The sequence below is a fragment of the Gastrolobium bilobum genome, unplaced genomic scaffold (genome assembly GCF_033153095.1).
Source record: "Gastrolobium bilobum isolate Gb01-03AN ecotype WA unplaced genomic scaffold, APGP_CSIRO_Gbil_v1 utg6330, whole genome shotgun sequence".
Lineage (NCBI taxonomy): Eukaryota > Viridiplantae > Streptophyta > Magnoliopsida > Fabales > Fabaceae > Gastrolobium > Gastrolobium bilobum.
In genome coordinates, this window is record NW_026896517.1 from 61,504 (window position 1) to 203,270 (window position 141,767).

The 141,767-nt window shown below is 35.6% G+C and overlaps 15 protein-coding genes across 20 annotated transcripts in view; 10 read left to right on the plus strand and 5 right to left on the minus strand.

Annotated features, from left to right (window-relative positions):
- The first annotated feature begins 1,484 nt into the window (after window positions 1-1,484).
- LOC133300218 (monosaccharide-sensing protein 2) lies at window positions 1,485-10,349 on the plus strand. 2 transcript variants are annotated; one of them, XM_061499733.1, is made up of 6 exons: window positions 1,485-1,808; window positions 1,949-2,046; window positions 2,137-2,703; window positions 6,425-7,356; window positions 8,683-8,870; window positions 9,723-10,349. In XM_061499733.1, exons 2-6 carry the CDS (start codon window positions 1,968-1,970, stop codon window positions 10,165-10,167), a joined length of 2,211 nt encoding a protein of 736 aa, XP_061355717.1. In that variant the 5' UTR covers window positions 1,485-1,808; window positions 1,949-1,967; the 3' UTR covers window positions 10,168-10,349. The 2 variants fall into 2 exon arrangements, with proteins under 2 accessions (XP_061355717.1, XP_061355718.1); XM_061499734.1 differs by having other exon boundaries at window positions 8,683-8,979; window positions 9,723-9,982.
- Window positions 10,350-11,697: 1,348 nt separating this feature from the next.
- LOC133300219 (alpha-1,3-mannosyl-glycoprotein 2-beta-N-acetylglucosaminyltransferase) lies at window positions 11,698-34,689 on the minus strand. The gene is made up of 18 exons (XM_061499735.1): window positions 34,339-34,689; window positions 34,212-34,262; window positions 34,026-34,113; window positions 32,298-32,360; window positions 25,684-25,718; window positions 25,522-25,598; window positions 25,374-25,419; window positions 25,175-25,237; window positions 19,684-19,750; window positions 19,525-19,593; window positions 19,355-19,424; window positions 19,186-19,247; window positions 14,427-14,517; window positions 14,045-14,138; window positions 13,017-13,079; window positions 12,899-12,937; window positions 12,647-12,817; window positions 11,698-12,114 (listed from the first exon to the last, which is right to left on the minus strand). Exons 1-18 carry the CDS (start codon window positions 34,405-34,407, stop codon window positions 11,998-12,000), a joined length of 1,335 nt encoding a protein of 444 aa, XP_061355719.1. The 5' UTR covers window positions 34,408-34,689; the 3' UTR covers window positions 11,698-11,997.
- Window positions 34,690-50,923: 16,234 nt separating this feature from the next.
- Window positions 50,924-51,536, plus strand: LOC133300214 (uncharacterized protein At4g04775-like). Its single transcript, XM_061499728.1, has 3 exons — window positions 50,924-51,033; window positions 51,096-51,390; window positions 51,486-51,536. The coding sequence occupies exons 1-3, from the start codon at window positions 50,924-50,926 to the stop codon at window positions 51,534-51,536; spliced, it is 456 nt and encodes a 151-aa protein (XP_061355712.1).
- A 4,784-nt stretch (window positions 51,537-56,320) lies between these two features.
- LOC133300215 (uncharacterized) lies at window positions 56,321-57,604 on the plus strand. The gene is made up of 2 exons (XM_061499729.1): window positions 56,321-56,857; window positions 56,996-57,604. The coding sequence occupies exons 1-2, from the start codon at window positions 56,321-56,323 to the stop codon at window positions 57,602-57,604; spliced, it is 1,146 nt and encodes a 381-aa protein (XP_061355713.1).
- A 4,047-nt stretch (window positions 57,605-61,651) lies between these two features.
- LOC133300231 (uncharacterized) lies at window positions 61,652-66,749 on the plus strand. Its single transcript, XM_061499754.1, has 9 exons — window positions 61,652-62,097; window positions 62,549-62,594; window positions 62,695-62,773; window positions 62,869-62,914; window positions 63,000-63,098; window positions 64,412-64,480; window positions 64,564-64,924; window positions 65,052-65,209; window positions 65,619-66,749. Exons 1-9 carry the CDS (start codon window positions 61,732-61,734, stop codon window positions 66,531-66,533), a joined length of 2,139 nt encoding a protein of 712 aa, XP_061355738.1. The 5' UTR covers window positions 61,652-61,731; the 3' UTR covers window positions 66,534-66,749.
- Window positions 66,750-67,301: 552 nt separating this feature from the next.
- LOC133300232 (probable galacturonosyltransferase 3) lies at window positions 67,302-70,712 on the plus strand. Its single transcript, XM_061499755.1, has 9 exons — window positions 67,302-67,481; window positions 67,580-67,614; window positions 67,722-67,767; window positions 67,885-67,932; window positions 68,009-68,146; window positions 68,361-68,498; window positions 68,628-68,962; window positions 69,049-69,994; window positions 70,264-70,712. Exons 1-9 carry the CDS (start codon window positions 67,437-67,439, stop codon window positions 70,537-70,539), a joined length of 2,007 nt encoding a protein of 668 aa, XP_061355739.1. The 5' UTR covers window positions 67,302-67,436; the 3' UTR covers window positions 70,540-70,712.
- Window positions 70,713-75,858: 5,146 nt separating this feature from the next.
- On the minus strand, window positions 75,859-77,714 carry LOC133300216 (protein NLP2-like). The gene is made up of 3 exons (XM_061499730.1): window positions 77,694-77,714; window positions 76,632-77,173; window positions 75,859-76,525 (listed from the first exon to the last, which is right to left on the minus strand). The coding sequence occupies exons 1-3, from the start codon at window positions 77,712-77,714 to the stop codon at window positions 75,859-75,861; spliced, it is 1,230 nt and encodes a 409-aa protein (XP_061355714.1).
- A 1,558-nt stretch (window positions 77,715-79,272) lies between these two features.
- On the minus strand, window positions 79,273-81,427 carry LOC133300228 (uncharacterized). The gene is given in 4 exon segments (XM_061499750.1): window positions 79,273-79,551; window positions 80,555-80,638; window positions 80,726-81,373; window positions 81,376-81,427. Coding segments are annotated over 4 exon segments (897 nt in total). The 3' UTR covers window positions 79,273-79,438.
- A 7,138-nt stretch (window positions 81,428-88,565) lies between these two features.
- On the minus strand, window positions 88,566-89,353 carry LOC133300217 (uncharacterized). The gene is made up of 3 exons (XM_061499732.1): window positions 89,347-89,353; window positions 88,937-89,164; window positions 88,566-88,771 (listed from the first exon to the last, which is right to left on the minus strand). The coding sequence occupies exons 1-3, from the start codon at window positions 89,351-89,353 to the stop codon at window positions 88,566-88,568; spliced, it is 441 nt and encodes a 146-aa protein (XP_061355716.1).
- Window positions 89,354-91,712: 2,359 nt separating this feature from the next.
- On the plus strand, window positions 91,713-94,410 carry LOC133300229 (G2/mitotic-specific cyclin-2-like). The gene is made up of 10 exons (XM_061499751.1): window positions 91,713-91,779; window positions 91,928-92,060; window positions 92,266-92,302; window positions 92,465-92,617; window positions 92,722-92,844; window positions 93,305-93,394; window positions 93,518-93,739; window positions 93,821-93,919; window positions 94,003-94,181; window positions 94,269-94,410. The coding sequence occupies exons 1-10, from the start codon at window positions 91,713-91,715 to the stop codon at window positions 94,408-94,410; spliced, it is 1,245 nt and encodes a 414-aa protein (XP_061355735.1).
- A 1,282-nt stretch (window positions 94,411-95,692) lies between these two features.
- LOC133300230 (uncharacterized) lies at window positions 95,693-99,100 on the minus strand. Of its 2 annotated transcripts, none has more exons than XM_061499753.1 (10): window positions 98,944-99,100; window positions 98,808-98,866; window positions 98,669-98,691; window positions 98,377-98,408; window positions 97,925-97,953; window positions 97,563-97,599; window positions 97,203-97,259; window positions 96,827-96,903; window positions 96,613-96,686; window positions 95,693-95,990 (listed from the first exon to the last, which is right to left on the minus strand). In XM_061499753.1, exons 1-10 carry the CDS (start codon window positions 99,025-99,027, stop codon window positions 95,971-95,973), a joined length of 492 nt encoding a protein of 163 aa, XP_061355737.1. In that variant the 5' UTR covers window positions 99,028-99,100; the 3' UTR covers window positions 95,693-95,970. The 2 variants fall into 2 exon arrangements, with proteins under 2 accessions (XP_061355737.1, XP_061355736.1); XM_061499752.1 differs by having other exon boundaries at window positions 98,669-98,709.
- Window positions 99,101-99,288: 188 nt separating this feature from the next.
- Window positions 99,289-104,331, plus strand: LOC133300222 (protein LAZ1). 2 transcript variants are annotated; one of them, XM_061499739.1, is made up of 7 exons: window positions 99,289-99,386; window positions 99,537-99,867; window positions 100,008-100,304; window positions 100,392-100,480; window positions 101,677-101,938; window positions 102,702-102,950; window positions 103,618-104,331. In XM_061499739.1, exons 2-7 carry the CDS (start codon window positions 99,670-99,672, stop codon window positions 103,972-103,974), a joined length of 1,452 nt encoding a protein of 483 aa, XP_061355723.1. In that variant the 5' UTR covers window positions 99,289-99,386; window positions 99,537-99,669; the 3' UTR covers window positions 103,975-104,331. The 2 variants fall into 2 exon arrangements, with proteins under 2 accessions (XP_061355723.1, XP_061355725.1); XM_061499741.1 differs by lacking the exons at window positions 99,289-99,386; window positions 99,537-99,867 and having other exon boundaries at window positions 100,242-100,290.
- A 14,990-nt stretch (window positions 104,332-119,321) lies between these two features.
- On the plus strand, window positions 119,322-121,420 carry LOC133300227 (probable flavin-containing monooxygenase 1). The gene is made up of 5 exons (XM_061499749.1): window positions 119,322-119,768; window positions 119,878-120,115; window positions 120,217-120,392; window positions 120,480-120,841; window positions 120,921-121,420. The coding sequence occupies exons 1-5, from the start codon at window positions 119,331-119,333 to the stop codon at window positions 121,258-121,260; spliced, it is 1,554 nt and encodes a 517-aa protein (XP_061355733.1). The 5' UTR covers window positions 119,322-119,330; the 3' UTR covers window positions 121,261-121,420.
- Window positions 121,421-123,519: 2,099 nt separating this feature from the next.
- LOC133300224 (protein HIGH CHLOROPHYLL FLUORESCENCE PHENOTYPE 244, chloroplastic) lies at window positions 123,520-126,272 on the plus strand. Its single transcript, XM_061499743.1, has 8 exons — window positions 123,520-123,781; window positions 123,883-124,109; window positions 124,233-124,331; window positions 124,417-124,611; window positions 124,727-124,819; window positions 124,907-125,002; window positions 125,090-125,230; window positions 125,913-126,272. Exons 1-8 carry the CDS (start codon window positions 123,643-123,645, stop codon window positions 126,087-126,089), a joined length of 1,167 nt encoding a protein of 388 aa, XP_061355727.1. The 5' UTR covers window positions 123,520-123,642; the 3' UTR covers window positions 126,090-126,272.
- Window positions 126,273-130,069: 3,797 nt separating this feature from the next.
- LOC133300225 (serine/threonine-protein kinase BSK1-like) overlaps window positions 130,070-141,767 on the plus strand; it is a 14,645-nt gene continuing 2,947 nt past the window's right edge. For all 3 annotated transcript variants that reach the window (XM_061499744.1, XM_061499745.1, XM_061499746.1), the window contains exons 1-5: window positions 130,070-130,689; window positions 130,786-130,919; window positions 131,045-131,150; window positions 131,303-131,388; window positions 132,034-132,222. In XM_061499744.1, the coding sequence (XP_061355728.1) occupies window positions 130,239-130,689; window positions 130,786-130,919; window positions 131,045-131,150; window positions 131,303-131,388; window positions 132,034-132,222 (966 nt within the window). In that variant the 5' untranslated portion in view covers window positions 130,070-130,238. The remainder of the gene's footprint in view (window positions 130,690-130,785; window positions 130,920-131,044; window positions 131,151-131,302; window positions 131,389-132,033; window positions 132,223-141,767) is intronic.

Consider the following 141,767-nt stretch of genomic DNA (forward strand, 5'->3'; position numbering starts at 1 on the left):
AAAGTACCTTGATTCCCGTCTCGAAACAACGTCGTTTTAGGCTCAATGTAAAAAAGTTATCTATCTTGATTGTAGAAAAAACGAACCCATATATATATGGGTTATGTTTATCTCATTTTACATGAGATAAACAACTCTCCTGCACACACAAAAAAAGGTTGGGTCCCACCACTTTTTTTCTCTCTCCTCTTACCTGTGGGTCCCACTTATACTTTTATTTCTACAACATGAGGTAGTTTTTTCCTACAACATAAGAAAAATATTTCCCTATATATATATATATAAGTTTATGGTTTCTTTTATCATAGAAGATAAAATTATTTCCTGCAATTCTAAAATTACTCATTTTGAAGGTTGATAGAACTAACAAATGGTGTTTGATAAAATTTATATAATAAAAAAATAAAAAAATTATCAAAACATCCTTTATTAATTCTCAAGCCCTTAAAATGATGTAATTTTAAGAAATGTACGAGATAATTTTATTTCCTGTATCAGAAATATTATGAGTCATTAGATTAAAAGAAATCAACGACTCTTATTTGTAAGCATGTGACATCATTGATCTTTTTTGATCTAACGACTCTCAGATAAGGTGTCAAACTTCAAATTTGACACTGGTGTCAAATTGGTTCAAATTTGACACTGGTGTCAAATTGGAAATAATATATATATATATATATATATATATATATATATATAGAGGTAGGATCATTTGACACGAGTGTCAAATTTGAAGTTTTACACCTAATCTAAGAGCCGTTAGATAAAAAAAATCGATTGTGTCACATGCTTACAAATCAGAGTCGTTGATCTTTTTTGATCTAAGGGCTCTCGGATGAGGTGTCAAATTTCAAATTTGATACTAGTGTCAAATTTGAAATTTGACACATCATCCGAGAGCCGTCAGATGAAAAAAAATTGATTGTGTCACATACTTATAAATCAGAGTCGTTGATTTTTTTGATCTAACGACTCTCGAATGAAATAAAATATTATTAAACACCGTTTAAAAAAGTATTATTATTGGGGAACGGATCCACTTACCACCAAAAAGTTTACAACTCTTACAACCAATTTAATCACCGTTGATTTCTGTCAATCTAAAGATTATAATTTATTGAAAATTAATAATATTTATTATGTCACATTTATTAATTTCCAATAAATTATAACCGTTAGATTGATAGAAATCAACTGTGATTAAATTGATGGTAAAAGTTGTAAACTTTTTTGGTTATAAGTGGATCCTTCCCCTTATTAACGAAGCATCTCGAAAAGGATCGTTCACCGGGCTATTATTGCAACGTGCAAGGCAACCAACACATGGCTATTACGTATTGGTTGTTTACACTTGGGAATCGATCCTCGAAGAAAAGTACAGGACTTGTTATGATCTATTTTTATGAAAGCGATATTGAAGCGTAAAGTGTGTCTTCTGAATGAAGTTTGAATTGGTAACAGAATTCCGATCGGGGAGGGTGGTGACGTGCAGAGCAGTGCGAGAGCAACAAGGGCAGGTGTCCACTTGTTGCAGTGGGCTCAATTTCATTTCATTACACTCTTTACTTTTCGACCCGGCGAATAGGATCGCTACTTGTGTTGTTTTCTATACGCCTTTCGTTGTCTTGTGACTGCACTCCTAGTATTAGTTTTTATATTTTAGTAATAAAATATATATATAAAAAATAAAAATAAAAAACTAAAAGGAAAGAGGTAGCGCACTATCATCCTGATGACCCCTTCCCATGTCATTTCCTGCATCTGAAACACCCAAGTGACGCTCCAATCCAAGTTGATTTGATTAGGTATGAAAATGGTTCTGGATCTGTGACCTATCTCTTCATCCATCAATTATGCTTAGGGTTAGGGATCGTGAATCTGTTAGTATAGTGGTTAAGTTGAGTTGAGTTGAGTTGAGCTGAGCTGATCTTATTTGCGCTTTCAGGCTGATTAATTACGAAACAATGAGTGGAGCTGTTCTTGTTGCTGTTGCTGCTGCTATCGGTAACTTACTACAAGGATGGGATAATGCGACTATTGCAGGTCTGTTCCCCTAATCTTACAATTTGGTTAGTTAATTAATTTTGTTTCTTTCATGTAGCGATCTAGCTAATAGCCTGACAATTTATGCAGGATCTATTTTGTACATAAAGAGGGAGTTTCAATTAGAAAGTGAACCCACAGTTGAAGGTCTGATTGTGGCTATGTCACTTATTGGGGCCACCGGGGTTACTACATGCTCCGGACCTGTATCAGACTTGCTAGGCCGACGTCCCATGTTGATTATGTCATCTGTCCTTTATTTTGTTAGTTCTCTTGTGATGCTATGGTCCCCAAATGTTTATATCCTCCTCTTTGCAAGACTTTTAGATGGTTTAGGAATTGGTTTGGCAGTTACCTTGGTACCTCTTTATATTTCTGAGATTGCTCCTCCTGAGATTAGGGGATTACTCAATACACTTCCACAGTTTACTGGTTCCGCTGGAATGTTTTTCTCCTACTGTATGGTGTTTGGGATGTCCTTAACCAAGGCTCCAAGCTGGAGACTCATGTTGGGTGTTCTTTCAATCCCCTCTCTCATTTATTTTGTACTCACAATATTGTTCTTGCCTGAGTCTCCAAGATGGCTTGTCAGTAAAGGCCGTATGCTTGAGGCCAAGAAGGTTTTGCAGCGCCTTCGTGGAAGGGAAGATGTTGCTGGTTAGTTCTATGTTTTCTATTCTCCAATTACTTGCTTTTCCTTCATTTTTTCATGCTCTACTACTTTGGGTATTCAAATTAGATCTTAGCTTCATGCACTTTGTCTTATCCTTTAGGATTGTTTTAAAGGCCGGCCAGCGTATGCTGGATATTCAGTTGTTCACTTTTGGGTGATTATATTTGTATTCTATGAACCTAATCTGTTCCAGTTGGCAAAATTGTTTCCTTGTTCATTTGTGAGAGATATCAAGAATGTGATAAGGACCTTCTACTCAAATACATAAATAACACCAAGAACAATGACTTTGGTCTGAATAATCAGATTTTTATATATTTTTCCAGAGACAACTACAACTGATACAGTAATTCAGAGACAAATTACAAGAAGAAAAAATACAATGAACTGGAAATTAACTAACAGTAAGGAAATCAGTAAAGGATAATTCTAGAGGAATTCTAGAGTCCCTAGTCTCTCCCAAATCACCCTAAGGTGCCCAAGGTTCCAAATTCCCAAAGATGCTTCAAAATAGTCTTTTCTCCTCTATATATCCTAGCCTTCGTGTGATGCTAAAAGTGTGACCCTAGCCAACTTATTCCTTGCCTTGGTAACTAATGTTGAGTCAGCACATGTAATTGGCAATAATCCCATGTGCCTCTTCCTCTCATACACCTTCCCAAACTTTCTACTTGGCAGAACCGTATCAATACTCCCCCCTTAAACACTCACCTTGTCCTCAAGGTGAGGTTTATCCCTCAAGCACCTTCCACCGGGATCCCATTGCTTGAATTGCAAACGACAACTTATGACAAAAGTGCAATGATTTCCTCCGGGATCCCATAGCATTTTTGTCGTCATTCCCTTATCACCCTTGAGCACAAGTAGAGTCAAACCACAAAATAATTTAGAAACTAATTCAATTGCACATTGCTTAGTCATGCTCACATCAAATGGACAAAATGGAGAGTTGTCTCGAAACAGTTTGAGTGATGGCCTCATCATGGTTCCTGCATGGACAGCCTCAAAAATTGCATAATCAACATCAACCCGCATCTTGTGAGATAGTGTCACTGGGCCGTTGGAGAACTTGTTGAATTCATAACCGAAAATCATTGAAATCCAAGCAATCATACTTCTCTGAGGAATTTTATCAAACACCTTCTCGCTCTATATTCATCAGGTTTTAATCGGACATTAATAACCTTTACCTCATGCTTTTCTTCCCATTGTTGTCCCTTACAGCATTCAAGAGTCTCATGTTTGGGTGCATAAGCTGCTATATAAGACCCAGGGCAGCATCGTTTAAGCATATCTGACACTAACCTTGTAAATCCATTCTGAAAATCAGCAACCAATGTAATGTGCACTTGGAAATTGTCGTCCCACTCATTCCATTTCCATTTCTCCTTCGACAGGTCACCATTCAACATTACTTGCGAATTCGAGGACACCACACTAATACCGAAACCCAATTTGCAGACGTAACACTCATTTTCGTCTTGGCGGAGCACCACCTCGTAGTTGTCCCAAACGTAGCGGATCAAAAAAAATGATGCTGATTTGCTGGATCGGAATACGTTGTTCTAGGTTTCATGATTTGAGATAGAATTATGGGCTTAAATTCCCATTCACACCAAACACCAGTAAAAGGATTGGGTTGGGTTTGGAAATGTCCATCATTAAAGTTCTGCAGCAAGTCATTGATTTTTGGCTTTTGGGGCCCAGTTAGCTCAAGCCCAACTATAGATTCACTAGGAAAAAATGTTATAAGAGAAATAAAATCAATTTGGACTGGGAATATATTGAGTGTATTTTGGGCATTACCCCATAGGCCAGCACATTGGCCCAATTTAACTATTTCTAACCTAGAACGTTCCTTTCCTCCATTCTCCTCTGTTTGCAGCGGCTTACAGCTCTCATGGTTGCCCTGCAATCTGCCGTCATCCTTCCTCGACAACTTCAAGTCTGGTGGCTTGGGTAAGGGGGGCAGCTGGACCACTACCGCAGGTGGCTGTTGTGATGTCATTTCATGCACCATCTCGTCCGAAATCTTTTTCACACTCATGTCTTCATCATTTATCCCATTTTTCTGGGTTTCTAGCTCCTGCTCTGCAATCGTGTGCTTCGTCCCTTGCATTAAAATTCTTCTTGCGGTCTCTGATCCTTTGCTTTCTTCCATAGCTTGCATGTCATCAATCTTCTTTCCATCAATAACATCCTTCTCCTCTTCTTCCTTGGGATTTTGCTGCGATTTATTCTCAGCGTCCATGTGATAGTATTTCTCTACGCATATTGCTTCTGTGGGCAGATTTACAACCACGATTTGTTTCTTCTTCAGATTTTTGATTATCTCCCTCTCCTCTTCTACCTCTTCCATGATCTCCTCCTTCTTCCCTTTTACTATGTTTATGCCATCAGCCTTATTCTGTTCTATACTCGTTCCTTTGTGCATGGTCTCCGTCTCCTCCCACACAGATTTTTGTTTTGATTGGGATTCTGATTTTTTACATTCTGAATCTGCATCATCTACCAAAATAATTTCTGGTAGATATTTTTCTATTAATGCCTTCTCAAAGTCACTCCAACTTGCATTAGGATTGAACCATTTCCAACCTTGATACCAACTGAAAGAACTCGCTCTAAGCCCTCTCACAGCTTCCTTCAACTTCTCATCTTCATTGATTCTTTCTATCTGGAAAAATTGTTGCAAATAGATCAGCCATCCCCAAGCTTCATCATCTTCGCTGTCTCCATAGAACTTGGGAACTTTGCTTCTATGTAATTTTCTTCCAAGCGTGGCCATGGTTCACAGAGCTCCCAGATCGGAAGCTCTGATACCAATTGATAAGGACCTTCTACTCAAATACAAAAATAACACCAAGAGCAATGACTTTGGTCTGAATAATCAGATTTTTATATATTTTTCCAGAGACAACTACAGCTTATACAGTAATTCAGAGACAAATTACAAGAAGAAGAAAAAATACAATGAACTGGAAATTAACTAACAGTAAGGAAATCAGTAAAGGATAATTCTAGAGGAATTCTAGAGCCCCTAGTCTCTCCCAAATCACCCTAAGGTTCCCAAGGTTCCAAATGCCCAAAGATGCTTCAAAATAGTCTTTTCTCCTCTATATATCCTAGCCTTCGTGTGATGCTAAAAGTGTGACCCTAACCAACTTATTCCTTGCCTTGGTAACTAATGCTGAGTCAACACATGTAATTGGCAATAATCCCATGTGCCTCTTCCTCTCATACACCCTCCCAAACTTTCTACTTGGCAGAACTGTATCAGAATGACACTGAACCATAGATTGTTATTACAGCCTGGTCCATCAGTGATTGATATTTTTGTGTAAATTGGATTATAGATATTTAATTCATTCTTAAAGGTGGAGGGGGAAACTATTATCATTCAAACGAAGAAACAGAAATATTTCTGTTATTCATTATTTTTTTTTAAAAAAAAAACTATTGTAAAATGTGATAACTTTAGAAGCTTCAGTTGGAATAACTGGTAATCATCTCTTTATTTATTTTATTTTATTTTATTTTCTCGTTTTCCCCCAGTTTAGATGCATGTAGTTGATCTTGATCCTTTGTGGATTCTGGTTTTTGATATGCCTGGTAACTTCATATTGTTTACATGCTTTTGATTCTATTGCAGTAATAAATTTATGTATATGCATGTTTTTGATGATAATTGTTTTTGGGCATGAGCAGGTGAGATGGCTTTACTGGTTGAGGGTCTTGGAGTCGGGGGTGATACAGCCATAGAAGAGTACATAATTGGTCCAGCCAATGAATTTGCTGATGAAGAGGATCCATCTACAAGAAAAGATCAGATCAAGTTGTATGGGCCCGAACAAGGTCAGTCTTGGGTTGCCAAACCTGTCACCGGACAAAGCTCTATTGGCCTTGCATCTCGGAAAGGAAGCATGATAAATCAGAGTGGTCTAGTGGACCCTCTAGTGACCCTCTTTGGTAGTGTCCATGAGAAGCTCCCAGAAACGGGAAGCACCCTTTTTCCACACTTTGGAAGCATGTTTAGTGTTGGGGGAAATCAGCCCAGGAATGAAGATTGGGATGAAGAAAGCCTTGCCAGAGAGGGTGATGATTATGTGTCTGATGCTGCCGCTGGTGATTCTGATGACAATTTGCAGTCTCCATTAATCTCACGTCAAACAACGAGTTTGGATAAGGACATACCCCCTCCTGCTCATGGTAGTCTTTCAAGCATGAGGCAAGGTAGTCTTTTACAAGGAAATGCAGGAGAACCTGCAGGTAGTACTGGAATTGGTGGTGGTTGGCAGCTAGCATGGAAATGGTCTGAACGAGAAGGCCCAGATGGAAAGAAGGAAGGTGGTTTCAAGAGAATATATTTACACCAAGAGGGTGGTTCTGGATCTAGACGTGGGTCTGTGGTTTCACTTCCTGGTGGTGATATGCCAACAGATGGTGAGGTTGTACAGGCTGCTGCTCTGGTGAGTCAGCCAGCCCTTTATAACAAGGAGCTTATGCATCAGCAGCCAGTTGGACCAGCCATGATTCATCCATCTGAAACAGCCGCAAAAGGGCCAAGTTGGAGTGATCTTTTTGAACCTGGGGTGAAGCATGCATTGATGGTGGGGGTGGGAATTCAAATTCTTCAGCAGGTAAGGACATATTTTCATTATCTTCTGTTTTTTGTTTCCATCGGTTGTAACATTGTGCTTTAGTACCTTTTTTTCCTTGCCTTGGGATGAAACATACATTGTATTGTATCCAAGTGGTGGTTACTAGTGCTTGTTTTCATCTGTTCACTTTCTTGAAAATGTTGAACAGGCAAGGACTGGGATTACTGTCGTCCCCTATCTTTATAACACCTGTGCAATTTTTTTATACAGCTTAAGTATAAATCTGATATGATCACCTCTGTATTGTTTTTGTTAGAATATTAGGACTCTTAGTGTTTTAGGAGTCTTATAATGTTAGTAGTCTTATTGGGCTAGGGCTTGTACTAGTTGTACTACGTTAGTAGTTGACCCAGATCTGTAATATATATAGGTTTTTGGTGGTTTGTATCTAATACACACAATTCCTCTCAAATGGTCTCTGTTTCAAGTCTCAACAGTGTCTGTTTCTTTGAGCCCCAAAAAATGTGTTTGGGCTTGCTGTGAGATTTTGAATTTTTGAAGGGAACATGTCTGCAACTATTGGTTTATAAAAGAGTATTGTGAAAAAAAAATTACGTTTGAGATGTTATCTGAAAAGTTATGAGAGTGAAATTGTTTTAGTTGGGGTATTGTTAGAGCAAGTCTTTTTTCAAATGTAAAATTAGGAAAGGTATGGAAATGGTTCAAGCTGGATTTGAAAAATATTTTTTGAATTCTACTTGATGTTAATATGAAATGATTATGCATACTGTAAAGAACCTTGGGATACACCACCCCAAAAGCTAGCTCAAAGGGTGGGAGTGCCCAAGGTCTTATAAACTCCACATTAGTTGCACATACAACCAATGTGGGACTATATATCTCAACACGCCCCTTCACACGAAAGCCCATTGGGCTTGAAGAGTGGACAATGCAACAGGCCCAGCCTACCTGTGCTAAGAAACGCCACAAGAGAAAGTGGGGGGCGGCGAGGCTCTGATACCATGTAAAGAACCTTGGGATACACCACCCCAAAAGCTAGCTCAAAGGGTGGGAGTGCCCAAGGTCTTATAAACTCCACATTAGTTGCACATACAACCAATGTGAGACTATATATCTCAACACATACAAAGTTTGCAGTGTTCTATTATAAAAGTAAAAATGTGAAAAGGAAATTCTTGATAAAAATATTTCCTGCTTGGGAACAATTTACCTACTCAAGTGGCTAATTAAGTTAATAAGTTATTATTCATTAGCCAATCGTTGAACATCTTTATGTCAACCAGTAATGCCACTGGTGAAAAGTTATACTGGACTCTCATTTAACTACTCTTTGAATCAATGCAGTTTGCTGGTATAAATGGGGTCCTCTACTATACACCTCAAATTCTTGAGCAGGCAGGTGTTGGTTATCTTCTTTCAAACCTGGGCCTTGGTTCTACTTCTGCATCTTTTCTTATTAGTGCTGTGACAACCTTGTTGATGCTTCCTTGTATAGCTGTTGCTATGAGGCTCATGGATATTTCTGGCAGAAGGTATTCATCTCCCCCTTACCATTTTCAATTGACATCGTGCTCAAATCGTAAGAAATATGTTGTAAGAGTGGATGTATGTTGGTGGGGGTTTTCTCATGAAAATAACAAGGTAAGTTTGACTTTTTTACTCTTCGCTGTATCAAGTCTCATTAAGATATTCATGAGGTTTGTGCTGGTTTCAGTGGCCCTCTTTCTTTTTCATTTTCTAAATTTTTTTTATGAGGGCGAGCTTAGAATAGTGTCAGAGTTGCTCATTTGTAACTGAAAGCTCATGGGTTCAAATCCGAGAAATAGTCTATTTGCAAAAATATGCAACAGTAAGGCTGCGTACAAGAATTACCCTTGGTAGTCAGGGGAGTGATTTAAAAAAAAAAAAAAACTTTTCACTTGTAAGGTGTAGCTTTTCATTTATTTTATTTTAGTTTTGTATTCCTATAAAAAGGTATTCACCGAAGATACTAAATTGTGCTATTGTACGGTGTTTCTCTAGTTGTTTGATGAACCATCTTTTCTATGGCTATCTCTATCCATATGTATGTTTTACTGCTGAAGTTATATTGGTATTGGGCTGTTTTAGTTCAGTAGTTCTTGTGGTTGTCAAGAATAATGTGCGTTTTTAAAAACTGGCCTTCACATTTAATTTTTAAAATCATTATCTTTATAATTTTGGGATGGGTCGGAAGATTCAGAGCAAAGGTAAATGCTATCCGTAAGTGCTTAATATTTGTGGAGTTATTTGCTCTGTGCAGTGTTAGTATCCCGGCATTGTGATTCCTCATGTTTTCCCCCATTACTTGTTTATGTTCATTCAGTTGCAGTACTGCATAGTGATACTCTTTTTCCTTCCTGCAGGACTTTGCTGCTCAGCACAATCCCCGTCTTGATAGTATCTCTCCTCGTATTAGTTCTAGGGAGTTTTGTGGATTTGGGCAGCACTGCGAATGCAGCAATCTCAACCATTAGTGTTGTTGTCTATTTCTGTTTCTTTGTCATGGGATTTGGGCCAATTCCTAATATACTTTGTGCAGAGATCTTCCCCACCCGAGTTCGTGGTCTCTGCATTGCCATATGTGCTCTTACCTTTTGGATTTGTGACATCATTGTCACCTACACACTCCCAGTTATGCTTAATTCTATAGGCCTCGGTGGTGTGTTTGGTTTGTATGCAGTTGTGTGTTTCATCGCTTGGGTGTTTGTCTTCTTGAAAGTTCCAGAAACCAAGGGCATGCCACTGGAAGTGATCATCGAGTTCTTCTCTGTCGGAGCAAAGCAGGTTGACGCTGCTAAGCATAACTGACTTAGGGATATGATAAATTGAAAGTTTTGACAGTACCTTTTAATGATTTTCATCTACGTTTTTTGTTTGATATTTTTTCCTCTTTCAATTTTTCTTTTCTATTAATCTCTCCTTTTCGTGGGTTGAGATTGAGAAACAAGAAACTGTGTTTCTGTAAAAAACTTTCATTTTTGTGGTTCATTTATGGTACTTTTTATACTTCTTAGTTTTCCTGTTATTCGAAGTCGAAATTTTTAAATGACCTGCTCTTTTTATGGAATATATGGCAAAGATGGCAAGTATATGGTGAACTGAGGATTTTGGGATAGGTACAACAATAACAGCGACGACAAAAACAATTATACGATGATAGAAAATTTTCATTCACTCCATGGGATCATGTGTTACTTTTTAAGATTCTTATTTGAGTACGTTACGGAAATTGATGATGATTTTCTAATTTTTTATGGGATGGGTTATTTTATTCTCTTTTTTTATGTTTATTTTGCCTATCAATTTTCAATATCATAATCTCAAAAGAAAAGAGAAATAGTGAAGGTTAGTTGAGATTTTGATTTAATAGTGTTAGGGATTAGTAGGTATGAAAAAAGTAGGTAAAATTATTTATTCCATTTTCTATTTCAGTATTTTTCTTTCTTTATTCATTATTATTATTGATTCATGGCTATGGGAGTAGATTTTGTCATTTCACGTGTTACTTAACATCTTAATCATACAAGAATAAATCAATGTTATTTAAGTTTATATTCAATAATTTAAATAAAAAATGAAACAAGTTTAAAAACGCATCAAAATGAAACAATTTTATATTCATGGAATCTCATTCTTGGGCCGAAAAAAAGGGAGGAGGGGTTGGATATTTTCTCGTGATCAATTTTTATTTTGATCGTTATTGTTAATTTTTTCTTTTTTGTATCAGTCCTTATGTTTGCACCCATTTAAATTTTAATCTTTTTTTTTTTAAGGTTACAAGGAATTGAACACAACACCCTACACTACACACACTCTTAACACACACACTCCACACCACTAGGCTAACCCTAGTGGTTAAAATTAAATTTTAATCTCTACCATTAAGGCATTGATTCTTATATTTTTCAATATTTAGAATTTAATTTTTATAATTTCTATTCATTCAAAAATTAATCCTATATAGAATTATAGTTTTCAATTACTAAGGTATTGGTTTTTGAGACCAAAATTCAAAAAAGAAAAATAATAAAGTTCAATATCTAAAAAAATAAATTAAATCAAAAGGTAAATCAGTAAAACTATAACAGTTAATTGTTTACTTTAACCAAAAGAGGCGACATCCTAAGGTCGGCCCATGCCGATAACCTCAATATCATTTGAAATGGACTTACCAACCAACTAGAGCACCGCTGGTTTGAGGATGGTCATTTTGTTCCGTCTTATTCTGTTTTTTACCCATTCTTTCAGAATTAAATCTTGTAGACAGTGAAACTTAAAAAGGAAAAATCACGAAGTGCATGAAGAGTAACTTTAAATTGCAATTCTGCGACACCTTCAAAAATAATATCAATAGGACATGCCATGGCCACTCAACGACCTCACCGCACAATAAGACAGAATTTCAATCTCTACAAGATACATGGGATGGTGCCCATAATGTGTCCCAGCACATTCTCGTATGCATTTTTAACACTTTCAGCGCACACCATGGTCTTTTTAAGCAGTGGATTTGACAATGAGAAGTATCCATGTCCAATGTCATTTTAAGCTCAATATCAATTACTCAGCAGCACTTCGTTTGATATCTTAAAACGACTACTCTCTTAATCTATTAACAGTTTTCTCCCTCATCCGGCATTAAGAATCTTCAATCTGAAGTAGCTTCAAAGATTCTGGACCAACAAGGAATACACGCCTTGTGGTTTGATATCTGAAAACGACTACTCCTTTATAGGCTGTCCTGGGCACGCCATCCTGAAAGTGAATGAATGCAACGGAAAAATGTAGGACAAAATTAGATCTATCAACGAGAAAAAGGCAAAAGATAGCGAAGTTTACATAACGTGGGACAGAAAGATGGGGTCTGCTATGCACGGCTACACATAATATATTCACGGCCACACAATTATAAAGTGTTCTCAAATGTAAGTTCAAGCTTGATTCAGAACACTGCATTTACTATTCACCACCCAACCAATAAACCAAAACATGAATGGAAAACTTCTAAGCAATTCGTAAGAACTGATCCATTTGTGAAGATTAACTCAACTATCATAGCATGCCTCATTTCTGGCTCTTACAGTCTACTAATACATTTAGACACACAAGATTTTAAAGTAGCCTTTTGTTTCAGATTTCATTCAGGACTCAAGAGTCCGGGTGGCTGCATGCTAAAACTAGTTCAATGTATAATCTGCCACAGTAGATTGAAATTTAGAACTCTCCATTGCATATCATGATGCGCATTTTAACTTTTACAAGTTAAGAACAAAAATAGCTGAATTACCTTCCACTCTTGAAATATACCAAATTGGTGAGCAATGTTTTCAAAGTTCCACTGATCGTTGTACTTAATACGCACATCACCATTTATATTATATGCCTTTAGAACCATGTCAGCTCCATAGACAGGTTTAGCTTTCTTAACAATGTTGGCAAAGTGCATAGTATAATTGTCCTGAAAAGTGGAAAACAAAATTCACAAACCACGACAGCATTCCTTTACACATTCAGACACAATTACAATACACCATCTCACCTCCAGCAAATAGCTCAAATCCATTGACTTCCAATCAACCTTCCAAAGATTCAAGTTAATATAACATCATTCTAATATAAGAAACATATTTAAGACCGTATTAAGCATGCTTAGCTACCTGGACCTCATTCAGCTTGATTGGCTCAAGATATTGCTTAAAAAACTGTCCCAAACTAGAACCCTGTAAAAATTTCAAGACATAAAAAGGCATTTGAAAAAAATCCATGTATAAGGATTTGAAAGTAGAGACAACATATACTTGGTCTTGCTTTCTAGTGCCTATATACCAACTACCACCCAGTACAGCAAGTTTAGAACAAACTGGGCTTTCTTAGAAGTTTACTAAAACATTAATTTACATTTTATAGGTAGAGAGATGCCAGGCAAGAGAATAGAAAGATATGTAATTTGATGAGGAGTGATGCTTATATGAGAAGTTAAGCAGCAAATAGATAAATTAAAAACAAGGGTAGTAACAAGGAAAAATGTCAAGAAAAAAAATATCTTTACAACTACTATGATATCTTAAATACTTTTTATTGCCCTCTAAATCATTTTAAAGAATGGAAGGAAAAATCTACACTAAGGACAATGCGGAATTCTGCTAGAAAAGCAAAAAAAAAAATGAGTGTTGGAAACTCGAATACAACTATGATATTATCACAAAGTCGCCGGGGAACTCGAATACACTTCATCTTTGACAAGTTTGGTGCATATGATTTGTATACCCCAGCTTGAGAGGGAGTGATTGGAAAATATCGCCTATTTAGAGAGTCAATTTACACTAAATAATTGAGATTTGATTTGCATTATTTTCATTAATTTCCCTTTTTTCCTTATTTACCTAGTTGCTTAATACTAGAGATTGTAAATCATGTATAAACAGAAGGTGCTGCCAAGGATTTCCTCAATTCAGAAATCAGGTGACTACAATCTGTAAAGAAATAAATTATTATCACCCAGCATGTGCAACTGTTCGAGTAAATATGAAGCGTATCACCCTGAACAAAAGTATCATGACTTTTACTGGACCAATAAATGCTCTTAAAATTGTGAGGCTTATAGGATACATGGTTGCAAAGTTCACACAGCATATAACCACTTAATACAAAAGGTCAATCTTCAACATAAAATTAGTAAACTTACATGCTCGCCAAAATTATATGTTCTGCATACTTCAGGGCGGATAAACTGTCGTCCTTTGTGATTCTCTTTTAATCTCAACCAGTCATCCCAGTAAGTGAAAATTTGTCAAAGAAAATTTGATATACACACATAATATTACTCAAATTAAACAAGGGAGAGTCCCAAATAAGGAACTCTTGTTAAAAAATCACTATGAAGGAAAAATTAACACTTAACACGGCTATTATGTACAATAAGTTTGCTTGAATAACCACTCCGAATGGTTATTAGTTATTACTCTTTCATGGTAAATATTTTTACCAAGAGTTTGTTATTTGGAATCCCCCCAATAAACAAATATGGCAGAAACAAACAAGGATAATTAATAAAATATTAAGGATATGCCTTTGGCCATTTTGGTGATAGTTCATCCCATGTAGATCTAGCCAGCATCCATCCTAGTCCAGGAAAGAAATCTGAGCGATAAAGTTCATCTGCAGATTAGATCAAAAAAAAAAAAATCATCAGAATAATAATAGTGTGATCTTCAAAACCATCATAATATTTTCAGGAATATCAATTTCATTTTGAATACAATGTACCTTGTAATAGAAGTTAACAGAGGCAAGAAGATGATCTCATGTCATTTCTATGCAAGACTACTTAGGAGTTGTTGATAAAATTAAACAAACTTGCATTGAAATTCAGTATATTTATTTTCAGTGTTGAAATGAATTTTAAAAAATTAAGAGCATAGCAGGTTAAGGCTGAAGGCTGCTATCCCAATAGGCCAGCAGGCAGAACAATGAGGGCTTGGAAAGCACACCACATGGTAAAAAATGTGTGTTCCCTTCAAATAACAGTGTACCCTATCCTCAGCCTTCTTCATTTTTCATGAATAATTAAAAATTAAAAATCTCGATCTCCAAAACATTTTCATTTCCCTGCTGTACCTCCCTCCCTTCATCAGGCCTTTACTTTAGTGGTTAGGGACTTGGAGTAAGAATAAATTAAAACAAAAAACATTTTAAGATGTAAAGAATCAATTCAACCCAAAAGTTTTAGCTATTAGGTTAGGTTACATTAATAATTTTATATTTTTCTAACACGCTCCCTCACACGAGTGCCCATTGAACTTGAAGGGTGGATAATGCATCAGGCACAACCTACCAGCACAAAGAAATTTCACAATACTTAATTATTTATTAACTGAATGGGGGGCGACGATGATCGAACTCGTGACCATTTGGCCGCAGAGGCTCTGATACCATGTAAAGAACAAATTCAACCCAAAAATTTAAACTCAATCGGAGTACTGGAAGGTTTACACCCAAGTTTTCCTGCTTCTTTAAGGAGGTCAAGAACATACTTCCTTTGACAAATAAATATCCCTTGCTTTGAATGAGCAACTTCTATCCCAAAAAAATATCTCAGTTTTCCAAGATCTTTAACTTCAAATTCAGCAGTCAGTCTTTTTTTCAGAGCACATTTCTCACCTATATCATCCCCTGTTATAATAATGTCATCAACATAAACTAGAAGGATAGTGGTCTTACCTTCCTGAGAATGTTTAAAGAAAAGTGTATGATCCCCGTGGCTTTGCTTGTATCCCAATGAAAGCATAACTTTGGTAAATCTTCCAAACCAAGCACGCGGGAATTGCTTCAAGCCATACAATGCCTTCTTTTACCTGCAAACTTTATTATCTCCATTTGTAGAGTTAAATCCTGGTGAAATCTCCATGTACACCTCCTTTTCTAATTTACCATTGAGGAAGGTATTTTCACATCAAATTGATTCAAATCCTAGCTAAAATGAACAGCGAAGGACAATAGAACTCTTACAGTGTTCATTTTGGCCACTGGAGCAAATGTTTCTTCGTAATCAATGCCATAGGTATGTGTGAATCCCTTGGCTACCAGTCGAACTTTATACCTCTCAAGAGTCCCATCAGAATTATACTTCGAAATATACACCCATCTGCACCCTACTACCCTTTTTCCATTTGGCCTGTCAACAACTTCTCATGTATTATTCTTCTCCAATGCATTCATCTCCTGATGCATGGCTTGAACCCAATTATCATCCTTTAATGTTTCATGTACTGATTTCGGGATTGAAATGGAGTCAAGTGCTATAATAAAACTTCTATGTTGCATAGAGAGATTCTTAGAGGAGAGAAAATGAGAAATAGGGTGTTGGGTACAAGACATTTTCTCTTTCCTTACAGCAATGGGTAAGTCATCAGAATTAATATCAGGCTCAGGAATAAAAGAAGTAGTGTGTTCAGTACTTACCAGCGGTTCAGGCGATTGCAGTTGCTGGTGGGGCAATGTGGGTTGTTTCTTTCTTTGGTACAATAGTTCAGGTGTCCCAGCTTTGCGTACTTTATGTCTATCAATAGGAGGCATGTCACAAGAGGAATCAGATGAATTTTCAGCCTCAGCAATTAAGTCTTCCTTCTCATTGTCATGTAGTGTAACTACTGGAGTAGAAGATGTAGGTAACAGAAAGGGAGACTCAGACTCGAAGAAAATGGATGAAGCTTCTATATTGTTCTCCCCCTGAAGCTGAGGGTGTAAAAAGTAAGACTCAGATTCATGGAAGCTAACATCCATAGAGACAAAGATTTACGACTTGGAGGGTGGTAACATTTGTATCCTTTCTTGTTGGGAGCATAACCAAGGAAGACACTTAAGGGCTCTAGGCTCTAATTTACTCCGATGTTGTTTATGGATATGGACGAAGGCAACACATACAAATATACAAGACTGAAGACTTTCCATAATTGGAACAGAAGGAAAAAAAAAAGAGGTCATGAGGTCAACAAGACTTACATGGCCAAGGACTCTGGAAGGCAAGCGGTTGATCAAATAGGCTACAGTTAATAAGGCTTCTCCCCAGTTTGAGTTGGGTACAGATGTCTTAAACAATAATGCTCTGATAACTTCAAGCAAATATCGATTTTTTCTTTCAGCAACCCCATTCTATTAAGGGGTATCTACGCATGTGAGCTCATGAATCATACCCTTATCTGAAACGAATTGTGACAGACGCTAGTTGACATACTCCGTACCACTGTCAGATCTTAATCGCTTAATACTTTTACCAAACTGTCTCGATCATTTGATAAAATCGAATAAACAATTCTGGTATTTCTGACTTGTCTTTCAACAAGAATATCCATGTCACCCAAGTGCAATCATCAATAAAAGAAACAAACTACCTAGCACCTGAAATATTATGTAATTTAGAAAGGCCTCAAACATCCGAATGGATAAGAGTAAAAGGCTCAATACTCTTTATTGAACTTGAAGGAAAGGGCACACGGTGGTGTTTCGCAAGCTCACAAACATCACAATGGAAGGAGTCAATTGACTGATCCTTAAACAAAGAAGGAAACACTGACTTCAATAAGCCAAATGATGGGTGCCCCAGGCGTTTGTGATGAAGCCAAATCTGTGAGACTGAAGTAGATGGGTGATGAATCATCAATAGTTGATTCCCGGTATCCCTTGTAGCATGCTCTGGAATGAGATAGTACAATCCACCCTGCTCCTTAGCAACTCCAACCGTCCTCCCCGTGGTGAAATCCTGAATAACACAATGGTAGGAAAAAAGGTGACAGCACAATTCATGTCAGTTGTAAGCTTATAAGCGGAGATAAGATTGGTGGAGAGCTGAGGAACATAAAGAATATTTTTTAAAAATAAGAAGGTTGAATTTGAATGTTACCAGAACCCACAACTGATTTGTTGGATCCATCAGCTACAACTATAGTACGGATACCACTAGTAGGGTGATATAAAAGAAACGAAGACAAGTCATATAATTAGTTGCACAAGAATTCATAATCCACGAATTTTTGAAATAAGTGCAAGAAGTAAGAAGAGATGTAGGGTGTGTGATCTTACCAAACATAGTCGACCAGAACAGTAAAACAAATTCCCCACCCCCCTTTTTTTTTAAATCGAAAAATCAAATGATATTGAATCAAACGAAAAAGTACAAATCCAGAAAGAGCATGAAGAGGCGATCAAAACCCAAGTAGTCCGTGACGGAAAGTCACCGTCACGCGCCGGCAAAGCTGTCGGCCAGTGGGCGTCACGTGCAGAAGGACTGGTGGCGCGTTAGAGCATGTGCGAGGTCCGCCAGAGCTGGGCTTTTCACGGCGAGGTCATTCGGCGAGCGCAAACCTGTCTGTGGCTGGTCGGAGTCAAAAAGTCGCCGGAATAATGTTGTTTGTCATCTAAACAATGATGTTTGGCGTCTTTTGGTCGTCCGGTGAAAGAAAAACTTACGTAGAATGATAGATCTAAGAAAACGGAATGAAACAGTAGTCCTCTTGGTCCAAAAGGTCCCCAGAAAATTTTTCCGATGGCGGTTTTGTGGCAGCAAGAGGAAAATAGGGTTCCGTCTTTAAAGGCGGCGGTTTGCGGAAGCAGAGCCCTCAGAATCGAGAGCTCTGATACCAAGTTGAAAAGAAGGATTTGTATATAATTAAATTGTAAGTATATCTGTACAAGAATTCTCTATTTAAAGAGATTAAAAAGACCTAATGGGCTAAGCCCAAATAAGCTTCTAGAGTATTCTAACTATTACAAAATAATAATAAAATAATTCTAATATTTACAATAAAAAGTCATAAATGTGTGTTTGGCAACTTTTTTCTTGGTTCTTAGGGGATGTATTTTAAAGCTTCTGAGGCTTTCAAAAATATTAAACACCCAAGAAAGTTTACTTTCACTTTAAGTCTAACTTTATCCTTTCCTAATTTGAACATGTATCAGATTGCATTTTATATTATATATTTTTGCAATTTTAGATATTTACTGCAGTTTTACAATAATTTTTTATCATATATTGAAAAAGGCAGTACCAATAGAAGCAACATGTTTCCAGGAGCATAATCAGCAAGGGATTGGAATGGGAGAGGCAGAGAAGCAAAAACAGTCATGCTACAAACTAGTCCAATTGATATTAACAAAATTATATCATTATAATTTTTAAGTTGTCTCATCTCTGCAATGCTATCTATTTCTAGATTAGCTTTTTGTATGTCCTACTGTGATATGATAACCACACGGCCAGAAATTTGAACTCCAGTTTTCCTCATGGGTATTATAAACGGAGTATACAGACACGAAACTGAACAAACTTACATGGATCATGTACAAACTGCTTTTGTCCATTGTCATTCCATGAGGAAACAGCCATAATGGACCTAGAATAGATAATGCTAACTTAAAAACAGATCCTGAATACTTAAAAAACTTGTATTGTTAATCAGAAGAAAATAAATCCAGCATTCCGCTATTCTTGAATGCATACTTATCCTTGTCAAGGAGTATTGCTGCAGCTTCAAAATAATCAAAGAAATCAGGTGCTATTTCCATGTCATCTGAGATTGGATAAACTTATTCTGTCAGCTTCCAAATGTTATTATCAATGATAAAAGAAAACAAAATACATAATGTTGAAAAGAAAATAGCCCATTTCACCTTCAAGAATAATTACTCGGCTGAAGTTATGCTTGTAGAACAGTTGATCTAGAGCCCATTTGTAATGACCTAATAAAGGCATCAATTGTCACCTTTTGTGGAATATTCTTCTCAAAAAGAGAACACAGAACATAGGAAAAGGATGAAGAAAACTCTTACGTGCAATCTTGTAGTAAGCAATTAACTCTCCTGGCCTTTCAGTTTGAACTGGTTCAAAATCCAAGTGCTGCATCAAAATATTATTAGTGCAGAGAGCCTGATTTCTTATTGTCAAACCACACAAGACAAATTATTGAGACCACAATAATTTTTTTGAGATCACAATATTGGTTTTATATCTCTAGCACATCACTAAGAGATGATTTTCATTGATGAGGAATGAGAAAATACAAAAATGACACATGAAGGAAAAACTTCTCCAAGGGTCACTCCCCTTCTCTTAGACTTTCTCAGCCTTAAACTCACAATTCTCTAAAACTGCCTCTCAGTAAAGACTATCCCTCTCATATACACAAGTTGGCTTCCCTCCTAAACTCTTAACTGCATAACTGCCCTTCTTAACCACCAATTCTTTCTAACCACTACCTTGGTATATTCCTAAGAGAATACCCCACCTATAACTGTAACAATACCTCCTCCCTTAAAAACAACCTTGTCCCCAAGGTTGAAACCTGGTAATGCATCTCCTTCAGTTAGACATGTGTCCCAATAGCATGTGATCAAATGGGAGGGTATCTGACAGATTAGAAGACAGTTGAACCAGGGGAAAGCAAACCAAGCTATCTCCTCATTTTTTCGAAAAACAGTCCCATCGATCTTCCTGACTAATTCCTAAAACTTAAAAATAGGCCTCTGACCCAAGTTGAACAAACATGTAATGGTCTTGCATACTATCAAGCAGCTTTGACGAGTACCAGAAGCAGCAATCCTCTATATTAGAGATTTTATCTGAAGATAAATCAGACTTGACCAACTATCCATACTCCATTATAAATATTCTGATAAGAAAACAACTAAAATTAGCGTAACAAGATCATTTATTGATGAGACCTTGAGATTCACCACCCCAAAAGCTAGCTCAAAGAGTGGGAGTGCCCAAGGCTTTATAAACCCCACATTAGTGGCCCATACAATCAATGTGGGACTCCAAGTCCTATACCTTGCAAATAGAACCCCAACATTCCACCACGCTTCCCTAGTGCGTGCCCTCACGCACAACTCCACGTGATGGATGCTCTGATACCATTTGATGAGACCTTGAGATGCACCACCAAAAAATCGATCTCAAAGGGTGGAAGTGCCCAAGGCTTTATAAACCCCACATTAGTTGCCCATACAACCAATGTGGGACTCCAAGTCCCATACCTTGCAAATAGAACCCCAACATTTATCCCCTGAACATATCCATTTGAAGGATGCGGAATGGCCCTTCTAAATGCATCAAGTGCTTCTGCTTGTCTGCTAGATTCTTGTCGCAAGTCCAGCTTCATTAACACTGATTCAAAGGCAGCAACTCCATGAACCAGATCGGCAAGTCTAGCATCAACTAACACCCCAAATTTACATGAATGTACAGATTCATAACAAAGAGTCAGAGGAATGAAGACCTCATCAAATGCTACATAACAATTCTTAACCTTCCCTAAGGCAACTCCACAAGGGAAATTCCTGAACTTTGAGAGAGTTGTAGCTCCAAAACCTTCCACAATCTAGTGCTTCATGTTTGCAATTCTGCAAACGGTTTTCTCTGAATAACTAGTTGATGAAAGAAGACAAAAAAGATAGCATGAAATTGCAGCTAAAGAAGCACAGGAATATGTAAGATTAATTAAAGGTGATTGAATGTGATTGAACCTAAAGAAACCCTACCATTGTTGGGATTGAGTTGCCTATAATCAGGTCCTAGAATGTTGAGACTAGGATGATGACATTCACCATTTTCTTCAGCTTTTTACAAGCAGATTAAGATGTATAGCTTGGTCACTGACAGGCTAGTTCATGTTCCTCTCCTATTGAACCTCTTCGACCAAGATATCCTCCGAAGTGTCATAGAAGTTTGGAGCGTCAAGCAAAGAAAGCTCTTCATTCCTATAAATAATGCTCCGTTGTGGAAGTTTCTTGGAGCCTTGCCTATCTCAACGAAAATGGGCTAAACCAGTTGTCCCTTTTCCCATTCTTGTTCAGGTCTCCCATTACAAGTCTCAAATTGGGCCTGGCCCATTAGGGAAAGATCAAGACCCACATTACAGTATCCCCAATCTGCCCTTCTTGCATTCTCCTTCTTCGGAACACCATTGCAAGGTGCCTCAAGAGTGTGCACACATGGCTGCTTCACTGGGAAAGACTTGTTGTCCACTGCAAGAGAGTTTAACTCTGCTAGCTCCGGGGGTGGCAGAGAGAAAGCAGGATTTCGTAGCGCACAGGTCTCCACTACTTCTTCAAAATTCTTCTGCCCCAACCTTCCCTACTCTACTCTCCATCTCAAACACCTTTCCTACTGGGTCATACTTTGCATCGTGTTTAGGCTTTCATTGTATTTCATCCAGCAACTCTTCTGTCTCCAATTCATGTTCTGATTCTGAAACACAGCCACCCTTGATCAAAGAAGCCTCACAATTCTCTAAAACTGCCTCCCAATAAAGACTATCCCTCTTATATACACAAGTTGTGTTTCCCTACTAAACTCTTGAATGCATAATTTCCCTTCTTAACCATCATTCTCTCTAACCACTACCTTAGTATATTCCTAAGAGAATATCCCAACTACAACCGAGTAAAAACTCCTTTTGTATCCAAATACTGTTAAACGAGTAATTACAAATTCAATGCTTCATTTTTTAAGTATTAGAGTATGTATAAGCTTTAGCTTTGCCTGATGTATTTTGTCTAATATAGTTCTGGATATACAGAACATGTTCTCCTTGTAATCAGTTCAGAATTAGTTATTCTGTTAGTCTTGTGTCATTGGTTTTATGCTAGTCTTATGCTCTATAAATAAAGAGCACCTCTGTATCTTTTAATCAGAATGTTAATAGAAATCAAAATGGCTTCCTTTTTCTCTCTCTCTCCTCTCTCTCCTTAAACTCTGATATGGTATCAGAGCTCTCTTCCCGAGGGCCTGATCCATTTCGTCCTCCATTAATGGCTTCTGCAACAGCTTCGTCAACCAAAAATCAAAGCAACAGCAACCATAGTGGTGCGAATCAAAGCGTTCGAAGTGGATCGATGGAAAATAAAACGCCTTCGCTCTTCAATTATCAAATCTCTGTCAAACTTACCATCACTTCTCATTCTCTCCACAAATTCTTGGTGAATCCGAAAATTCGGTTGAAATTCCTCACAGAAGATGATCGCGATAATGATTCAATCAATCCAGCGTTCCAGGAATGGCTCATGCAAGATCAGATGTTGCTCACCTGGCTTCTTTCAACAATTTCAGAGTCTGTAGTGAATGAAATCTTAGGAGTTAAGCATTCTCATGAAGCCTGGGATCAGATTCACAAAATGTTTCAAGGAAAGATGAAATCGAAGGCTAGGCAACTCAGATATGAGCTTCGCCTGATCAAGAAAGGTACCAAGGATGATAATTGACTCCATTTCAACCCTGACATCAGTTCATGAAGGATTAAAGGATGACAATTGGGTTCAAGCCATGCGTGACGAGATGAATGCTTTAGAGAAGAAGAATACATGGAAGTCATTGATAGGCCAAACGGAAAAAAGGCAGTAGGGTGCAGATGGGTGTATACTCTGAAGTATAATTCTGACGGGACTCTTGAGACGTATAAGGCTCAATTAGTAGCCAAGGGGTACACACAGACTTATGGCATTAATTACGAAGAAACATTTGCTCCAGTGGCCAAAATGAACACTGTAAAAGTTCTATTGTCCCTTGCTGCTCACTTTAATTGGGATTTGAAACAATTTGACATGAAAAATGCCTTCCTCAAAGGCAAATTAGAGGAGGAGGTTTACATAGAGGACCCACCAGGATTTGACTATACAAATGGAGATAATAAAGTTTGCAAATTAAAAAAGGCGTTGTATGGCTTGAAACAATCCCCACGTGCTTCGTTTGGAAGATTTACCAAGGTTATAGTTTCATTGGAATATAAGCAAAGTCAAGGAGATCACACAATTTTCTTTAAACATTCTCAAGAAGGCAAGCTCACTATCCTTCTAATTAATGTTGATGACATTATTATAACAGGGGATGATATAGGTAAGAAATGTGCTATGCAAGAAAGACTCGCTTCTAAATTTGAAGTTAAAGATCTAGGAAAACTGAGATATTTTCGTGGGATAGAGGTTGCCCATTCGAAGAAGGGGATCTTTATTTGTCAATGAAAGTATGTTCATGATCTCCTTAAAGAAGTAAGAAAACTTGGGTGTAAACCTTCCAGTACTCCGATTGAGCAGAAGCATAAACTAGGAAATGAAAATGCCAGCCCTCCGGTTGACAAAGGACAATATCAACGAATGGTGGGAAGATTGATATAGCTGGCTCATACTAGACCTGATGTAGCTTATGCAGTCAGTATTGTTAGCCAATTTATGCATGACCCGAGGGAAGGGAAAAACACCTGCAAGCACTGGACAGGCTTCTCCATTATCTAAAATGCACATCAGGTAAAGGACTATTATTCCAGAGAGGAGGAAACCTATCCTTAGAAGTGTATACAGACGCTGATAATGCTGGATTTGTGACTGACCGACGGTCTACTTCGGGCTATTGTATGTTTCTCTATGGAAATCTAATAACATGGAGAAATAAAAAGCAAAATGTGGTTGCTAGGTGGAGTGCAGAAGCAGAATTTCAGGCCATGGCCCAAGGTATATGTGAATTATTATGGCTAAAAGTCATTCTCGATGATCTCAAGGTGAGATATGAAGGATCTATGAAGTTACTCTGTGATAACAAGTCAGCTATCTGTACAGCCCACAATCCAGTTCAACACGATCAAACCAAACATATTGAGATTGACCGCCACTTCATCAAAAAAAAACTAGATAGTTGACTGATTACTACTCCATATATTCTTTCTGGTCGTCAATTGGTTGATGTCTTGACTAAGAGTCTTCCTAATAATAGGTTTCAAGAGCTTATTAGCAAGCTGGGAATGATAAATATTCATTCCTCAACTTGAGGGGGAGTGTCATAAATATTAGAATTAATATTGTAAATATTAGAATTATTTGTTTATTATTGGTATTAGCTAGAATACTCTAAAAACGTCTCTTTGGGCTTAGCCCATTAGGTCTTTTAGTCTCTTTAAATAGAGAACTCTTGTACAGGTATTACTACAATTTTATAACATACAAATCCTTCTTTCAATTGAATGCCAAGTTGAAAGTGGTGTCCCTCTGTTTTTTTAATTTTCTGATTCAGGATGATAAAACAGTGTGTTTGAGAAATTGTGTATCTTGGCTTGCACACTAATATTTTATTTATAGTATAATTACAATCAATCAAGGGGCTAATCAATAATCGCTAGCTAATTTACAGCAATCATCATAATTACAGCTGACTATCAATTTACAAATGTTCTAATTATGCACAAAAGACAAGTAATTGGCCTTTGAAAGTAAGAAAATAAAAATAAACTGAGTTGATTATCAGAGTACAGCTCATTTATGTAACTGTGTATACCTGCATATAAGATAAATGATCATAGCTCAAAGCCTTATTTTTAACATCTGAATTGGATCCATCCTGAATAAATATAAAGGACCACAATCAGCTGTTTATGTTGTATTTGCATTTGCAAAATAATGACGTCATAATCATTTCAGACAGACAAAGAAACTCCTGTAAAGTGCAAAACCAGAAGCCAAGACATCTAAAATACCTGAGATACAAATAAAGGATATCTTGAAGAAATGGGCCTTTGGAATCTAGAAAAATTAATAGATCAAGACTCAGCTGGACAAAAAAAATAGTTTTACAATCAAGTATTAAAGATAAGTAAACAGAGTATGTTGTAATATGATGCATACTTCAGTACAGAATTAACAGTCCTCTCCAGGTAATCAGCACGATTACATGCCATGATCACAACAGCTGCCACTGGAACCTAAAAATTTCAGCATGGAAAATCACACAATAAACTCTAGAAAGAAAAATAGAACACTCAGCAGACTGCCAATTTTCAGCTCAACCTGCACTTTGTCGATCAGCCTCTGTAGGTCTTTTCCTGAAATGTTTATTTATAGAATGGTAAATTCATGGACATCTAATAGACCGAAAATCCCTTAATACATTGTGACAACACACTTTTGACATGATGAATTACTAAATATGCTAGTATTTATATAAAACTAATAATATGTAGTGCATATTATGTAATATGCATGACTTTTAAGTTATCCCATTCTCAAGATTATGCCGATTAAAATAAAAATATTTATGACGTTTTCAATTATGCAATTATAAATTCATAGCTTGATGCTAAAATACATGCACAGTCCTTCAGCCTTAGAGTCTTTGTTAATTCTTAAGTTTAATTGTGATTGGAACCGGGTATTTTATTACAGAAAAGTATGGGTAAACCCCAATTACAAAAATCAAGATCGCTCACAAAACAAGAAATCAAAAAATAGAAACCATAGAACTTCGAGGGTTGCAAACCTCCCCAAAGGCCCCAAGACTCACACAATCACTGGATGCCCCTCTACCCTACATTTTCCTCCCATTTATCTTTCTTTCTAATTGTTTCCCCTTCCTTCCCAAACTCCTTGCCACATAGGCAAGGTTGTGACAACACAATTCCCTCTTCTTCTTACTCATAATTCCCACATGGTCTAGCATAGGAAAGTGCCTTACAAATTGTTTCTTCCATCCACATCCCCAGCGCCCCCCACCCCCAAAAAAAAAGAATAAAAGAATAAAAATTTTAGGAAGCTTAAATTTCTTTGTTTTTATTTTCCATTTGCTGATCCAAAGCAGGAAGATAGTATAGAACACAATAAGTAATATTTTTCAATATTTTAGTTCATTCAGCTTCTGCAAGAATGCTTTCATTGGTCCTCCAGAATCAAATTTAAGATCCTCTTAAAGCTTCATTTTCGCGTAAATTTGATGTTCCTTTCCATAAACCTCACTTCTGAGGAAAGTCTCAATTCGAGACTCCAAAAAAAAAACACAACACAGCGCAGACAGAAGTAAGTAAACAAAGTCAACAAACTTAATGGGATAAAATACATATTGGGGGATGATAAGAAGTCCCTCTTACAGAAAAACAAAAGGAAATTGGCTAAAAATTACAATAAAGTTGGCCAATCTCTTGGCATATTGTAATAGAAATTCACTCAAAACAACCATGTCAGGACAAACAGACACCCTTGAAAATACAATCATCCTCGCCAATTAAGGAACTGTTTAAAACAAACAATGACAGAATATCTTACCTAGTCTTATCAAAAGGTCCAAAACTTCTATGAAGTATCACGAGAAATTGTTCAAAAGTGAACGGACAAGCTCAATTTTCACCAAGAAACCCAAATAGACTATACCATAAAAATATAGCCGGATAAAAATACAAAAATAAGAGGCTATTGTTTCTAAACTGGACGTGCACATAACACACATCGTGAGCGAGATCTGTGCAAGGTTTTGAAATGTACAAACATCTCATTTGCCTTGACCTTAGAGAGAGCTTTTGTTGAATGTCACTTGATTGTGAATTAGAGATCATGTTGAATATACCTCAACCCTTTTACAGTTTGTATGGATTTTCACATATTCAAACCATTGCAAGTCCATGTTAAATCAACAAACAATAAACTATTTTCATACTGCGCAGAATGTATTGCATGTCTAATAGGGCATGCTATCTATCATCAGACCAAATACTCAATACTCTATACTTGTTAAACACAAAAAAGGACAATATAAGGTATGAGCATGAATGCTTGCCTCTTTTTATTTATGCAGATGGTACTATTTAGAGGAAACAACCTAATCATTTACATCAATGAAACTTTTATGGGTTTATCATCTATCATTTAACATGACCACAAAAATTTTCCTACACACACAACATTTTGTGGGGCCCGCAGCAAAAAAAAAAAAAACTATGGCACGCAAAACGAATCTCTATAACATAACACAATCACTTTTCCTACAACATAACTCTTATAAAACCCAACTTTTATTTGTTATTCGCCCCATACATATTGATAGCGTACTATAGTGGGACTATAGCGGCGGAGCAGCGTGTCTGAGGCTACAAGATTTCTATCGCGGAGCATTTTTCAGTTGCAGCGAGCAGCAACTATCATGGAAAAACGCAATCATTACAGCGCTATCTAGTTACAAGGGTAAAACCCCTACTTTACCTCCCCATTTTCTGAGTTATCAAACCCATTATTTTGGGTGTTTTTGTGATTTGCTGTCATTTTACGTTAGAAACAAAGTTTCTGTTTCGACCGAAAAATACTTTTAAGTGTGACTCTGTTTCTGAGTTACCTACATTGTTTCTGGCCAACCACGACGTTCTCTGACAGACCCACTGCTCTCCTGCGAAGTCAAGGCCTCTATCCATGCATCTCTGTTCTTCCCTTTCATCCTTTGGTCTCTGTTCACGTCAGGCATCATAGCTCATAGATCTCTGTTCTTTTTCTCTGTTGTGTCCTTCATACTTCACGTCTGATTTTTTTTCTAACTCCTCTAGATTATGAGTTTTGATTATAAATTATGAAAATGACTTTAACTTTAGATAATTTTAGTTTTTTAGCATTAATATGTGTATAATATAAATTAATTATCTTGTGTTTATAATCTTCAAGAAAACTATCACCATGCTCTTGCATTTTTTGGGGTAAGCCGCTCCATGCCCCTATCGAAGATTGATAATTGTTAGAATATATGAAAAATATAACATAATATCTAGATGGGATCATAGAATAGTTCATAGCATCTTATATGATCTCTTAGAAATAGTTTCCTTATTTTTTATATTTCATTATTTTTTTCCTTATTTAATTAGAATTTGGAGTCTAATATTAGTATAAATAAGGATTAGTGTTTTGTGGTTTAGATCACATCCTTCACAACAATATTAATATAACTTTATTTTTCTGCATATTCATTTTCCTCCCTCAATACCTAAATTCCCTCAATACCTGGGCTCCATTTTGCAAAAAGGTGGAGAGATTGATGAGGATGTAAATCATTGAATCAGAGCAAGGTGGATGAAATGGCACAATGCAACTGGATTTTTGTGTGACCGCAAAATCCCCCTTAAGTTAAAAGGAAAATTCTATAAAACAACAGTAAGACCTGCAATGCTATATGGAGCTGAATGCTGGCCAGCACATAGGCAACATGAGCATAAAATGGGAGTAGCAGAGATGAGGATGTTAAGGTGGATGTGTGGTTAAACGAGGATGGATAAGATAAGAAATGAAGATATTCGACGAAAGGTAGGAGTACTACCGGTGGCTGAGAAGATGAGAGAACATAGATTGAGGTGGTTTGGACACGTAATGAGAAGGCCCCTGGATGCTCCCGTAAGATCAGAAGTTTGTTACCAAGAGCTCAATACAATAAGAGGTAAAGGTAGACCGAAACTTAGTTGGGGGAAGGTAGTAAAACAAGATTTAATAGAGTGGGATATAGATTGGCGGACGGTATGCCTTAGAACGGAATGGAGAAAAGGTATAAGCATGGTGGAGAGTTAGACCCGTTGTTATTCCTATGTTCCAGATAGTCCCTTTTTAGTCCTTTTTCCCTTCATTTTCCCCTCTTCTTCTTTTCCCTTTCTTTTTTACTTTTATATTTATATGGGTAATATTACTCTCATGTAACATGAGAGTAGTTATCTCATGTTACAGAGAGAATTCAAGTAGGGCCCGCTATTTAAAAGCAAAAAAGAAAAAGAAAAAAGAAGGGGTACGATTTTCGAAATGAGAGAAAATGAGATAACTACCTCATGTAAAATGAGAGTAGTATTTCCCTATTTATATATATATATATATTATTACTATTCTATTTATTTATTTTATTTTTACTTTTATGTCTCTTTTTCCAACCTTTTTATATCTTTCATTTGGGTTCATCTACCACTGACCCCAATTAATTTGGGATAAAGGTGTTGTTGATGTTGATGTTGTTGATCAGAACGGTACGCTATCGAGTTCCACATAATATGAAACTCTATCAACAAGCCCTAAACCTGCCACCCCCACTCCTCAGGGAAAATATTTCCAAACTGACTGCGCCCATTACCCAAAGGAAAATATTTCCAAACCCGTTGTGTACTTTTACCCACTGCACTACGGTCCTTTTCTCCCCATCATGCCTTAATATCAACAAGCTAGACCTGCCACTCTTCCTTTCGACAACCCACCGCTTAGCCATCAATTTCTTTCGACAACTTAAATATTTTCCAACCAGATGCAGAAACACCAGAATGTAAGACGCCTCATCCAAGTCGTCCAAATCGTGGAGGCTTAGTATCATCTGCCTCCAACCAGACCGCCTCAATCTATGGCACCTACACGCAGACCAGGCTTGTGAGGGTACGTCCCAAGGCATCCAAGCACCACTCCTTCACAAAATTGTGCGCAACCCCTACCTCAATCTTTTCGGGGCATTTTTCAATCATGGATCCAACAATTTTGGCACCTGTGGGACGTTTCCGGTATTTTCTGACACTTTTTCAAACCACTATTCATTTGTGCCCATCCTTTTCCGACGTTTATTTGGTAGTCTTATTGCGGCTTTTCTCCGATGCCAAGATAACATTGAGGGGGAGAAATTTGGAAGGTGTGGCCTCTGGTTTTTGTCCAAATGCAATCTGGCCCTGCTAGTTTTTGTCCCACACTATATCCAAGATGTGCTTTGGCCCCCAATCTTCATTGCAAATGCTTTGGTCGTATCTGCTCAGCCTTACGCATGTTGTTCACTTCCCACTGATGATCATTCCAATGGCTTATTTATTACTAATGAGTCAAACAAGATGAATTAATAATGAATTGCCTGTGATTTCTCTTATCTCACTGATGAGTCATGCCAGAAATAATTCTCCATGGTTGTGATGCACATCAACCTCAATTTCAAATTTTCAAGTCTCTTTAAGTTTTCTTGTGGTTTGAAGCTTCCAAATATTGCTATTGATGAACTTAGAGAAGTTTTAGTTATTGCTATGTAAAATTGCTTGCCAGGAAATGATCATTTCAGTTAAGTCTCTTCTTCCTTGGTCATGCAATGTTTTAACCAGCTCTTAAGCTCTTAGGCTCATGATCATTCTAGCCATCTTGCAAAGTTAGGCAAGCAATGTTCATCTATCTAAGTCTCCAACATCCCTAAGTTGCTAAATGGGTTGGGTCATTTGTAACAAGCTGATGATACCGGATCTGATGATACCGGATCAGATAATGGAAAGTAAGCGTAACAGAAGCAACAACTCTTTGTTAAACAAAAATAACAATGCTTTATTGATAATGATAACAATGGCAGTGACACCTAAGCCTAGTAAAAGAGAAAGACAGAACTGAAACAGAAAAGAAAAGGAAAAAAAGCCTAAGGGTATTCGAGAGACCCCAACTCTCCTAATTTCCTCTGATCTCCCGTATATCCTTTTCAATCCAGCTCCTACTTATTTATAAGTATTATGACTGACAAGGTTTCCTATGTTATTCTAATCAAATCTTGATCTGATACTGATCCTTGTATGATTTGTTTCCATAATTATTCTGATCCGCATCTAATTTGTTTCCATGGTCTGGGTTTGATTTGTTTCTACAATTATTCTGATTTATCTCCATGATCTGGGTCTGATTTCTTTCCATAATTATTCAGGTTTGACCCAACGTTGCTTCTTCTGCAATAGACTTTATTGCAAAATCTTTTTGTGGATTTATCACAAGCTTAAAGCTTAGTAAGCTTTAGCTTGAGAGGGGGATTTAGAATATATAAAAAATATCTCATAAGAGAATGTATCTTAGAATAGTTTAGAGTATAATTTCCTATAAGATCCATTAGACATAATTTCCTATTTTCTTTATATTTTAAGATTTATTTTCATATTTAATTAGGATTTGGTGTCTAATATTAGTATAAATGGGGGTTTTCACATCATTACAAATCCTTCACAACAATATCATTCCCTGATTAGCTAAACGTCGGAAAATTAAAGATTAATTGTGTCCATCCTTCATAATCTGAGTAAATGGCTAATATCCCTCTATACCTAAATCCCTATAATTTCAACAATAATCATGATTTGCATTTTTTTATTTTTATTTTTGCAGGTAGAGAAAACTAGAGATCAATTGTGTCTATCCTTCATAATCTGAGTATATGTCCAATATCCCTCTATACCTAAATCCCTATAATTTCAACAATAATTATGATTTGCATCTTTTTTTTTGCAGGTAGGGAAAATTAGAGATTTAAATGTTCCACTTTAGAAGTGCAATTGTAAGATCCCCATAGAACAATAAAATGTTGTGACAGACAGACTACACAGCATTCTTATTACCGATAATCTTCCTAAAATTAAACTGAAATTTTTAAAAGCAATTTAATCGGAAAATAAATCATGTTGCAAATGCAAGAAGAATATGATCGCTTAATATTGTTTTTAAAAACTATGGGTCTCAAACTCATAATTGCTACTTCCTCAACATATAGCTATGAACTATCTAAAATGCCAAAGACCAAATAAGTATCAATTTAATCAAATGCCATAGAAAAGATAAAGAAACCAATGGCGCCCTCCCACCCCCAACCTCCAAAAAAGGAGACCTTATAACTGATCATAACATACTTTCAAGATCTTGAACGAGTGACTTCATTTGTCCACATTCTTGGTCTCGACGCTTCCTTTCTTCTGAAAGAATCCAGGACAAGATAGAATTTAATGTGACAAAAATATTAAGTAGGCAAAAGATTAAATGAAAAATAAAACCAAAATGACAACCGCTAATGAGCATAGGCCCACCAACCAAACTATTTGATGTCATTAATGAAGGACAACATTTTTTTGGTTACATACAGGGGCCAGAGGCCCGAAACAATAAACAGAAATTACAACGAAAAACCCTGAGAGTAAACATCCCTCAAAAGCATCCCCTGAACATCTCCAGGGGGTGTCTCCCCAAACTTAAGACCAGGCTACAGATAAATACTCAGATTAGCTAAAAACCCACACCCTGATTTCATTCCCTGAATTTATGTCTGATCTGAACTGTCCATTTCCAATCAAGCATGCTCTTTAGGCCCCTCACTATTGCCTATAATGTCCACTCATGCTACATTTTCCCAGAAGGATTCAAGCAACTGCAGCAGAATCTAACTCCAAAATGACCTGCAGATCCCTCTTTGCCAAGCCAATTTAAGAACTTCTCGAACATCCCACACTTCTGCCATGAATGCATTAGTCTCACTCTCACCTAGGTTCGTAGTAAAACCAATGATACATTAGTCCAGACTATCCCTTACAACCCAACCATAACATGCCATCTTACTGGATTATTTATGTGTTCCATATACATTTACCTTGACCCAAACCTGCATTGGAGGGATCCATCTAATGTATTTCATGGAAGCATTCTCCATGTGATGATGATCAAGAGGGTCAGTAACCCTTTTACAAGATAAGTCCACCGACAGCAAGAGTGTCCATAAACCTGACAAAACAGTCATAAAAAATTCTCTGTTCCTCCGACTCCAAATTAACCAGCACACCGTTGCCCATGTACAAGCCCATACAGCGTCAGTTGTTTTCTTGCTTCTGCTCTTCAAGTTATGTTGAATTGAAACTATTCTCTCAAGCTATTCCAGACATTGATAGACATAGGAAAATCCCTCAAAGCTTGCAAAACAATCTTGTCTTTACAATAGCACCTGTGACAGCTTGGGTCCACTGATGTCCACCTGTTCCCTTCTCTCGTTAGTATTCAGGCTATTGTGTAGCACCAACCACACAAAAAAAAAAAACTGCTGAGGCTCCCTGGCCCAACTTACTTCTATACTTTGACCCATGTAGATGACACAGTATATCTGCCTTCATTCTTTAACCACCCATAGGCACTTCTCACAGTAAACAAGCCTGCGCTTTCCCCAAATCACATAATTTTGTCCTCATCATAATCTGACAATGGAGGAGCTATGGCATGCAATTTCCTACTAATATCCTAAGGTATGATGCTGTTAATGATCTCCCACTTCCACCTTCGCTCTCCATCCACCAAATCTGCTACCTTCCAATTCATCATGTCTTGAGGAATTGTGTTTATGCTACCATATAAACTCAGGTCATGATTAATTCACTTATCCTCCCACACCCTTATTCTACTTCCACACATCCCACCATATTCTACACGTGTGTAATACCTTTCCAATTTCCAAATCACGGAATCTGTTGGTTTGACTACAACTGAAGTAGGAAATCTGAGTCTATGATGGCAAAGATTTTAATGAAGAAAATATATTCGTGCAATCTCAGATAAATGTAATAAGATGATATTTCATAATTAAATAATAAACAGCAAACCTTCAAGGGCCACAATTCGTCCTTGTTGCAAGCTAATCTGATCAATCAGTGATCGCGTTTGACTTGTGCAGTGGTTTTCAGCTTCAATCTAAAACAAGAATTAACAATGATGTTGATGATTCACCAAATACTAATTATGGAAATATAGAATATAGATTAAAATGACAAGTGGTGGAGTTGAGTTACAGCAGCAGCAAGGCGATCAGCATATTCTGATTGTGTTGCGAAAAGTCTCATCTGAACAAGTGCAAACAACGTGTTAAAAAGTCATGGGAAACACAGTGTTAGTTAGGGTTAGGGAGAAAGACAAGACCTGGATGTAGATGAAGACGCAAGCTGCAACCAAAAGAAGAAACCGAAAATCACAGAAAACTTTCGCCATTTACTTTCGCCCAAATTTGGAATTGCCACACTAAAAAACTACAGCAGGTTTCCAAGATTCATTGTGCAACGGCAATTTCTATGCCTCGCGCCCAGCCAGTCAACTCAATTGTCAATTAAACCCGCACCTAGCATAATATGCCCATGGCCTTAATTTGGCTAATTGACCATAGAGGAATTTTTGCCTCAAAATTTATTAATTTGGAAGTTGAGTCGAAAAAATTTATCATTCCTGGCGGCAGCGCCGGCACCCCATTCAGTTTCACCGCCCCTTTCGTTTTTTTTTTTTCGTTATTCATTACAATTAAAAATAACCGTTGGTATTTAGGGAATAAAGTATCTAACGAAATTATGCTGTTTTAGGGTTAAAAAATTAGAATAATAAGATTATTATATTTCTAAAATAATTTAAATTATAAATACATTATGATTTTTTGTCCAAAATTATGTTATTTCGTAAACATCAGACAAAGCTTTATAAAGTAATAGAAAAAACAAACTCTAAAATTAATTGATAATTTTAATATATTAATTAATAGTGAAATCATTTCTCATGTTGTTGGAGGAGCCAAGTTTTTGTGGTCTGGAGCAAAAAAACTGGGTGAGACTGAGGTGAGAGTAAGAGAGAAAAGGTTAAGGAGAAAAGACAAAAAAAAAATTAATATAGATGTCAATTTTTTAATGGAATGATCACAGTGGTCCTGGAGCATATTAAAAAATTCCTCGTTGGAAAATGTTTTCCTATCTTGTGAAATATCAAAATCTGTGTTTTTCTCTTTTTATTTTTTTAATAAGTGGTGGGTCTCATCACTTATTGTATCTATAACAGACCAGGGGCCTTTGGCTCGGCTCGTGAAGGCTTGAGCTTACATGTCTAAAATTTATTGTTTGCAACAGGCTTGAACTTGTATAAAAGCTCGTTTAATAAAAAGGCCTCAGGCTCCAATTCAAAAGCTCGACCTTAAAGCCTCTCAGGCTGGCCTAGTATATTATTTTATACTTTTATTTTATATTTTTTATACAACTTATAATAATCTTCTCTTTCTCCTCAATCTATTTCACCCAAAAACTCATTCGTTCCACTGTGCACTGCTCATTTGTGTCAATTTATTTTTTATTTTTTATTTTGTTGGCACTTTTTTTATAATAGGCAAATATAATATAACCTGTTATCTACCTTCTCTCACTTTAATTTTATTTATTTATTTTAGACTTTGTAAATTATTGCTGCAAATTGGAAGCTAAGGTTTCTATCTGGAAATTGCTTTTTTGTGAAATTTTGTTCTCTTAATTTTATTTTTTAACAGGCTAACAGGCTAAGACAGGCTTCACACAGGCTTTTAATTTTTGTAAATAAACCAGGCCACAGGCCAATATTATATTCGTAACAGATAACAGGCTAAGGCCAGTCTGACACGTTTAAATACAGGCTTGGCCCGTTAAGACCAAAGCTCGGCTCGGCTCGGCCCGTTAACACCCCTACCTATGAGCCATTAGTAAGAGAAAAACTTCAATGTATTCGGATCATCGAATTCAGTGTTTCCTTTTAATGTAAAAAGAGAAACAAAAATTTATTTAACCCAAAAAAAATTTATTTCTCTTTATGTCCAAAAAAAATTCTTTTTTAGTAAAAAGAAACATCGAGGTTGATAATTCCGTTACATCATATAGTTTTTCGCCAGTAGTAGATTGCGCCTCTTTGGTCGGCAGTTTTTTTTCTAAAAGAAAAAATGTCCCATATTTTCCTTTTTATAAAATATGCATTTCCTCACTCTTTATTACTTCAAATATTAAATAATTAAAATTATTAGGTAAAAAATACAATAATCATTACTATATTATTAATTATCAATTAATACTATTAATTAATTAATTGTTAATACTAATAATAATCTGGTTTTAGTAATTTAAAAAAGGGAAAAATATTTCTGCAGATAAGTTATCTGCATTTATTTCCAAAATGACGTTGTTTTGGTATTGAAATCTTAAAAAATTATAAATATAAAGACTATTATAAACCTAAAATAAATTAAAATTATAAAAATATCATAATTTCTGCCCAAAATGACGTCGTATTGAATTTACTGCAAATAATTTATCTGCAATAACTACAAAAAAAACGAACCCTTTAAAAAATAATGTTAAATAAAAAAAATTTGTTCAATCTTCATTGTCTTCGTTGTAAGAAAATATGATCAAATAATAAGGAAAATTTTGGAAAAATGTTACCAGGGTATTTAAAGGAAATAATTTATTTTATTACATGTAATATATGAATTAAAATAAATAAAAAGATAGATTTAAATCAGATGATGTGTGAGTTAATTAACAAATTAAATTTTACTCATACGGTCAATGAAGGTTGTATATCTAGTCAAACTTTTTGCCCGACTAGTCATGACTTGGGTTCTATTATTAGGTTTTTCTCTTTGGCCTGCGATATGTTATCATATCATAAATCCTCAATAAAGTGTTTTGTCTTTACTAACCTTACATGAGGTGTGTCTTATCTTAATCTAAAATTTTCTCAATTACTGAAAAAAAATTACTAAAATAAACTTTTATCCAACGGTGACAATTTTCAAGAGAAATTTATGTTCAGGTTGAATTATTTTTAAATTTATCTCATATTCGTGTTAGAAAAATATAACACAGAAATTTATGTCGTATTGTATGTCAACCCACAAACATGATTGATCCACGTTAATCTTCTTTCAAGTTATTTGTGTTATGTTGTGTCAGCACAATATTGGTGAAAGCAACAATCACTACACAAATTATTTGTGTTGTGTGAGTCTGAATAATAAACGAGACACTTTAAGGTTACAAATTATTTATGTTAGTGTCGTGTCAATTCACATAAAAGCGATATATTTTGAGGTTGACGAGTTATTCATGTCGTGTCAACCTGCAAAATGGATGGATTATGTTTATGTCGAAGGTTTTGACATGAAACTATTTGTATCATATCATATCATATCCGTGTCACGTGCATTCGTGTTCATATTTGACCCCGACACAAATTTTCACCCTTACTTTTATCTACAAATGAATATCATTGAAATTAGTTTTTTCATTAGAGAAAATATTAAGGGGGCATGAAAATATCTCCTAATCTTAAAATAAATACTTTCAGCATTTGGTTTTAACGTTGAAATCTTACTAGTTTACATAAGCAAAATTATGCTTTCCTACATAAAATGACCTGGAACTTGATTAATAACCAATGAATTATGGGACCTTCAGTAAATATCAATGGTGCAATCGCTCATCCTACTCAACTTACAGCCAGTAGTGATTTGGTTCGCAATGCAACATGCCAATATGGATCGGGGGATTCATCCATCATATTGGCATTTGTGATACTCTAGCTGCTGACCAATGGGCTATCCTAAAAGGTCTTTAACTTATATGGAACATAAGATCCAGGAAAGTTGTGGGTGAATGCGATGCTTTTAATGCTCTCCTTCCATTCAACCACTTAGGCATCATGATTCCCCCTCCTCGCATCACTACAAGAACTATGGAGTAGGGGTGCTTGCGGTCTAGATTAGAATGATTTTGAGGCAAAAATCATCTGATTTAATCCAATTCAATTTTAGTTTGGATTTTTTTTTTTAAATCCAATCCAATTTTATTCAGTTTGGAATGGATCAGTTTTTATTTTTTCGAAAATCTTAAAATTCCAGTCATATAAATCACTAGCTATATGAAAATAAAGTCATTCAAAGTTACAAATCACTAGAAAATTCACGTCTTCAAACTAAAACAAACCTTAAAACTCAAAAAGAGTTAAAATAGAATAATAGACAATAAAAAACTAAAACAAGATAGTTTGTTATTAATAACATCCAATATTCCAAGTCATCATCATTCAAAAATAATAAATACATAAAATATTGGATCGGTTTGGATTGAATCGATTTTCACTAACCAAACTGATAACCGATCCAATCTAATTAAAATATGCGTGGTTTTTTTTTAGTTTTTCGATTATTGATTTTTCGATTCGGTCACCGAGATTTGAATCAATTTGGATCGGTTGATGGACACCCCTATTACAAAGTGGCTACACAGAGACGGATCGTCTGCTACCTTCATATCCATCGTGGCTTAAAAAGAAAAAGTAACCAAACATCGTTAACACAAGTGGTAAGAAACTTGTGTCCCTTAACCAGAGGTCTTGAGTTCGAGTCCTTGAAATGGAAAAAATGGTCTTGGGAGATCCGCCCCCGCTTTGAGTCGGTTAGTACTCCAACCGAATAATAAACCGGTTGAGGAGACTCAAAAAAAAATGCTTTCCCGTTAGTTTTGGAAAAATTCTATTAAAAGACTTGGATTAAAAATGAAATAAAATATATAAATATATATAGTACATTGAGAAGTTTTAATGGGTCCATTTTCATTGAATGTCTTATATTTTATTAACTAAGATGGTAATTAGTTTATATTTTATTTTATTTTTAATTGTACGATTTCACTAATGATTTTAAAAATATTATCTTATTTATTTTAATTTTTTAAAAAGAAATGATGAAAATAACAAAACCTTTATTTTTATCATTTCCATTATTATATTTTAAAAAGAAATGCTAGTAATATATTATATAATTTTAATATTTTTCATTATCAGTTTAAATCCCATGCTGACTTACCTACCCAAAAAAAAAATCCCATGCTGACTCCATTCAATAATCATAGTTCATTATTTATTACTGATATAAGCATGTAATTTTAATTAATAATGAAAGTGATTTTAAAATATGTTGTTGGTAGTTCTTCGATTTAAAAATAAAATAAAAAATTATAAAAAAATGACATTGATCAATATTTAAAGTCTATTTAACATTGGTATAAAATGATTTTGACTTTTTTGTATAAATATAAATATAAGAAATTCAATTAAAATAAATAAATGTTACTTAAATTATCTCGAGGAGAAATAGAGATCTAATTTATAATTGGTGTGCATGAAATTATCACTATTGTCTAGTAAAAAGAATGGAAAAACTTCACTTTCATCTCTTTTGATTATTTAGTGTAACGGATAATCCATTGTGCTTTCAAACTTATTACTTAGGACCCGTATGATGTGATGTATAAGGCTTGATAGTATAAATTTGTACTATATGTTATGACATTTTTAATTATTTGTTATGATCATCGTATAGTATAAGCTTATACAGTATAACTCTCAATACATCAAAATGATGTATAACTTAATCAAGCCTAAGGGCCTGTTTGGTGTGATGTATAAGGCATGATAGTATAAGCTTATACTATACGTTATGACATTTTTCGTTGTTTGGTGTGACCATCGTATAGTATAAGCTTATACAACATAATCCCTTAATACATCAAAATGATGTATAACTTAATCCGGCCTAAGGGTGAGGGATAAGGCCTGATAAGAGATTGAAGTATTAACATCGTTGACCAATGTAATTTTCAAAAATTAATATATTATTTTAATATTAATCTATTAAAATAAAAATTAATTTTTCAATATATTAATTTTAAAATATTGAATATTTTTATTTTTATAAAAATTAATTTATATTTTGGACACACTGATCAATAAATTTTTTATAAAAATCAATATCATATGACATTTTTTGAAGAATTATATAAATTCTTTATTAAAGGATATTTTTATTACAAATATGTATTTTTATCATATATAGTATTATACAGTGCAATACCAAATACTAGATGATACTATTTTATACAATATATTATTTTATACAATATCGTGTCAAACCCTGGATAGTATTAAAATTCAATCAGGTCTTATACTATCAGACCTTATACTATCAGGTCTTATACTATTAGGCCTTATCCTATACTATGCACCAAACATGCCCTAAGGGGATGAGATTATGCCTGATATATTAACATTGCTGACTAGTGCAATTCTCAAGAATTAATATATTATTTCAATATTAATATATTAAAATAAAATTTAATTTTTTAAAATATTGAAGATTTTTATTTTTAATATATATTTTTGGGCACGTTGACCAATAAATTTTTATAAAAGTTAATATCACATAACATATTTGGAATAATTGTGTAAAATTTTTATTATTTTTGAATAAAATATTTTTTTATCCTAACTAGTATTCTTCAGTGCATTACCAAATATTAGATGGTATTATCTTATACAATACATGATCTTATACAATACCATGTCAAATGCTGGATAATATTAAAATTTAGAGTAAATACTCTTTTTAGTCGCTCGAAATATTCACGAAGCCCTTTTCAGTCCCTAGCAATAAAAAAGGGACAAATTGATCTCTGAAATAACAAAAAAGAGGCCACGTTCATCCTTCTGTTAACTCCCACCTAACGGCCCAACTAACAGTGCACAGTTGGCACGTTAGTTTGCTAACGCGGCTTGGATGTGGGACACCGTGGAAGACGAGACGACGACGTTTTGGTCCCTGTCAAAACCACACGGCAATTTTGGTCCTTGTCAAAATGCATGAGGACGTTTTTAGTCCCTGACAAAAAGCACGGGGCCCTTATTGGTCCCTAACCAGAGAAAAACAGGCACATGACTTCATTGCTTTTCTATGCAGTCCAATTTTGCAAAACAGAAGTGCATTACATCGGAAACAGAAGTGCAATCCAATTTTGCAAAACAGGAACATGACATTAAATTGGATTTGTATGTAGTCCAATTTGTTAAACCAGAAGACATGGATGTACAAGAACTACAACTACGTATATTAGTTAAAAAAACATCAAAAATGATAAACTTAAACACTCATCAACTCTGTGAAACATAATAGCTGGAACATGATTTGAGTATCATTATATTTGAAGACATGGATGTACAGTAGTGCATTACAAAATAAAGCCAACTGTCAGGAATTAAAAAAAAGTCCTCTAATACAATATGGCCAGAATTTACAAAAAAAACATTGACATAATAAGGCCTCCAAATACATAATGGCCAGAATTTTCAAAAAAAGTCAGTCACATAATAATAAACCCTTCTTAGTTGGCTCATGCACTACTCTCAGGTCATATATAGCAACAGGTCATTTTCTTGAGGCAGGCCTTGGTGGCCTAAAACCAAGTGTGCTCATGAAGGCCAATAATCTGCTTCGTGTGCCACTGGTTGCTGCATTCATTGTTTCATTACTCAACAGCTCATTTGCCTGTTGTGGATTTGATGGAGGTGGGTTGCTTCCTCTCAAGTTGCCTTCATGTGGCTGAGAACTACCAACTGTTGCAGTCCAGTCAACTGCCATGCATTGCAATTATCAACAATCATTTACCTGGCTTCTTCTCTGATTTTTCTCTGTATTTAAATATCAACAATCATGCAATTATATTTTATAGAAAAATAAATAGTATAATTGTAATGCTACACTACTGAAGATATTGTTCGTAAATCGCATAACGCTATGTCTTATACAGACTAAGAGAATTAAAGCAGTTCATAGTATTCTAGGGATCGTAAAAGCTGTTTGCAAGAGCCAAAAATCCCTTTTAACAAAGTGGGAAGCTTAATTAGCATTGAAAAAGAAATGAATAATCGTTAATAAGGTCGAAACTTCAGTTAGAAACACAAACTTCATTGAAATAAAATGTCAAGAAGGAGTATTTTACTTTGTGATGAAATTTAGTTTAATTACTTTGTGATGAACAAATAGATTGCACTCCTGTTTATGATGTAATGCACTTCTGTTTTTCAAAATTGGACTGCATAGAAAAGCAATGAAGTCATGTGCCTATTTTTCTCTGGTTAGGGACCAATAAGGGCCCCGTGCTTTTTGTCAGGGACTAAAAACGTCCTTGTGCATTTTGACAGGGACCAAAATACCCCTCGTGGTTTTGACAGGGACCAAAACATCGTCGTCTCGTCTTCCATGGTGTCCCACATCCAAGCCGCATCAGCAAACTAACGTGCCAACTGTGCACCGTTAGTTGGGTCGTTAGGTGGGAGTTAACGGAAAGATGAACGTGACCTCTTTTTTGTTATTTCAAGGACCAATTTGTCCATTTTTATTGCTAGGGACTGAAAATGGCTTCGTGGATATTGCCAGGGAGTAAAAAGAGTATTTACTCTAAAATTTAATCAGGTCTTATACTATCATGTCTTATACTATCAGACTTTATCCTATATTGTGCACCCTTATACTCATAATTATATATTGTACCGCCTAATCTCCTTGTCAAGAATTGCTTATTATATAAAATAAAAAATATCATTAATAAAAAACACTAAATTATATATAAATATAAAATAATTATAAATTTAGAACTAAGAAACAATTCATTTATGAAATAGTGAAATAATAATTATTATGCGAAAATTTCATATAGTATATTCACTTTTTCCTCTGGTATGTGCTTTTATTGGGAAGAATGAATTATACTATTTTTAAAATACTTCTTATCACTTTAAAAGTATTTCGAATTCAAATATTTTAAGAATTTTACAAACAATGATGCCATAAAATAGATTTTCAAACAAGATCTTAAATAATAACAATTAAATTAATTGTATTTAATAAAAAAATTGAATTAATACTATTTTGTATATTATCGTAATGAAAAAGATCGTAATCTGTAAATGAATATAAAGTAATATATAAATTTATATATATTAAAAAAGTCAAAATTTCAATAAAAGGGGAAATATACGTCGCATACAAAATTATAATATTGGTAATAATTTTTTCAATCAATATATTGATAAAGATTTGGATATTGAATTATTTTATTTAATTATAAAAAACTCCTTTCATAAATATAAAGACGAAAATATTATTAAGTTTACAGTTTTAAATATTTAAATTTAAAGATTTATAATAGTTTAAATTTTAAAATGTTGTTTTGTATGTCATCATATTGTGTTTCTTTTATATATCAATATAATATATCGTCCAAAAAAAAAATTAAATAATATAATACACATGAAAAGGTCTTAAAGCAAAATAATATAATGCTATATTATTATCATATAATAAGTTAAAGAGTTTAATATTTCTCCAGATACAGAAAATAAAATTACATTTAGTAAACCTAAAATGATATTATTTTGGGGTTGAGACAATTCAGACAAAAAAATTATAATGATAAAGATTAATATAATCTCAAAATGAATATAAATTTCAAATATATATATCTCTCAACCCTAAAATGAAATCATTTTAGGTTCATTAAAAATAACTTAGTGACCGGAGAAATATTAAACCCTAAATTAAAATGCTAAAACATGTAAATTTGATATTCAAATTAATTCAGCAGTGAAATGTTACCAAGATATATTATCGTGTGGTAAGTCAAAATCCCAGCACATGTAAAATTCATATATTAACCAACAAAGCGCAGCACAATTGGTAGATAGCTGGGTTTCTTATGCATGCTGACAAGGGTTTGATCATTGGCCGTGTGTATGAAAAAAGGCTTTGTTGGAAGAGATTTACCCACTTAATGTGATCTCCCGCTTCGAAAGGATTAGTCTTCGGCTGTCGGATACCTTGGGAAATAAAAAAATCATATATTATACTTTAAACATTGTTGTTATTTGAAATTAAATAGTTTGTTTATTTATTAATAATATTTAATTTATAAACAATAAAAATAAGTTGGATTTATATTTAATTTATATTAATTATTAGTTTGTCTTATTTTTTAAATAAACAGTTTATTATAATTTAAATATTTTTTATATGTAATTTCTATTTCAACAATTAATATGAATTGATTGATTTATTGTTCGACGGTTATTATAATTTCTATTATTTTTCCTTATTAGATTTATGCTTTCTTTTTGGTACACATAGTTTTATTTAAGCTTGATTCATATGGAGGATATTGATTTTTTTAAATGTATTTTTTACTTGATTTGTTTTGTAATTATTAAAATTAAATACTAATTAATTTTAGTTATAAATAATAAAAATTTGTGAGTAATTTTATTTATAAGTAATAAAAATTTATATTACAATAAAATTATGTTTATCTTTTTATTTGAATTTACATCATGTTTTAAAAAATATTTTAATTAGGAATATTGCTATATTCATTTTCTTCCTATCATTAAACAAGTTCTTCTCATACTATATTACGTATTTGAATTATTTGACGCTAAACTATTTACGATTATGGGAGGTGAACGATTGATAGGTATTTTGACCAGTAATACGATGATATAACTTATTGTTTTCTATACATTGATGTGCACCGGTTGCGTAGGTTGAATAATTCACTGAAATATTAAGAGAGTAACTTAAAGTACTCTAAGCTTTTGAGCCTAAATATATAAATTTTTATTTTGTGTGCACTTCTTGTTTTGTTTCTTGCCTTAGATAGTCTGTGGTATATATTTGTTGAAATGATAGAGACATTTTTTTTTTCATAACTAGATAGTCGAATAGTCACCCCATTGATAATCCCTTGATTAAACCCGTAGAGCCTATACCTATTTATTCTTTAATGACCTATACATGTGAAATAGCCACTCTACATACACATCATCTCCCGAGTTAGATTATATTTTAGATTTAGAGTGAGGAATTAAGTATAATTGTCATAATTGAATTGTTGATGTACGAGAGATAAAGGTAGAAAAGGCAAAGTCAAAGACACGTAATGTAGTTAAATGAAAAAAATGAATATACATAGAAAGAAAGAAAGAAAAAATGAAAAAAGAAGTTTGCTTATTGGAAAAATATGAATAAAAATAAGTGAAAAAAAATGCAAAAGAGGAAAAGTTGGAAGAGAAGAAGAAAGTATGCTTTGCAAATGTGTTATACAATGATGTTCCTTTTTGAATCAAGCTTTTAATCTGAGAGCCTCTTTTTATATTTATTTCCTTTTTTTAGGCAAGCCACGTTACAACCTTAATAAAAGATCTCTTAAGACTGTGGATAATGAGAATATAACCAAGCATATGGTAGTGTTGATTCAGTGAAGTAGTGTTGATTCGAACAATATTGCATTTTTTGTACAGCACTTCTAGTTAGGTTTGCTTAATCACTTAAACCAAGTATTGCCATTTTACATTTATAATCATGTATGGTTCAACAATAATGTTTTGATATTAACTCAATCTTATCAATTGTAAACATGATAGAGAAGGATGTATATATATATATGTGTGTGTGTGTTTCGGCAAGTGCACCGGTCGTACAAGTAATAAAGTGATAAAAGTAGAGTTGTCAATCCCACGAGGATTGATTTATCAAGCAATAATTTATTTATATAATTAAAGTTGGATCGATATTGGAAATGGATTTGTTGAGAATATTGATTTAATTATAAAAATAAAATATTTTTAATATTAAGAAATCAAGACATAATTCAAGAATGAAAAAACGCAAGAAATACTTTAACCAAGTGTTGTAAAAATCGAACCAAACCGGCCGGTTCAACTCGAAAACTGATAAACCGGTCATGTGATCGGTCCGGGTAGCATATTGGATCGGACTTGCAAGTGAATCGGTGTGAACCGATTTGACTTGGTGAGACCCGGCCGAGTTTTCCCAAAATCAGTTACCCGCCGGTTCAAAAAACACTCGGGATATTCCCTCACCGATAATGAAAGTAGTGACGGCTATGTATTTTTTTGACTCAGATCGAAGGCACAACCTTAAGAAACAAAAAAATCAGAACGAAACCAGAAGAGAAAACCAGAAACGAAACAAGAAGAGAGAAACTAGAAATGAAACTATAAGAGAGAAAAACAGAAAACAAATCAGAGAAGAGAAAACTGAAAAATAGACAAGAAGACTAATCAGCAAAAACCAGATAAGGGTTTATGAGACAGAGGCGGCTAGACTTCGCGAGTTAGTGACATGTGAAAACCATTTATATGCTGGATTCGTTTCTGGTTTTGGCTAAAACCAGAGAAAAATCAACATAGGCGACTGCTGGTTTTTTCTAACTGAGATTGGAAGGAAATGTTAAATGTGAAATAGGAATATTAGGGTTTTGGAAAGTTGGACCTGTTCAGCCTTTTTTGAACTCAATGGGTCAAATCTAACTTCACTCTTCTTGCAAACCCACAAAGAAGAGTATTGTAACATTTTTTGAACTCAATGGGCCTGTTCATATTATTTCATGTATCATTTTTTCTTCTATTCACATCTATGCACCTTTATTTTTTTTTAATGGTAATATGTTCATATTTATTTTAATTTAAAATAAAAAATTATAACTAGCATCCCAAATTAAAAATTAAAAAGTGTATATATATATATATATATATATATATATATATATATATATAGGGGTAGGGTATTGTAACAACCAATTAGTGTTACTACCAATCAATTTTACCGTTAGATCGATTATATGGATCCATCGGTTATATTTGTTTCTATCTTTGTATGGTTATGATTCTCTATATTTAATGTGAAAGCATTACATATGAAAAATCATAACCACACAAATAGGGGTGCTAAACGAGCCAGGGGCCTTACAGGGGCCTTTGGCTCGGCTCGTGAATGCCTGAACTTACATGTCTAAAATTGATTGTTGGACCCAGGCTTGGACTTGTATAAAAGTTCGTTTAATAAAAAGGCCTCAGACTCCAATTTAAAAGCTCGGCCTTAGAGCCTCTCAGGCTTGCCTAATATATTATTTATTTTTTATACTACTTGTGATAGCCCTCTCTCTTCTCAATTTATTTCATCCCATTTTATTAATTAAACAGACTTTTTAAATGATTTTGTTTTATATTATGCTATTTGGATATACATTAAATTTATGAATATTTATGAAATTACTAGTGCTGTTGATTGTATATTTTGTTTGGATAAATTTTTGTTTTATTATTTTTTTTAAACAGGCTAACAGGCTAAACAAGGCTTTTATTTTTTGTAAATGAGCCAGGCCACAGGCTGATATTATATTCGTAACAGGTAACAAGCTAAGGCCAGTCTGACACATTTGAACACAGGCTCGGCTCGTTAACACCCCTACATACAAAGGTGAAAATAAATATAAAATATTAAATATGGAGAATCATAACCATACAAAGATGGAAATAAATATAACTGCTAGATCAACATAATCGATCTAACGGTGAAATTGATTGGTAGTAACACTAATTGGTTGTTACAATATCCTTCCCCCCCCCACACACACAGATATATATATATATATACATATTCGGGTCATGCGGTTGAACCAGCGACCCAATGACCCAGCACTCCGACCGGTTCGATAACCGGGCCAGTTTTTATAACATTGTTTTAACCTTTAATTAAAGACAAATGTAGTTAGGGAATCAACTTCCCCAATATTTTCCTGATGAGTTTAATCTTTCATGCAATTAACATTCAAGATCAATTATTGACAATCTTTTTTAATTTAACTGAATCCCCAATCCCTTGGTGATTTTAGTTCTTTACTCTATTTCAAGGCTCTAATCCCTTAAAGCTTCTTTTCTAAAGCAAGATTTAAGGTCAAAAAATATGTGTCATAGAATTTATAAGACAGTTCCTAGAACATACAAACTCTAGCAATTAATCAAACGGAATCAAGAAAGCAATATTCCTATTGACATGCACGATTCTAATGCCCATTCAAGATTGGCCAGATCATAAACGAGACTATGAATTTAAAAGAGATTAATTGCATAATTGAAACATGAAAAATAATTACAAGAAGGATTAAACAGTGTTCAGGAACCCATTGGTTCCATCTCGCCCTAACTACATAAAAAAACTAGCCTAACATGTTCAAGAAAACAAGAACAATAGATAAAAGAAAAAGAGCATTCATGATAAAACCAAGTTAAAGATGATCCACGGTGAAACTTTGAGTTGTTCTTCTTCCTTCTCCTTTCTAAGAGCTCTCATTTGCTTCCTCTCCTCTCTAGGTCTTTGGCCGCGTGAATCCTCTGCCATAGGCCTAACCTTGTCCTTTATAAATAAATAAAACTAGGCTTTTAATTTGCATCAGGCTCGCTGAGGAGCTCAATAATATTGATTAATTATGTTATTTTTGCTTTATCTTTATCTCTTCCAACTGCTTTTATCCATCAAAATTTGTAATTTATTACTTTAAACCTGAAACAATATGAAAAGAGATCAGATTTACAAAAAAAAAAAAAAAGATCAGAATCATATCTAATTGTTGAAATCTTAATATCTTTTGCATTTATTAATTAACACTATATTCATAATCATATTAATCATTATTTAATCTAATTTTGATATTAAAAACATAGTATATTTGATACTCATTAGTAAACCTACAAATATTTTTGGAAAATAAAAATAAATTACAATGCATTTTTGTTAAAAATGCAAACAACTTTGAGATAATAAGACAATACAGTTCATAAGTAAATAATAAATGAAAACTATCGTTATAGATATAACTGCTAATAAACTATGGAAATTATAAAGTATTATAAGGTTTGAAAATAAAATTAAGAAGTCACATACCATTTGAGATTCTAACAGTGAAACTTTTTTGTTTGGGTTAAACGTTGTTGCTGAATTAGTCAATAGTGTCGAATATGTGTTGTTTCTACACAAATGAGAATTGGTGAGTTTAATTGAACATAAAAATTTAAAAATTTAATAATAGGAATAAATTTGTACTACAAATAGATCTTGTATAGAGGTATAAGATTGAATGTTTGTAACAGTCTTCCTCGTTTTCTCTGTTGAGTTGAAGCACCCTCACATTTACTTCAAAGTTTATTTTTCTGTAACCCTACACATATTATTACAAATTTAAAATAAAATAGTATATATTTGTTTTTAATTGCTAGTAAGTTTGATGTATAAAATAATATTTTAATTGAAGAAGTAAAATTTAATAATCTTAACTTGTAAATTAGCTACAGGAACAAATGACATGTCTGGTCTTGCTCTTTTCGTCTATGGAGTAGTACAATCATTGCACAGAGTTAGATTTTGATTTTCTTTTAATACTATCAATGATATCAACAAATATGAGCAATTGCATAGTAATGCATATGAAAGATATTTAAATATGAATTGTACATTATAAATTTATACTGCAAGAATCATTTGATGAGTTAACACATGTAACATATAGTTATTTTAATTTGGTTATGAATTGTAAATTTTGGAAACGAAAATTAATATTTTAACTATATAATTCTTTCAAAGATTTACTTGATAGAAACAACCATAAAAATTGTAAACCTTTTTAATTTATTATTATAGCTGAAATTGGTATTTGACATTATACGTATCTGAAATAATTGTTTAAAGAAAAATAATATTTTATGAGTAGTGAGGCATATGAATTTTATTTTTTTTGTAAATGAGGCATATGAATTTTTCCTTATAGAGTATAAAATTTAAATGAAATAGTTTCATTGAAGGAAAGAACAATTGTTGCAAAATTGTTGAGTGGAATGTTGTTTGCAAAAGACCATAATTATTTGCACTGTGCGAGTTTCTCAATTGTCGTTTCCTACACAGCTGAAGCTTTCTTTCAAATCTCGTTTGTTTTGAACCAGAAGTCGAAGATGCAATTTGAATTTTGGAGGAAGTTGCAATTCAGATGATAGAAAGGAAGATGGGAGGGATATTGTATGTGAGATATATTGAGGAGTGAGAATAAGCAGATGAGACACAGGATAATGAAAGACACGTTATGTCTTCCTCAAGGTAATTATTGGTAATGAGTAATTTTCGGCTAGGGTTTTGGATTGAGCAAAATAAGAAAAATATATTATTTAAATAAGGAAGAAATAAAATTAAATATGATAACTAATCAACCCCTTGATTAGCGCCTCATCATTTCCCAATCGTATAGGGTAATTGAAAAAATCCAATCAATCCAATTGGCTGGTTTTCCTAATTTTAACCAATCAATCTAATTAATTGGTTTCTTTAATTTGAGCCAATCAATCTAATTATTTGGTTTTCTTAATTTTCTCCATTGTCATCAAATCTAATTTCATGACTATATTTAAATTCAAATTTCAAATTTAAAAGTCAAAATTATAATTCAAATTAATTTGATTAATTTGTAAGTGACCCACATAAATTTTTTTAGAGTAAATATCCAAATTGGTCCCTGACAAAAAACTCGGTACCCATTTTAGTCCCTAACAAAAATAAATTAGTTGGATAGTCCCCAACAAAGACAAATAGATCCCATGTTGATCCTTCTGTTAATCCCAAACACACGACGTCATTGACGAAGCTGATGTGTCACGTTAATGGGCACAGTCATTGCCACGTTGAAGGTGGAACGACGTCGTCTGAAGCTCCATAATCCACGTTGCTCATAATCCTTTGAAGAAACCCAATTGAACGTTAAGTTGTCATTCCCTCTCAATTTCTTCAAAGGAACGTCATCGTATGGTTTAGGGTTCTTCTTAAACCAGAGAGAAGGGGATTAAATAGAAGATTGAACGTTTGAATTTGGGGATTACTGATTTAGCGTTTATCCTCAATTTGGTATTTTATTTGAAACTTAGTGTTTAGGAGATGAATATTTCTTCTAGGAGGGGGAGCTCAAGCCCTTGTAGTTCATTTGGGTCCATAAGTAAAAGAATGAGAGCTGTTCCATTGTGTAAATGTGGGAGGCACAATGTTGTTTACACCTCCAAAACAATTAGAAATCCAAATAGAGCATTTTTCGGGTGCCCCAATTTCAAGAAGAGGTATTTTTTTACATGCGTTAACTGTCTAATTTGAATGTTATTAACAGTTTGGTTTAATTTAGTGTTAGAAAAAGAAGCCACACTGCAACTTTTTTTACATGGGTGGATGATGCTACATCTGATACCATGGAGCTGGAAGACTGGAGAATTAATAAGCTGGAGTTGAATGTAGCTGAAATGGAATTCAAGTTGAACTTTGTGGACATGAAGCTCAATGATGAATTGCAGCTGGAGGTGAATGACCACAAAAAGAAGATTAATGAGCACCATATAAAGATTGAGGAACTATCAATGAAGATGCAAGCAGAGTTTGAAAGGGTGGAGAAGGAAATTAAGCATGTGTGTAGGTGTGCTAGGGTATTTGCTGGATCTATTGTTGTGTTTGTAATATGTATATGTCTTGCAAGTAGGCTGGAGTGAAATATATCATGTGGTTCTGTTTCTATTTGCAGGTGTATCTACCATTACATGTTGTAACATTTTTGGAATGTAAAGATTTGTAATGGAAGGAGCAGTGTTGAAATTTAATGAATTGTTGTTCATGAAATGTATATAGCATGGCTTATGTATTTGAAGTTATGTTTATTGGCACAAAGTGTTGTATAAACTTGATGCAGATAAAAAAGGTTGCTAGTCTGTTTATAGCAAATGTACATTCTTGTTAGTCATGACTGATATCAGCATGAACAAGAGGAAATGTCATTGCTGGTCTGTTAATAGCAAACATACATTGTTGTTAACAGAAATATAGCAGGGACTGAAAAGGACCCCGATAATTTTGTTAGGGACCATAATGGACCTATGAATTATAAAACAAGAACTAAAAATATCCTCGATAGAAAATGTTGAGGGCTTATAAGGCCACTTAATTGCAGATGGTTTACAAGTGCAGTGAAGCTACATTGAATACATTAATGATCCAGAACATTAATGGACTCAGCAAACAGAACAAAACAAACATAACAAACAGGGAACTTATGATGGACATTCCCAAACAGAACAAAAAATACCATTTCATCAGCAGAAACCGTTGTTGACAGAAACATAACTTATTTTTTTACATTGAAGCTACAGTGAAGCTACACTGTAAAAATAGGGAACTGATAATGGACACAAAAAACAGAACAAAAAATACCATTGTTGACAAAAACCACAAAGTGTATCAGCAGACAGTAGGTGTGGACCAAAATTTAAAAATTGCAGCATTGAATACATTAATGACACAAAACACAAATAGTAAGCAAACATTTTGCATTCATTTCATCACATCCTAGTTACAATTACTAACCAAGGCCAACATGCCACAGTCATACAAAAAAATTCCACTGACATATTTCCATGAAGGCCAATACATATGTGTTCCAAAAAAACCATAATGTTCCTACTAACTATGGCTATAACTAGAGTCATAGTCTTGGGGTAATGACCAGTCTAACTGGTTTTTGTTTTGCAGGCCTTTTTTTTTTCCCACCAATGGTACAGTCTGTTCATCCTCATGGTCCTTCACAAACCCTATGTGAACCCTTGTTACGATGGATTGATTTATGGTTTTTCGTTTATATAATTATCTCTATCTTTACCTTGTGCGTATTTTATATCTTCTTTGTTAGACTTGATCAATCTAATAGTTGAGGATAGTTTGAGGGTTAGAACCCTAGATAGGAATATTGGGGTTTTCATCTTGAAAGTGGGTAAGATAACAATTACTATGCATGCTAGGTTTATATGTATATTTAATTACAGATGCTTAAATTATTGAGTTCATTGCTTAATTCTCATGAGGGGTTACTAAGGGATTAGGATTCCAATTGAGGTTAAAGGGTTAAATTGCCAAGGGATTGAGATTTAACTAATTAATTCTAGATAATAATTTATCTGAGTAATTATATAATTGAATATTGTAAATCAATCCAAAGTAAGAAGTGGGGATCATAAGGTGAGTGCGCTCTAGCTACAATGTTTTTCTCACATTTACAAAAATCAATTCTCATTTTTATTGTTCTTTTTCTCATAATTAAAAATTTAAAAACAAGTCTTTATTTTAAGTTCTCAATTTTACACAAACCTACAATATTTGTCAAAACCCTTTTGAACTCTTCCATTCTTGAAAGGAACGATTAATTGATATTCGACCCAATCCCTGTGGAGACGATACTTTACTTACTTTCTATATTACTTGTGCGATCGGTACACTTGTCGGTGAGCATCATGACCCTAACTACAATAAAAATACTAGCCAAGCATAATCATGGCTTAAAATAATCCAATATTCAAAAGCATAAAATTTAAGGAGAAATGAGAAGAAGAACTTGATCCCAGGAATCCTCTCTGAGCACCGCCGTTGTCTCTCTTCAGAAGAATGGGTCTGAATCTCTAATTCTTTCATAAGGATCCTATTTATAAGCCTCTTTTATTTCTTCCAAAAATACCCCCAGGACAACACGGTATTATTTTCTCGCAACCCGGCGCCAGTTGGCGCCGGTGTGGCGCAAGTTAGCACCGCGCTTCTGCCAGAATAAAAAAATCCGGACAACTTTCTTGTAAATTGGCGCCACCTAGCATGGAATTGGCGCCATCTTGCGCCATGAATTTGGAAGCTTTCATTTTGGCGCTAGTTGGCATGGTTTTGGCGCTAAGTGGCGCCATGCCACTGCCACTTGATTTTTTCATGAATTTGGCGCCACTGGGCGCCACTCAGAAACCTCCGCTGCAAAGTTCGCAATCTGGCGCGGGTCTGCGTCAGTGTGGCGCTGGTCCGCGTCATATTTCTGTCCATTGTACTGTGACACATCAGTGCGGAGTCGCGTCTACAGGCTTTTTATAATTTGTAATTTTCACTCCTTTTTCCTGTAAAAACACAACTAATAGGTGAGAAATATTATTGAAAAGAAAGAATCAATATAGTTAGCAAATATATATTTAAGTTTCTCTTTTATGACTCAATTCTTATCAATTTTAACACAGAAAACTACACTTTCCAGAGGCACATCAGTCCTCAACACCTGGGGGCCTTGTATGCCTCATTCTCTGCACTATCATATGAATCTAAATCTGAGGAAGCAACCTCATCATCTACATTGTCATGTTTGGATGAATTACCACCATCCGCTACACTTTCTTGCTCATGATTCACCCCATCACCATGTGAAATCTTCTGATCCGAATTGACCCCATGATCATGTGAAATCTCATGATCCGAATTCATCCCATCATCATCCTATGCATGGTCCTCATTATATGTGGAATTAACCACATTATTCTTTGTACTGTTGTCTCAGGTGAACCAAACTCAAGAATTGAAATGCAGTCTTCAAAATACACATGTATCTCATTGCCATTACCTAAAGCAGCATCACACATGGCACATACATTCGAATCAGTACTAAGTGGTCTGAGGCCTTGTTCCAAATTAGGTTCACCAGGCTTTAGCCACATCATCTTTTTGCATTTTTCATACCCAAATTGCTTAAACAGAGTGTCAAGGTCACGCAAATTGCAGTAATCAATATCTATCTCAGGCAGTGAGTCCACTCTCCCATTTATATAGGTCATCACTCCATCTTCATCTCTTATTAAAATACCACCATAATGATAAATAATCATTATATATTCAGACATTTGTACAAACAAAAAAAGGTAGCTTTCATTAATCCAACGACGACTTCAAAAACAGGGTACTTACTCATAAAACAAAGGCAAGACATATGGACCACTGAAACAATACAAACCAATAAAGAAATAGACAAATGGAACATGCGATTGTTTTCAATAATTTCCATGCGGTTTTTAATTGTTAATGGGTCAACCATGGACCACTTTGCTCATACAGGGACCACACCACCCGGTAGGCATTTCTTTACTCTAAACCCTAAAGTGAAACATGAACCACATTATCCACTGACCATGCAGAAAAAAATACGCATTAAACAACAAAAACTCCATGGGGACCGCAGGCAACAAATAGCAACTACGATAAAAAATTGTTCCAAAATACTTCCAGTCTCTTACCTTTTTTGTACGGAACGTTGAGCCTCGCACCAAACCAAGGGTATTTCTTCCTCCACTTCCCTTTGATTGTTGAACCACTTTGGAATCGAAACGCAGGGAAATGTTTGCAAAACAGTCTTCTTCCTTCTCAACAATGGAGTGTCAAACTTTCAAGAGAGGGAAATGGTAAAGTTAACCACGGTTAGGTGAGAGGTAGTTTTGGGTTTCTCCAAAGGATTATGAGCAACGTGGATTATGGGGCTTCAGACGATGTCGTTCCACCTCCTACGTGGCAGTGACTATGCCCATTAACGTGACACATCAGCACCATCAATGACGCCGTGTGTTTGGGATTAACAGAAGGATCAACGTGAGACCTATTTGTCTTTGTTGGGGACTATCCAACTAATTTATTTTTGTTAGGGACTAAAATGGATATCGAGTTTTTTTGTCAGGGACCAATTTAGGTATTTACTTATTTAAAAAAAAAAACTTGTTTAGGATGAAAATTTTACTTTTATTGAAAAGAATCCAAATCATTGTAATAATTATACGTGGCAAAACTTTTGAATTATAATATACTATAGATTGATTGATTTATTTTTCGATTATTATAATTTCTATTATTTTTCCTTGTTAGATTTATGCTTTTTTTGGGGTAGATTTATGCTTCATTCATATGGATATTGATTTTTTTTAAATGTATGGTTTACTTGATTTGTTTTGTAATTATTAAAATTAAATACTAATTAATTTTAATTATAAATAATAAAAATTTGTGAATAGTTTTATTTAGAGTAAATCTTTTTTGGGTCCATAACAAAAAATATGATTTCCACTTTAGTCCTTTACAAAAAAAATTTAGTCCTGGGCCCCCTACAAATTGGACCTATTTAATTAAAATTGTAATCCCTTACAAATTCAAAAAAGACATACATTAGTCCCTCAAAAGGACTCCACTTTGAATTTAATAGGGACCAGGTGACTAATTTTTTTATAAGGGATTAAAATGAGGACCATATTTTTTGTTAGGGACGCAAAAGAGACTTTACTCTTTTATTTATAAGTATTAAAAAATTGTTTGAATTTACATCATATTTTAAATTTTTTCTTTTAATTAAGAATTTTGTTTAGAATTAATTTATTCTTTATTATTTTATTTATTAGTAATATATTTGAAATATTATATAATAAAAATATTTTTACTATTTAAAGGGTTAAATGATAAAATGGAAAATATACTAGATAAAAAAGAATGAATGACTTCTAGAGAGCTCTGCTAGGGTTTCTGTGCGATTTAATGGAGACGACGGAGAAGGCTGAAATCTCACCGGAGGAATTTGACAACCTCCACCAAAGCAAGAAAAAATATAAGGGAGACGATGCTGAATTCAGTCACGACCAAGCGATGGTGCCGAGGGAAGATGAGTGGATAAGAGAGGGCATATCCTTCAAAGAAATGTTAATGAGACACAATGGAGAATGGTGGAGTGATGAGGAGGATATATTATTGGAAAACGGCACTGTGGAGGAGGAAAAAGAGGAGAATGGCAGTAAGGAAAAGCAACCGGAGGTAACATGGGAAATAGATGGAGATGGTCGGACTAATTTCAAGCTTCCAGCTGACTTCAAGAAGAAGGCATGGCGACCATGGAAGAAAGCAATCTATGTCAAGCTATTAGGTAAGAAACTGTCTTTGACTTTCATGAAAAAAAGATTGGAAAACATGTGGGCACGGGAGGGCCAAGTTTTTATCACTGATGTGGAAAATAGATATCTCCTAGTTCGTTTCTCATGTCAAAAGGATCTGGATCATGCTTTAACGGCTGGACCTTGGGTAATCTCAGATCATTATCTTGCGATTCGATCTCGGGAGCCAGATTTTAACCCTTTCCAAGCAACAATAGCTTGAATTACAGCCTGGGTGAGGCTTCCGGAGTTCCCAATTGAGTATACAAATACATAATTGATTAAGGGGATTGGTAATTGGTTGGGTAAATTTATCAAAGTGGATGCTGCAACCACTTCCTTGGCTAGGGGTAGATTTGCTCGCATATGTGTTGAATTAGATCTTACCAAGCCACTGAATGCTGAGTACAAACTTGAGGGAAGACTGAAGCATGTGGAATATGAGGGATTACATTTGGTGTGCTATTCTTGCGGCCAATATGGGCATAGGTTAGAGATGTGCTCCAAAAAATGTCCCACTGAAAACGCTGAACCATCTCAAGACCAAAATAGGAAGGAACAAGGAGGAGGAGTGGATACAACTATGAGTCAAAGCTGCTCAAGTGGAGATTTAGCAAAGGAAAATACTTATGGCCCTTGGATGTTAGTTAATAGGCAGAAGAGATTTAACCGGATTAATGATTTTGCCCAAAAAGGGAAGAAGGAGAACCATAATGGCCAACCCACAAGAAGACAATCATCCAGATTTAATGCTCTTGCATATGAATCTAATGATGCAGAGGATGGAAAAGAGGAGAATTTGAATGTGGAAATTAATGAGGAAGAAAGCATTGCAGAGCATAATTCAAAAAATAGACAGGGGAGAAAAAAGGAGATAAAAATGCAATTCAAGTAATTGAAACCAGCACCAACTATAAGTTGGTAGGTGGAGTTAATGAGGATCATAATGTCGAGAAGAACTTGAATTCCAGAATAGAAGCAGAAGTTAGAAAAGAAAGCCAGCTACAAAAAATATAAAACCTGCCAATTCGAGGCAAGTTGAGAATGGTATGAGTCAAAAGAGCATTCAAACAGCAAAGGAAGAATCCCAAACCAGAGAGATCCCTTCAATCCAAATTCTATCGAGGAAAAATATTCTTCCTACCAACTTAAACCAGAGTAATACTTCTCAGATTATGGACACTCAGCATGCACCAAGGCCACTAGATCAGACTAGAGATGAAATGGAGCAAGATAATCCTAGTACAGAAGTGCAGAATCGAGAAGATTTGGGTGGAAAAGCTTCGCCAATGGAATTGGAGATACAGGTACTCCATAACCCTGTAAACAATGATTGATTTTTATGTCTTTTCTTTTCTGGAATGTGAGAGGGGCTGCTGGTAAAGAGTTTGGGCGTGTATTAAAAAACACAGTTAGGAGTAATCAGATTTGCATGATAGTTCTCTTAGAAACTAAAGTTAACGGTGCTTCTGGTTCAAAAATCATGAAAAATTGTGGTTTTAATATTTGTTTTGTGGAAGAAGCTCAGGGGTTCTCTGGTGGAATTTGGATTATGTGGGATTCCAATAAGATTAATGTGGAGCCTATTTCCCAATCTGATCAAATGATTCACTCAAAAATTACTCTTAAAAGTGGTGACAGCTTTCTTTGTACATCAATATATGCTAGTCCTAGGGAGGCAAGAAGATCTGGTTTGTGGGATGAGTTGAAGAGAATGGGTAGGAACATGATTAAGCCTTGGCTGGTTGGAGGGGATTTTAATGAAATTGTGGCTGCATCAGAAAAGAAAGAGGGATCTCCTCCAAATTATACAAAATTCCAGACCTTCAAAGAAACACTTGATGAGTGTCAATCAGAGGATTTGGGATTCACAGGATCTAAATTCACATGGCAAGGTCCAAAGTGGGCTCATTTGGACAGAGTTTACAAAAGACTGGATAAGATTGTAACCAATATTCACTGGAGACTCAAGTTTGATGATGCAAAAGTTATTCATCTTCCTCAGGTCCACTCCGATCACAATCCTTTGCTTTTAAACCTGTTTGCCAGAAAAGAAGCCAATTGTAAAAAACCTTTTCGATTTCAAGCAGCTTGGCATCATCATCATGCTTTTCCTAGTTTTCTAAATGATAATTGGGATCAAGATTTTGACATTCCATATATGCTTCAAAGATTAGTACCTACTCTTCAAAAGTGGAATAAAAAGGGTGTTTGGTGATATTAATAGAAAGAAGGAGAGATTATTGAAAACCCAGGAAAATATTCAGCATCAAAGGACTGGGAATGACATTGATAGGCTGAAGAATATGGAGAGTCATTGTGAAGAAAGTCTAAAGAAAGTTTTGGAAGAAGAAGAGTTGTTGTGGTTTCAGAAGTCTAGGCAACAATGAATTGTTGATGGTAATAGAAAAACTAAATTCTATCACCTAAATACAATAATCCGTAGAAATGCCAATAGAGTTGTGAGACTCAAAGATGGTTTTAATAAATGGATTTCTGATCCATATGAGCTTAAAAATCATGCCTGTAATTTCTTCCAGAATCTGTACTCTGAAGATGTTTAACATAGAAGGTGGCTTTCTTCCCATAATTTATGGCCTTCTTTATCTGATGAGGAAAAGATCATGCTTAGTAAAAATCCAACAGAAGATGAAATTAAAAGAGCCCTGTTTAATATGGGTTCTTACAAAGCTCCAGGAGTGGATGGTTTTCCAGCTGCTTTTTTCCAAGTTAACTGGGTTAAGATGAAGACTCAGTTAGTTCAGCTTATTCATAGTTTATAGGAAAATCCGGACTTAGTGGCCACTATTAATTCCACTTTGCTTGTTCTTATTCCTAAGGAAAATAATCCATCCTATATGGCTCAATTTCGGCCAATATCTTTGTGTCCAGTGATTTATAAAGTCTTGAGCAAGATTGTGGTGCAAAGGATGTTTGGTATAATGGATAAAATCATATCCCCTGTCCAGGCTAGCGTTGTTCCGGGTAGACATATACAAGATAATATAATTATAGTGCAGGAGTTGATTCATTCTATGCATAGAATGAGAGGAAGGAAGACTTTCATGGCTATCAAGGTGGATCTAGAAAAAGCTTATGACAGATTGAATTGGGATTTTATTAAAAAAATTCTTCAGGAGGTGCAGCTCCCAGCTAATTTAGTTAGTATTATTATGGCTGCAATTTCTACTGCTAGTTTCAATGTCCTCTGGAATAGAGGGATGTCAAAGGAATTTCAACCTTCAAGAGGAGTCCGACAAGGTGATCCTCTCTCTCCTTATGTTTTTGTTATTGCAATGGAAAAACTCAGCCATACTATCAACACTGTTGTTCAAGGTAACCTTTGGAAACCAATTCATGCTGGAAAAGGTGGACCTGCTATATCCCATTTGTTGTTTGCTGATGACTTAATGCTTTTTGCTGAAGCCTCTATGGATCAAATCCAAATTATTCTCAAGTGTCTGCAGCTGTTTGGTGATATCTCAGGAGAAAGAGTGAATCAACAGAAGACTAGTATTTTCTTCTCCAAGAATACTCCAGATAATGTAGCTGATGAGATCACCAATGCTTGTGGGTTTAAGAGGGTGCGTAATGTAGGGAGACATCTGGGGGTATGGATGAAGCATGACAGAGTGTCTAAGGATGCATATGCTAATATTGTTGAAAAGGTGCAAAACAAGTTGAATGGCTGGCAATCAAAATGCCTATCACAAGCTGGTAGGATCACCCTTGCTCAGTCTGTTCTATCAGCTATTCCCTTTTATCAAATGTAATGTGATAAAATCCCTAGATCAATCTGTCATGAAATTGAAAAGTTGCAGAGAGGTTTCATCTGGGGAGACACAGAGGACAAAAAAAAGATGCACCTTGTGAGCTGGGAGACTATTACAAAACCGAAATCAGAAGGAGGTTTGAGTTTGAAAAAGTTAATATCCATGAATGATGCTTTTGTAGGGAAGCTTGCTTGGGATATATTTGATCATCCAGATTAATTCTGGGTTCATTTTATAAAATCTAAATATAGTGGTCCGAATAGAGGAAGTTCTTTATTTAGCTGCAAAAATGGTGATTCTAGATTATGGAAATACATATGTTCAATCTGGAAAAAATTAGAAAACCATCTCAACTGGGAGATTGGAAATGGAACATAGATTTCTTTTTGGAAGGATAAATGGATACATGATGGAAATAGGCTTCTGGACATGACTATAGCTCCAATTCCATGGGAAGAAAGCAATAAAAAGCTTATTGAATATGTTGATGATCAGGGTAATTGGGATATTCAGTCTCTTGCTCGTTGGCTGCCTTCTGATGTTGTGTTATCAATTAGAAGCATTTTACCTCCAAATGAGCAGGATGTAGATGATTTTATGCGTTGGAATTTAAATAACTCTGATCAAATTTCAGTAAAAAACATTTATCAAACCCTTGCAGGTACCGATTCTGATACTCATGGTAATTCAGAGATTTGGAAAATGGTTTGGAGATGGAAAGGTCCTCAAGTTGTTCGATTATTCTTGTGGAAAGTCTTCCATGACAGATTGCCAACTAAAGCTAGATTGAGTTCATTTGATTTAGGCCAAGCTTATTGTCCAGTTTGTTTAGTAGAAGCTGAAACCTCTCTGCATTTACTTAGGGACTGTGTGAAAATGAAAATGCTTTGGACTGAATTAATTCCTCTCAGGTTTGGTAATTATTTTTTTACCGATGATCTTCATGTTCACAAAAAAAAAAAAAAAAAAAAGAGTGAAGGAAAAGTTTGTTATAAAACAGGCGGTGTGTTTGGGGGCACTGTGTTTGGAGATTTTGGGCTTTCTTATAACACGTGGAAAGCAATACAAGGTGGTAATTGACAATCAGTATCGCAATGCATGAAGCCCAATGTGAATGCGTCTGTTAAGTAGAATCCACGCAGTAAATAAAACAAAATTTCTTAAAATAAAATAAAAATAGAAAAATAACGCCCTGTTTGTTTGTCTGCAGAGAGAGAGAGAGAGAGAGAGGGCAACACCACCACCACACATGGGTAAGATAGTGGAGAAGAAGAAGAAGAAAGGACGACCCTCTCTTTTGGATCTCCGAAAACGAACTCTGAAGGAGCAACAACAACAACAACAACTCAAGCGAAACCATAACTCTGATTCGAATTACAGGACCACCCCTAAACATGTCCGGCGATCTACCCGCCGGAACCCCAATACAGACTTGGCCGGGGATGAGGATGAGGAATTATCGAGTGGGACGCAGCGTCAGAAGAAGCTCAAACTCGTTCTCAAATTACCCTCACACTCCTCCAATTCATGTGGGTCGGAGGATGATCTCGTTGTCTCCAATTGCATGAAGCGCAAGATCAATCCCATACCCCATGGATCCGGGCCCGTCCATACGGTATTTAATTTTCGAGAATTCAAATTGCCAAATGCCAATTCCTTTTTTTGACTTATTGCTTTTCCAAATACCTTGAATTTCGGGTGTCTAAATTTTCAGTTTGAACAGGTCTTACACCCTACACTACAGTATCAACTTTTTTTTTTTTTTTTTATTCTTTATAAAGCATTTAATCTATCTTTACTTAAAAGGAAAATCATAATGACTTGACTTTCATATCTCATAAAAAGCTTCTATTTGTCTCTCTCTCTCCTTTTTATTTTTTATTTTTTATTTTTAATAGTTGTTTCTCAGTTTCGAAGTCTAACTGTATTTATTTCCCTTTTGGACACTTGGAAATATGCCTGTTCCCTTTGCTTTTTTAACAGATACTTTGCTGGTTTGTTTCTCACCGCGGGAAAGGCGCAAACATGTTTTTTCATGACTTTTTTTTTTTCTTTTGTTCTTGCAGTGTCAGAATTCTACTTCTGGTATAGACCTAGCCAAAACCCCTCAAGGTTTGTTGACCTTATAACTACTAGACACGATTTATCTTTCATTTTTTTTTTAATAATAAAAATAATTTGAAAGCTTCTTGAGTGTTATCTGATCGTGCAGCGACCCAGTTAGATTCTGGACTCTCAACATCTTTACCTGATAAAACGCTGTTACTTTTTATTCTGGACAGGCTTCAAAAGTATGTCTTCCCTCTTGCACTGTACCTAGTTTGTATTTGTACGTTTTGATGCAGTATCTCAATTCCATTTCACTGAATGTTTTAATATAAATCAGGAAGGACACTTATGGTGTGTTTTCCGAGCCAGTCGACCCAAATGAGGTTAATCTTAAGAAATATTTGTGATAATAACTTATAGCTCTCGTGCAATTCTCTTTTATTTTAACGTGGTAATCACTGCTCGCAGCTTCCAGATTACCATGAAGTTATAGAGTTTCCAATGGACTTTGGCACTGTAAGGAAGAAGCTAGATGATGGAGATTATGCCAACTTGGAACAATTTGAGGTTAGTATTTAACTTAAGTTTGAGCTTATGTTGAATAGTTTGGCCCAAGCAGCTTTTACATTTGCTTTCCTCGTTGTGTCACTTGTGTGTTAATTTGTCTCCAACTGCTATGCATAAGGAGGCCAGTTGTAACCGGGAAGTTAGGTAAATGAAAAAAATAAAGTCTCTTTAAACTATTTTGTTGTTGAAATTGATTCCAGTTAGTTTTAGTTTATTGTTTAATTAATGCTTTTTGTGGCTAAACACTCTTTAAATTAAATTCCAACGCCTTACGAAGGATTTGCTTAAAGTTATTAGTTGCACCAGCTATTCAATAGTTCACATCAAGTGTGGATTATTTAGGGTGTCGTTCACATGGTGAAACATATTAAAACATGGAATTTCTTTTATCTGTTCAGTACAATTCAGAATTTTACTTGTAGTTGTATTAATAACAATTACAAAGGATTGAGTCTCTGTTTTATATCCAATAAATGAGATCTTAGAGGATAGCAACTGTTACGGATTCTGTTTTGAACTGCCAACTGAGGTGAATGGCTGAATACTCCCTAGTTGCTAGTCGCTACTGACCTCTCCCCCTTAAAGAACTATTTACGGTGATGAGTCAATTGACAATGGATATAAACTAAACTAGGTTGTCAGTAGCGGCCCGTAGCGCCGCTAAATTGCTACCTTAGCGGGTAGCGGCGGTCGGCCACTACAAACCGCGACGCTACGCGACATTGGCCGTAGCGGAAGGTAGCGGCGTAACGTAGCAGCAATACCTCTACCCGCTACCCCGCTACACTCCCATGTTGGAATTTGATGGAGAATCCGAAGATGATGATGATTTTCGTTATTAGTTCACTTCTTGTACTTGGCTATTTGACAATTTTATTGTTCAGTTGTGTTTAATTTTGGATCCTTCCTTTATGTTCCTTGTATTTGACATTGATTGTGGAATTATGTGTTTGATTTTGTGTGACTTCTTATGTTTGAGCATTAATACTAAAAGCGGTATTGCCTTGTTTCTTGACTGTTAGTATAATATATGTGGAATTAATACTTCACCGTAACGGTAATACCGCTACACCGTTATACCATTTTCGGGGTCGGCCGCTACTGGCCGCTAACTGCTATTGACAACTATGAAACTAAACTGTTATCTTTTGTCTGTATCCTTAAAAGGATAGTAAAATTATGACTATTTTGTAGAGATGCAAATCTAGGTTAATTGGTTTGTCTATCATGTTCTTTGTTAGGACGTAGAAGATTTGCACTGTCTGTCTGTTGCTTAACCATTTTCTTGCTTACTCTTTATTACTCTTGTGCAGAAAGATGTTTTCTTAATCTGTACAAATGCGATGCAGTATAATGCCCCGGATACCATATATTTCAGACAGGTAATTATATAATACGAACCCGTGCATTTACTAGAATTGAGCAATTCTCTTCATGTTTTCTAAAACTGATAAACTGATGCCAGGCACGATCAATTCAAGAACTGGCAAAAAAGAATTTTGAAAATCTTAGGCAAGATAGTGGCGATGATAATGAGCTAGAGCCAAGAGTAGTAAGAAGAGGCAGACCACCCAGCAAGAAACTGAAGAAACCACCGGTCAGGACTTTCGTGGATCGTGCTGGTGTAGAGTTTTCATCTGATGCCACTCTTGCCACTGGGGGAGAAAATGCCATGTGGTCCAATCACGATATGAGAAAAGGATCTCATGTTTTAAAGAAATCTGCTTCTGCCGATCTATCTGGAAGATCTCATGTCACTCGCAATAATGATTTTTGTAGTAGTTGGTTAGCAGAGAAGAATTCAGAGAAGATTGATGATTTTACAGGTTCATAACTAACTAACAACCCACATCGTCCTTCCCATTTATCAATCTATTTTTGTTCATCCTTTTTTCATGTAAATTTCTTGAGATAAGCAAGTCATTTTTACCTTCATCTTTTATTTTCTTACAGGACCAACTTTTAGGGGAAATATGATGAAATATGTGAAAAAACATATTGTACTTGATGAGAATAAACGAAGCACATATAAGTATTCTCATTCACCAGCTGATGCGCAAGAGCTATCGGTTTTGACTACTTTTGATGGAGAGAGGAAATTACTACTACCTGTATGTGTTTGACTTGCAGTTAATCTTTCAATTTATTTATCTGAAAAGCAGATGAAAATTATTTGCTGTCATGCATGTGTCCTTTATATTGGTGATCTGTCGTTATTAAGTTTCCCCATAAGTTTGTGCGAATAATTTTATCAGCTGAATGAATATGAGGTTTTACTATGCTCACTATGTTATAAAATCATGCCAATCAATTGCCTGATGCAAAGGTGGCAGAGTAAGTCATCGGCAGTTTCTGGTAACTTGCTGCTTTTGGCCAGAGTTACTTGCTTCTATCGGGTTGAAATTCAGATAGCCAAGAATGGCTTTGCTTGCGCTACTCCGTATTTTTTGTTAGACCTATTTTTAAATGGGTATCTGCATGGCTTTGGCTGATCTCTAGACTTGGCTTTTATTTGGTTAGGTTGGCCTTCATTCAGAGTTTGGTTATGCAAGAAGCTTGGCACAATTTGCTGCCAATGTGGGACCTTTTGCTTGGAAAATTGCATCTAAGAAGATAGAGAAATGCCTATCTCCTGTCATTAAATTTGGTCCTGGTTGGGTCGGAGAAAATGATGCGAAACAAAGCAATCCAGTGCCACGACCTTCACATGCACCAACTCTGTCATCACCGTTGCAACCCTTGTCTGGTCAAAGCTCCTCATCAGCTTCTGTGCCTGTCACATTTGATTTGAAGAATGACAAATCATCTGAAAAGCATGATGGAAACATTTTGTCGGAGAAGCATGCACCTTTAAATATCTTACCTCCAAATGGCCTTACAACCAAGCATAGTTCTCCATGTTTTATTCCCTCATCATCCTCTGTTGTTGCCAATAGATCTTCTGAACGTATAACGGGAAAAACGGAAGCTAAGGGGGTATTGAATTCTACTATGGGGTGTAATCTACAGGGTGCAATATCGCCTTTGAATGCATGTCAGGTGCATCGAAGCCCTGGGATTCAGCCTCGAATGAATGGGTATAAAAATGCAGCTCAGGTGGGGAAAAATATTGAAGAGACCCAACCTGCTGGGTTTAATCTTCATACTTGCTCAGTGATTGACACATCACCTAGATCTAATAATAACGTTTTCCATCCTGCTCCTGCAAACAGCTTAAAATCAGATGATGTTGAGCTCCCAGAACATTCAAGTGTAGGTTGTAGCGTTGCATTATCAAACTCAAGGAGCGAGTCCGTGCCTTGGCAGCCAAATCAGAAGTCTATTTCCGGACTAGCACCACAGCAGAAGTCAGGCTCAGTTCCTCCAGATCTCAATGTGAGATTTCAGGCTCCTGGATCTCCAAATTCGACCCCTGATTTGGTGTTGCAGTTGTGAAGTAAAAGATTTTCCTCCTCTATTGTTTATTTATTAATTTAACCATAGAACGGTAGGGACAGGGTTTGTATTCAATGCGCCTGGCAGAGAGTAATGCTAGGCCTCTTCTAATTTCTAAATTATGCAACTTTGTTGTAAAGGAGTAGGTCGTTTCCTGTACAGATTGATGTATCCTAATTTAATTTTCAAGTCAACACCCAACAGGTTTAATTGTTACATTGGGAAACCCAGTTTGCATCCAATACTTCCGCCCATAATGTACAACTCTATTGCTGTGATAATCAAGGTTTGCTGATAGCGTGTTTTGGATGAGTTTTTTCTCCGAAAACTGTTTTCTTTTAGAAAAAAGGAAAAAATTAATTTGGACGTTTGCTTTTAACAGAAAAGCAAAAGACATAAAAAAAATCAATTTTTCTTTTAAAATTAAATTTTTTAGCTTTTATAAAGGTAGAAATCAAAAGTTAAATACAATCAAATATATTTTTTAAAAACATAAAAGGGAAATATAAATGAGAGAAACTACAACGTAAATCACGGAATTTAATTGATTTGTATAGGGAATGTTAATACTAAAAATAATATTTGTTTAGATTAAAATATTATAAGGAAAATAGATATGCTATGATTAAATAAATAAATAAATGCTGTGAATGAAAGAACGCAAGTGAATTTTTTTTTTTTTTTTTTTTTTTTTTTTTATCACTTAAATGAATTCTTTCACTAAAATAAAGAGAGAGAGAGAGAATGGAACAAGACAAGGAAGAAGGATCTGATCTGACTGCGTTGGTGGCCAGCCAAGCCCAATTGGCAACAAGACGGGAGGAATGAATGAAGTAACTAGTTAGTTATTATTATCACACAAGGTTCAAGATTCAGATTCAATCTAATTTAATCCCAACTCTCATGGAGACTTATACACGCCCCCTACTACTTATGTTCTTCTTTTCGGTAAGTTCTCAATTATGGGTTTTTAGGGTTTGCGCGCGCGCCTCTGCATAATTAGAAAAGAAAAGCTCTCTTTTTCATTTTTTCAATTATGTGGGCAGGTTTTGTTTTATGGTGCAGATTCTTCAACAACCAAGTAACTAGTCCATTCTTTTCTTTCTTATCATCTTTGCGATTCATTCATCTGTTCTCACTTTCTCTATTTCTCCCCTTCTCCTTCCCAACCTGATTTCTTTTCTACAGAGGATCTCGGGCCCTCTATGGTTGCGATCAATGCCATCGCATCAAGGTGAGTTCATCTCAGATATCTAGTTCAACACTGAAAATAACTAAACTTTCTTCGTGTGTAGTTTTATTTATACATCATCATGTACCCTTTGCATTGTTGCTGTTTGTGTGCAAGCAGGAACAAGATATTTCTACTACTAGAGTCCGCAATTATCCTGATGAAAAGGTATTATTCCTCATCATTACTATATGCAACGGAGAGGAACCAGCAATAATGCTTCTAGTGTAATGATTTTATACAGGACATTGATATAATTGCAACATACAGCGATGCAACTGGCCATGTTCGGCTAGCTAGGTTGAAAATGAGGGGGTTATCTGACTCCTGGATCTGGGAAAACCCTACTCATGGAAACAATGAACATCAAATGAGCTCCCAGGTACTTTAGTTTGATATCATCTGTTTCTTTAATTCAGTTCGTTTCGGTAATTTGGAAGGACTTATATCTAGCTGAAAACATAACCTATTAACGATATAATTACCTTAGCATTTCCATTTCTTGTTTCAAATGTATGAAATCCCAATCTGAGCTGCTATTTTCTCTCCATGACCACTCACTGTCTGGTAATATTCATGATCTGATACACTTACAGGGTCTGGTGGAATCATTTCATACTGATTCAAGATTTGAAGACAATCCCAAGCACTCCACAGATGAACGTTATCCTGAAGAAAGCAGAATTAGGATTCCCCATTCCGCATCAATGACTCCGGTGAAGATCAAGCGCCGGGTAATTATATAATTTTATCTTTAGCAACTCAGCCAAACAAAAATGATAGAGATAAGAGAAAGAGTGTTTGTTCCATTCTCTGTTTTTGCTGTTGATTGGGGCTTTTTTTAATAGTTTCAAATCCCTTAGATAATGCGGCAAGAAAGAAGGAAAGCTCGTGCTGCTGAACTTATTCAGCAAGACAAAGAAACCGACAATCACATTGTATCTGCAGCAATTGAACGCTCTGAAGGGTTTGATACCACTGTCAAGGGAAAGTATAGTATATGGAGGAGAGAATATAAAAACCCAAATTCTGATTCAAATCTGAAACTCATGCGAGATCAAATAGTAATGGCCAAAGCATATACCAACATTGCAAAGTCTAAGAACAAAACTGTTCTTTACAAAGCTCTCGTCAAACATTCCAGAGAGAGTCAACAAGCTATTGGAGCATCCAATTCTGATGCCGAGCTTCACCTTGGGTATTTTTATTTCCTTAGTCTTGTTTATCAGGCTTATTAAGTTGTTTCAATTTTCATGTAAAGTTTATATTTATTGCTTTTGCTAGAGCACTTGATCGAGCAAAAGCTATGGGTCATGTTCTTTCTATAGCAAAGGACCAACTTTATGACTGCCTTTTGGTGGCGAGGAAGTTGAGGGTGATGCTTCAATCAACTGAAGATAGTGTGAATCTACAGAAGAAAAGAAGTGCATTCTTGATTCAGCTGGCTGCGAAAACCGTGCCTAGACCATTGCATTGCCTTCCCCTGCAACTTGCAGCGGATTATTACCTGCAGGGACATCATAAGAAAGTAAATCTTGACAAAGAAAAGATTGAAGATCCATCTCTTTACCACTATGCTATCTTTTCTGATAATGTACTGGCTACATCTGTGGTTGTAAATTCTACAGTGCATAATGCAAAGGAACCTGAGAAGCATGTATTCCATATAGTGACTGATAAATTAAATTTTGCAGCAATGAAAATGTGGTTCCTCATCAACCCTCCCTCTAAAGCAACCATTGAAGTTCAGAATATTGATGATTTCAAGTGGCTGAATTCCTCATATTGTTCTGTTCTACGTCAACTTGAATCTGCAAGAATCAAGGAATATTACTTTAAAGCTAATCATCCTTCCTCCCTTTCTGTTGGTTCTGACAATCTGAAATATAGAAATCCCAAATATTTGTCTATGCTGAATCACCTAAGGTTCTACCTTCCTGAAGTTTATCCAAAATTAAACAGAATTCTTTTCTTGGATGATGACATTGTAGTGCAGAAAGATTTGACACCTCTTTGGTCAATTGATTTGAAAGGGATGGTGAATGGTGCAGTGGAGACATGCAAGGAGAGCTTCCATAGGTTTGATAAATACCTAAACTTTAGTAATCCACTGATCTCCAATAATTTCAGTCCTGAGGCTTGTGGCTGGGCATTTGGCATGAATATCTTTGACTTGAAGGAGTGGAAGAAACGAAACATCACTGGAATATATCATCGGTGGCAAGATATGGTAAATTCCTAATCTTATTCTTCCTGTTGTAGTTGTCCAAATATATTTTATTATTTTCAACTTTTCTTTCCGTCTGAAAGTCATTTTATGAAATTGGTCGCCCTTGTGTTTGGTTGCCTGAAGATTCCGATATCTGCATCCTGCCCATGTTTATTTTCTTTTTCAGGCCTCAATTTCAATTACCAGAAAGCCATGTCTTACTGTTTTGGGATTTTACTTAGTAGTTTCTTCTTATCAGATGTATAATTAATCGCTTTGTTTCTCTGCAGAATGAGGATAGAACCCTCTGGAAGCTTGGAACCTTACCCCCCGGACTAATCACCTTTTATAATCTGACCTATCCGTTAGATCGGGGCTGGCATGTTTTGGGACTTGGCTATGACCCAGCTCTGAACCTAACAGAGATAGAGAAAGCCTCTGTCATTCACTACAATGGAAACTACAAGCCATGGTTGAATCTTGCTGTTTCCAAGTATAAAACATACTGGTCCAGATATGTTATGTTGGATAATCCATATCTTCAAGTTTGCAACCTTAGCGAATAGTGATTTTTGTGTACTTATTTTTCCTCTTTCAGTAGCAAATTTTACTTTTTTGAGAATGGCAACAAATGTAATATATTTGTTTCTTAAAGAGAAACTCAAATGCTAACATTTTGATCAGAAAATGGTAAAGGGTAAAATTTGTGTTGTGAGCGGCACGTCATCCTGAAGATTGCCATGGTTTCTTTACTTACTATAAGTTTGACAGACGACATAAATTATAGTCATAATGTATTAGGCTAAAAACACTGGAAAAACAAAGAAAATTGCATCTTGTTAATTCAATCATTTAAGTGTAAAATTAACAAAGATTAAAATGAAACTGGTTCATGTTACATGTAATTGGGGCATCATGTACGTATAAATATACCTAGCACGCTTTTAAAGTAAAGTATGCAATGCATAGATGTAGTAGCATATTTCATATCATAGATGTATATTTGTGGTAGTTATGTTAGACTATGATAATAATAGTAATGTTATAGAGAGCGTTGAATGAATTGATTTAAATTCTATATTTATAACTATACCTTCTTCTTTTTCTTTTTTCTTTTTAATTTAAGGGTGAAGTTTAAATACTTCTTATGTAGTTTACTCTGAAATCACTTCTCGGAAGAGATTTGGCAAAGTATCAAGTATGGCATTCCCTCTTGGGTGGTCTTCGGTGATGGGAGCGGTAGCAGTGCAAGCTCCTCCCGTTGGTGATCTCGATGATTGTATCAACAGGTATGTATTGGAGGACGGTTTTGGCTGGCGAGTTGACCACTTAAGCCAGTACTTTGCTGCTAATATTATTGGAGTTACGGAGAATTATTCTTGAAGGGGACTCTTTTGAATTAGTCTCCATGCTCACCTCCAATGTTGCACGACAACAACAGTTGTTGGTTAGAACTCTGGCTCGGCTTCAGAAGCATGGGGATATAAAGATCTTGCACACTCCTTGTTATTGCAATCGTTGGGCTGATTGGCTAGCTGGTGTAGCAATGAGAACAAAGTAAAGGATTCAAGTTTACAGCTTAGTTTCCGAAGGATTGGAGAAGCTTTACTTTGATGATTTAGCTAGCATTTCTAGTTTTGATTTTAGTATTCGTTAGTGTTGGAATATTCAAAGTGTGATTGAATTTTATTTGGAGGACTTATGGATCCAATATCTTAAAATTTTGGGTTGAGACATAATGTCGGATTCCTTACTGTGGATTTGTTGCTTAGGCCCATTTGATGCATTTGCTGATAGTTTCCTCCAATTGGACTTTCTTTGACCGCTACTCAATAGTATTATCAGAGCCAATGGTTAATTGGCTTGGGTGTACCGAGCATTTGGAGATGATGATTGGTGTTCAGGTTTGTAGGCTATGCAAACTCATGGTGTGAACCAAGAGAATAACCCACTCTTGGTTGGTAATTTCATCAATATTCGAAGAAGCTTCCATTTGATGGTGAATTGACAGTGGTAAAACTCACACTTGAGAGGAAGGTTATTGGAAATTCAAGTATCAGACATAAAATATCCTATATTGGAAAGGAATGAGCTATACAAGTGGAAGGATTTATGTATATAATGCCTTAAGGTTATGTGTTGAGACATGATATTGGATCCACTTGATGTGATTCGTCTAGCTTGTGCATGGATCCTTTCAATTATATGATCTATGTTAGTCCATTCCTTCATACTTTTTACTACACACGTTTGAATTCCAAATAGTTAATTTTATTTGTTGTGTTTTAGTCTAGGCTCTCCTTTTCTTAAAAAAACACTAAGACTAGGCTCTCCTTCATACTTTTTTTTTGTTTCACCACTTACCACATATTTGAATGGAATGAATCTTGAAATGGTTGAAAATTGAGAATTTTTTTTGAAATATATGTTGTGATCTAAGAATAATGATGGAGAACTATGGGGTATTCTTCATGGTTTGGAATTGGCTTGGAATGATGGATTTCGAAATATTGAGCTTGAAGTGATTCATCTAGTGCAATTACTATGCTCACCAACCTTGGTGCAGCAGTCCGTGAGAGTCACCTTGTCTCTCGCCTACGGACATGGTTTCAAAGAGATTGGAGAATTAAGCTTCGTTACACTTATAGAGAGGGCAAAATGTGCACTAACTGGATGGCTAATTTATCCTTGATAATGGGGAGAAAGTTGATGTTGTTGTTTATCATGAACCTCCTTCCAGTATTCTGTTATTGCATTAGCCGATGTTTTACCTGTAGGTAGGGCTCGAGCCATGGCAGTTCATTAATTTCTTCTTCTTGTGTTTTTTTTCCCTAGGCTTCGACCCTTTCATTTATAAAAAAGGAGAGAGGATAATTTTGAATTGTTTCTATTTTATAAATCAGAATTTAAATGGAATTGGATATAAATCAGGATTTTATAAATAAGCCTTTAAGGCAGAGCAGGCTGACGGTGCAAACCAAAAGTGCTATAACCCGTAGCACTTTTGGTGGGGGTTTGCCATGTGTCCCATTTTAAGTTAGAGAAGGCTGACACTTTGATCACTAAAAGTGCTATGGCCCATAACACGTTTGGTGGCATCAAACTTCGTGACACGTGGGCAAACAAAAAGTGCTATGGGTTGTAGCACTTTTGGCTGTGTGGCATTTTGAAAAATTATTTTGAATGCGTGGCAATTAGGAAAATAACTTGTTGAAAAGTGGCGGTATGTTGAATAGTCAATTGTCTCTTGGTTTTCTTATGTTAGTTATGAAGTTAAATAATCATGATGTTTAATGTGGGTGTTATGCGTAGTTGATGATATGGTGTAATGAGACTCTTGATTAACATTGTAATGAGTCTTTTCATTGGTATTTTCAGATTTTTGTATTGCCTTTTAATAGGCTTGGAGTATTGGAGAAATATGCAGCATTCCTTTTTTCAGTAAAAAAAAAGGATGGTCATTATGACCATTGGAGCAGAGTAGAGTTGTAAAAAAAGTCATGGCCGCCGATTTAGGTTTTGTACAAGCAGTAATTCCACGTTTCGATGGTCATTATGACCATTGGAACATGCTAATGGAGAACTTTCTTCGATCCAAGGAATATTGGGATGTTGTTCCCAATGGCATTGCTGAACAAGTAGAAGGAGCTCAGTTGACAGCAACACAACGAGCAGCTCATGAAGCGACAAAGTTGAAGGATTTGAAGGCAAAGGATTATCTCTTCCAGGCCATTGACCGTTCTATCTTGCAAATCATTCTTTGCAAAGAAACTTCCAAGGATATTTGGGACTCTATGAAGAAGAAGTATCAAGGCTCTGCAAGAGCAATGAGGTAGCAGCTTCAAGCGTCACACTCAAAGTTTGAAACACTTTGAATAAAGTTAGGAGAATCAATTGCAGACTATTTCTCTCGTGTGATGACTATTGTCAACAAGATGAGAATCCATGGAGACAGGATAGAAGAAATCATTGTGGTTGAAAAAACACTTCAATCCTTAACACCAAAATTTAATTTTGTTGTTTGTGCTATAGAAGAATATAAAAATATAGATGACCTTTCACTTGATGAATTGCAAAGCTCGTTGTTGGTGCATGAATATAAATTCAAACAGGAAGATGCAGATGATCAAGCATTGAAGGCATCAATAAAAAATCACCAGACAACAAGAGGAGGAGGCAAAAGCCGAGGAAATGGAAGAGGTTAAGGAAGAGGAAATAGAGATCGTAGCAACCAACAACAATTCCAAGGTAATTATTTCCATCATGATTCTCTAGGAAGAGGACGAGGACAAGGAGACCACCATTTGACCAATTATAGACCAAAGTCTGCAAACAAGTCAAATGTTGAATGCTACAGATGTCATAGGTATGGCCATTATGCATCGGAATGTATAACTTATATAAATAAGAAAAATGGAGAAAGTACTAACTTTGTAGAAAAAGAAGAAGGAGAAGAAGAAATATCTCTTTTGATGGTGTGCCATGTAAATGAAAAAACTCAGCAAAACTTGTGGTAGTAGACACTGGCTGCAGCAACCACATGTGTGGAGATAAAAAGGCGTTCTCTGAGTTATATGAATCTTTTCGCAACACCGTCAAGTTTGGCGACAACTCCACAATATCTGTAATGGGAAAAGGAAAAGTCACTCTTCATACCAAAGAAAACTCCACCCACACTATTTCTAACGTTCTTTTTGTTCCAAATTTAAAAACCATTCTTAATAGTGTGGTATCAGAGCCAACGGTGCTGGGCCAAGTATTTGGAGATTGTGATATTTGAAGGCTTCTACAGAAGGCTAGTGTGACTTCAATACTTGAAGAGAAAAGACTTTCGCAGAAGTTGCCCTTCGGGAGGAGCATGACATTGGGCCTCACACTTGAGAAAAGGATATTGGAAATATTCAAGTATAAGTAGTGGTGTGAAGTCCCACATTGGCTAGACATAGACTAAGTGAATACCATATAAGTACAAAAGATCCATAAACTCATGGCCTTTAAGTTTTGGATTCAAATGTGATATTGATTTACTTATTATGATTTATTATTTGATCCATTAATAAATATATCCTTTTGTAAAGGATTTCGAGCTACCCTGTCATTCTAACAATGGTCACCGTCCCCTACAACTACGAACCACGTAAACAGCCTTTATTTTTTTCGCTTGTTTTGGAAATTAACTACACGGTTTTTGTCATCCCCAATTGATTTTTTTTTAAATTAAATTCCGACCATCTGCCAATTGCAATTAATGATTTTCTCAAGTCTCTTAATATCTACTTATCATTTAATTATGTATATGAACACTGCACTGCCATTGAAGTATTTATCTTCCTCGCTGTGGGAGTGAATAGCCGCGTCAGAAAAATTTTCTCAGAGGGGCAAAATTATAACATGTATTTTTCTTTAAAATTACGATTATTTATAATTAAATAATTCTATAAATTTTGAAAAGGGACGATGACTAATTATATAATCAAAAAATCAGAAATAATATTAAAATTTAAAGGGTGGTATAAATTAGAACGGGGACGAACAACCCTGCTAGCCCCTCCCTCGTCTCTATCACATGTGGAAGTGGGGGATATATGGATATATCACTTAAAATTTCGATGGATCAAATATATGCAATGGAGTAATAGAGCCATGAATATAAAGCATATAGTCTTTTGCATTTCAATGTTCATTATTTTGAACAAATATCCTTCAATCAATGTATTGAATGAGCAAGGGAGAAGTAACAGATATAAAATGGTTCCCACTTCTCTTTGTTCTAAACATGATGGAGTTTGACATTGCTGCCGCTAATAACAAGGATATAGCCTATAGGTACTTGTGGGCCATGGATGCTACACACAATTAAGCAAAACAAAACCAGACAAATCGGGTTAGGAGGGGGTGCTGCCGCCAAATGTATTTGCATGAAAGAGGAAGAGTCTAATTGTGGGGCTCTGAGAGGATCTATATATGCGTTTACACTCCTCAAGATCAGCATCGCATGTTAAAAGAACAGCATCATCCAAATACTTGAGATCAATGTTGGTGACCTTGTTTAGATTGAAACGTCTTGCAATCTCCTGCTGCAAATCTCTGAATCCCCAATTTGGTAGCAAGCTAAAACGGATTTTATCATCCCCAAAAGTAGCTTTGACTCTAAAAGCACACAAGGGAGGGAGAGCCTCAATATACTCTTGGACCTGGATTGATGATGCATGCAATTCTACTAATTCAGTACTGTGAGTGTGAGCTCTCTCTGTGATTAGAATAGGAGTTGGGTTAGAGGTTTGAGTGGAAGAAGAGGAGGGTGGGGATTTTGCTTGGTTATACAAGGCATGAATTTGATTAGAATTATGATCATTGATCTTGAATGATTCACTCAACTCTGGAAAACTGGAATAGAAGGAACCAATATGAATGGCACCGTCGGCCCCCTGGACTGAATCGATCACGAGTTGCAGTTTCCTTAAAGAGTGGCCTACCTTCTTAATTTTCCTCGAAGGCCACCTAGTAATCCCATGTTGTCTGCGTATCCTTTTTAGAGTCGTAGGACATACTACAAATCAAAACAAAACAAAACAAAAAAAGTTCCATTTTATTATTATGAGATGTATATAATATGGTGTGAGAAAAGGCAAAAACAAAGAGAAAAAAAGTTAAATGTCCTACCGCCAAGTATTCTTTTAGACTTCCTGCAAAGTATTGTCGAAGAACTGCCAAGCTGATTGTCTTCTCTGCCTTGGTTCGTCTCTTGTCTCCTGAGTTGGTTGTCACTTTGAACTCTTGTTTTGTCTCCAAGGAGACAGAGACACCTTCCCCCTCCATCATATTCATATCTGAGATCCAGGATGATTCTTTGGAACATAATAATTGTGGCGCCGTGAGTTCATCCTCCATGACATTGACAAGATCCAAACTCCGGCAAGCTTGCTGTACCAGCATAGATATTGAATTCAGCTCTTGGCTGTCATGGCAATCCTTTGGCAGGAAAAATTCTAAGACAAAATCAGCTGATTCGGCGTAGACACTCCTGAAGGGAATGGCCACAGCAGCATGCAACCCAAACATGTTAGCATCAAGAGCCAGAGGGTATTCAGCCTCGGTGAATGCTGTTATGTCATTTGCAAAACAAGGTTTGGTGGTTGTGATAGCCCTTCCAACTATTCCTTGCCCCCCGCCCCAAAGGTGGTGCTGTGAGCACGCTTCCTGGAATAAAAATAAGAGGGGATTAATCTAACGAAAAAAGATGTGTGCGCTTTTACATGATAGAATGTGAAGTACTCTTAAGAGAGAGATAGATACGTAGAGATGTGGGTCCTACTAAAAAATAAAGACAAAAATAAAAATAAAAATGTGTGTTCCACCTTTTTGTGTATACGTTTGATGTATTAAAGAATCCTGCTGTATAAGTTTATACTATACGGTGTTACACAAAATAACTAAAAGGCTTTAATGTTTCTAAAGTGATTGTAGATAAGTTATCTACATTTGCTCTCAAAATGACGTCGTTTTGGGTTGAAAAATTAAAAAATTATAATGAAAAAGACTATTATAATCTTGAAATAAATTATAATTACAAGAATACCTTGATTTCTGCCTCAAAACGACGTCGTTTTGGGCTCACTGTAGATAAGTTATCTACATTGATCGTAGAAAAAACGAACCATAACTAAAAATATTATAACGTATAATTTAAGCTTATAATATCAGGCTGTACACATCATACTAAACATGCCCTAACAGACATGGTTAACCATGTGTGTCAAATCTCAGGTTCGATTCTTAGAAAGATCCTTCGCGTCTAAAAAGGAACATTTAGGGCATATTTGGTGTACAGTATAGGATAAGGCATGACAATATAGACATGAAAGTATAAAGTCTGATTGTATAAGACCTGATTGAATTTTAATATTATCCAACGTTTGACATGGTATTGTATAAAATAATATATTGTATAATATAATATCATTTAGTGTTTGGTAATGCATTGTATAATACTAGATAGGATAAAAATAAATATTTTTGATAAAAATATCCTTTAATAAAGAATTTATATAATTCTTCCAAATATGTAATATGATATTATTTTTATAAAAATCTATTCATGAGTGTGTCCGAAAAATATATTAATTTTTATAAAAATAAAAATCTCCAATATTTTAAAAATAAATATATTGAAAAATTAATTTTTATTTTAATATATTATATTAAAATAATATATTAATTTTTGAGAATTACATTGGTCAGCAATGTTAATACATTAACCCCTTATCAGGCTTAATTTCATCCTTTAGGCCGGATTAAGTTATACATCATTTTGATGTGTCAAGAGATTCTGCTATATAAGCTTATACTATACGATGATCACACCAAACAACTAAAAATACAATAACATATAATATAAGCTTATACTATCAAATCTTATACATCACACCCGAACAACCCGAACAGACAATTACACTCTTAACTTCCATAGGAGACAATTTTACCGTCCCTTCTAATAAAGAGCTATTTTTACATCCGTACTCGGAAAGTAATACGGATAGAGATGGTTGAGGGGTGATACATCTTGGGTTTAAAAAAATAAAAATATTTTATGTCAAAATTAATAATCTCAAATTTCAAATATATTCATAAAATTTAAACGTATTTAATAAACGTGAAATTACAAAAACTTATATCGCATGGACATTATCTCACAAAATGCCATAAGTATATAATATCTTTTGCTTTCTTGTTATTTTGTTATGAATTTGATTCATCGCAAGAAATTAAAAAGGGAATCTAATTTATAGTAATAAGCCTGCTCTTAAACAAGTTGTCCAACCCAAAAGCTTCCACCTTCTGGCCCAAAGCCTGGCTGTATTATAAGCATATACCCATTACTAACTTGCAGTGCGGCCCTAGATCACACGAAAACGTAATTAAAATGTTTCGATTTTTTTAAATTATTTTTAGAAAGAAAAAAAAAATCATTTTAGAAAAAGCATTTTGAATAAAAATCTAATTGTTCTACCCTTGCCAAAGACTAGGTTCTAGTTGGTCAATAAACCAGTTCCTTTATGTCAAAATAAAATAATCTAACTGATTACTTCTTCTCCGTCACTAATTATCGATTGATTGCTGAATGTGTTCCATTACGATAAATATCTGCTTACACTAGATATGAACATGGGTAACGCTAACGGCTAAGGCTGACGTAATTTATATTAGGATGCAACGCAAGAATGTATATTCTGATGAACTGCAAGGATAAACAGAAAGAAACAAGGGTAGACGAACTGTACAAGAAGCACAAGTGGCTATCGAACCCAGTTTTTTAATTTCATAACCAAGAGGTGCGAGACACTTTCTTAGTCAACTGGACAACAATAAGATTATATAACAATCAGGATAAACAATACGCACAATTAACAAACAGAAAGTTTCCACTGCGTGCGGAAATTTACTGCAGCCGAAAGGGCTGGAAGATCATGATGATGTCTTCAACTTATCTGAACATTCGTCATAATCGGCTGGTGCTTTGAAGTTCTTCACTGATTTTCCCAAGACATTTAAAATTGCAACACGCTGTAATTCTTTCGCTGTTATCAAGGAGAATATGTGAGACAAAAATCATCAGCTTGCTGTTGTCTCAAAATATATCTCGTTTGCTAAAACTAAAAACACAACCAGTTGCTGAACGTATTTCTATAGATATAGATATATCATATATGCACTTTAAAACGATGATAAATAATTTTTTTTGTCATTCGTGATGATTTTGTATAAACAAGCAATACATAGGGGAGGATTTCCTCTAATTACGCTATACAATTACTCACGTTTATAATCACACCCAATTATCTCTATAATTAAGTCAATCACACCCAATTATTTCCATAATTAAGTTTGACTTTACAGCTAAGCAATCAAACTAGGAAAGAAAAGAAGCTATACAATCACATTCAATCATTTCCATAATTAAATTTGACCTTACAACTAAGATAATCAAATTAAGAAAGGAAATAATCACAGAGAATCTCAACACATGCAAGCAGATTGGGGATACTGACTGACAAAATGTAAATATATAATTTTCACATCCTACCACCCAGACTCGTGACCATAAGCATGATATGCAAATTGTACTATTGAAGCTTGTCTTTCATCCTCTTTTCTTTTTTTAATGTTACCAAGAACAAAAAGTGAATCTGTCAAAACTTGAACATCTAAGTTCTGACTGTTGTCTCTCAAGTCCCAAGCATCAAATATAGCCGGAAGCAAGATAGGGAGGGGAAATAAATTATAAAGCATTAAGTTTCAGTAAATAGAGAGAAAACAAATTAATAAACAAGTAACAAAGGCCACAAACTGTTAAACATAAACAAGTAACAGAATACATCAAAGGCAGATGAATTCCCAGGCATGGCAGCAGTAAATGACATCAAAGTGATTAAATTACCACAAGCATGGTTGTAGTGAATAGTCATAGGATTTGAGCCAATGCATAATAACTCCACACCCCACATCCAGTAGACATTGAGTAAGCATCATATCTAAGCCCACGATTATGAAAGGAAACACGCAAAACAACTATTCCATTACCTTCCTCTAGTGAAAGCTGAATTGATCTCTTCTCTAACTCAACAGCATGTCTACTAAGTTCAACTGAGGACAGGGAATGAAGCACTGCCAAAGGACAACATCAGCCATATAAAATATCAAGAATTTCATAAGAAAGCATGTGAGGGATTATTTTATTGTTCCTGGACATACTTTTGATATATTCTTCTTGGTCTGATTGGTCCAATTTCGTCAAAAACATCTGCAGTTGTTGGTATCGCTCCTCCCAGTGCACATTTTTTAATCGCTTTGGATTACGAATGGTAGGGCCAGAAGAAGCTGTCACATAATTGGACTCAACAGGTGCTAACTTCATGGCAGACTTCCCAAGAGAAATAGGAACTGAAGGCTTTCCAGATGAGCCCAATGAAGAAGCCATAGGAAAAGGTGCAAATGCTGGGAAACCAGAAACCTTGGCCTCCTTTATATGAGGTTTTGGTTGAGCTGTCTCCTCTTCACAACAAAGTTGCCTCGAATGTGGACAATAGGGATTAATACTTGGATTTTCACAAGCACTGCTCTTGCCCAATTCTGCTTCTGATTTTCTACGGACATACACAAGATGTCCACTAGCCGTATTATTGCCTGGAGATTGTTGGAGGTGGTTGTTCACTGGGTAGTCAAGTGATGGTCTCTTTGCGCCAGAAACTCTATTAGAATCAGTATCAGGATCCTTATCCTTTAAAAGTGAAGAGCTTCCAACAGAGGTTGGCACCATGATTTTATTATCATTATGCAGATCTGTCAATGCTGTCTTCTTCACAGCAACAGGTAGTTTATCGCGATTAGGCAAGTCCATTCAGAATTGCTTCGACTATACTCACAAAATTTGGAATCTATACCTTGTTGAACCATCTCCAGCTGTCCTGAAAAGCTAGATATTAGGTAGCGTGTAGCTGCCAGAATAGTGGTCAAATTTTAAATTAAAAAAAAAAAAACTATATTTTATGCAATGGAAATGGAAATATGTTGTTTCTGGAAACAAGTCCTATCTGCCACTTTCCACGATAAACCACATGCTCTGTAAGACTTCGTATAAGACTTTCCTTAAGTCTACAATCTTCACATATAAGTCACTTCTGACGATAATGAATTTCTTGTTTATAGGGTAAAATCCCCTTTGATATCCGAGTCTCCTCCTGATTCTTGTAGGGGACAACTATTTTAGATTGGCAAAAATAACCCAATTTTACTATGGAAAAAACTCCTAAAAAATTGAGAGTATCATCAAAATCTGATAACAAGATTAAACCCTGTCAGTTGAAGGGTACTTTTGACTCATCTAAGGTATGAGAGCCTGAACAATATATGCACATAAAGTCAAGGTTAAGCAAATTCATGACTTCCGCAAGCTTGGACACAAGAGGGAATTATATGACACATACTAGAAGGCTATTTTTAATAACGAGAAACAAAATATAAGCAGTCGTTCAAGAATTCTTATTAAGTAACTCTAAAATCAATGACAGTTAAAATTATAGAGTCATGTCAAGTTTCAAGATCATTTCAACCGAAAAATCAATTCAAGGTAAAAGACCCAACAAGAAGATATAACTATGAATTGTCAAGATTTCAATGTACCTAACAATGAAAATTGGGAAAATTTTATTTTGCTAGAGAAAACTGGGAAATTTGAAAGCATACAGGCATCAAGTAACAAATGTCTAAGTTGACTGATATACTAATGTTATGAACTGGTGTTATGGGTCCCTTTATGCTTCCCATTCACCTCTCCCACCAGAAGACAAAACGTCCACATCGCCAATATTCTACCCCTCTCTGTACAATCACCTTTCATTACCTATACGTGATTCTCCCCATGATTGGAAGTACATTACTCACTCATCAGCAGTAACCGCTCACTCAATTGCATGCACTTCCTCACAACCACCTATATAAGCACATTTCATGTCTTAGGGCAGGACCTTTGAACCTTTTAGCTTATTTCCCTCTCTCTATGCTTATCGCACATGCCCTTGCACTCTGTAGGTGAACACCCACTCTCTTACTCCACCTTAATACACAGTGGAAACCACAACTTCTTCGCATCAGACCATCCACAGGGAGACCTGGTTCCATCATATCTGGTCTCTCCTCCTTGGACCGTTTATCAAACCCTCATTCCACCTAACCAGGCTGAACAACTAAACAACGCGCAAGCAATAATATGCTGATTTTTTCTTTTTATCTCTTTGCTCTGAAGGTGAATTTTACCTTTTAAGAATAGAGGTGAAGAGTGAGATTCTAGGTACTAAACCAGTTGGGTGAAGTACTTTTTTCAAGTGAATCAGAGTATTTAATGAGAATTAATAAATCAAATGATATAAAACAGCAACTGTAGCTGCCTCACAAACCATACCCCTCAAACTAGGAATCCAGGCATAGGGAGATGACCTCTGTATACTTTATAACTCTTAAAAGACGAGACTCGACGATGCTGACTAATGGGATCAATTACTGTTAAATGTTGGGGGCGCTATTGCTACATGTAACTGTAGTTGTTTTTACTTAGGGTTTATTGGCTGTAACAGGAGGAATAAGATTGTATAAAAAACATAAGTTTTTTTCCATCTATTTTGGCTGTGTTTTAGTTATCCTCGTGGTTCTTTGCTCTGCAGATGGAAGCCCTAGGCCTACATCCCAAGAACAGATCCATCCAAGCATTATTAGGTAGGTATTGAGGCCAAAAACACGAAATCAAAATGTGCTGTGTTTCTACCATCAAACACGCGTGATCATAAGCAAGCATTATTAGTATGTAATGTAATTTATCGTTCTATTTTTCCCTCTAAGTATTATAATTATTCTTTGTTACTTCAATCTATCTCCATGGATAGAATGGCGCGTGAGAAATCTCATCTCAATTATTCTTTCAATTAGTAATCTATCACTATACATTTAACCAAAAGCAATCAGAGTTTTTGAAAATAAAAAATGCTAACGCGAGAGAGAGAACCTGAAAGAGGTCTACAACATGACGTCAGCTTTCGGTGAGAGTGACGGCGTGGTTGCTGTGAGAAAGAGTGGCGGAACCGAAGTAAGAGGTTAGCGCGAGTTCCCTCACACACACCCTGTGGGCCGTGGCCCGCTGCCCCACTTCTATTTAAACTTCCAACTTCCATTATTTATTTGTAGTTTTAGCTACTGTTTCATTAATTATTAACACCAACTTCCATTATTTATTTGTAGTTTTAGCCACTGTTCCATTAATTATTAACAGTAATCATTTACCAAAATATCTTCACCGAAATTTAATTCTTATAGAGTCAACATTTACATTTGTTGAGCGGAGTAGCTTTTATTAGTAGAAAAATATTTTCTAGGAGAATTCAATTTTCATATTGTGATTCTTTGATTTGTGTGTAAATTTTTTTTTTATTTTTTTTTTTAATAAATGTGAAGCCCACTACTAGTTGAGTCACAACATGAGAATTTAATTCTCATGCAACATGAAAAAATCAAACCCCTTTATTAATAGGAATAATGTAATTAAAAAGATGAATACTTTATAGTCCTCTTTCAATTTTTAAAAAAATGTGAAACATGGTTAAGACTTTAGGATCTAACTAGTATATGAATACTTTATACTTTATAGTCTTGTAAAAGTTAACATAAATTTTAAATTACATTTTTTATTTGAATTTTATAACACACAATTATTCAAAAGTTAATAAAAAGATAAAATAAGTAAGAGATTTGTAACTTAATATTTAATGTAATCTATAATAGGCTTTAAGAATGTTACATTAATAAAGCACCGAAACATTTTTTGGATGGAAATTTTGTGTCAGACATGTGTTGGACATCGACATGTTTTGATACATGTTCAACACTCAATCAATATTCCGACACTGACACGCGATTAACGTTTTCTGACACCTAGTCAATGTTTTCGGACACTTTTTTTTTAAGATCCAAATTTTATTTTATTTTATCTTTTTACTAAACATGAAAAATTAATTTATAAACCAAATATTTTCTATTATAAAATTTGACATAAAAAATAACAAAACATGAAAAATTATTTTTGCTTTATATTTATATTATAAAATTTCAATATTTGATTAATTATATGACTTATTATAAGCTGTTATATATATTAAATATAAACTATATTATATATATTAAAATATTATTTAATATCAAAACATATCCTAATGTGTCGAAATTTTAGAACATGTCAGCGTGTCGTGTCGAGTCGTATCCCATTATCTGTGTCGGTGCAACATAGAGTGGTTTAACCCAATGTTTTAAAATTTCGCCCAGAATCTCGGGTCAACCGTGACCTCCTCTCTCTGAGCGTTGGTGTCAGCAGTTAGATCTTGGATGCACGTTGACCCCTCTGACCTACGAAACTCGGTCGGGTCTCCATGACTCCTTGGTCATAGGGTTCACTACATTTTTTTTAAGAAAAAAAAATTCACACAAAACGAAGTCTTTTTGTGAAAAAAAAAAATCTCTACTAACCAAAATCTGAAATCCGAAAGTGAAGAACAAAATTAAATTTTCTCTTTTCTCTTTTCTCCCAGACGTCTTCACCGTGGTAGTTCCTCCTCCTCTCCTCCGCGGCTCCGCCTCTTCAGTCTTCCCTCTCTGTCGCGCCACCCCTGGATGATGTAGATGATGAACCGCATATGGCCATTGTACCCCGAAATGAAAGTAATGTTTCTTAAGGAGGACCTGAATTTGATGATATAACTTCTCATTAACTCTATCGGAATATGTGTTTTATAGTTTGATATTTTTATACTTTGATTAGCTTGTGTAATATTGACTTGTGGATGTAATTGGTTGAATTATGTTAAGTATATTTTGAATATTTGATGATTGACAGTTTAATTTTTTTGAATTTTTCATATAAGATATATATTAATTTTTTTAATATATAAAATCGGGTCAACAAAGTGATCTTTTGACCCCCCCCCCCCAGCAAATAAATCCATGACCCTTGACCTCGGCTAAGTCGATAGCCAGGCCGAGTTTTTAACACTGATTTAACCATAACCTTCGTATTTGACCATTTTAAGTATGAATCCAATTGTTCTCATCTAATTCGTAGGTCGCTCATCGTCTATTATTATTAATCGATGAGGTCTAGCATGTTTTCCCCAGGAACCCCAATAGTTTGACTCTTATATTCTGACACTTACAAGTAATCATGTCTATAAATGGTGGGTTAAACGTCTCAAGTAAACACTTTCTAATCCCAATTTTTATTAATGTTATTGTGCATATATATACATCCTTCAACCTTGTTCCTCTTACTGTCCAGTGACCTGACACCCTTTTCGACATCTATTCCATAGACTATAATGAACGTACATATCATAGATTTATATATTAACTATGATAATATTTAGTATCCTCTCAGATCTATAACAGACTTTTATCTTGCTAAATTATGCTTGTGCAACTCATATATAATCTCAAAAGAATTAATTAACATATCTTGCAGGCACTTCACAAATGGGATTATGGTATCCTAAGGGTGCACCATGTGAGTTAATTGGCTATTCTGATTCTAATTTCGCGGAATGCAAATGTGATAGGAAGAGAACTAGTGGCATTTTCCACTTTCTTGGTTGCTCTTTAGTTTCTTGGCATAGCAAGAAACAAAATAGTGTGGCTTTGTCCACGACTGAAGCCGAATATGTGGCGGCCGATAGTTCTTGTGCACAAATCATATGGATGAAACAACAACTTAAAGACTTTGAGGTTGAACTTGATTATATCCCTATTAGGTGTGATAACACTAGTGCCATCAACCTCACCAAGAATCCCATAATGCACTCAAGAACTAAGCATATTGATATTCGACATCACTTTATTAGAGATCATATGCAAAATGGTGATTATGTTTTGGAATTTGTGGAATCCTCAAAATAATAGGTTGATATTTTTATCAAACCCCACCCAAGGGAAGTGTTTTATAATTTGAGAAGATAAATTGATTTAATTGATCCACCATACTTGTAAATGTGTATGCTTTGATCCATTCGTAAACTTGATCACTAACTTGAGCATTGAGATTTCCCTAAACTTTTTTTGCAGGTACTTTATGTGCTTGATAAATTAGGAAACCATTAGAATGAGGTAACTTGAGCATTTTCAAGCTCTAATGCAAAAATTCGATCATACTCATGTTAGTATGAATTTTGATGTGATTTACATGGCTTAGAGTCAACAAGTCACTACATATATAGTTTATCATCATGTGACATTGTTTGACTTACTTTTCAACATGTTTGGTATGAGAATTGACAATTTACATGATCTGTATTCGAAATTTTTGCCTTTTGCATAATAGTATTCGATTAGTTCCATATAAGTATTCGAATACTTACCTGTTGAGTGAAAGTATCCAACCTATGTTGCACCGACATTGACACGGGACACGACACGACACATTAGGACACATATTTCGACACGTTGCGACACGTTTTGATATTAAATAATATTTTTAATATATATAATATAATCTATATTTAATACATATAACAGCCCATAATAAGTCATATAACCAATCAAATATTCAAATTTTATAATATAAATATAAACACAAAAAAATTCGTACCTTGTTAATTTTTCATGTCAAATTTTATAACAGAAAAAAATTGATTATAAACTATTTTTTTATATTTAGTTAATAAAATAAAATTAAGACATAAAAAAAAGTGGCGGAGCGTGTCGGAAAAAGTTGATTGCGTATCGGAACATGTCGAAGCGTTGACCGCGTGTCCAAAATGTTGACAACGTGTCGGACGCGTGTCAGTGTCCGACAAGCATCTTTTAAAAGAAATCGTGTGTCCGTGCTAAGTTGTATCCAACTACTTTATGAAAAGTATTCGAATACTTCCTTTTTGCAGACAATATTCGAATACCCCTCGAAAAATAGTCGAATACTTCTGCATTTATTGCTCTGTAATGCATTTTTATTCGATTACTTGTGTCTTCTTCCTCATTTCATCACCCTCAACACCTCATCTCCATATCCTCCAATCACAAACTCGTCTTTCATCTACACATCATCTCCATCCATTAATTTCTTTCATTTTCCTCCTTTTCCCTATCATTCTCGTCCTTGTTCATCGTTTCCCCCAAATTATTTCACTCAAACCCTAACTCCCCTTCATTCCTAATCCACCTAAATTACTCCCTCAACCTTTTGATTCATACCATTTCTAAGTGTCTGAAACCAAACCCTCATCATTTAAACCAGATTCATCCCTTATTTCTTGGCCCTTTAATTAGGTTTCCTCTTCCTCAAACCCGTATTTTTGGAGCACGATTTCCAGCTTTCCTTGTGAGGTATTTTGGCTCGAATTTCTCCTGGTTGTTTTGGTTTGGTTCGATATTTCCCTTTCGTTTCACTTTGTTTTTAATTTGGCCTGTGATCTATGGCTCAATTTTTTTTCTCTTCTTAACTACTGGTTGGTTTCTCCTTGTAGCACGATTTCTGTTTGATTATTCTACTTTGTGTGATTATTTTAGTCTATCATTCTCCTGCAAATTGATCCATTGATGGTTGTTGTATTAGTGCATTTCCTCATTTCCTTTGCAACTTTGAATCTTTGGTGGCTGTCTTTTGTTCTGCTGATTGTTGTTGATTACCGTTTCCTAGTGTGTGTGGCTGTGTATTTGATCTGATTTATGCTCTCTCTATTGAATCTCTGCTATGGGAAGCTCATCCACCATTCCCCGGCAGACGCGCTCTAAATCTGTACCTGATCATCCTACAGATTTCTAAGATGTATAAGAAGAAGTTCCTCCTGAGGGTAGTGATTTTGATTCTGATGTGGACACCAATAATGTCCAAAATGTCACCCCAACTCCCGATAAAGGAAGGCTAACATTGCCGATCCCTAGCTATATTGTCCATATTCCTCCAAGTCATTAAGAAAAGGTAGATATCGCCATTGTGATCTGCAAGTAAAAAGCCTCTAATAAGGTGTAATATGTACGCTCGCGTGAAGCGGACAAGACCTTCTTTATCCTACATCCAATCCTCGACATTTGCAAAATATCGATCCAACCATGAAGTCTCAAGAGTACCACCCTTCAGATCAGATGCACTCGGGGTCCTCCCAAGAAGTTGTGGAACCAAACATATCAAATCTTGTGTTTTAGACATACCAGGTTCACCGTCTGTAGGAAGACCAATGATCATTGCAACATCCTCGAGTGTCACGGTAACCTTTCCTGGAAGTATATGAAATGTATGAGTCTCCAGTCTTCATCGCTTAACTAGAGTTGTGACCAATTAACTATCGATCTGCAAACGAAAAAACATTAATCAAAATAAATCAAATAAATTGTTTGATAATTTTTTTACTATTAATTTTATATATGTAGCATAAAAAATACCTCCACACGACCTATTCGAGCAGCGCCAAGAAAATCGGAACGACGGCACAATGGGCTCTGGAATAACATCCAACTCCGCTAGTCTTCCACTTCTAATAGTCAGAGACTTATAATCAGGTTCCTCCATGCAGGCAACCTCTGAACTGTGTCTAGATTGCATGAATAATACAAAATTATCGCGAGGACCGAGACGAAGACGTCTCTCAGATGAATCGTCGTGTGCCTTCCCTAAACAACAATAATATAAATAACGTTATTAACGAACTATAATATGAAAACACAAAATAATTAATTTAAAAAATTATAACAACAATTCACTAATTAAAAGAAATTCTAATATTAATCACAAATCAATTATTCTAAATTATGCCACTAAGCATTATGTAAAATCTCTACATATAATTAATTACACAACATTTCTGATCAAGAAAAATAATTACACAACACATGTCTATGTTAGGATAACACAAAAGAATTAATTTAAAAATTATAACAACTATTTACTAATTTAAATAAATCCTAAGTACTAATCACAAATCAATTTTTCTAAATTATATTATTAAAAAACTAAAAATTACTCAATGACTAATTATTATGTCAAATATCTGAAAATAATTAATTACACATGCTTGTGTTAGAATATATCTAAATATCATCTAAATGTCTTATTATTATCTAATTATATAAATATTATCTAATTATCTAATTACACAAGTCAAATATCTAATTATTATCTTAATATTATCTATTTATGTAATTACACATGTCAAATATCTAATTATTATGTAAATATCTAAACACTACACATGCTTGTGTTATCTAATTATATAATTATTATTTAAATATTAAATACTATACATGCTTGTGTTATCTAATTATTATCTAAATATCTAATTATGTAATTATCTAAAAATTATGTAATTATCTAATTACACATGTCAAATATCTAATTATTATGTAAATATCTAAACACTTCACATGTTTGTGTTATCTAATTATTATCTAATTAGATACTTTTCTAATTATTATTTAAGGGAAAAACATCTATCCTTTTAAAGGATATAAGCTTATATCATTTTAGATCCTAACCGTTAATTTTCGTTCATCAACGGTTATAATCTATTGGGTTAAACTTAATGGGCCAAATTTATTATTAATTAATTAATAATTTTGATCCAATAAATTATAACCGTTGATGGACGAAAATCAACGTCTAGGATGTAAAATAATATAAGCTTATATCTTTTAAAATGACAGATGTTATTCCCAATATTTAAATATCTTAACATTATACATGCTTGTGTTATCTAATTATTATCTAAATATCTAATTATTATCTAATTACACATGTCAAATATTTATAATAACATAAAAAAATATTGCATCTAACAAGTAATAACTAATTAAAACAAATGCAAAATCAATTCTTATGTAACAGGAATGTGTTAATCTTCTGTCACTCATACTTCGAGAAACGTGTCAAACATTTTTTATTTTATTTTTTACAAAATCTGGTGGGTCCCATATTGTTTACTCTCTGCAGGAAAAACGATGATGTTCGGTGGATGAAGAAATGCAAAGCCCTAAAACAAATACTAAGAATAATCATTACATAATTAAAATAAATATAATTAAATATAACCAAATTTAAAAATGTGTACTTTTTTTTTTAAAATAGAAATGTGTAAAGTTGCAGCATAGAAAACTTATCTTGTAGGGGTGTTTGATATAATTTTTTTGGTTGAATTGTTGGGAATTTTTTTTCCCCATATTTAGTATAAGGGTTTGATGTTTGTCATTTTAAATAAAATAAGTTATGTCATTTTAGGAGGGAGATAGACACAAAGAATAAAAATTATGGGAAGAGAAAGTTGATGGTTTTTTTTTGGGAAAAATGTTTGTCATTTTAAATGACATAACACTCTGTCATTTTAAGAGAGAGACAAACACAAAAAAAAAAGTTTTTATTTAAATTTTAAATTAAAAAAATCACCTACTTTCTCTCTCCCATGATTTCTATTTTTCTGTGTCTATCTCTCTCTTAAAATGACATAACTTATAACATTTAAAATGACATAACTTATAATATTTAAAATGACAAATACTAAACCTTTTTTTAATTTAAATTTTAAATAAAAATTTTATTTTGTGTCTATCTCTCTCTTAAAATGACATAACTTTATATCATTTAAAATAACAAACACTTTTCCCTTTGTATAAATAAAAATGAAAATAATTTTAGGATACTTTTTTTCATCATTTTATTTTTAACTACACATTTCTAAAAAATAATACTATCCTACGTATGGTATTTTTTTTTTCCACCGTAATAATATTTTGGGTCGAAAATGCCCTCGTCATAGACCCCAAATTGTGGTGACAGGGTTAGGTGGCTCAAACCATGGGTTCAGAGATCCAACGGCTACAATTTAGTAGCCGTTATTTTTAAATAACGAAGCGTCCGAAAGGCAACGCGTCAGAAAATAGCTTTTTCATCGTTCCTTCCCTTTTTATTTTCAGAGTGTGCTGTCATTCAGATTGAATTCCCACCCAAAGCGCTCTTCTTCTTCTTCTTCCTCTTCCCCTACTCGTAAGAGACCCGGCTCCTCAGTTTAATTATCTTGATTTTTTCTTACAATTCTTTTTATAGTTCTTGGCTCTTTTTCTTTTTTCTTTTTCCATTTCCAAGTTTTCTGTGTTTTTTGTTTTTCAGTTTCTTTGTCTTCCCCTTGCCCTCTATCTCTTGCTTTTGGTTTGACTGTATACATTAATGGAGATGGAGGGCTCAAAGGAAAACCATCTCGCTCCGTCTCCATCGATCATGCCCTCCTCAAATCTTCAAGGTTAATCTTAAACTTCAAAAGAAGATAATAGTTATTCTTTCTTTTTTTTATTATTATCTTTGCAGCTTAATTATATTGACTAGTAAAGAAAATTGAATATGAGATTCATTTCCCTCGTTATCTTCATTTCCATCCATGAATTACAAAGGCGATTCAAGAATGAAGGGTGTCAAGCTCGTGAAGGAGACGGCACTCCATCACCGGCTGCCTCTCAGCAACATCAATCAGAATATTATGGATAACAAAAAGCCCTGTGTTGTCAGCAAAGTAGATCTTTCCTGGTATATGTTTGTTTATGCTTCAATTTAAAATCACAGTCATGTTTTTCTCCTTTCTTTTTCTTTTTCTTACATCCGTTAATTTTATTAAAATTGCTATATAATTCGTCAAGGTTTTAGGACCAATTGAAAGTTTTCCACCTCTATCCTTCTCCCTCTCCTTATAACCTCTGATCCCCGTCATTGATTTTTTTTTTTTTTTTTTCAGGAAGTGTACAGCACAGACTGTTCAGCACTACCCTCAAGTACTCTCTCTCTCTCTCTATAAACAGATGTGGATGATGTGTTTGTTCCATAACCCCCCCCCCCCCCCCCCCCCCCCCCCCCCCACACACACACACACACACAAAAACAAAATTTTAGAATAAACACTGAACAATTACCTATTGGGTTGATTACGTTATTAGGAAACTAAGAAACAGAATCCGTTGGCCCTGACCCCCTGTTACCACTTAGATTCTGCCATCGTAGAGATTGATGAATACGAGGATGCCAGTGATAATGCAGTTCCAATATTTGTGAAGCACACTGAAGCAATGTTGGACGAAATTGACAGAATTGTGAGTGTTGTTGTAACTTATCATGTGTTGTTATCTTTGCGTGATATGCTTTTATGGCAGAATAACATAATGTGGTGTGCTGCACTGCATCTGATCTTTGTCAGGAGGAAATTGAAATGGAAGATATGGACGAACCTGTTATGGATATCGACGCCTGTGATAGGAATGATCCACTTGCAGTTGTTGAGTACATAGATGATATCTACTGTTTTTATAGGAAAACTGAGGTAAATTTGAATTTGTTGTGGGACTTGCTCGTTATCAAAAATAGGTCAGACCTTCAGTTTCCTACACCTGGAAACATCCAGGCTTCTTATAATAGGATGTTGCATCATCAACTAAGACCATGTCATGATGCCAATATTAAAAGTCTCGGCTTTTTAGTTCTTATTAAACAACCTGTCTTTAATGTTACACAATTAAATTAGACTTCTTCTTGTTGATTTTGGACAGCCATAGGATGCTTTCCCCCCAACCCCTCTTTATAAATTGCTTTGTCGATCAGAACATGAAACGAGGCAGACTTCTTAGTTCCTACTACTGCCTTTAGAGTGTTCGTATGCAGATCAGAATGTAAAAATGTGAAACGAGACTCAACTTTTAGGCCATGGTTTGAATGGTTAACTGACTGACTGAAAAATCTGAAGGAAGGACTCGTAGCATGTTGACTCGTTAGTTCTTTTGCAGAATTCTAGCCGCGCCTCTTCAAATTACTTGAGTAGTCAGTTTGACATTAAAGAGAAGATGAGGGCCATTCTTATTGACTGGCTTATTGAGGTACATGATTTATGTCTTGGGTCCATGTGAATGTGTGATAAGCCTATTTGAAACGGAAATCCTTTAAAGTGTTGAAGTTTAAGCTTCTCTAAACTTATGGTCAAACTTGACCTCATCAAACAGGTTCACTACAAATTTGAGCTTTTGGAGGAGACATTGTTCCTTACTGTCAATCTCATAGACAGGTTCATGGAGCGTCAAGCTGTGATCAGAAAAAAGCTTCAGTTGGTCGGTGTAACAGCCATGCTAATAGCTTGTAAGTATGAGGAGGTCTCAGTCCCCACCGTTGAGGATTTTATTCTGATAACAGACAAGGCATATACAAGAAATGAAGTTTTAAAAATGGTAAGCCAATTTTGTACATTGCTATCCTTTCTTTCTTTCCCTTTAGTTTTTGGAATGCATCTAATCAGCACGTGCCAATAGGAGAAGTTAATGGTGAACATCTTGCAATTCAATTTGTCTGTTCCTACTCCATACGTGTTCATGAGAAGATTTCTTAAGGCAGCTCATTCTGACAAAAAGGTGAGTAATGTAACATTGTTTTGCAAAGGTAAACTCTATAACTGAAGTAACCAATGACTATAGGATTTGTGGAATTGTACCAGCTGGAGCTCTTGTCCTCCTTCTTGATCGAGCTTTGCTTGGTGGAATACAAAATGCTAGAGTTTTCGCCATCTTTGCTAGCTGCTGCAGCCGTTTACACAGCTCAATGTAGTCTGTATCAGTTTAAGCAATGGACTAAGACCAGCGAGTGGTATACTGAATACTCCGAAGAGAAGCTCCTGTGAGTTGTTATTGCAATGTCTAGTTGAATCTTTTCTTTAAGTATGATGACATAAATAGTAATTATTATTCTTGCGTGTGCTGTCAGAGAATGCTCAAGGCTGATGGTTACTTTCCATCGGAAAGCTGGATCAGGGAAACTTACAGGAGTATATAGGAAGTACAGTACGTGGAAGTATGGTTGTGCAGCAAAAATAGAACCAGCCCTGTTTCTACTGGACAGTAATTAAGGAAATGCACTTGAACAGATAGTTTCTAATGCACATTTTCACAAACCGCCATGGTTTTGAGGATTTGTTTGCTTGTACTAAACCTAGCAACAGAAGTTGCGGCTTTCAAAGTCTTAAAAGTCTTTTACTCTTGAAGGACCTTTTCATCTTTTTTTATGGTCTGTATCTGTTCTTTAGTTTTTCAAGGTTACATAAAATCCCTGTTACTCAATTATCTTAAGAGGGATGCGGATGACTAGAGTTTTTATTAGAAAACAAATTGATTTATTCTCTACTGTATAAAACACCCAGGGGATGAAAACGAGTGGATAAAGAGAAGATAATATTTCTCTTTCTCCTCACCTCTTGGTGCTGAGTGTTGTTGACAACCACACAGACAACAAAAAATGAATTCATACAGTAAAAGTAGATTCATACATGATTTTCACGGATTGGTGTGGAGTGAGTAATGTTGGAACATTTTCGTTGCTTTTCACGGAATTACTTTATGGACATTGCTTATCCTTTCTCTTTTTCTGCCAAGGTAAAAGCAACGAAAGAGATATTTGAATGCTCGAACGGCTACAAAAGCAACACACTAAATGCTTAACCGTAAACAATAAAACGAACGGATTGGTGCCTTCTAACAACTTTTTTTCTGGCTGATTTATTATTTCCTATCATACAATTCAGATATCATGAAGATTAACTTCAGAAAAGTTTTCTTCTAAAAAAATGTGGAAGTCCTGAAATACCTAATTGATCTCGTTTACATACATCTGGTCGCACAGTTCGTGTATCACCTCACCAAAATTAGTCTGAGAGTTAAATGATTAATCCAACCCCATATACTTTAAATCAACTAATAATTTGTTCGAGTCCCAGCCTCCCGGCATCCGATTTTATTGTCTTCTGTTTTTTCCTGACGTCTTGGCCATGGGATTTTCTTCTTACTCGAGTTTACCCCAATGCGATTCTTAATTTTTCTACATGGTCCATCAAGCCAAAAACTAGAGCTGGCACAACTACGAAAAATTGCAATAACAAATTCTTGTCGAGTTTGCATAAACATCAAATTTTGTTCGAGCTCATAACATCACAATTTAACTGGCTCTAAAAATCTACGAATCATCTTCCAAGTCCATCATGTATGATTGAATTTTATAACAATTCAACTTTTATATACAATTTTATAATTTTTTTACATGGTCCATCAAGCTTGTGTAGAAGCCAAAAATTAGAGTTGGCACAACTACGAAAACATTGCAATTAAAAATTCTATCAAATTTTAGTTCCAGCTCATGACATTACAACTTAACTGGCTCTAAAAATCTAAGAATCATCTTCATCAATCATGTACGATTGAATTTTATAACAACTCAAGTTTTATAAACAAATCACAACATCAAAAAGAAAAAATCTACACTACAGTATTTTGCAGACAAATGGCAATCAGTATCAAACCTCAAAATGTTGTTTTCATCTTACATCACAAGTTCACTGACTCTAAGAGTGTATTTGAGGTATTTTACAAAGTGCAGTATTTGTGAATCATCTTCACAAGCCAGTCATATGGTCAAATCATATTCTACAATTGGCAGCTGGACAAGAAGAAAAAGAGAAGAGAGAAAGAACAGAAATTAACATGCTGAGTTAATATAATAGCAATGTACTAAACCAAATGATAATAAAAATTGATTATATCTATAAGAACAATGGTTGCAGAGACAATTTGAGGAAATACAGTAGGAAGAGCTTAATTGCATGGACAGATGGACTAGATCACTAGAGCCAGGATCATGCATTACTTTTTACTTCTACCCTTCAAAAGCCTAAACCAGCCTGCACGATGTTTTGAGTAATAAAATGTGAAGTGGATAAATGGGTAATGACCATCTTGATGTTGGTTGGCAAACCAATTAGCACTTTGGGTTCTTTCAAAACCGATTGCCAACTTGATGTTTCTTCCCTTTTAATTGCATTTCAAATGGCAAGTCACTTTGTTGATAAAAACAACAAAATCATAAAATGCATTTGCTGGGATTTGAACCCAGCAACTCAAACCAAAGTGTCACATGTCAAACCACCAAGTCTAGTTGAATTATATGCAACAGAATGGTAATTTAAATATTTAATTTATGCCACTGCAATTCCTGCATATGTAACAGAATGATAGGTCCTTGAACCTGGAAATTTATATAAGGTTGCTCAGTGTATACTCACTACAATAGACAAACTGGTTCAGATCAAGAGTAACTCTGCCTTGTTTTGATGTATCAAATGAATTAAACAGATTCCTGTGAGAAATAATAGAAGTCTCTTATTATAAAATTATAGGGAATAATATAATGAAAGTTCAATACTAGGTTGGAAAAAAAATGGTGGCCCTGTTAGAAGCATAAGGCTTTTCGGGATTTTGTGCAAAGTGTAAACATACCGAGCTGATTGTAAGAATACACAGAGCGCTATGAAGTCATCCAGCTGAAATCTCCCATTTTTATTTTGATCAAAGCTCTGAGAAGAATCAAAGAGAAATATTTTGGCATGGTCTTCTCAATTGCAATGTTGCATAGATGAATGGCCAACTAAAGTTTACTCTAGGTGGCGATGAAACAATGACAAATAAATTTAAATGTCAAACACACTGCACTATTGGTTTCTCCATCTCACCACTAAAATATCTTCAAGTAATCATCCCAAGAAAGGAACAAAAAGAATTAGGACATAATGCTACTGTAAACAAGAATCTTGCCATAATTTTGTCTATAACCATTGACTGTGATGCACAAGTTCTCTAGATGTATTACTATTACCTCACAGACAGAGTAAAAAGCAGGAGAATCCAGCATGAAACCAATTTTTATCAAAGCCTGAAAACATATATAGCAATTCATCAAGATGAGTTGCAAGGGAGAATATTATGTAGTATAAGCAGAGATATCTAGACTCTCATCAATAATATTCTTATATCCTTAATAAAAAAATAAAAAAAGATAAAGCAAGGACACCAACGTAAGAGGAGAACATCCACCATCATACAACCACAAAGGAACTTAACATTTTGTTTGTACAGCCTGGGGAGTAGTTTTAAGAGCTATAACCTCAACAGTGACAAGTAACGGTGTTTACATAGTGTAATTTAAGACATTGCCGGAATAATTCTTAAAATATACCTCATATACGTCATCAGGAACAAGAAAACCACGACCCCTACATCAATGAACCCAATAACAAGTGTTATAACTCATCCATCCAAAATGGAAAAACAAACAAAGCAGATGTTGCTTGATATGCAAATAAGAGTTCAAATATAGTTTAGAATATAAGGGAAAGAAACTTTGGAACCAAACATGTTTTGATATCACCACAGAATTATACTACCACGAAAGACTTGATTAATGAGTTTCTTTCCAAAAATTCATTTGTCATGCAGTCAATATGACAAGAGCTATACACAAAGGAAATTATTTAGAATAATAGACATGAAATGAAACTGCGCAACCTTAATGGAGCCAAAAAGAAAGAAATAGATTACCTCTCTAGATCAGAAAATGCATGTTGAACCTGCGAAGCCATATAAGTAGTTTATGAAAACAAGTGGCAAATATCAAATGGGTAACTTGACATTATAGATTGTAATGGGATGTCCCTCGCGGAAATATTTAATATGGTCTAGGCCCATCTATGATTCAGTGGTCCAAGCCAATGAAAAATTGGCATTTTCTAACTTGCTTACATGGAAGAGAGAGAAATTTTGTTTTTTTCTCTAAGTGGCAGCTCCTGGAAGGAAGGAGTAAGTGTGCCAGGAGTACTACTATAAAATAATCTCGTCCCCCCGCAGAAAAAGGGTTGACATGAATTATGAGGAAAAATGAACACAATAATTGAGGTAATCACATGTCTTGGGATTCGATAGCCGAAAGCCAATAAGAAATCACAGACGTGTACAACAGTCTGCACTAATTTAGCACAAGTGAAAGTACTAACCTTAAGAAGAAACTTGTTGAGTGCAATAAATTCTGGGACAAACAAATTATCTGAAGGTTAGAGAGAGTGATAAAATGTTTGAATTCAAATATAAAACTAATTAATTAAGAAATATAGCACACAAGTTTAAAATTTGGGCGTGGTTTTGGCAGGGAGAAAAGCTTACAATAAGATAGCATTTGAAGAAAGAAGCCGGATAATTCGGGGTAAAAAAATGGGTTTGGTTGGTAAATGGGTAATGCGTAGGTAATAGTCAATACTTATGGCACTGGGCGATAACATATTGGCATACCTTCAAAGCTCATAGAACCATTCCTGTCAAAATCGTACATCCTATACAGTATGTATAGGAGAAATTAAATTAAATTAAAAATAAAAGAATCATGCAAGAATCCGAAATTGAAATATAAGTGGAGACAAGAATTATGGACCTGATCATCTGCTGAACAACCGTGAGGGGAAATTCGAGGTTGCCGACAGCTAGAGCTGTCTGATTGTCAAAAACAATTTTATAAATCAAAAATCGATTGGAGTTGGAATTGGAATTGGAATTGAAATAAAAAAAACCTTGAGTTGGAGCGCTGTTATGCCTCCACTTTTGTCCGAGTCAACTCGGTCGAACCATTCCCGTAGCACTGCCCTGTTCTCCATTTCTCCACTCTTGCTGCTTTGCTTGCTATGCTACCTTGGTCAAAACAAAACAAAACAAAAATTAAAATGAAAAGAGTTTACATTACACAGCTCACAACGGCGTCGTTTAAGAAGCTTCGTAATTAATAAAATGAAAACAAAATAAATAAAAATAATTAGTGTATTTTGTTTTTTAATAATTATGAAAATGTGGAGGAGAGAGGAGTAGAGAAATAAAAGAGAGTACTTATTTATTATAATTATTTATAGCAGGGAGCAAGGGCAGAGGGCAGAAGAAGGCAGAAGGGGAAGGCGGAAGAGGAGTGGAGAATTGCGAAGGATTTCGTGAATTGTTGGTTGTCGATTCAGATTCAGATAAGGTTGACCAGTCCCCTCCCCCTTACCCTTTTCATTCTCAATTTTTCATTGCTCTGATCTGTCTGATTCTGCCCCTGCTTCTCCATGGATCATCAGTTTTATTACTATTATTATGCGCATCCACTAATCGAATCTATGTTATGTTTTTATAGTCCTGTTCAACAGGTGCTGTGCTGTTTGGGTGATTTTAGGGGAATTTGAACTTATGCATTGAATTATGCGTATGCTAGCTATATTGTCAGTCCTGATACTGATACTGAAACCTCAACCTCAACCTCAATCTCAATGAACAACAGCATCATCATCCAATTGGTTAACTCGCCTCCAGCATGGGCAACTATAATTTCTTCTGCATTTCTCCTCCTCACTCTTACTCTATCCATGTATCTTTTATTTGAGCATCTTTCCGCATACAAGAATCCCGAAGAGCAAAAGTTCTTGATTGGAGTTATCCTCATGGTTCCCTGCTATTCTATTGAATCTGTAAGTTACACAACACAACACAACACAACTCAACACAACTCAACTCAACTTGTTTTTTTTACATATTACTATTATTATTATCTCAACTCATTTCAATTTCCTCTTACTTACCATTACCATTACCATTACGGCATTACCAGCTTATATCATTGGTCAATCCTTCAATCAGTGTTGATTGCGAAATTCTAAGGGATTGCTATGAATCCTTTGCCATGTATTGCTTTGGAAGATACCTTGTTGCCTGCCTGGGCGGCGAGGAAAGGACCATTGAATTTATGGAAAGAGAAGGTCGTGCTACTTTTAAAACTCCTCTTCTACACCACCATTCTTCTCACGAGGGCACTGTACACCACCCTTTTCCTATGAACTACTTCCTTAAACCCTGGATACTTGGTTACCGCTTTTACCAAATTGTCAAAATTGGTATTGTTCAATATGTATGCTTCTCCATCTCGCTTAAATCTTCTTCTCTTTCTTACTTTATATTTTCTTCCTATTCATTAAATCTCTCCATTCCCTTACAGATGATAATAAAGTCCTTCACTGCTATTATGGCCGTTATCCTTGAAGCCTTTGGAGTCTACTGTGAAGGAGAATTTAAATTGGGATGTGGGTAAGATATTTTGGAACTGCTCCTGTACAATTTTTTATTTCCTTAATCCAGTTCAATTTTATCTTGCCTCTTGATCTTTTATTCTTCCTTCTTTCCTGTGTTTTATGTGCCTCAAAAGAACTTGCTTACCTTATAATTATTCCTTCCATTACTTTTAATTTACTATCATTGTTTCCATGGAACATAGAACTTCTTTCTGTATCTTTATAAGTATACATTTTTATAAGGTAGATTCTTGTGAACCATGCCTTCCATTCACCTTCCTATATGGTTATCATAATTGATGACTGCCACATCTGTGTTATTTTTTATGGTCATCCTTGTTCCAAGTACCTTGACTATACATTTTTTATTATTTTTGTCCTTATCTGTACAAACATAATAAGAACACTCCTTGACTATTCAGAACCTACTTTCTTCAATTTCTGAGGAGCTATGGAAGTTATTGAACTACTCCAATTTCACGTAAACAGATAGATGAGAGGGAAAATATAATTCTTGTGAGAAACATGAAGTTCTTAACCTTGTAGGGAAACAAGAATATCCGGCTGGAAAATTTGAGGGGGAAAAAAGGGAAGAAAATGTCCAAACTTGGGAAGGTTTAATTTTGGTCTTTGAGGTAGCTGATTGGATTAGTTTTCCTTTTAGATGTGCCATATAAAATTTGTCTTTTGAAACTTCAAAGGCACTAACAATGAGCTGGTGTACCTGAGAATTTCAGTGTAAAGAGTAGTCAGTAACTTTGCCATTCAAAGTTTTTATTTCTTTCTGATCTAGAAAATTTTAAACCAGAGAAATTCTTAAAACATTAGCCCGATAATCCTACTAATTATTTAAGGAGGAAGGAGAACATTAAAAGGGAAGTTATGAAACTCCTAAACTATTAAATCCACATGCCTTTTTTTGTCTTTTCTTTCCTCCTTAAGTAATTAGGAGGTTTATTTGGGGGTTTTGTTCAGAGGATTTAGCATTTCTCTTTGAACCAAACCTTTTGTATGAGATGCTATTAATTATGTCTGCATCTGATTGTTACTGGTGCTGTAGTGAATCCCTTGCATGCAGTGGTGTTGAATTGATTATACAATTTTTCTGGAATTGGTAGTTAAAGGTTGTGTTATTATGCTCTTTTAGCAATAGCCACAGGTAAAGGTTCGGGAGTTATTTCTGACCGCATTAGCTATTTGCTACATTTGTAGGTATCCTTACATGGCAGTGGTTCTGAATTTCAGTCAGTCGTGGGCATTGTACTGCCTTGTTCAATTTTATACTGTTACAAAGGTGGAGCTGGCTCACATAAATCCATTGGCCAAATTTTTGACATTTAAATCAATTGTGTTCCTCACTTGGTGGCAAGGTGTGGCAATTGCTCTTCTATATACCTTTGGTTTGTTCAAAAGTCCCATAGCACAAGGCTTGCAGTCTAAGTCAAGTGTCCAAGATTTCATCATTTGCATCGAGGTAGATGTCCTTCACTGGAGTTTAGCTTGCTTCTTTGCATAGGCTACTTTGGGTACTTTAACAGCATTTTTATTTAATGTCCTGTCTATCTATTTTATCTTACAACTGATTGTTATTAGGAAACTTTTTATGGAATGACTGACACAAAGGCCCTGCTCCTCCCTGGTCCGGAATGCAGGGTCTTGGTTTGTGAACATAATCTCCAAAATTAATTCTCTTCTTTGGTCATCATTTGGTGGGAAGTTAATTCTACGATTAGAGAATGTCAATTTCTCTAGGTGATTTATGTTAATTTGTTGCTAATTGATCCTTCTAAAGTCTATAGGTACAAGCCACAATTATCTTTATATTACATTATTATAATTTCACCAAGCTTTAATATAATATAATTGTTTTTCATTGAACTAGGTATTTGTTGTAAGCCCCAACTTGTAAACGCTGATGTGATATGATGTGATGGGATTGATCATTTAATTGTTCTTAATAATAATCAGGCAACCCAATGTTGTGGGATGAGTATATGCTAGAAAATTTAGTAGTTCATACTTTCTAATTTTGTAGTGCTCTGTTGCATTTTCCATTTATGTTTTGTCAACACTCAAGCTATTGAGTTTCTACACTGTTTCTTGAACTTGTACTTCAACCTTTTTGGACTCGTAATTACATGTTCAGCCCTTCCTATTTTCATATGTTAAATTTTTATGACTGCTTAAGATAAGGGGAAGAATAAAGTTTAACAGCCCTTTGTATTCATCCAGCACAGATGGGCATTGCTTCCATAGTTCACCTGTATGTGTTTCCAGCAAAGCCTTATGAGCTAATGGGTGACTGCGTACCTGGAAGTGTTTCAGTTCTGGGGGATTATTCTGCTGACTGTTCTCTCGACCCTGATGAAATTAGGGACAGCGAGAGACCCACAAAATTGCGTCTTCCTACACCTGACGATGATGCCAAGAGCGGGATGACAATTAGGGAGAGTGTTCGTGATGTTGTTATTGGTGGTGGTGGATATGTAAGTTTCCTGAAGTTTGCTTATATTAAAACTGTGATCTGGGCATGTGGTGCAAATCAGCACTTGGTAACATCCCCTTCCTGGGAAAGGCTGGGAAATTACATTATCCTGTCATTCTGTGAAAAATTAAACCCTTCAAAGTTCAAAGTATTTGTGAACTTGTCATAAAGGGACTAATTGATAGTTACTCATAAAACAAACTATCTTCTTTCAAAATATTATTGGGGAATTAGGTCAAACTTTCGACTTAGCTTTGGAGATTATGGCATCATATAAATCTCACTTTAGTGTTTTAATATTGGCAAAGTACAGTGCATATTTTGCTGAGGGATAAGAAAAAAAAAATTGATTTAAGATGATCTGGTAGCATTATAGTTATTTTTTAAAACCTGCTTGTAGGATCATTTCCTAATGGGTCTGCCAATTTTCAGTTTTTGAACTGGAGTCCACAATTCACAGTCGGCAGGATATGTAGTGTGTCACCTTATAGATGTAGTTTCTATACATGCCAATGAAATAAGTACTAGGAACCTTTAGAACAATAAAAAGTTGAAAACCGCCCAGAGTTATCGTTATTAGTAGTATACGAATGGCTTATGTGCATTTCATATTAATCTCATGTGCTTCTCTATATTTTATCTGCTTTACACTTTATTTTAACATTCAGATTGTGAAAGATGTGAAGTTCACAGTCCATCAAGCAGTGGAGCCTGTGGAAAAGGGGATCACTAGATTCAATGAAAAACTACACAAAATCTCCCAAAACATTAAGAAGCATGACAAAGATAGAAGAAGAACCAAGGATGATAGTTGCATCGTATCATCATCACCTGCAAGGAGGGTGATTCGGGGTATCGATGACCCCCTCTTGAATGGGAGTGTTAGCGATAGTGGGATATCGAGAGTAAAGAAGCACCGTCGAAAATCTGGATATACGAGTGGAGAGAGTGGAGGAGAGAGCAGTAGTGACCAAAGCTATGGGGGCTACCAGATTAGAGGCCATAGGTGGGTTACCAAAGAGTAACGAATGCTTTAGGGTACAGCTTATGGCTGCTTGGCAAAAATGCTAGATTTTGCTGCTTCATATACCCATCGCTGAGCTGTGAGGTATTTTGTTGGAGGAATAATTTGTTACATGCTCAGGCTTGCTGGCTTTTGTAACATGATTGGGGTAGAGTTTTCTTGTTGAAACTTATCTATTGTAAATCATTTCTTGTCAGATGTAGTCATGACGTTCCTGTGTCATTACTATAATGGATCTTCTGTATTTGTATAGAGGTTTCCTCTGGCAGCTTTTAACTGTTGCTTTGCCCCCTAACAAGAAATTTCCAGAGTTTCTAGAATAATTCAAGTGTTTGTCAGGGGTAAGATTATGTGATATTGGGACTGTTTAGTATCTTTATTTGAAATTTACTGTTAGTTTTATGCGGTTATCAATGTTTAGAAAAATACACACACATAGCTACTAATGTAGGAAGGGAGAGTTGAAAGGAACAATTTGTGTTAAATCAAGATGGAATTGTCTACATGAATCAACAGTGCCATTGTGTTCTGATAAATGCAAATTACTATATCAAGTCTAATTATAATTGTAAAATTTGCTAAACATAGAATAATTTATCGTCCACGTGAATCAACAGAGCCATTGTGTTCTGATAAATACAAAGTAATTTATCAAGTCTAATTATAATTGTAACAGTTGTTATGGAAATAATACAATGTCTCATGACAGTTGCTTTGTACCAAACAAGAAATTTCCACACTATGACACATGACCAAAAAATATATAGGTATATTTCCCTGACAGAGACAATGTTGTATTACTCTCAGCCCAAAGTCCGGTTATATGACCGAATATCGAGCGCTTCCAGCTAAACATAAACCCTAAAACCGACGAGGCTCTCACCCAATCCCTCCCAAAGCGTGTGTAATGCTAGAAAACTTTCTCAAATCGCGTGATGGGTACCTTGATCATCACTAATATCTCTTTGTTCATACGATTGGATTTTGAATTAGGTATGTATTTGGGCGAATTTTGTATATAAATCCTAACCGAAATAAATTCCATGTTACTTGACTTTTTGTTTTGATTTTTCGGATTTATGGTTGTTTTTAGTTTAGGTTTTGATGGTTGTATATGTGCTTGTATGTGGTTGTCTAGGTTTCGAATTTTGATTTTCTTTTTCGCAATTTCAGAAGTGTTTTTCGGGTTTTATTTATTTATTAATATGTTGGTATTTTGTGTTGTTGAGTCATTTTCATGTGTTTTTGTAAGTTTGTCATATTATTCATGGCTGATAGAAGACCCTCCAAGAGTCCCGCAACACAAAAAGATGGTCCAAGCACAAGCATGACATGTCTTGTTTGTCCAAGACTGTTGAGAAGGAGACTTATTTGAGAATGATCCCACAGAGCATGCCTGATTTGTCTTAGAGTTTATGAGCAAAGCCATTTGGAGCCAAAGTTGTTGGATTCGACTTTCTTCTTGACTGAGGGGTTTGAAACTGTTAGACTGTTGGACCACGCACATCTGAGGGTGCTTGTGGAGATGTCGTGCCTTTATTATGAGATTATGGTGAGGGCGTTCTACCAGAACTGCCGTTATTCACATGGTGAGCTGACATCCTGCATCTGCAGTATTGACATTGTTATGATAGCTAATATATAGGTGGAGTTGTTAGGATACGACTTTGATGTTGAGGCTGCCGCCAATTTTGACAGGGAGCCTAATGCTACCATTGAGGAATATAGGCGAGATGATATTATGGAGGAGACGATGAGGCATGATGTCAAGCTTAGACATCAGTTGGGAATGCTTAGTGTTGATGCCTGCATCCTGTTTTACATAATGACTCACATACTATTCCAGCAACCCATAATCATGGGAAGGTGCTAGAGGCTGACTTTGTTGAGATGTGGGACATCCATCACAACATACAGGTCAGCTAGAGTCACTACATATGTTGTAATATGCAGCATGCTGCGATGAAGGGTTTGCTTTTATATGCCTTCCTTGTTCAGAGAATATTGAAGTATTTTGGTGTATCCATGGAGACTGAGACTTTGAAGACTGTTAGGGGATAGAACACCATGTTCGGGAAATGTCTCTTGGAGCAATGCAGGATCTGTAAAGGTGAGAGCCGTGTGGAAATGGAAGACACAACTTGAGCCTGAAGTCCAAGTGGATGAGGAGGACGCACAGATACTTGATGCTGACGACGATGACGATGATGATGGTGTTGATGTGGGGGAGATGCCTATACCGGACGTCCATCCACCTCCTCCTGCTCCTAAGGGTGGATACCCCTTTCTGATGTCATAAGTCTCATAACATCCATCCATGGCTTGACACAAGACTTTCAGGGCTTGACACAAAAGTTTAGGGAATTTAGGCGTAGATAGGATATGAGGTGGGATCGTATGGAGCGTCGATTTACTGGCCTGGAAGAGAGGATTGGTTGCTTAGAGGTTGGATACAGACAGGCTCCTGGCACCGTGGATGAGTTTGGTGCTACTGACGATAATGATGACGATGAGGAGACGCGCTCAAATTAAGGTTTAGGGTTGTTTTATGTTTGTAGATCTGTTTTAGGATCTTGATGTATTTTTCCTTTATTTTGTATTTTTCCTCTAGTACATCGATGAACTGGACCAGTATATGTTACTCCAGAATACCAGTATTGGTTATTCGAGTACATTAGTGAACTGGACAATTTTAAATTTTTTCCATGAGATTTTTCGATCCGAATGAGTTTCTACATTAATGTACTTGTACATTTGGACTTGGGGAAGGTCTTTGGGGATTCATAACACCTATGAATAGCCCTAACCAATTAAAGGCATTGTTAATAAACCCAAACCGGCCTGGCCTAGTCGACTCAGTAACTGATGAGTCGGTCATATAACCGATCCGGGTGAAGCAGTGGATCGGCAATGCATTGGACCCGATGCGACCCGGTTTTGGTGAAAACCGGTGACTCGACCCGGTTTATTTAAAAAAAAAATTCAAAAAAAGCATAATTGACATATTTGAGTGATCTATTGCTTATTTACTTTTTTTATATCAGATCTATTGCTTATTGACTTACATAGATTATGTACCTACAATACTAATATTATCTCAGTTATGCACTATGCAGAGAATTTTAATTTGATTATTAGTTAGAGATGTCATTAACTAAACCTAAAACACCAGTATCACAAACATTATATGTTTGTTTGATCCTTTATTGGACAATAATGTGTAATTTATTATTTTTCATATTAAAATATTTAGAATTTATATTTTTTTCCAGCTATCTGAGTATGTTTATAATTTTTTCATATAAATTATAGATTTACATATAATCATCGGTCATGCGATTTAACCAGTGATTCATTGATTGAACCAATGACTCAGTGACCCGGTACCTCGACCAGGTCAATGACCGAGCCAATTTTAATAACATTGATTAAAGGTACAAAAACAAGGACTTGAATGGGTTCCAAAATACCAAAGTGTCATTTATGTTGAAGAATGATGCGAACTTGATTCAATTGACAAGTACTCGTACTTTTGAACTTGGGGAGGGGCTTTGTGGTTTCATAACACCTACTAGTAGTTTTTGTAACATAAGTGAACATATAATAGCAACAAAATATTGCAATGGACATTATCATTGAACTTAACAATTTAAGGTTACATCAACAAAACAAACCATAATGTATCTCACTAATACAATTATAACTTCTTCTTACAATACACAAAATACAATCACACATGTCTAATTCTCATTGGACACGTAGATAGTTATAACCAACTTGCTTGCAACGCCTACATTTACTCTAGTTACTTGAAGATTCAACGCAGTCCTTCTCATTTTGTATTCTTGTTTATTTTGGTCTTCCCTTTGCGTGTAGCAAGTTTGGATCATGGATTACAATTAGTTCATCGCCTGGTGAAATCAACAACTCATTGTCGATTGAATACCATTGTATAGCATATACCCGAGCACTGTAATTCATGTAGAATACATGATCCACATACTGATGAATGTTCATGGTTGTCGCCTTACACTGCAATGACGTGGCTGCATGGATACATATATGTTGTGAGCTTACCACATACCCGTACAAGATAGTATGCTGCTGCAAGGCTTGGTCAATCTTTTTTGAATATGTCTGCCTTCATTGATATGTCCTTGAATCTCAACATGTCTACTAACAAAATATTCAACCAGTCTACTATACGTGCTCTTCACCAGTGCTGTTATTGAAATATTATGTGCACTTTTCATAATCCTATTCACGCACTTGGATAGGTTAGTTGTATGTGGCCAAACCTCCAACCGTCCTCATTATAAACTATCCATCATTGCTCCTTGGGAATCCGATCAATCCATGCAGCAACATCTGGGCTAATGTCCTGAAATTCCTAAAATCTCAAGTCAAAATGAATCTTTGAACTCATATAGCCTGCATCATAAAGAAAATAAATCATTAGTTATGATCCTTTTAATCAAAACTACGAAATTAATCATACAAATGAAATTTTATACCTAGTTTCATCCAATCCTTCTTTAGTTTTACATTCTTGAATTTAGTATTAAAATTACTTCCAATGTGACGAAGGAAAAACACATGAAAAACATGTGGAGGTTGCCAACCAAGATGCACATTTGAGATTGCCGATATGATGCTCCGATACATATCAGATATTAGACATATATCTTCTCTCGGTGTCATATGGATACGTAGATTGGCCAGAAACCATGACCAATCATCCTACTTTTTACCTAGAGGTACAACAACAAAGGCAATTGGCAGTACATGGTTACGTCCATCTTGTGTGGTCGTAATCAAAAGTGTCCCTTTGTATTTCCAATATATATGAGTGCCATTAAATTGTATAATTGGCTTGTAGAGTTTAAAGGCCTCAATGCATTTGTGAAATATTCAAAAATGCCTTTCGAACACGACCTTATCATTGACAAGTTGATGGTTGACAAAATATTCTTTCGTATCAAGCTTGAAGGCCGAACCCACTGAACACTACAACATGTATGTCAACCACCTAAGCATGAAGGCATAGGATTTGTCCCAATTACCAAAGATCTTCACAATACCCTTCACTTTGGTCTTTCAAGCCTTCCTATAGGCTATAGAATAGCCATACATATGCATTATCCTTTCTTGGATGAGAATTGGCCGAACGAAAAGGATCTTCCTTTGACATATCTATCAAATGCAAAGAAGAATCAATACTTACATCAACATTCCTCACTAAATAATAAATATAAACATGCTAACGTAATTGTAAACCATACAAGGAATACCTAAGATGGCTGAACATATAAACCCTGAGTTCATCTGTCTATGATCTTGGAAAAGAGTATGGTTCAAACAGGTGTGATCTTCACCACACTTACGAATCACCCATTTATTTCCATTCTTGGGCATGATTGCCCTTATATACCAGGATAACCATCAATATGGTTTCGACATTTCATCAAAAATCTAGGTTCATCACTTTTGTAACTATGATTGTATGATGGATCTTCATACAAAATAGTTTAATAACATGTTGTATTTCAGAATTGGACTCGAACTCTTGTTACTCAAATAACGGATCCCCTAATTGCCAGACATCGCGAAACTCATCATCCCTGTACATCATCTCTTCAGTGAGGTGCGCCCAATTAATGTATGTATAATGTTGGCTATCATTGTAGAATGGCACAGTTGCTGGCACTAAACCTATAACCATGATATTTTTGTCAGATGTATTAACAAGATAAATAGGACATGTTAAATAAATAAATAAAATTATTGACTAACCACTATTAATTGGGTTAACATGAAGTCCTGTCAAAGAAGAAGAACTAATGTTTACTAGGTTCGTGTCGACATCAAAACCACTCTCCACGTAAGTATCAGATGAATTACCAAGTGCAATAACACTTTCAAGTTCTCCCTCTTCATCACTGTCTATATTCTCATCCTCATTTTCTTGTTTTCCCCCTGATGTTATCTGACTTTACATTTGTGGAAGTGTAGATGAGCCGACAAATTCGTCTCTTGATAAAATATCGTCCAGTGCTCACATACATGGGTAAAGAAGATGACTGACCAAAATCAACTTCGGTATATATCAATAAAATTTTCCACATTCCTCTTAATATATGCAACTATGACACAATCCATATCTTCATCTTCATTGATATCATTACCAATGTAGTTCCCATTTGTAGTCTCGTACTTGACTATCAAGCGAGTAAAGCATGGGTTGCCATGAAGCCCTAATTTTTGATGAATTCTCCTATTGAGATTGTTGTATGTAGTGTCGCATTTGATTTGCATTGTTTTGGTTTGAACTTCAAAGTGTGCCCCATTGGGACCTTTAAATAGCCTATCATTGTGGTAGACAATTGCAATTGGAACTTGAGCTCATATTTGCTACAAATTGGGATTAGGGTTCAGGTTTGGGATTGTATTTTTGCACAAAAATTAGAATATCTAAGTGTAATGACGAGGATTTGGTAAGGCTAAAGGTTTAGGGATGGTGGGGTGAAAGTCAATCTGATGGGTTTGAACAAAGATGAGAAACAAGTGAGATGCTGGGATAAAAACTTGTACAACGAAAATGAGACCAAAACTCATTGTTATAGGCTTCTAGAGTGAGTTACTTGAGTACATGAGCCTTGTACTCAAGTAAATGAGTCACACGATAGTTTCTCGAATACATGGCTCATATACTTAAGTAAATGAGTCACATGATAGTTACCTGAATGCAAGGCTCATGTATTCGAGTAACTTGTCCAGTCAATGGTCAAACAGGGACAAATTGATGTATAATTTTGTTAAAAAAAACTAAATTTTGTAAATACAGTGATAAAATGATAATATTTTTTTAAAAAAACTATGGATATAAAGGGTCAATCAGTCATTAAATTTAGTAATTAAATAAAAGCATGTTGTTATATCAATAAAAAAAGAGTCTTGAATATTCGTTAACAAAAAAAAACTAACATGGTAAAACAAATAATAGATTTAGCAAATTGGCCCAAAAATATAGGTCATATGTAACAAAATTTTAAAAGTATACAACATCTAACAATAGCAAAGCTATATTGACAAAATAAAACTGTAAAGAGTTTAAGTTAGTCATTCAAATCATTTGAGGTATTCAAATGATTTTAGTTAATTCAAGTTAATGACGGACCTAAAATTTTTTATTTATGTTCGTATACTTAGTGGCAGGAGTTCAGGGGCAACACCCTAATTTTTTTTTAAAAGTTTTAAATGCATTAAAAACAAATTAGAAAAAGAAAAGAAAATTTTAACTTAACATAAAAAATAGTAATCAAGAGTCAACTAAGCTATTACAATAGAACGATTATAAAAGCATTCTTCGATTTTTCATTCCTTGAAGATATTGCATTATATCTTCATCATCAATCTTATCAAATATATCACGTTCAACATAAGTTAGCATGCATGTGTTAAACTAATAATCACTTATCCGATTGCGCAACTTATCCTTAACAAAAGTCATGGCAGAAAAAACTCATTCAACACTAATAATTACTACTGGTAGAACGAGTGCCAACTTTATCAACAAATAGACCAATGGAAAACAATATCTTTCCCTGCACTATTCGCTACAAAAAGGTGTATCCCCTATGCAAATCACAACCACTTACATCAACAATCACATCAAATACATAAACAAAAAGGTGTATCCCCTCTTAAAAATTGTTGAAATTATTTTCATCAACAATTTTTGGTGTTTGCACTTGCTGACATTGGCGCATATGTAGGTCCGTCAATGATTGATATATACGTTGGTGTAATTCTTTGTTATCTAATGAGTTAATGGTTGAACAAGCTCCTCGGTCTTATTTTTTTTACTCTTAATAAAGGAACATTTAATGGGTAATATATTTTTCATGTGCATGAGATAAACTTATCTCATCCACATACATAAAAATAGGTGGAACCCTCTAAGAAGAAAAGAAAAGAAAGCAAAAAATTGAATCCCACCCATTTTTAAGTGTATGCATAAAATGAATTTCCCATATATAATATAGAGATTTATTATTCTTATGTTCTATAAGAAAGAATTTCTCTTTAATATATACAAATTTAAAATGGGTTACGTTCTATTTTTCCTCTCTCTCCCTCTAAAAGTGGACGCCACCTGCATAAATAAGTCTGTAGGAGATAATAGCTATCTCGTATTACATGAGAAAACTTTTACCTTATAATATATGCTCTTGATTTAGTTTCCAGTATAGTGAAATTTTATTGTTAAAACGCTTATTGTTGAGCCTATGCACGTAGGATGTATTACGCTGATTATCACGGTTATCAAAATCAATTTGTTTTATACCACTCAAAAGTTTAAGTAAACTTTACGTATCGGTTTGACAAATGTTATTTTTTAAGTTCTCTTCAAAGCAGAAGTTTCGTCTAATATAATTTTACAAAAAAAAAAAAAAAAAAAAAAATTTGTCCATATTGAATAAAAAATGGAAAAGAAAAAAGCTCATATACGAACTTTTTAAGATATTTTAATTTTTTAGAATCCTCAATTTATTTTATAATTTTATTTATTCTTTACCCCCAATTAGGGGTGAAACTGGGTCGAGTCGGCCTACAGGGGCCTACGGCTCGGCCTACATCATGCCAGACCTGACATAGTATATTTTGTATAATAGGTCGGGCTTGAGCCTTAAAAAAGACTGTTTAATAAAAATCTCGTGGGCTCACTTTCAAAAGGCCGGGCCTATAAGCCTACAGGCCGGCCTGTATTATACTATTTATTTTAAATAAAATAAAATAGAGTAAGCATGCCTTGAAGGAAAAACAAAAGATATAAATTTAATCAATTACAATTATTTATAACTTAATTATATTCGATTATATTTTAATAGAAATCTTACTTTATTTCTTATATAGGATTGTGTATATGAATATATTAAAAGAATTTTGAGAAAGGTTATACTTAGTACAAGCATCATGATGTGTTTGTTGGATTCATGTAGTTATTTTAATTTACATAGTATGGATTTGTTTGTTGGATCTGATGAAATATATGTTATTTAGTTTGAGCATTTTGCTTTTAAAAATGACTTAAATGCATATTTATGAGTTTTGATATGATTCACGATTCTGTTTGGACGTTGAAATTATGATTTTTGGTGTAGCAACAGAATTTGAGTACTTCGTAAAGTTGATTCATGGTTATGCTTGGAAGTTAAAAATTAATAGGCTAACGGGACAAGCCAGGCCATTTGTTTTTTTATAAACGGGTCAAGTCAGGCTAACAGTTAGACTCATACTAGGCTTGGGCCAGACCAAATTGAAAATTTTTGGCGTAGGCTTGGGCTTTTCGGGACAAAGCTTGGCCCAGCCCAGCCCACTTTCACCCCTACCCCCAATGATTTATTTCGATGACAAATTATTTTATATTCTCTTCTTAAAACTTTACGAATATTATCAAAATTTATATAATCACCAATGAATTTTTAACTTTATTTTGTAAGTTTTTTTATTTTAAATTTTTTTACTTTAAAAGTAATTTTTGGTTTAAAAAATATGTCAAATAAACCCTAAATAAAGAACAATTATTTATTTGGTACACATGTCTCTTTTAAAAAATTGATAGTGAGATTGAGCTCGATCAAAATAATTAAGTAATCGATAAGCTGATAGTTTTTTTTTTTTTTAAAGTTCACCGTGCTAACATAATTAAGAAATATATTCATAATTATAATTTAACATTTTAACTTCAAAAGAAAACAAAAGTATTAACGAAAAAAATAACTTGATATTTGACTCAAGTTATAGTATACTTCGTGTGACACCCTCCCCTGTATGTATCCAAAGGAGATGCCTGCTAAATCTTATTAGAGTCGCCATGTTAACGTAATCAATTTAATAAATGCATTTCAACGTCACGTGATAAAACTTGCCTTAAAATCGAAATTACATGAGTAAAACAGCTAACGATTTCATAAAAACTTGTAAAGCTGAAATCATAAATTCTTCAGAAAAGTTGTCTGCCTTACAAAACTTATATAAAATCAAACTTACAAGCTTTTAAAATTGAGTTTATATAATCTGAAAATAGACATCTGAGACTTTACGTACATATAAAATTTATTGCATTTGGAGATCTATAGCTCCGGAAACGGAACTCGCAAGGTGCCTGTTAAGTTAGAGTAAAAATCCAAATTTTGCATAGGCAGAAATTGCTTTGGAAAAATTAAGTACCATATGCTACTTGAAACCAGATTGCTTCAAATAAAACTCAACTACACAGGATATGATTATTACTACCGATTGACCATCATTGTCCTACTCATATTTAGTCAACTAAATCATACTCTATAATCTAAAAACTTAGCTTGTTTAAGGACTGAAATTCTGATCACTTAGTACGAGGTACATAGTTATATGAGTTCCATGCAAGATATAAAATTCATGCTACCACCATGTACTACAATAATGTTTAACACGATTTCAAAATGTGCCAAACTCCAAAATATTACATCATGTCCAAAAGTACAACACTCCAATCAGCTAAAAACAGTGAACACACGTAGCATGACCAAACAACAGTGAACTTAAACAGAAATTTTTCCAAGACAAATACTTCATCAAATACTATTTTGTCCTCCTACAATTTTATAAAAATTGAGCCCCAAAAGGGGTGAGAAAATTTCCAGTAGTGTGATAGAAAATTCAATAGTGCAACAATATTAATTTAGATACAGAATTTTCAAAATTGTCACATCATCAAATATTTTCCGAACAAATACCAAAATGCAACTGAATCAGTGTTTAAAAACCCGGCCCGACCATCGACCCGGCCGAGGTCAGGGGTCACGGGGTCACTATGCTGACCCGGTTTTATATATTAAAAAAATATAAATATATATATCCTATATGAAAATATTAAAAAACAAACCATCAATCCCAAAGATTCAAAATATACTTAACATAATTCACCAATTACGACCACAAGTCAATATTACACAACCTAATTAAAGTATCAAAATACCAAAGTACAAAATTCATATTCTAATGGGGTCACTACGCTGACCTGGTTCTGCCTCTTTTGAGAAGGTCTCTGACAAAAGAAAATTTAAAGGAAGTAAGAATGAGTTTTGTTTTCCATCGACGATCGTAAGGATTTCATTTGAATGGGTAAAATTCTTATCTTTTCTGGAAGATTCACGGCAGCGAGGTGAAGATTGAAAACGTCTAGGTCACTAGGAGAGAAGAGAACGATTAGATTTAGGTTTGCAAGCACTTTTATTTTATTTTTTTAATAAAACAATGTTGTTTCATGGAATATTTTTTTTAAAAAAAAAAAAAGCATGCAATGACCCTCTTTGACCCCTCTGACCCGGGAGTCACTGAAACCGGCTGGGTTTTGGGGGTCAGAGGGGTCGATATGCATATAGGGTCCAACTTGTGACCCCAACCCTCAGAGGGGAGGGGTCAGGGTTGACCCGGGTCAACCCGGGGGGTGAGGCGGGGTTTTAAAAACTGAACAGAATGCGTATATAACGCCAGAATATCGTATGTTCATAGCACTAAAGTGCACATACTAACTAACTAAACTCAATGGAGATTCCTTTTGGCCCTAACAGAGGGGAATTCTAATTGAGGCCTATGCGAACTGAGCCACGGTTCCTTCTCCCTGGTACCTGAGGGATGCCTATATGATGCATGCTCAAACATATGCTTCATTTCATCAAATATTTCAGTTTCCAAAACAGCATGTATAATGATGTATGAAATGCTATGTTTTGCTTCACACACACATGACCAAAATGCGGATTTATGATGTTCATGAGCAAGACCAGAATTCAGAATCAGAAAATCATAGTCTCATGACTATGGCACCAAATTTCGAACAGAATGTGTCTCCAAAACAGAATTCCAACAAGTTACCTTCAAGGTCAGATTACACATGCTTTCAAATAGAATATTATGGATACATGTGAGCAACAAATCAAAAATCCACGGCCTAAATTAATAGTCACAAAAGGTTAATCCACCAAACACTTACCTTGATGCTTTAGAGTTTTAGCCACAATATCACCAAATCAGTCCATTTTTCTAGAGGCTTGCACACCTATACAAATAGGTACCAAATCAGAATTTTTATTTTATTTTTCCTATAAGTCACATGTAAATTTCCATGCTTCCAATCCTAAAATTTAATCGGATTTCATGATTCTTATACTAAATTAATTTTCTGACTTAAGATTACTTTACCAATTGTTAACAAATGACCAAACCAAAGTTTTCCTATACATGCATGTTCGGTTTTAAGACCATCACCTAGGGGCTTCAAATTTTTATTTACATAACGTTACCCACATGGCTAAGGAGTGCGCTAACTACGCTTTTAGCTTGCTGTCCATATAGTTTTTAACAGATGCAAAGCTAGAAAATTTTGCTAGTCCAAAGGAACAGTCCCGAAATCTATGAAGAGCTATCTTCCAAGCTCAAAAGTTGATTTGTGCTTGCATGCACCAAGAAATCATGTTGTTCTCCAACTAGGCAGAAACGAGGGAAGGAGAATAACATACCTATGTCCTCCTAGACTACAAGTAAGGGCCGAAACAGTGAGATGAAAGAGGAGCTTGATGTTCGGTTTTACCATCTTGCATGTACACAAGGGCTCACAAATCGGCTAGGGGAGAACAGTCACCAAGTGATGTGCAAGTTTCTTCACGCCCCTCCTACCCAAAAAGTCGAATTTCAATCTGCATTCAAGGGAAAGGACTCAATCCAAAACTGAATAAGGTAGAGATGAACAAGAAAATAATGAAAACCCATTACCTCCTTGGACTTGGGTTCGGCCGCGCACAAGGGAAGGAGAATGAAGAATGTGAGCTTAGGTTTTCATGTTCTCTTCTAAGGGGCTTGCGGCTTGGAGGAGAAGATGAGAGGGAAAGGAAATGCAAGCTTAGGTGATATGTTCTTCTCTTTGTGGCTTGCGGCATTGAGGAAAAATGAGAGGGACAAGTGAATTTGGATGTTGAACCAAAAAGAGGACACACTTAGATTTGCTTTTCTCTCATTGGTTGCATGGGGTGGATAAGGCTGACTTGCTTTTGAACCAATAGACAAGCAATCAGATTTGCTTTTCCCCTTCACTAGACGCACAAAGAGAGGAGGGATAAGGGTGGACATGTGGTTTGATTCTTGACCAATAAAGAGCTAACATGCAGATTTTGTTTTGGATAAGCTAATGGATCATGAGTAGGAAGGATCTTGGGCTGACTTAAACCTCCATAGGGAGCTTGGGCCGTCGCCCTTTAAGAGGGGATTTGAACCCAATATACTTTTCCTAATGACTACTATTTTATGTACCCACTAGGTAGTAACTAGGGTTTTTTTTTTTACATGTATAGTAATTAAAATTAATCCTATCCTACACATACTTATATTTCAAATTCATAGCATGCATTCACATATATAATTGCATTTTAACTTCCTGATTTATGCGGGATGTTACACTTCGCCCAGTATTTATCATTTTGTAGTTTAATAAAATATGACAAATAATAATAATAACAACCAATGAAGTCCGACACTGTTGGTATATAGTTGGGTCCCTTAACCATACTGACAGAGATTCTATCTTTGACCGTGTGAAAAATATTTTGTTAGTAAAAGTAAAATCCACTTTAGTGATTTCTATTCCTCAAAAGAATAATTTTCGACTATCAGCTGAGGGATATCTTGAGAAACTCAATCAGTTCATTACTTCGCAACTAATCCGATTCGGGGCGGGTCCAGGTTTAAGGCTTTAAACCCCTCCCAAAGAGATTTGAACATATGCTTTCACCCCACCTGCTTAGCTCTCATGCGTCAATTGAGCTACCACCTTTTGATCCATTATTGACACATGATTATGTTAAATTTGACTAAATTTTTATATTGAAATTTGAAATGTTTAATATTTAACTTTAAAATTAATATTTTTCAAATTATACGAAATAAAATTATTACTTGTATAATATAAAAACATATAAGATTTATATAGGTCCATATAAAAAATATAAAAAAGATAAATTTCATATATTTTATTTATATGTAAAAAAAAATCTCTTATAAAATGAAAACATTAATCCTTTAACTTTATCAATTAACTATATTTGTACAAACTCATAATGATGTCATTATTGCCAACCTTGAGCTCAACTCGATTATGATAATATTTGGGGATCATCATTAGGGATGGCAAAGTGGGCGGCCCGCCCCGCCCCGCCCTATTCCATCAATCCGTCAAAAAATGAGTCAGTTCGCCATGTCCTGCTTTTGAAAGTGGACTGAAAAACTCAGTCCGCCCCGCCCCGTTTGGCGACCTGCCAGCCCGAACCTACTTTACATTGACCCGCCTCGGCCCGTTTATGCCCGTCGTCAACCCGCCAAAAAATGAACCCGCCCCGCCCCACCCCGCTTTTGAGATGAGTTAAAAAACTCAGTCCGCTCCATCCCGTTTAGCGAGTGGGGCGGGTTGGCCCGCCGAGTTGAGCGAGTTTTGACATCTCTAATCACCATCAATAAATTATGTTAGGCCAATCACATTAAATAAATCTAATATTATATCTCAACTGAAAATGCTAAAGTATTTAATTCATGGTCCCATCAATTTATATAAAACTTTGAATATCCCATCAATACTTAACAACATTCACGTCAAATAGCATTCCGTATATAATAATAGAAGCCTTTTGTATTTAAAAAAGATGAAGAAGAAGGAAACAGTGTAAGGGATATTTCAAATGGAAATGAAATGATTATAAAAATGACCGACCCCGTGCCCCGTGGTATCTTTTTATCATCAGAGAGGAGGACTTTAGTACGGCGGTAGCATTTAATGATGGGTACTACTCTCGTTTAAAATGAGACACCTGTATTTAATAAATCTGTTGCTAGCAACTTTACTTTTCTCTCTCTTCTTCGCTGACGTTTTACTGTGTGTCCTTAGGTATTTAATTTTTATAGGATAGATGTATGGAAAATAGGGTAAGGCGGTAGTATATTAGAAAGAGTAAACACCCTTTTTAATCCCTGACAATATCTACGAAGTCCTTTTCAGTCTCTGACAATAAAAAAAGATCAAATTGGTCCCTGGAAGTACAAGAAAAGGGCCACTCTACATATTTGGGAGTTGACACAAAGACTAACATGACCTTTTTTTTGTAATTTCAGGGACCAATTTGATCCTTTTTTATTGTCAGGGACTAAAAAAGACTTCGTAGATTTTGACCGAGACTAAAAAGGATGTTTACTATGTTAGAAATTTCCCAGAGAGGAGATAACCCTATCCTATCCCTATCCCCCACTCTTATCTCGTTCCAAATTCCAATGAAGGGGCAAGTCGGCATCATAGGTGCAGGGATCAGTGGACTCCTTGCGTGCAAGTACATCAGAGAAAAAGGGTTCCATCCGATCGTTTTTGAGGCAAAGAGCAGCATTGGAGGAGTATGGACCAAAACCTTAGACACCACCAAACTCCAAACTCCCAAATCAGTATATCAGTTCTCAGATTTTCCATGGCCTTCTTCTGTAACACAAGAATTTCCCGATCACGATGAGATCCTAAATTATATTACAGCTTATGCCCACCACTTTGACCTCCTTAACCATATCAACTTCAATTCCCAAGTCCTATCTATTGAGTATCATGGCCCTCCTCTTCAAGAGATGCAAGCTTGGCATCTTTGGGGTGGAACAGGTCAACCTTTCACCTCCAAAGGAAAATGGACACTTTCAGTGAAGAATACCCAAAACGATTCAACTGAGGTTGTATTGTATTGTATTGTATTGCATATCTCCTTCTTCTTCGTCATGCGCCCATCCCATGCATACTGATTAGTTATATATTGCCATTTCTGTGCTCCTCCGTGTGCAGGTATATACAGTAGACTTTGTGATTCTCTGCATAGGTCGGTTCAGTGAGGTTCCCAACATTCCAGAATTTCCACCGAACAATGGACCAGAAATCTTCGGAGGCAAGGTGATACACTCCATGGACTATGCATCCATGGATTGTCAAACTGCGACCGAGTTCGTCAAAGGGAAGCAAGTCACCGTCGTTGGATTACAGAAATCTGCTCTTGATATCGCAATGGAATGCTCAGCAGTTAACGGTAAACAAATATTTCACTTAGCCTAGTATAGCAGTTGAGTTAAGGTAGACATTAGAGTATTATTGACCATATGAATGTGGTGATTGGTGATTGGTATGCAGGGGTAGAGTATCCGTGCAGAGTCCTATACAGGACAGAACACTGGAACGTTCCAGACTACCTTCCGTGGGGCATACCTCTGGGTTATTTGTATCTTAATCGTTTCTCTGAACTCATGGTTCATAAGCCCCATGAAGGCTTCCTCCTCAGTCTCATTGCCACTCTTCTTTCACCTTTGGTAACCGTTTATTAATTTGTATCTTAACCGTTTATGTTGTTGTAACCTAGAATAATTTTTTTTGAATTGTGATGTGATCCTAAACAGAGATGGGCATTCTCAAAATTCGTCGAGAGTCATATAACAAGGAAGCTGGGATTGACGAGGTTTGGAATGGTACCGAGTCATAGCTTTCACCAAGAGATTAATTCTTGTTTGATCTCATCGGTGCCTGAGAAATTCTATGACAAAGTGGAAGAGGGAAGTATCACATTGAAGAAAGCTACGGGATTTTGGTTCTGCAAAGAGGGCGTGGTGGTTGATGGAGAAGCCTCGTCTCTGTCAGAGACAGATTTGGTGATATTAGCAACTGGGTTCAGAGGGGACAAGAAGCTCAAAGACATATTTGTGTCTTCCACTTTTCAAGACCTTATAGCAGGCTCTCCGAATTCAACCATTCCACTATATAGGTGAGGAAATGCCATTTTGCAAGTTAAAGTTATAAAAAGTTATGACATATATGATACATTTTGTTTGGTTGTCAATCAGGGAATGCATACATCCCCAAATTCCACAATTAGCGGTGATTGGGTTCTCGGAAAGTATTTCAAATCTGTATACATCAGAGATGAGGTGCCGTTGGGTTGCGGAGCTTCTGGATGGGACATTCCAAGTGCCAAACATTGAGGAGATGAAGAAAGATGTTGAGAATTGGGAGGAATATATGAAGAAATACTCTGGGCGTTACTACAAGAGGTCATGCATTGGTGCATTGCATATTTGGTACAACGATCAACTTTGCAAGGACATGGGCTGGAACCCCAGAAGAAAAAAGGGACTCCTTGCTGAACTATTTCAACCTTACGGCCCTTTGGATTATTCTTCTTAATCCACGTCACATCATCATTTAATATATCTTAATTTCAAACATAACCAATAAAACTCCCCCCCGCAATGTCTGATTGTTTCTACTTTCTTAAATGCATGTTTTACCTTCGCTTTAATGCTTGTATTATAAAATGTTATTCGATTGTCCAAAAAAAAAAAAAAAGTGTTATTCGTTCTACTCTTTTACATTTTCACATTAATTTAATTCCTTAATAATATCAATTATCAATAATTTAATTTCTTTTTTTATACGTATTCATATGAAATATCATCGAATATGTCTCTGTACATTAAGGGTGCGCATGACAACCTTCCCGGAATCATTTTTTTTTTTAATTTCGGTTCCCGGGAACAGAAATGGATAGGAAACTCGTTTGGTAAAATCGGTTTATTTTTTTGTTTTCGGGATGAACCGGTTTAATTTTTATGCTGGGGAACAAAAAAAGAATCAAAAAATTTTTGCTTTTTTGTTCATGGGCTCAAAATAAGAAACACTTATCTCTCTCAATCACTCTCCACCTCTACCATCATCACCACCACTACCATCATCCCGACACGACTATCGCCACCAACGTCGCCGCCGTCATCGTACCACTAGTGCCGCCGTCACCACCCCTCACCACCATGATGTCACTGCCACTATTACCACCACCTCCACCCATCACTATCACCATGCCGCCACCACCACCACAACTACCATCGCCGCCACCACCACCACCACTATCATCGCCATTAACCACCACCACCATCATCGCAACCATTGTCGTCACCGCCACCATCGCCATCACACGCCAGTGCCACCACCCCATCACCATCATTACCACCGCCACGATGCCACCACTACCATCATCACCACTGTCACCAACCACCACTACCATTGCCGCAACCACTACCGTCTTCACCACCATCGCCGCTACCGCCGCCACCAACCACCACCACCACCACCACCATCGTCACAACCATTACCGTCATCACCACCACCATTGCCACCATTACACCAACGCCACCACTACCATCACCAAGCCATCGCCACCATCACCACCACCATTGTCACCTACCACCACCGCCGCAGCCATTGCCACCACCACCACCACTATGATGCCTTCACAACCACCACCATCATGTCACTGCTATCATTGTTGCCGCCACCAACCACCATACCCACCACCATTGTCGCTGCCACTGCTGTCACCTCCACCACCACCATCCCTACCACCACCATCGCCGCTGCCACCATTATCACCACCATCGCCGCAGCCACTATCGTCACAACTGTCGCCGCCACTACCGTACTGCCGCCGCCGCCACCACCACAACCACACCATATGGAAAGGAAAATGTTGATTCGAAAAAAAATTTATATTTAATAAGAATTATTTTTATTATATTATTTGTTGTGTTATCAAACACAATTGTCATTCTCGGAATAAAAATGGAACATGTTATCAAACACATTTTTTTTTTTTCAGAAACTGTTCCAAGGCACAGAAATAGAAAAAAATTGTTTCTTTTTAGAAACAGTGCTCGGGAATAGAATGATTGTCATGCACACCCTAAATTAAAATAAAATTTCTTCCACGTACTAAACGGATGAGAAAAAAAAATTGATTAGTTAAAATGGTAGGCGTATATTTAGAGAAAAAAAAATAAAGAAGGTTTAATCTCATGATTATGAGTCATGTCTCGTGTCAATGTCTTGCTCTCTGGCTTCAAGTAATGTAGGTACTAATACTATGTTTGTCAAGTGAAAAAATAAGCTCTTCTATTTTTTTATTTGCTTTATATAGGTTAAGAATATGTTCAAAGACACTGTCTTAAGTTATTGTAAACGTGTTTTTCAGGAAATCCTAAGATTTTGATGTAAAAATATTATTAAACGACTCAAATAGCATAGAAGCATTTGCGTTCGTTTATAAATTATTAAAAAAATGTTTATAATTTTCAAATAGACTTAGTTTTTAATATTATTTATAATAAATAAATAAGTAAATAAATAAGTAAGGGTATAAGATACATACATGTTATAAAATTTTAGTTATAGATAACGAATAATTAAATAAATAAGTCAGTATATTAATATAAATAATAATTTTTTGGCAAAAATATAAATAGTCCTATTTAATGAGTTAAAGTTGGGTTATTTATTTTGATAAATATGCAAAAAGTACAAAAGCGTGAAAGAGAGAGAGAGAAAAGAATAGAAGGGTAGAAGACCAAGAGAAAGGGGATGGTGCAGTAGTGATGCGACGTGGCGGAATTAGGATCAGATGTAGGAATAGAGAAGGATGAATGAATATGAATATTGTTATCATCCTCTCCTTCTTCCTACTTGCAACGCAATCCATCTATCTTTCTCTCTCTCTCTCTCCTCACCATCTCAAAAATGAAAATGGCGCTGCTGAGGCTACCAACACCAACAGCAACAGGTGCCAGTGGCAATTCGAGTGCGAGTGCCACCCAACTATCATGGCGCTGCAGTGTAGCGCCCACCAGACTCGTGTTTCCCCTTTCCCTTGACGCGGGTGGGTTTAATTGCTCAAATCCTATCCTATCCTATCCAATCGCTTCTTAATTTCAGTTTGATTTGATTTGATTTGTGTGTTTGTTTGTTTGTGAGGAAAAGGAAGAGGAAGAGGAAGAGGAAAAGTTGGAGTGAGGGTGAAATGCGTGAATGTTGGGCCAGGGACACCTGTTAGGCCAACGAATATACTGGTGGTTGGTGCCACTGGAACCCTGGGAAGGCAGATTGTGAGGCGGGCACTCGACGAAGGCTACGACGTTAGGTGCCTCGTCAGGCCTCGCCCTGCTCCTGCTGACTTCCTTCGCGATTGGGGGGCAACCGTTGTCAATGTAATCTCAATCTCAATCTCAATCTCTTATCTTCTCTTCTCTTATCTTCTCTTCTCTTGTACAATATTCTATTCTACAATTATTATTAAGTTGAATGTAATGTAATGTAATGTAATTTGGCAGGCTGACCTTAGTAAACCAGAGACCATTCCTGCTACTTTGGTTGGCATTCATACTGTTATTGACTGTGCCACCGGCCGTCCCGAGGAGCCCATCAAAACCGTAACTCCACTCCTAATTACTAATTCCCATTCTTCTTTTTTCCTTCCCTAATTACTCATTTCTATTTCAAATAAATTAAATATAGGTAGATTGGGAAGGAAAAGTTGCTCTCATACAATGTGCTAAAGCAATGGGAATTCAGAAATACGTCTTCTATTCCATCCACAACTGTGACAAACATCCCGAGGTCCCACTCATGGAGATCAAGTATTGCACCGAGAAGTTCCTCCGTGATTCTGGCCTCAATCACTTCGTCATCCGCTTATGTGGTTTCATGCAAGTAATCCTCTTCTTCTTCTTCTTCTTCTTCTTCCCATTTCAATTTCAATTTCCATTTCCATTTCCATTTCCATTTTGTTCTTCTCCCATCTTCGAACTCCCATTAATTATTGCAGGGTCTCATTGGCCAGTATGCGGTTCCCATCCTCGAAGAGAAATCTGTTTGGGGAACTGATGCCCCAACCAGAATTGCATACATGGATACACAGGTTAACTTAATACACACAACACAACACAACACAAGCTCCTTCCCTTTTCTTTCCCTCTAATCATTTCTATCCTCTATCTACTTTTAGGATATAGCTCGCTTGACATTTATAGCCTTGCGAAATGAAAAAATAAATGGCCAACTTCTAACATTTGCTGGTCCTCGTGCATGGACAACCCAAGAGGTAAAGTACCTCTGCTATCTGCCTTCCTTGCTTGCTCGATGCTAATTTACCTGCCTCACTTCTCTCGCACATCTTTTGTGATTTCAGGTCATAACTTTGTGCGAGAGGCTTGCGGGCCAAGATGCTAATGTAACTACAGTTCCGGTCTCCATTTTAAGACTCACTCGTCAGTTGACGCGGTTTTTTGAGTGGACAAATGATGTTGCTGACAGATTGGCGTTTTCCGAGGTATTTGTTTTATCAGTATAGCTACCTATTTTTATGGAACTCCATCTTCTGCACATGCTTTAATAAATACACAGAATAACACTTGCTACCTATCTTTTCTCTATTTATCATACCCATGGAGCATTCACTATATTGACTGTTGCTTATTTTTAACAGAATTTCATATAATAATTATGAAATAAGCATTCATCAAATGCCTTGATAACTCACCTTGAGTGCCATGCCCATCGACCATTTCCTATGTGTTAGTTGCCTTGTTCTGATGACTAGAATTTTCCATAACCTTCTTGTTCTGTTCCGAGATCTTGGTCGTTGAATCTGCTTTGTGGACTGCGTCTTGAAAAGCTATTCCTCTCGGGCTAGTCAAAATCGTGATCTTCATTGTGAGATTCCACGATCTTATTTCGTGGACAATCCCACAGTGCTAATGTCATATGTTCAAAATTTAATCGTTTTTGCAAAATAAGCTCAGAAAAAATAAAAATAAAAATAAAACATGGGCATGTATTTTGCTTCGTATAGAATTGGCATAGCCATCATGTTGGGTGCATGACCATATTTTATATTTTAGCTGACAATTAATTTGCAGCATTTAGTATGTATATAGCATTTCTATTTGCTTTTAAGTGGCACTAAAATATGCCTAATAACTGGCTAATTGCTTTAATGGGAAAATATGCAGGTCCTTACCAGCGATACTGTTTTCTCTGTTCCGATGGCAGAGACTTATACTCTTCTTGGCGTGGATTCAAAAGATATAATTACCTTAGAGAAGTATTTGCAGGACTATTTCACTAACATATTGAAGAAATTGAAGGGTCTTAAAGCTCAGTCAAAGCAAACGGATATTTACTTCTGAAAGATAATTTGCAATTGAAAACGCGGTGATGACGTAGGTATTGAAATTTCTTTAAAACGCTCCCTCAATGTATATTGTTTTTGAATTTTTTGTAGGCTAACGATTTTGTTTTTGACAAGAAAGGTGTAATGTATATCACCCCTAAAATACATTTTACATTATAAAACAATTGTTATATAAGTATGCAAGTCTTATAACTATACCAATTTCTAAAGAACATTGTTTTCTTATCATTAGAAGTAGTTCTTTAAGGATTTAAATATTTTCTTATTTTTTAATAATGGGATATCATCATTGAAAAGAGAAATAAACAATTTAAAAATAAATATAACTGTTGGATCACCATAATCGATATAACGGTGAAATTGGTTGGTAGTAATCTTAATTGGTTGTTACAATATCTTTTCCTTAATGTTTCTTACGTTGTTTATTTTCTACACACATAAAAGTGTACGAAGTTCATGTGGGTCCATACGAAGAAAAGAGAGAGAAAAAGAAAATATGAGTCTCACATCCTTTTTATGTGTATATAAGAGATAAATTTATTTGAGAAATAATAAACCCTTATTTTAATTATAATTATAACCATTGTTTTTCTCTCTCTAACATAACCATATTTTTTTTTTGGTGTGGCAACATAACCATATTTTATTATTCAAGAATAGAAGACGATTCATCTGGTTGAGCTGAATATTCACAAATACTTGTAATAATTGTGTTTAGATTAGTTTATTTTATATGTTTAAAATATTAAGTTCATATTTATAATATTAATAATTTCACTACTAAAATATACACATATATTTTCATTCAATCTTTTATTATTTTTTATCTGGGTTTATCGATTGTCAATCCAACTAGTTTATTCTTATATATATTAGTGGTGGAGTGAAGGATAGGATAGGAGGGGTGATCGCCCTTTAAATTTATATAAATTTTAAGGATGAACATTATTTCTAATTTGTTTGGCTATATATCTAATGCTCGCTCATTTTAAAAGTTTTAGAAATATTACGTCGTAAGCATCACTTTTATTATTTTTGTCAACTTCAAATGAAAAATTTATATTATACTATCGCCTCTTTTCAAAAATAAAAATAAAAATTCAGGCTCCACTATTTTAAATATATGAGGCATGATTATTTTATGTCGGTGTACGAATAAAAAATCTTATAGTACATCTTGATCATTGATTTGCATGTATTTAATGACTCAAATATCTAATAAATAAGAATAGTGGAATATAATAAGATCAACAAACAAGTTTTGAAGTGTAACTTATACTGATGTAAAATATTTTTGAGCTTTTATATATATATATATATATATATATATATATATATATATATATATATATATATGGGCTATGTTATTCTACCTATTATTTTTTTTGCCTACCACTCTCCAATACTATTATCAGAATCTTAACTAACATTTGTCTTGTTCTCTCTTCTGATCTAATGGTATTAGAGAGTGATAGATAAAAAAAATGATAGGCAGAATAATCTATCCCTATATATATATATATATATATATATAGGGATTTATTTCTCTCATTTTGCTTGTGAGAAGTTGAATTTCCTGCACTAACAAATTCAACTATGGGTCCCATTATTTTTTAAAAATAAAATAAAAGAGATTCCAAATTCATCCATGTATGTATGGCAGAAGACAATCATCGACAGCAACAAAAGAGTAGTAATATATATATATATATATATATATATAGGGTTTAACTTTTCTTATGTTGTAGGATTGTAGGAGAGAAAAAAAGTAGAGAGAAGTTAATTGTGGGTCCCATATTTTATATTAAAAAAGAAAAGAAGAATTATTTGGCACGGAAAACGAATTTGTGTAGAAAAATGAGAGTATCTCATGTGGCATGAGAGTATTATTTCCCATATATATATATAAACGACCTTTTGAAGGAGGAAAAACGAGTAAAAGTGTGATAGTGCGGTGATCGAGGGAATAAGTGTGTAAGAAATAAATATAAGAGTCTGACTGTTTGAGAAAGGATGAGACTAGGTTTTTTTCATCCATTTTCTTACATAAAATACTCATACATGTGTCTATAACATATCCATTTTTTCTATAGATACATTCGGTTTAGCAGAGGACTGAAAATCGTTGTGTGACCAGTTCAAATCTGGTTCTCGCAATTCATAGCGTTCGACAAGCAATTGATATTTCACGATCAAGGGCATAGTACTCTTAGTGAAGCGATTGAGGGAATAAGAGTATAAAAATTAACCAAATATTTTGCGGAAAATGTGGGCCTACCAAATAGTTTTTTAGTAATATTTCAGGAAAAATTTATTTCCCACTATATTTTCGAAATTCGTATAAAAAAAATTCTCTTCTACCAAACATCACCTAAGAGTTAAATTCAACAGTGTGACTGATTGAGAACAGATAAGACTAGGTTTTTTGACCCGTTCAATGCAAGGAACTAAACATATCATCAATTCAATTTTTTTGACGCAAATTATGTAATGATTTAATACGAGTAAAATATGCATAAAGAATATGTGTGTTTAAGTCGAACATATGGAAGAGCCAAAATGTGTGTGCCATAGATCGTGCTCTATAAGATGTGCATAAGGACTTATGTGACTTGAATGTGTGCCATAGATCGTGCTCTATAAGATGTGCATAAGGACTTATGTGACTTGAATGTGCATTGTATTGTATTATGCTAATTTTTACATAAAGTTACATATGGAAGTAATATGTGACTTAAATGCACACATTACTCATTGCATTAGATGAATAAATGGTTTGTTAAAAAAATTAAACTGTTAATATATTTAGTTTTTGTATTGTATCAGTAAAAATGCCAGGAAACTATTTATATGGAAAATAAAGTGAAATTGGGGTGGGTGTCTGCCGTCTGGGAGATAAATAAACTTGAGTGTCCTTTCAACTAAGGAAGTAAGTTTGTAGCATTAAATTGGTCATCATTTTCAATGGTGAATTAGTAAGATAAATTATGTTTGATATCCTCTGACGCTACAAAATTTATGGTACCTGAAAATAAATAAATAAATAAATGAAAGAAAACTCTTAATTAAGCTGAGGTACAACATGTATCATCGTTTGTTTTGTACCAGCCGCATGTGATCGGTAGTTGTCCAGTTCAAATTATAAAAGGTAAAATCAAACTTTAATATGACAAAAGTTAAATTGTTAGACACTTTATCCCGTCTTAAATAGTTTTTACATGTTCAGTATTTCCTTAAGATTTCAAATTTAACAGAAGTTTAAACAAGATTCAGTTAATATCGGTAAAAAAATAAATAAATAGACGATTAATGTTTGGATTTAAGTTTTCTGTATGAGAGTAATCAGTGTCATTTAAATGTTTTCTTTTTTCTGTTAGACTCAAATTTAAGTTACATGAAATTGCAAGTCTTGATTGATTTGGTGGTGTATCCAAATTAAGTAATAATAAATAACGGTTCTACTTAAAGATATTAAATAGGGAGACATATATAACATGCTTTAATTTAAAAAAATGATTATTCAGGAAAATTAGAGCTACCTTATAAATATATATTTAATTTATTAGTATAACTATAGTTGTTAAAATCTCGATTTATCACTACGATTTTACATTTTTACGATTTTTTTTTTCATCAAAATAATTTTACTAACATTCCAAACGTTTTTAAGTTTTTATAATTTTTTTACAGTAGGATCTTATATTTTATAATTTTAACAACTTGCATATAACAGTGGATGTGAAAAAGTCAGGCTACGAAATAAGTTGCAGAAAGAAAAAAGAAAAAAGAAAATGGAAGGCTAAGAAAAGTATATGGGTATATGGATATTGAGTAGAGTGCAGCGGAGAGGTGAAGCGTAGTGTTGGTGTCGTGATACTAAATAGGAATAGCGATGAGCAACAGCGTGGAACTGGAACTGTAATTTATTAAAATCTTCAAAAAAAAAAAATTATAATAAAAAATGAATAAAAACAAGCAATTGGAATTGGGCGCTAGCTGGAAAGGAAGTGAGTCACACGGCAGGGACACGGAAACGCAAGTATCAATTCATAATTGTTGGTTGTGTAACTTGTGTTGTGTTGTGTTGTGTTGTGGAAATACATAGTGAGTGAGTGAGTGTGTTTAGGAAGTAATCTATTATGCCATGGGTTGCTGCCAGTCATGGTTGCTGAAGGAGACTCATGAGGAAGTTGTATTACACAACAACAACAACAACCACCAGTCTCAATTGCAATTGCAAAGGCAAGCATACCCAGCTGACCTATCTTTCACGGAGTTCTCTTTGACAGAGCTGAAATCCGCCACCAACAATTTCAGCTCAGAGTTTATCGTGTCGGAGAGTGGGGAGAAGGCACAGAACGTCGTTTACAAGGGGCGTCTCCACAACCACAACCAGAACCGTTGGATTGCGATTAAGAAGTTCAGCAAGGGTGCTTGGCCGGATCCCAAGCAATTCGTGGAAGAGGCATCTGGTGTTGGCAAACTCCGACATCCTAGGCTTGCTAATTTGATTGGTTACTGTTGTGATGCCGACGAGAGGCTTCTTGTTGCCGAGTACATGCCTAATGACACTCTCGCTAAGCATCTCTTTCACTGTATGTAGTATTCTTCATCTTCTTCTTCTTCCTTTTTTTTTAATCTCTTCAACTTCAACTTCAACTTCATCCTCAATTCCCTTTCCTTCCTTTCAGGGGAAAATCACACCCTTGAGTGGGTCATGCGCTTAAGAGTCGCTCTCTACATTGCACAGGCTTTACATTATTCTACTTCCGAGGGCCGCCCCTTATACCATGATTTGAATGCTTATAGAGTTCTTTTCGATGAGGTTGGACGTTACTCTTACTCTTCTCTTTTCTTCTGTATTATTATTATTATTATTATTATTATTTCTATTTCTATCCATGTTTTCAACTCCATATCTATTATCTAACCTATACACCCTTCATTTAGGAAGGTGATCCACGTCTCTCATGTTTTGGTTTAATGAAGAACAGCAGGGACGGAAAAAGTTATAGCACTAATCTTGCTTACACACCTCCTGAATACTTAAGAAATGGTACCCTAACTTAACTACTGCTTCACTTGTTCTCTGTTCATTCTAATTAGACTTTACTTTGACTAAGGAGAGAGGAATTTCTGTCAGGTCATCTGTTATCCTTGTTACGCTCATAATTTATCTCATTGCCACTATATTTATTAACTTTTTAGGAAGGGTCACCCCTGAAAGTGTCATTTACAGCTTTGGTACAGTTATCCTAGACCTGCTAAGTGGCAAGCACATCCCTCCGAGTCATGTAAGTGACTTCTATTTGCCAAAACTTTTGCATTTCTCTGTTATTTTTTTTCTTCTTTACATGCTCATTCGTTTGGCAAGCCTGTATTATTATTGTTATTACTATTATTTTGTTATTAATTATCTCTAATGAGAGAGCTTAACTACCAAACGTAGAAGAAGCCATCAATTATAAATCAAAGCTGTCTACCATTGTTGCCTTTTTCATAATAGGAGTAGCTTGCTGTCACGTATTTATACTGTATGATTCTCCCTCGTCGTAAAAGCTGTGAAGCCTGCATTTTTTTATTGTGTTTTTGGTCTGAAATACTTCGGTGCTTGTCCTATAGAACCTGGGACTTGACTATTATTATGTTTGTAAATGGTCGTTATGACCATATTTGATTTGTGGTGTAGGGGTTTGACCATATTTCAAACGATATTACTATATGTGATCTATACTGGAAATATGATATTTTGTCATTATCAACTCGAGATATTGAATTTTTTCACATCTTTTCATAGTTGATGATATCATGATATTAGAATTCTCCGTTGCTATTGATAAGCATCTGAGCTAAAATTTAATGTGTCTTACCATAATTAGTGTTGTTTAATCATGGTTTATTGATTGGTGCCATATGGAGTTACCTGTTTCTGTTTGCAGGCACTTGATATGATACAGGGAAAAAACAACATGCTCTTAATGGATTCACATTTGGAGGGAAAGTTTTCTACAGAAGAGGCAACTGTAGTTGTTAATCTTGCATCTAAATGTTTGCAATATGAACCGAGGGAGCGGCCTGATACAAAGGAGTTGGTCACAACGCTTGCTCCATTGCACACAAAACCTGATGTAAGGATCCTTTCTCAAACTGAATAACGAAATAAACTATTTACTTTATCAGGAGATTGGAACTGTGTTGCTTATACGGATTTAATAGTCCTAAAGTAAATATTGTATTTTCCTAGTTTTGATTACAAAACGGCAGCTTAATTAGGGAATTTGGGTAGAGGTTGTACAGTAAAGGCTGAACACTAAGCTAGGCCTAAAACATAGGACCTAATACCTACACCTAGCTGTACATAAAAAACAGAATCAGAAGATTTTGTCTGTTGAAGAAAATCAGGAACCTATTTGCTCGTAAAAATCAGGCTGAAAATCAGGAACTGATCACCCATACTGCCCCTCAATCTGGGTGATAGATGTCTATCACGTGCAGATTGGATCTCAGGTCCTCATAAGTAAGCTTTGGAAGAGCTTCAGTCAATACGTCTGCTATTTGGAGACATGAGGGTATGTGCTCAAGGTTGATGACTTCTGTTAGGAACCCTATTTAGAAAAGCAGGTCAAAAGAAATAAGGATGGGCCAATGATCTAGATGTGTAAGCCCTGCTAGTAATAGGAATTAGATATATTAGATATAGTTACCTAATATTAAATATATTGCTAGATATATTAGTCAGCGTTACAGATAATTGTTCCAACATTTTGTGTCGTGTGCTGAAGTAGTTTCTGCAGTAGTTCCATCTACTCCTTGCTGAAGGGTTGTGCTTCGGAATTAACACTTATCTTGTCTGTCTCAAGTATATTTGAAGAGGCTGTATTGCCGTGATGCTCCCTTCCACGAGACGATTCTGCATCACTTGGTTTCCCACGAATGAACTAGCATGTATCCTTTGTATGGCCTATCTTCTAGCAGTGTTCACAACACTGGCGATTTTTCTTCTGTTGGAAGTGTGGTTGATTTGACTGGTTTCCTTTAGCTGCCTTGAATGAGCTTTTTGAGTAAGGTGTTGAGCTTCCTAACATGATTTTCCTCCTACTTTCTTCCCTTCTTACTTTAGAAAATACCTTTCAAACCTTTGGTAGTGGCTTGGTTCCAAGAACCCTCCCACGGTCTTTTTCAAGATTCTTATTGAGCCCAAGTATGAACTTGTAGATCTTGTCTTTCCCCAGCAGATTTTTTTGTATTGCTTGCCGTCTTCAAGGCATTTCCGATCGATCACTTTGTAAATGTCAAGTTGCTGCCAATAGCCAGTAAGGCTGTTGAAATATTCAGTGACAGTGATGTCACCTTGTCATAGCTCATGAAGTAGGCTCTTGATATCAAAGATGGCAGAGGTATTGTCCACATTAGAATAATTCTCCTTTGCTTGCATCCCAAATCTCTTTAGTTGTGCTACAGTGGCAAAAGCACCATATAGATGCAGCTGGGCAAAAGAATTGCCCAATTAATGCACATTGGTCAAACGCGCAGTCAACTGATACAAGACCAATGTAAAGAATCTTGGGATACACCACCCCAAAAGCTAGCTCAAAGGGTAGGAGTACCCAAGGTCTTATAAACTCCACATTAGTTGCTCTTCAACCAATGTGGGACTATATATCTCAACACGCCCCCTCACGCAAGAGCCCTCTTGGCTTGAAGCGTGGATTATGCAACAGGTCCAATCTTTGGTTTACCTTTTTTGTGCTTCCACTTTAAAGTGGGGGGCGGTGAGGATCGAACTTCAAGCTCTGATACCATGTTAAAGAACCTTGGGATACACCACCCCAAAAGCTAGCTCAAAGGGTAGGAGTACCTAAGGTCTTATAAACTCTACATTAGTTGCTCTTCAACCAATGTGGGACTATATATCTCAACACGCCCCCTCGCGCAAGAGCCCTCTTGGCTTGAAGTGTGGATTATGCAACAGGCCCAATCTTTGGTTTACCTTTTTTGTGCTTCCACTTTAAAGTGGGGGGGGGGGGGGGCGGTGAGGATCGAACCTCAAGCTCTGATACCATGTAAAGAACCTTTTTTGGTATCAGAGCCTCGTCGCCCCCCACTTTCTCTTGTGGCGTTTCTTAGCACAGGTAGGCTGGGCCTGTTGCATTGTCCACTCTTCAAGCCCAATGGGCTCTTGCGTGAGGGGGCGTGTTGAGATATATAGTCCCACATTGGTTGAAGAGCAACTAATGTGGAGTTTATAAGACCTTGGGTACTCCTACCCTTTGAGCTAGCTTTTGGGGTGGTGTATCCCAAGGTTCTTTACAAAAAAAGCTAGCTCAAAAGGTGGGAGTGCCCAAGACCTTATAAACTCCCACATTAGTTGCTCTTCAACCAATGTGGGACTATATATCTCAACAACCAATCCCGCACCTGGCAATTATTTTGCCCAACTACACCTGTATGGTGCTTTTGCCTGCTATAGTACATGAAGTTCTCTCTAATCTCGTTGGTATTTGTGTTTAGTAGCCATGACATCACCAGGCTGTTCTCGAGTCTCCATTTGTGGTGGTTGGGATCATTTTCTTTGGTTTTTTGGCATCACTGATATGTGTTTTTCCTTGTAGAAATATCCAAATGGATCTCACCCATTTGATGAAGTTTTGGCTATTCAGTTTGTGGCCAGTGATAGGGAGGACAGGGACTTTGATTGAGTTGGCTATCAATCTCCAATCTGTATACCCCCTTTGAGGTGCTATTCTCCTGGTCGTTTGCATGGATGAAACAAACTTGAAAAAGGGTTATAAGATATTATTGAATTGTGTAAATAATCTGTACAAAGAGGTTTCTATTTATAGAGAATAAAAGACCTAATTCTTGACCTAATGGGCTTGGCCCAATACAACAAATAATAATAATTAAGTAAATAACTAATATTTACAACACTTCCCTTCAAGCTGAGAAATAAATATTTTATCATTCCCAGCTTGCTAGTAAGTTCTTGAAATCTGTTTGAAGGAAGTCCCTTTGTCAATAGATCAGCTAATTGACGCCCAGTGGGAATGTATGGAGTGGTAATCAACCCGCTATCAAGTTTCTCTTTGATGAAATGGCGGTTGACCTCAATATGTTTAATCCGATCATGTTGAACCGGATTATGAACTATACAAATAGCGGACTTATTGTCACATAGCAGCTTCATAGGTCCCTCACATTTTATTTTGAGATCATCAAGTACAATTTTCAGCCACAGTAACTTACAAATGCCTTGAGCCATAGCTCGAAATTCAGCTTCTGCACTTGATCTGGCAACCACATCTTGTTTCTTACTTCTCCATGTCACCAAGTTACCGCAAAGAAACATGCAATAACCAGTGGTAGATCGACGGTGAGTCACGGATCCAGCATAATCAGCATCAGTGTAGACTTCTAAAGAGAGATTGCCATTACGTCAGAATAATAATCCTTTACCAGGAGTAGCTTTAAGATACTGAAGAATTCTCTCTACTACCTGCATGTGTTTCTCCTTTGGATCGTGCATAAACTGACTGACAACACTAACAACATAAGCTAGGTCTGGTCTAGTATGAGCCAGATATATCAATTTTTCAACTAGCCGTTGATATTGTCCTTTATCAACTGGAGGACTCTCCTCTTCATAGCCTATCTTGTGATTCTGCTCAATAGGAGTATTAGAGGGTTTACACCTGAGCTTTCCTGCTTCTTTGAGAACTTTGAGAAGATCAAGAACATATTTCCTCTGGCTGATAAAAATTCCTTTGCTTGAATGAGCTACTTCTATCCCTAGGAAATATCTTAGTTTCCCAAGGTCTTTGACTTCAAACTCAGAGGCAAGCTGTGTTTGCAAAATCTGTCTCTCCACAAAATCATCACCTGTGATAATAATATCATCAACATATACAAGGAGTACAGTAAGCTTCCCATTTTGGGAGTGCTTGAAGAAAAGAGTGTGATCTCCTTGACTCTGTCTGTATCCTAAGGTCATCATAACCTTAGTAAACCTTCTAAACCAGGCACGAGGTGACTGCTTCAATCCATACAAGGCCTTTTTTAATTTACAAACTTTATTTTCTCTCTTCACAGAATCAAAACCCGGAGGATTTCCATGTAGACTTCTTCTAACTCACCATTGAGGAAAGCATTTTTCACATCAAATTGATTTATATCCCAATTGTAATAGGCAGCAAGGGATAACAAGACTCTCAATGTATTCATCTTTGCAACTGGAGCAAAGGTTTCTTTATAATCAATGCCATAGGTTTGAGTGTAATTTTTGACGACTAATCGAGCCTTGTATCTTTCAAGAGTGCCATCAGAATTATATTTCAGGGCATAAACTCATCTGCACCCGACTGCTTTCTTTCCGTTAGGTCTATCAATAATCTCTCATGTTTTATTTTTCTCCAACGCATTCATCTCCTCTTGCATGGCTTGAGCCCAATTCCCATCTTTCAAGGCTTCATGTACTGATTTTGGGATTGAAATAGAATCTAGTGCTGAAACAAAGCTTTTGTGCTGCATAGAAAGATTAACAGAGGAAACAAAATGAGAGATAGGGTATTGAGTACAAGAGGGACACGAGGAACAAGATTTCTTGGAACAAGATCTTTTTCCTTTTCTTAGAGCAATGGGTAAATCATCAGAATCAGTAGTAATGGGTAAGTCATCAGAAGTATTAACATCATGATCAGAAATATGAGATTCAGGACTTACCAGTGGTTCAGACGATTGAGGTTGCTGATGAGACAATGTAGGTTGTTTCCTTCTTTGATATACCAACTCAGGTGGCACAATCTTCCGTATCTCTAGTGTACTTGATGTATCACTCACAGGAGGATCAGTCATAGGAGGATCACTCACAGGAGGATCAGACATAGAAGGAATAGGAACAAGAGGAGGAGATACTGACACAGGTAAAGGAGTAGACACTGAAGATTCAAACTCAAAGAAGGAAGATGATGAGTTTTCTGGTGAATTCCGCGACCTCCCACAGACAGGTGCGCGCTCACCGGACAACCACGCCGGAAAAATTTCAGCCGGAGAAGCCTTCCCACGCGCTCTCACGCGCTGCCCCTTTGTCCGCGAGTGAAGCCCACGCACAGCTCCTTTCTCCGGCGCGTGGAGGCGCATGCAGCCTTATTTTGGCCGCGGACCACTGCCGTTCTGATCGTCTCTTCATCCTCTTTCTGGATCTGTGCTTTCCCCTCTGATCGGACGTCGTTTGGTATTTTTTCCGTATTTTTTGGCTTCTTGGTGCTATTCTTTGACTAGTTTTTTGCAGTATGGCCTCCGACACTGAATCAACCCTTGCAAACACAACTACAAATTCTTCTACACAGTCTGTGGTGACCCCTCTTGGTCACAATGATCTTCCTGCTCTTCATCAGAATTATCTTCCGAATGGAAAGAATTATTTACAATGGTCCCAGGTTGTTCGTACCATTCTCAAAGGACGCCGTAAAGTTGCTCATATTGAAGGACCTGTTCCTGCCAAAACAGCTCCAACATTTGCTGATTGGGATGATGAAGACTCACTTATTATGACGTGGCTATGGAACTCTATGACTCCTGAGGTAAGTCAACATTGCATGTTTTTACCTACTGCTCTTGAGATCTAGAACGTTCTTAAGCAGACCTATTCAATGAAGCAAGATGCTGCCACATGTTATGATCTGAGGAATCAGATTTTTTCTACCAAGCAAGGCTCTCTCTCTATAACAGAATATTATGGTATTATGAATAAGTTATGGACTGAGCTTGATCAGTACGAGAATTTGAAGATGGAATGTAGCAAGGATGCAGCCACTCTGACCACCTCCATTGAACGCCATAGGATCTATGATTTTCTTTGTGGTCTCAACTCAGAATATGACCCTATTCGAGTTCAAATTCTTGGTAAGGAAAAATTACCATCTCTTTCTGAAGTTTTTCACATTGTCAGGGGTGAAGAAAGTCGCAGGGCTATCATGATGGATACCAAAGTGTCTGAAGGGTCCATTATGCTCTCATCTAAAGTTATTACTCCAACTCCTTCTGATTCTAATCCCACTGATGGGTCTGCTATGATTTCAACAAAAAAGGATGGTTCTTCTCAAAGGAATTCCTTTACAAAATTTTCTGATGGTGCATCTTCTAGACCTAAGAAAGATGATCGTTGGTGTTCTTATTGTAAAAGAACGGGTCATATCAAGGATCTATGCTTTCGCCTCCATGGAAAGCAAACGGTCTTAGAAAAGATGGCAAGGATGCGTGGTCAAGCGCATTTTACTTCCTCTGAAATAGCTCATGCACCTAATGAGACCTAACCTGCATTCCGTCAAGATGAGTTAGAAAGGCTTCGAACCATCCTTGACTCTCTGAGTAAGCCATCTGATACTAATGCTTTGGCTATGACTGGTATGAGCTCCAAAACTTATTCTTTTTTTTTTTTCATGTACTGATTTTAAACATTCTTGGGTTGTTGATTCTGGTGCTACTGATCATATGGCTTGTTGTGTTGACCCCTTTACTTCTTATCATCCTACCATTGGAACTCATACAATAGCCGTAGCTGATGGCTCACATACATCAGTTGCGGGTTCTGGTAACATAAACTTACAGCAGTCCTTACATCTTAAAAATGCTCTTCATGTTCCTAAACTCTTCACGAATCTTCTTTCTATTCATAAAATTACAAAAGATTTGCATTGTACTGTAACCTTCTTCCCTACTCACTGTGTTTTTCAGGATCTCGCCACGGGGAAGACGATTGGTAGTGCTAAAGAGCAAGGTGGGCTGTACTATCTGGTGTCACAATCTCCCACCAATAAAGTAACGGATCACATCTTGCTGTCTCATGGTCAATCAACTGCTAATTCCTTGATTTGGCTTCATCAAGCGCTTGAGACATCCTCCATTTAGTTTACTCAAGTCTTTATTTCTATCATTGTTTTTGTCTAAGTCTGTTGAGTCTTTTCATTGTGATGTTTGTGAGTTTGCTAAGCATCATCGTGTGTCTTTTCCTTCTAGTATTACTAAAAGTATTGAACCTTTTGGTCTTATTCATTCTGATGTTTGGGGTCCTTCTAAGATCCCTCATTCTTCTGGAAATAAATGGTTTGTTTCTTTTATTGATGATTGCACTCGTGTAACTTGGGTTTACTTAATGCGTGAAAAGTCTGAGGTACCACAAATATTTTTTCAATTTTATAAAATGGTTGAGACCCAATTTGGTAAAAAAATCAAGCGACTAAGGACTGATAATGGTACTGAATATGTTAATCACTGTTTTTCCCAGTTTATACGAAATAACGGTATGCTTCATGAACTTACTTGTGTTGACACCCCTCAACAGAATGGGGTTGCTGAAAGAAAGAATCGTAACCTTCTTGAAGTGGCTCGTGCATTAATGTTTCAGACACATGTACCCAAATACTATTGGGGAGATGCCATTCTTACTGCAGCATTCTTGATCAACCGTTATGAGTCTATAACTTCAAGAAGGTGACGATTCTTTTTTCCCTTCTATTCCAACTATGAGTCTTCCTCCACGAGTGTTTGGGTGTGTTGCTTTTGTTCATGTTCCTAAACATCATCGCAGTAAGTTGGACCCTAGGGCTCTTAAATGTGTCTTCCTTGGTTATGTTCCTGATAAGAAGGGCTACAAGTGTTATCACCCTGGTAGTCGGAAATTTTTTGTTTCTATGGATGTTACATTTCAGGAATCTGAGTCCTTTTTTTGAAAAGTCGCCGGAAAGTGGTCCAAACGGTGAAGACAGATCTGGTTGGAGGCGGTCGGAGGTGTTTGGGTCGTTTGTGGCGGAGGAACAGTGCGTAGAATGATAAAACGGAGAAAAAGAAGGTCAACAGTGGTCCCCTTGGTCAAATAGGTCCCTGGAAAAAAAAATTCCGGTTGCGGCTGATGGCGGCAAGAGGCAAAGAAATTAGGGTTTTGTTCAAAAAAGACAATAGGCGCGGAAGCAGAGCCCTCATGATCGAGAGCTCTGATACCAACTTGAAAAAGAGTTATAAGATATTGTTGAATTGTGTGAATAATCTGTACAAAGAGGTCTCTATTTATAGAGAATAAAAGACCTAATTCTTGACCTAATGGGCTTGGCCCAATACAACAAATAATAATAATTAAGTAAATAACTAATATTTACAACAAACAATTATGGAGTTTGTAGTCAACCATGGTTCAGATTGTGATATGATACCATAAAGAAAGATTGTATTTTACTTGTTCTGTAGATTACAAAATGGCAGCTTAAATATGGAATTGGGTAGAAGCTGTACAGTAAAGGCTGAACACTAATCTAGATCTAAAGCATAGGAGCTAATATCTACACCTAGCTGTACATAAAACACAGAGTCAGAAGATCCTGTCTGTTGAAGAAAATCAACCATAAAATCAGGAACCTGTTTGTTCCTTAAAAGCAGGCTGAAAATCAGGAACTTATCACCAACAATTCCCTTATCTCCTAAATAATCCTTTATGTTGGGTGTTGAAATTCTTTCATGTCTATTACTATGATTGGGGACATTGACCCTTTTGCCACTGTTTGGAGTACTATTTATCACTATGCCACTATCCACTGAAATTTTCTCAAAATACGACGTCACATTCTCGCTACGCCAACAAGCGAGACTGGATTGGACACGTGGCAATGTCTTGCAGGCCACAAATCTCACCCAGCAGTGTAGCGAGATTCATGGTCAATGTGGCAGACTGCCATATATGCAAAAAGTTGTCCACTTGGCTAATCTCGTTGGGCTGCCCAGCGAGATTAGGTGTACCTTTTCCACGTGTCAGCACCCTGCGTATCTCGCCGGGCTGCTGACTGAGTTTATCTGAGATGTTTCTATCTGTCAGCACCCTGGGGTATCTCAGTTGGGCTGCTGGTCGAGTTTGGTTAAGATATTTCCACGTGTCGGCACCCTGGCCTATCTCGTTGGGCTGCTAACCGATTTTGATAGTTCTATATATAGTAACTAAACCACCACATTCCCAGCAGCAACAAATCGTTAGTGCTCTTTTATTTGTTTCTACTTCAGGTCAGATTTTGTAATTGTTTCTTTCTGTTGTAGTTTTATGTTATTATTTTCAAAATGAGTGATGGTAATGATTCAGTAATTCTCCCCTTTTACCACGGCGAATGCAAGTGGTAACACATAATTGTTTCCATCCTCAGTAGAGTCAATTAATAGGGTCCCCCGATATTTACCATATAAGTACGTACCACCACTACCACATTTTGATAATTACTGAATCATTACCATCACTCATTTTGAAAATAATAACATAAAACTACAATAGAAAGAAACAATTACAAAATCTAACCTGAAGTAGAAACAAATAAAAGAGCACCGACAATTTGTTGCTGCTGGGAATGTGGTGGTTTAGTTACTATATATAGAACTATCGAAATCAGTTAGCAGCCCAATAAGATAGGCCAGAGTGCTGACATGTGGAAATATCTGAACCAAACTCGGCCAGCAGCCCAACGAGATACCCCAGGGTGATGACACGTGGAAACATCTCAGATAAACTCGGTCAAAAGCCCAGTGAGATACGCAAGGTGTTGAGACGTGGAAAAGGTACACCTAATCTCAGATTAGCCAGGTGGATAGCTTTTTGCAGATGTGGCAGTCTGCCACATTGACCATGAATCTCGCTACACTGCTG

Excerpts from the sequence above, each read along its gene's own strand:
- LOC133300219 (XM_061499735.1), bottom strand. The coding sequence starts at position 34,407 with ATGGCGAAAGTTTTCTGTGATTTTCGGTTTCTTCTTTTGGTTGCAGCT. Across the intron at positions 32,361-34,025 it reads ACGAATTGTGGCCCTTGAAG|AAGAAAGGAAGCGTCGAGAC; the intron begins GTTTGCTGTTTA and ends GGATTCTTTCAG. Across the intron at positions 14,139-14,426 it reads TCACCAAAATGGCCAAAGGC|TTACTGGGATGACTGGTTGA; the intron begins ATATCCTTAATA and ends ACAAATTTTCAC.
- LOC133300218 (XM_061499733.1), top strand. The coding sequence starts at position 1,968 with ATGAGTGGAGCTGTTCTTGTTGCTGTTGCTGCTGCTATCGGTAACTTA. Across the intron at positions 7,357-8,682 it reads GAATTCAAATTCTTCAGCAG|TTTGCTGGTATAAATGGGGT; the intron begins GTAAGGACATAT and ends GAATCAATGCAG. Across the intron at positions 8,871-9,722 it reads ATGGATATTTCTGGCAGAAG|GACTTTGCTGCTCAGCACAA; the intron begins GTATTCATCTCC and ends TCCTTCCTGCAG.
- LOC133300231 (XM_061499754.1), top strand. The coding sequence starts at position 61,732 with ATGGGTAAGATAGTGGAGAAGAAGAAGAAGAAAGGACGACCCTCTCTT. Across the intron at positions 62,774-62,868 it reads ATTCTGGACAGGCTTCAAAA|GAAGGACACTTATGGTGTGT; the intron begins GTATGTCTTCCC and ends AATATAAATCAG. Across the intron at positions 65,210-65,618 it reads AGAGGAAATTACTACTACCT|GTTGGCCTTCATTCAGAGTT; the intron begins GTATGTGTTTGA and ends TTATTTGGTTAG.
- LOC133300229 (XM_061499751.1), top strand. The coding sequence starts at position 91,713 with ATGGAGGGCTCAAAGGAAAACCATCTCGCTCCGTCTCCATCGATCATG. Across the intron at positions 92,303-92,464 it reads CTGTTCAGCACTACCCTCAA|GAAACTAAGAAACAGAATCC; the intron begins GTACTCTCTCTC and ends TTACGTTATTAG. Across the intron at positions 92,618-92,721 it reads TGGACGAAATTGACAGAATT|GAGGAAATTGAAATGGAAGA; the intron begins GTGAGTGTTGTT and ends GATCTTTGTCAG.
- LOC133300216 (XM_061499730.1), bottom strand. The coding sequence starts at position 77,714 with ATGTCTGTTAGGGCATGTTTA. Across the intron at positions 77,174-77,693 it reads TGTCTGTTAGGGCATGTTTA|GAAGCGTGCTCACAGCACCA; the intron begins GTATGATGTGTA and ends TTTTTATTCCAG. Across the intron at positions 76,526-76,631 it reads AAAGAATACTTGGCGGTAGG|AGTATGTCCTACGACTCTAA; the intron begins ACATTTAACTTT and ends GTTTTGATTTGT.
- LOC133300215 (XM_061499729.1), top strand. The coding sequence starts at position 56,321 with ATGGAGACGACGGAGAAGGCTGAAATCTCACCGGAGGAATTTGACAAC. Across the intron at positions 56,858-56,995 it reads CTTTAACGGCTGGACCTTGG|GGGATTGGTAATTGGTTGGG; the intron begins GTAATCTCAGAT and ends TAATTGATTAAG.
- LOC133300214 (XM_061499728.1), top strand. The coding sequence starts at position 50,924 with ATGAGAGCTGTTCCATTGTGTAAATGTGGGAGGCACAATGTTGTTTAC. Across the intron at positions 51,034-51,095 it reads TGCCCCAATTTCAAGAAGAG|TGTTAGAAAAAGAAGCCACA; the intron begins GTATTTTTTTAC and ends GGTTTAATTTAG. Across the intron at positions 51,391-51,485 it reads ATGTGTGTAGGTGTGCTAGG|GTGTATCTACCATTACATGT; the intron begins GTATTTGCTGGA and ends TTCTATTTGCAG.
- LOC133300227 (XM_061499749.1), top strand. The coding sequence starts at position 119,331 with ATGAAGGGGCAAGTCGGCATCATAGGTGCAGGGATCAGTGGACTCCTT. Across the intron at positions 120,393-120,479 it reads CCACTCTTCTTTCACCTTTG|AGATGGGCATTCTCAAAATT; the intron begins GTAACCGTTTAT and ends GATCCTAAACAG. Across the intron at positions 120,842-120,920 it reads TCAACCATTCCACTATATAG|GGAATGCATACATCCCCAAA; the intron begins GTGAGGAAATGC and ends GTTGTCAATCAG.
- LOC133300224 (XM_061499743.1), top strand. The coding sequence starts at position 123,643 with ATGAAAATGGCGCTGCTGAGGCTACCAACACCAACAGCAACAGGTGCC. Across the intron at positions 123,782-123,882 it reads TCCCCTTTCCCTTGACGCGG|GAAGAGGAAGAGGAAGAGGA; the intron begins GTGGGTTTAATT and ends TGTGAGGAAAAG. Across the intron at positions 124,820-124,906 it reads TTGCATACATGGATACACAG|GATATAGCTCGCTTGACATT; the intron begins GTTAACTTAATA and ends ATCTACTTTTAG.
- LOC133300232 (XM_061499755.1), top strand. The coding sequence starts at position 67,437 with ATGGAGACTTATACACGCCCCCTACTACTTATGTTCTTCTTTTCG. Across the intron at positions 67,933-68,008 it reads GCAATTATCCTGATGAAAAG|GACATTGATATAATTGCAAC; the intron begins GTATTATTCCTC and ends GATTTTATACAG. Across the intron at positions 69,995-70,263 it reads ATCATCGGTGGCAAGATATG|AATGAGGATAGAACCCTCTG; the intron begins GTAAATTCCTAA and ends GTTTCTCTGCAG.
- LOC133300230 (XM_061499752.1), bottom strand. The coding sequence starts at position 99,027 with ATGGAGAACAGGGCAGTGCTACGGGAATGGTTCGACCGAGTTGACTCG. Across the intron at positions 98,710-98,807 it reads GTTGTTCAGCAGATGATCAG|GATGTACGATTTTGACAGGA; the intron begins GTCCATAATTCT and ends CATACTGTATAG. Across the intron at positions 98,409-98,668 it reads TGGTTCTATGAGCTTTGAAG|AATTTATTGCACTCAACAAG; the intron begins GTATGCCAATAT and ends TGTTTGTCCCAG.
- LOC133300222 (XM_061499739.1), top strand. The coding sequence starts at position 99,670 with ATGAACAACAGCATCATCATCCAATTGGTTAACTCGCCTCCAGCATGG. Across the intron at positions 99,868-100,007 it reads CCTGCTATTCTATTGAATCT|CTTATATCATTGGTCAATCC; the intron begins GTAAGTTACACA and ends CGGCATTACCAG. Across the intron at positions 102,951-103,617 it reads TTATTGGTGGTGGTGGATAT|ATTGTGAAAGATGTGAAGTT; the intron begins GTAAGTTTCCTG and ends TTTAACATTCAG.
- LOC133300217 (XM_061499732.1), bottom strand. Across the intron at positions 88,772-88,936 it reads CTCGAATAGGTCGTGTGGAG|GAAAGGTTACCGTGACACTC; the intron begins GTATTTTTTATG and ends ATATACTTCCAG.